Here is a 121,896-nt window from a genome sequence, read left to right on the forward strand (position 1 = left end):
TGCTGTGACCACTGTTGTTAAAAATGGATATATTTACTGATGCGGAAAGTGCTCGCTGTGTGTTTCGGTTTCACGATTTGTAGTCAGAAAATGCTGTACAACGTAATCTTCGTAGAGATTACAGAAGGAGCCTCTTAGTAGACGTACAGTTTACTCTTGGCATAAATCTTCGTTTAGACAAGTTTTAATATTAAACATACAAAATCACCAGGACATCCTCGCGTCCCTGAAGCTGCTGTGGAATAATTTAGAGAAAGTTTTGCACGTAGTCCGAAGGAATCAACTTGACGTGAGTCACGTGAGACTGACATTCTACAAACGACTGTTTGGTGCATATTAAGTAAACGATTGCACTTGAAGCCATACAAACTGACCGTAGTTCAGTACATTACACGTGATGATAAAGTTACTCGGCTGCAGTTTGGTGTGGAAATGATGGATAGAATTGCAAACAATTATATATTTTTAGAGTATGTCATTTTTAGTGATGAGTCAACGTTTCATATAAGTGAATTGGTGAACACCAATAACAACCGAATATGGTGTAGCTCAAAATCCTCATGAATCTTTGCAGCACGTTCATGATAGATCTAAGGTCAATGGTTTTGTGCCGTAATGTAAAAAACCAATAACTACCGAATATGGTGTAGCTCAAAATCCTCATGAATCTTTGCAGCACGTTCATGATAGCTCTAAGGTCAATGGTTTTGTGCCGTAATGTAAAAAAAAAAAATATTGTACGGCCCGCTCTTCTTCCAAGAAGCCACCGTAAATAATTTCGTTTATCCAGACATGCTTCAAAGTTTTCTAATTCCTCAGTTAGACAGTGATGAAAAATATGGAGGGCATTACTATCAGCAAGATGGTATACCACTCACTACCGCCTAGAAGTCCGAGAATTTCTTGATACGTGATTCCCAGGTCGGTGGATTTATCATGAAGTTCAACTCGCTTCCTAGATTTGACTCCGCTAGATTTTTTCTTGTGGGGTTTCATAGATCGGGTTCATATACCATATTTGCTTGCTGATCTTGTTGAGCTAAGACCTGGAATTAACGCCCAACTTGCTGGCTTCAGCTTGGAATGAAATCGATGGGATGTATGTCGCATTGCAAGTGGAAGCCATATCAAATAAAAGTGAATGTTAGATGACATGTGATGTGTTTTTCTATGAAATGAGAACTCAACAGACTCTGTAAGTTATCTCCATAGATTTTACTTGCTTTTAAATGTTTGAAGTTCTTTTTGAATCACCTCGTATTACTATTTTCTCATCAGAATAAAGTTTTATTTATTTAAAAGCTGAATTTAAAAGTGGAATTTTATTAGTAGATAAGATTTCATGATTGAAGATAGGTTATTAAAGAATTCTTTATAAAATTTGGATGATTTTTTTTTCTTCAAAAGGATTTTTCTAAATTTTTTTTATTAATTATATAACATTATAGTATTATTATAATTATAATTACGATTACAACACATAAATCTAAAAAAGAAAGTAATAATAATTGAAAGCCCAACGTATAATTCTACCCACAGTGTATTCATTTATATATTTTGCCCTGAAACCTCCATTTATAAGTTAATAAAATGAGGTATATACGTAAATATTTTAATTTAAAATAGAAAGTCAGTTAATGAACCTGTTTAATAAAAAGTCAGTGTATGAACCTATTGTAATATTATTTTATTTAGCACACGTAAATAAAATAAATATAAAATTATTGTAGAATAGTAATTGCTGCATTATATCACGAAATATTTTATAGGTATAAAGAAATACCAAGATTTTAATTGCTTTTTATTTGAATTGCATGCATGTTTCAACTTATAGAAATTAGAGTAGTATGATTTGTTTTACAAGTTTTCCTCATTACATAGTTTTTTTTTATCTATCTCAATTACCTTTTTTTTTTATAAATACCAGGGTCAATTCAATAATTAAAGAAATAATAGCTGCGTTATGATATAAGAGCGTTATAAGAAATAATAAGAGCGTTATGATATTTTTAAAATAGTTAAGTTGGTAATCCTGTGATGACTTTTGATCAAATCTTTAAAAATCTTATTTTGCGATGGCGAGTCGTTAACTGTTTGCAAACGTCTATTTTCCTATTACTATATCTAGTATATTTTTTAACAAAGTCTCCAATTATTTTAACATCCAAATAATAAATAATTAAAGAAATATATGAACGGGTGAAACGCAGCATATATTTTAAATTGAAACACAAAAATAGTCCACACTAATAACAATAAATTTAACATATTATTTTAGTGAGAAGCATATAACAAAAAAAATTAATTACTTATTAACATTAAAAATCTACATTTATAAAACTGTGAATGTTTAAGTGAACGCTAAGGTAGTATAAGTTCATAATAGTATTTAGTTGTCTTATCTTACGAATATTTCTTGTTTTCTTATTATACATTATAATATATAATGTATTTTTTTTTTTTCATTACGGAATTTTTTTTTCTCATTTTTTAGATTATGATTTTTTTGTATTTTATCTTATTTGATTTCAATGTCAATTTAAATAATTTTACATTCTGATTCTATGTATTTTATCTTTTAAGTATATTTTATTTTAACCTTAAGTTTTCAAACTAAATTTTTTATGATTTTTTTTTTTTTTTTTAATTTTATGTAACATATAAAAATAATGTATTTTCAATTTTTAATTAGTTCTTTATTATATCTCCTGTTTTAATTACATTAACGCGGGTGCGCTGAAGGTTTCTTTTGCTAACTGCGTCAAGGATAAATATGTTGAATAAAATTGTATATGTAATTTTCAATAGACAATAATTGAATTGAATAATATATACGTATTTATATATATATATATATAATATAGGAGTGGAGATTTCCGGTTGAAGCATAACTTTAATGAACTGTGAACTGTGAGTCTCTACGACTGTGTGAGCTGGTTTGAATTGCCTGATTCGAATCAATCGAATGAATAATATTACAAAAATAATAGAATTAAATTTACGTTCAATAAAATAATAATAAATAAATTTAAAAAAATTCTGTTTAACAATAACGGGCTTCCCATGGTGACTGCGCAGGGGCTAGACCAATCATTACCAACAATCGATAACAAGCGGGGGGCTCCTAAAGCTCTGTTTTGGGAGATGCAATGGAGTGCTCTTATAATATCTCTGCAAATCGTCCGATTTTCAAAATCCAAACGGGGCATTTGTTAGTAGGTTGAAGGCTTTGCAGGCATCAATTACACTCTAACAGATCACGTTATTCGGTTATTCGGAAATGTATATATATATACAAATTTGAAAGCAATGTATCGGTTGATTCTCACATGGTGCAAAAACAAACAAACAGACAAGCAAACTTTATATATATATATATTGCAAATGTTAAAGCAATATATATATATATATATATTGCTTTAACATTTGCAGGATACATTTGTATTATCCCAGGGAAGGTTTTAAGAGATAGACCGAGACCCTAGCCCCCTTGTGTGTTAACGTGTGAATATTAAAGAAAAAAGAAGATTAATCATTTTACTGGATAATTATATTTCTGTCACCATGGTAACAGAAATAATTTATGAATTTCGTCGCCAGGTTTGTGTACTTTAGTTACCACATTTACTACTGTTCTTTCTTTTGTAATTAAGTTTATTTATCAACTTTCAAAAAGGCTGAATACTTTAATTATTATTTATCAATATTATTTCCACAACCATGAGGGTAACAAACAATGCGGGAATTCAGGGGTGGGTTCCCTCTGACTAGACGAGAATGGTGAGCAAAGCGAGCTTTGCGGCCCCACGATTACTTTCTCGTAATCCCGGGGATACCTGGGGTCGGTTCCGGATCCATGGGGCAAAGCCCTGATCGGCTAGTATATTTATTATTTGTTTTATTAATATTATTTATAATTAAAAAAATAATTTATCTCTTACTGATTTATTGTAAATTTTCTAAATACTGTGTTGAGAATTCAATATTCTTGTGTATATGAGACATTTTGTTCTCATTTCAGTTCATCCAAAGTAGTACACCGCTCACTTATTCATTTAAGATATTTAATTGAGAAAATGCAGATTTTCCTACTACAGTAGTAAAAGTTCATATATAAAACATTAGTTATTGATTTCACCTTTCGTTTTGTAATATTAGTAAACATGTACTCAACTTTAAAGAGAGTAATAAAATAAATCATGATATAATTATGCTTACACTCAGAATCAAAGAGTCATTGGCCTTATAATTATCTAGTTCACCTGGGTTTCCCTAACGAGTATAGGACATTTTGAACTAGAGAAGTTTTAAAATATTACCATTAATATTTATTCGTCAATTAAAAACAAATTTTTAATTATGTATTACTTAGCTTCTACTCTATTAGTTGTTTAATATTAATAATCCCGAACTATTGACTTTTAAATTTACTATTCGACTTTATTGTTAGTATTAGTAAAACATGAATTTTAACGTAAGAATGAAAAAACTTGGTCAAAGCAGCCGTTGGCCACATATTTATCTGGACAGGTCATAAGACTTTCCCTGACCCGTACAGGAGATTTTGAATTAAACATTTTTTAAATAATATCATCATTAAGCATTATTTAGCTTCGTACCTTTTGAAAAATTATTTTCAACCGAAATAAGTATAAAATTTCTTGCAGTATACGATGCGTGTTTTTTTCCCCCTCTAGTGAGCGTAGTAATTCCATATACGGACAAAGTGTCGGGCTTGCTAACAGGTCCCGCAGATGTTATTGCGTATGTAGCGTGTGCCCTACAAACTAAACCTGTAACTCACCAGCCCCCCTCCCGAGGCCGGAAACCACATTTAAGCATTAGTCATCCCCAGGAGCTGCCTTCGAGCTCAGTGTGTTCAGAATGCCCGTGCATCATCACTGTCGCCCATCCACCTCACTTCTTAGATCTTCGTTGGTCTTCTGTGTTCTTCTGGACGGTCCGCATGTTATTAACGGGGAGCCTCGCCTCCTCATTTGGGTTGAGTCAGCCAAAGCACTCTAGACATGGTTGCATCCCGTTTCTTCTCGCTATCAGTTCAGCTGTCCACCCTGATCCTTCTCTCGCAGAATTTTTGTGGCTAGTTCTGCTACTGCAAGCCACTCTCTATCTTCCCTGAGCATGTACTCCAGCATATTGTCCGGCGTCAGTTGGAGGACCCCAAAGTCTCTCCGTAGCGGCACCCAGCTTCCACAATCGAAGAAAGTGTGCTCTGGGGTTTCTACTTCCCCGAACTAGACACACCCATGGTCTGCACTTACGTGGAATCTGTACAGGCTCCAAAATCGCCTTGGCCAGTGAGGAGCTGTGTAAGCTAGTAATTTAAACCCCCCCCCATGCCTTCTGCTTTGCCACGACCTAATCTCTTCGTTGAGCCTTCAGGTCCAACTCCCCTTCTCTGATGTGTCCCACTGATCTTGCCAGGCCGCTGTATGCTGCTGCTGCTCCTGTCAGTACTCATACCGCCTCCCCCCGAAACCGTCCTGTACGCCGTTGTTATACGTAGCGCAACTCTGCGCTGTACGGCCTCTAGCCTCCTCTCGTTTCTTGCCGCTCTCATCGTCTCACACTAAGCTGCCGCAGCGTACAAGACGATTGAGACAGTCGCCGCCCAGTACCGCCGCAGATTTCTCCGCCTTTTCGACAATATACTGGATGTGCTCGGTGAAACCTGTATGTATTCTTCTGGAGCCATACGTCCAGATATTTTTGCTTGTCCACCTGTCCCACCTGGATTCCATTCACCTGTAAGGTTATCTCCCTCAAACTCCACTTTCCAATCATGACCAGGACTTTGGTTTTTTCTGGTGCCAGCCGTAGTCCCCCTAATTTCCTGCTACGCCGATAAATTACATATACACATTTTTTGCTGCACTTTATTTAAACTTATTTCATTTGAAAGTTAGATGCGATCCTCTAATTCTTTAATCAAGTGGGCTGTTACGCAATTGATGAAATATTAGGTTATCGGTCCGGTAGTTTTGGAGATATAAGGTAATTTAGAGGCAAACGCCGAAAACACACATACGAACATATCTATGTTCGTATCTGTTAATGTTCTATGAGCTTCAACATCCGGAAGATATCCATCCGGTTTTTTTGGATTCCTTAGGTGTCAAAACGTCAAGTTCCAGTAAAATTCGCACATGCCCAAATTGGACCGATTAAAATAATTCCCCCTCGAGAGCTATAGCGCTATCTAAATAGGAAAGTAAAAATGTGTGTACATTTAAGTAACTGGCACTTCTTTATTATTTTTTTTTTTTTGGTGAGTCGAAAGAACCCCATTTACGGGCAGAGTGTCGGGCTCGCTACAGGTTCCGTAAGATGTTGTCAAAGTGAATATGTGTGCCTGCGCCTTACCGACTAAACCTTCCATTTAACCGGCTTCCCTCCCAGTGCCGGCAATTAAGCATTACAGACCCCCGGGAGGTGCTTTCGAGCTCAGGGGATTAGGAGTCCCCGACTTTCATTGCCGACGCTTCGCGAAAGCGTGGTCGAACACCGGCTCCACAGGGGGCTGTCCGTCACCGCTTTGCTCTCCGGCTTTGTCCTCTTCTAAGATTCGCTTCACGCTAATTCTCACCCCAATCTCGGTGTTCTTGCTCCTTAATTTTCAATATTTTGACGAGCAGACTGTCCACAGTATCCCATTCTGTCTTTCCTTTGAGCATGTAGTGTACGATGTTGTCTGATTGCAACCATCCCAGTCCGAGTCCTTATCTCGTAAATATCCATCTCTGACATACAAAGAAGGTGTAGTTGAGGATATCCTCCTCCCTGCAATAAATTCAGGATTGAGAGCTCCTTCTTCCAAATCTATAAAGGTATGTAAAGAACACGCCATATCCAGACAGGAGTTGAATGAATCACTCACGACACCATAGTCTATTTTCAGCCAGGGTTCTATTTTGGGTATAAGCACCCTCGTCCGTCAACCTCTGCGTGTACAATTCCTCTCTTTTTGCCACTTATGCATCAGGTATTCTTTGGCTTCAATTAAGTTAAGGCCCTCGTACACCCTCCGCAGTTGTTTCACCCGTATATGTATTGCAGGGTTCCTCTCAATCACTTCCACTGCCACAGGCGAGATGGTCCTGTATGCAGCCGTTATTTTAATTACTACCCTTCTGTGCAGCGCGGCCATCCGTCTAAAGTTTTGCTTGATACTGAAGGCTTCAGCCCAGGCTGGAACGGCATAAAGGAGGACTGACATGGCTGCGGACAAGATGATTTTCCTTTTACTTAGCCTAGTTGCATACAGTAGCGTGATATAATTGCTGAGATTTCTACCTATGATCGCGTCAGCAACCACCGGCCACGGTACACTATTAAAAGCTTTTTTGATATCCAGTAATATTATTAGCGGTATGCTTCTGGTCCTCCAGGTCCCAGCCGTTCTGTCCTTAGCCCAGCTCAACACATGACGAAAGCATCCACAGTAGATCTTCCTCTGAAGATACCATATTTCCGAGGAGAGAATCCACTCTTTTCTCAACCTCAACCCAAAGTCTTTCGGCTATCATTCTTTCATATAGCTAAGCTATAGCATTAAGCAGACAAATTGGTCTGTATGTCAAATTCTGCGTATCTACACCTCTTTTGGGTATAAGCACTAGTGTGACTACTTTTCATGCCTTATAAAAACGGTGTAGTTTCCCTAAGGCCTTCCTAAGCCTTCCAAAGCCTTGTTCAATGTGTCCAAGACAATCCACAGGTGTGCTACTAGCAGTTGGTTTAACAAACTCCCCATGTCACCGTCACGGCCCGGACTCTTCTGATGTTGATTTTATTAGCAGCCCACTTTAATTGTGTCAAAGTGAATCGTCTGTCATGCCGACAAAAGACGTCTGTATGGTTACCCTCTGTCGTGGTAAATAAATCCAGTATCTCACGGAGAGTTTGCGCCCTGGTTAACAGAGGGAGGGGCCTACCAAACTTCTTCATGACTCAGTTTATACGCAAATCCCTACGGATCGGCATCTAGCTCCTCAACCAATTTGTGCCAGGGATCCGCTTTGCAGTTTTTATTGCAGCACTGAAATTATTCCTGCAATTTTTGTAATCTAATTTAGCCTCCTTGCCACAGCCTCCTTGAATAAATCCGAGCTACAGTTTGGGGATATGTAGCATGCCACCAACAGGCTCCCGGCCAGTTCCACCACCACATAGCAGCTGCCTGTTGTTACTCCCGCGACGGCAAACCTACCAGACACACCTATTAAAGCAGCATTACCTTCTGCGTCAACCACCCAATCACCCGACGCAATTCTGCAGTAATTGAGCTCTGCTACAATCAGGAAGTTTATATCATTATCCACCGCAGTAGCCCATGGGAGATCATGTGCCATCTGGCTCCGATTAGGATTAATCTGGAGGCACTTCATTTCTTATTCTTTGCATACTCCCGGCTTCCGGTCCGATGTCCGGAATTATTACAAAGGACACATTTTGGTCGCTCATGACACTTGGCCACTTTATGTCCTTTGCTTCCGCTGTTATAACAGTTATCTTGTGTCTATGCCTTTGCACTCCACAGCCACATGGCCGTCTTACCAACACGCCCTGTCTGATTTTCTGATTTCCATCCGACAAGAGTGCCATTCTACGATCATGCGCGCCGAAGCAGTGAGCAGGACCGCTTCCTTAGTCGGAATTATTATAGTAACATTCTGGCAGTTGCCATAGGCAGGTCTTATAGACGTGACTTTAATATCGATGTCCTGGTTCAAAGCCTTCTTTATTGCGTCCACCACCTCTTCCCGGGTGGTGTCCATGTCTAGTTCCTTAATATGGACTGTGGACATCTTAGATGGTGAAGTTTGGCCCATCATAGACACATCGGATCCGGTAGCAGCTATTTTGACTTTAAGTTGTCAGAGGCCGTGTCCCCCTTTAGCCTTATTTCTACTTCTTCGCCTTGGCTGTTTCTTACTGAAGGTTGAGGCCATGTCATTGCCTATTGAGTTATGTTGAAACGTAACAGTATAAAGATATTGTAAAAAAATTGTACTTCATTTACAGAATAAATGAGTTCTACATAAATGAATAATAAATGTAATTAAGTTACTTGCTCTAACAAATAAAAAAATATCCAGTTTTTTATTTCTATTTATTATTTTTTTTACTGTATCTTACTACGATGGTTAAGTTAATTTTTTTTAAGTATACGTGTTTATAATATTAATAAATTTACAGTATATATAGTTATAAAAAATTACGGTTATTATTTCTAATTATGATTTATTAATTTTCTTTTTAAACGTGAAAATAATTTATTATGACTAATTAAACTATTACTATTCACACAAACAGGTAACTATTTATAAACACTAAACAGATGTATTGATAACTTAAACTATTTTAAAACTATAAAATACAACTTTCCCAATAGCATGTGACTTAATGTAAATTTATTAAAATTCACTAGACTGTTCTTTTAAAAAAAATATATATATATTTATATCATATAGCTGGAATTAATCCAGATTCATCCGGTAGGTGGTTTCATATTACAACTAACAGAACTAAAAATAACACGTATAGTAATTCCACCGGGTTATTCCAGTGGTTAACTCTTTATTGCATTTGTTTAATAGTGATTTTCAAAGTCGAAGGTTCTGTGGTGTAAATCCTAGTAAATTTTAATTGCTTTATACGGATTTGAATACTAAACAAGTGGATACCAGTGTACTTTGGTGGTTGGGGTTAAATTAACCATACGTATCAGGAATGGGCGCCCTGAGTTTATACAAGACTACTCCTCATTTACATGTCATACATATTATATTCATTTCATTGGGCACGTTGTAATATTCATTTCTTTTTAAAAACACGTCAGTCACCCGTTTATTAACTAGTAAAAATATTGTACTTCATTTATAGAATAAATGAACACTACTGCACAAATGAATAATAATTGTATTAAGTTATTTACTCTAACAAATAAAAAATATCCAGTTTTTGATTTCTATTTATTATTTATTACTTTTTTTTTATTTTATATCACTGTGATGATTAAGTTTGCTTGTACAATATTAGAACCCTTGTATCATGATGAAATAAAAGAATAACAATTTTACAAAAAAGAATATTAATGGGCGTTGTTGAAGTAATATTTTTTTTAAACATGACACCACTATCTGTTTGTTTTATGATACAATAATACACAGTATTGTAGTGGGTATGTGTACATTCTAATAATAATATATAACTAATCATTGACAGATGCTTTGGTGAACGAAAATGCTACTCGTTGAATCAAAGTAATATTATATTTTGAAAATTAAAAAAAATTCTATTTTCAGAAAAATGTTACGTGTTTAACCATGAAAAATATTGGTATTGCAAAAGAATTATTTCTCAAAATTTGTAACAAAAAAAAAAGATCGAAGGCTCAAATGTATTAACACCCCAACCGTAAATTAAATAACAACCGCTCAGAAAAGCATTTCCTGCCCATTTGTTAATAAATATTTTGTGGGTTAATTTTTTAGCTTCGGAAAATATTCGAATAAGATTTAACCTGAATAAATAAAAATATTCAGCCCACCGGGCTGGTCTAGTTTTTAACTCGTCATCGCAAATCAGCTGATTTCGAAGTCGAGAGTTCTAAGGTTCAAATCCTAGTAAAGGGAGTTACTTTTATAAGGATTTAAGTATTAGTTCGTGGATACCGGTGTACTTGGCGGTTGGGTACAAGACTGAGTCTGGCCTGAGTCTGTACAAGACTACACCTCATTTACATGTTTTATACATGCAATTTTCATTTCATTGTGCCTTGGAGAGTTGCTTATTGTTCATTAATATTGAAAAGATATCAACTTGCACATTAGGAAAATATGCAGTACTTCTTCTTTCTCCACATAAAAAAGAAAAAACTTAATAATATTAAATAAATATAAAAAAAAAAATTTTTTTTTTTTTGCTTTTTTTGTTCAAAAGGGATAATTTGTTGAAATATAAAGAAAAATACTTTTATTTTTAACAACATTTGTTTTAAATAGTATGCTCTTTTCCCCCTTAAATTTTTATAAAATAAATTCTGACCTAAACTGTGTTACATTAAAGAAAAAGGGAAAATTTAAATTTAAATTTAAAAAAAAGTATCACTATTTGTTAAAATTTCATAATTTCTTGTAGAATTTTATAATATACTTTATTTTGTAGTATTGTTTTATGTAATGTGTATAAATTTGCCGAACTTCGTGGCGCAAATTGTAGCGTCTCCACCTTCCCATCCACTATTCCCGGGTTCGAATCCCGGTCAAGCGTGGCATTTCACAAAATTGTCATTTCATTTCATTCTTGATGCAAATATCTAATGGTTGTCCCGGAGGGTAAAGAAAGAAAACAGAAATTAAATGTGATAATGCCTTTTCACAAATATTTTATTTTAAAATATATATTAAACCTTTCATTCATGGTTAATATTAAATTATCATATAATTCTTATTAAAATTAGAACTCTTGTATCCTGATGAAATAAAAGAATAAAAATTTACAAAAAAGAATATTAATGGGCGTTGTTGAAGTAATATTTTTTTAAACATGAAAGAAATTTTTTTTTTCTTTTTTTTCCCCTACTTTCCCCGACCGGATATCCATTTAAGTATACTCAGTCGGGGAGAGTGTCCTTCTACTCAAAGGGGGCGTCCCCCACCCACCGGCTTTACATCCGGCACGGCAGGTTGGCCCCCCCGGTCTTGGATCTTTTGTTTTATTTTTTGCCTGCCTCTAATTCCCCGCGTTAGGGCCGAGGTCCGGCGATGCCGTCCCCCAGCCCCTCCGCAGGGAACCGGGTCTCGGTCTTTACGTCTATGCCTCTAACCGACGGTACCCACCCGACAAAGCGCCTAGACGCCCGCAGGGAGAAACACCGCCGGCCGGGACTCGGTCTTTTCTTTTATTCCCATCTCCCCTGGAGTTCTCCCCCTTTGCAGGAACTCGCATACCAGGGCATACGGGCCCTCCACGGAGAGACCCTTCCCTACTTAACTTAATCACAGTCTACCGCCCTCTTCTTCCTTAGTTCTCAGGATCTCTCCAGCAAACCTTCTGAACCAGTCCCAGTTCTCTTGATTTTGTACCATCCAATTAATTAGATTATCCGGTGTTAATCGATTTGTTATAATTACCCTCCTGTTTTCAGCCCATCTAGGACATACAAGTATAGTGTGGTCCGCATTATCTGTTTCCTCACAATAAACACATTGTGGTGTGTCCCTTTTTCCAATTCTGGCTAGGCACTGCCCGAAAGATCCATACCCCGATAATAACTGTGTCATATAGAAGTCAACGTTTCCGCGTTTATTTCCAATAGAAAGAAATTGGAAAGAAAGAAAAAGATACGTTTACAGAAATTTTAGAGGTTTAAAAACTAGATGGCCATTTCTGTGTTAAAATTTATCATTAATAGTCACAGAAAAAATTATTATTTGAAAATAAATAAAAGAAAAAAAGAATAATTAATATTAATTAACATATAAACAGAAAATCCGTAATAAAATCAAAAGATTTAAATAAATAAAATTTAAAATATATTTACCGGGATTTCCTAAAACAAGAACAGTGAATACCGGTGTTCTTTGGTTCAGTTTTTTTTTTTTTAATCGGTGTTGTGGAGAAATACCATTTACGTACCCCCCACTAGTGGGGAGTGTTGGACTTGCACGGGTTCGGCTAGATGTTATTAAGAGCCTATGTGTACCCGCACCCTACCGACTAAAACTCTTACCGTTCCTCACCCACCCGGGTCTGGGTTTGCAATTAAGCATAGCACAACCCCGTGATGCCAAAGCAGGGAAGCTGAGGAGTCCCACAGCTTCACCACCGCCGCCCACCCGCGCAAGCACGAACTCGCGCAAGTCGACGACTCCACTGAGGGCTGTCACCCACCCCCACCCAGAAAATTGACACTACGATCTAGAACGGAACTGTACTCACCCACCTTAAAATTGATACTCACATGCTTGTATATCACTCGACACCTCAGTTGGGATACTGGTACTACTCGTCGCTTGGTCAGGGGTTACGGGAGCCCCCCTCCCCGCTTCAACACCACCGCCCATCTGTGTAAACACAGACGTACAACAGCTCCACGAGAGACTGTCTTTCACCCCCTTGCTTCCTGCACCTTCTTATGTAGCGCTGTATATACAAAGCTGGACACCACGGAGAATTTATCACTGTCTGTTACCATTACTCTAGTGACATTGTCTACGTCTATCTGACCAGTAATCACCAAGTATTTTCTTCTTTCTCTTTGCCATCTAACGCACTGGAAAAAGACATGATCAGTTGTGTTCCTTTGACCACAATATTGGCACTCCGGATTATCTACCTTTTTGTCTTCTCATCAGGTAGGCTCGGAATGAGCCGTGGCCGTTCGGGAATTGGGTGAGCCAATAATTCAGCTCATCTTTTGTGTAGTTGGGTTTCAATTGACCCCACGCTCAAGAGCAGTCGATCCGAGTTTTTAAGTCTGAAAATTTACCGGTACAGTTAAATTACACTGATAAGTCGCTAATGACTTTAATTGTTGATGCGACTATAAATAAACGTATTAAAAAAACCAGTTGTTTATAAATATGATTTGAATTCTAAAAAAAAATATTGTCAAAAATCTTGAAACTTTCTCAAAACTTCAGAATGAATTTTAAGAGTTCTGTTCGTTCACGCAGTGAATTTTTTGGGTCTTTTATTTGATGACAAGTTCTCTTGGGATGTTGAATTTTGTTTCGTTGTTAAAAAAATCAGACCGTACTGTTTAGCTTTGAAGTGCTTTAATAAAACGCTAAGATAATTATCATTATTAAATATTTATTATACTTGCATATATTCTCGTATAAAGTGTAATGTCTTCTCTTGGGCTCCCTTACAAAGTCAGAACGAGTTTTTAACTCGTATAAAATTGGGCAATCAGAACATTGTTTGGCCTCATAAATATAAATCATATAGACTGATACTCAGAGAATTAAAAAGCATTATTACGTGGAAGGCTTACTTTTGCAAGTATCAGGTACACTCTCGATCTAACAGATCACGGATATTCGGAAATGCTGTTATATCTTCGCATCGATCTTCCGATTTTTAAAATTCAAACGGATTATTTGCTAGTATAATACAAAATCACGATGGAACCAAATCAGAACAAAAATTAACTGATATACTCGGAAAAATGTAGTTGACTGCACTACGCTGGAACAAGCTTGAGCCCGACGGGCTGCCCTAAACGGTCTTTGTAGAGTCTGATAACAATACGATTAGAGGTATATGCTGTCGGGATTGAAGATCGAACCCTCGAGCCACTATTTTCGAATTTGATGCTTTAGGGGAACAGGACAAAGTGGAATAGCGTATGCTGCCCCTAATATTGTACTGGGTTGTTATGATGCATAAATTATAAAGGACTACCCTAGATAGAGCTGTCGTTAATATCGCTATAACTTTCTTATTAAGTAAAATATCGAATATTCTTTTAAAGTTCCTACTTTTCTTTTGATAAGGACCTAAAACTTATTTAAGTAAGGTTTTTTTATATCACCAACCATTTGCTAAGGGGAAGGAAAAAAATGGGGTTACGAAGACAAAAAAAAAAATCAAACCTCCTTTAATAGGCAACTATCGAATAGGTTTAAAGTAGATGTTAGTCCTCTGAATATTACCTATTTTTTTGTGAAACAATTTTTGATATGATCAACCCTTATGGCAAGGGATGACTAAAATGTTGCTGGAATTGTAAGAAGATGGGGCTTGTCTTATGCTAAACATATGAAACTTTTTTTCACATGCAGCCATTGTCGTATTGAATAAATTTGAAATTTTTCTTAACTTTAAAATGGAAATTTTTTTATACCCTACTTAGCACTGGTGAAATCTACCTCCTTCCGGCGTACCGAAAGGGATTTTTTTTTAATATATATTTAAAACATTGATAGCAAATGATCTCGAATATTATAATATAATTTTATAAGTTTAAAAGTAAAATTTATTTTAAAAATAACAAATGGATAATATCGATTTTTAATGTTACAAACAAAATTTGAGTATTCAAGGTTGAAGAAAATAAAAGTTCTATTTTGTTGGTACTATAACATTTTTATTGACCCATTATTTTAGTTTTTCTTATAAACAAAAATAAATAAAATGTAATCGTTTGGAAAACATAAAATAGAGTAATTTTCGTTACATCCAATTTGAGGTATCCTAATAGTATTTAAAAAAATATTAATTAATATTCTGATAATAAAGATTATATTTTGTTTAATAATAATAATAATATTAAAAATAGGGAAGAAGAGAAAAAAATTATATGAAACGGATATGGTTTACTTTAAAGAATTCATTGTGTAATTCAACAACATATTTTAATGGTATAAACTTCGATTACATCTATATTTCGTTTTAAATAGTTTTATGCAGCTTCTTTATATATTTCTATACTGTAACTTTACTCGTTGTACTTGTTTTAAATAATGAATTAAACAAAACAGCAAACATAAACTGAATATATTACCCAAGTACAATGGTGGTTTTACAATTGTGGTTTACAATTTCGTGGTTTAATTAGTTTTTTGTGTACGATGCGCCTGACATCTGACGGTGAAACTGACTAACAGTTACTTTCTAGTAACGCTCATCATGCAACGGTGGGTAGATTTTATCGTATAGTATTCCTGCTTCGGTAGTAGACTATATAGCCATCATTTATACACAGTAATTGTAATTCAGTAAAATAATTTTTTCGACTTATTTGTTTATATCAGTTCAACATTAGTTTTAAAAAATCACGTAAGTACAGCGTTTTAATTGTTATATATTGTATTTTTACTGTAAAATAAATGTTTTTAATATGTGTTTTTTAGTTTATATAAAAGAAATTCACTGACCTATGAATAAAATTTAAAAATAAGTTTTCTCATAAGTAAATATTTTTCAGAAATTAAAAATATATATTTTTTTTATATTCGAAAAATGAATACACAACGCAAACGATTAATCAATATGCAAGCCGTCTATCCTAGTCACTTATTCCTAATAATTGATATTTCATAATTATGTTAAAGTTAATCTCTTTACAAGGAGTTTTCCGCTTCTGTAAAAATTTTTTAATAAAATATTTCATTAGCATATATTTCAAATTTTAAAGACAGCCCGAATATGTCTACAATTTATTATTTATTAGCAAGAACATTTTTTTTTTCGAAAATGTTTGGTACTAAATATGTTTAATATATTTTATATTTATACCAGCCGGTCAGGACTCCTGCGTTTTGCAAGAGGGCTTTGCCCCCTGAACCCTCGCAGTATTCGTTACCCTCATGGTTATGAGAATAATACTGATAAATAACAATTAAAGTATATAGACTTTACAAATACCTGAGAAATAATCTAAATTACAAAAGACAGGAGAGTAATAACTATAGTACACTGTACACTGTAAGAGAAAAATTTCACAACTTTATCCCCGAGGAGGCTAGTTCATCGATCTATGACTTAAAATCTTCCCTGGGAAAACACGAATGTAACCTGAAAATAATCGGTTGGTTGGTTCTCGCGTGATGCTGTTTCAAACGGACTGACAGAACCATAATTAAAACCTATTTTCATATGTACGAGTATTATAATTTAATAAATAGTCTTCTGACGAAATAAATTGTTCAGAGTTAATTTTATTTATTTTGAATTTTTTTTTTAGATTTAATCCTGCAATTGTAAAAATTCATTTATAATTTGTTAATTTAAAAAAATCAATTATATTTAACATTCATATTATTAAAATATTCTTACTTAATTTTAAAATTAGATCTCCTTTTAAGAAATGAACATGTCGATTTAAATCTTACTTTTTGGATTTTTTTACCGTAAATTTAGCTTTAATTTTTTTTTTTTTAATATTCTAAAATTGCAATTACCTTTTATTATATTTTTATCATTTATTTTTATTATGATTTTTTCAGTAAAATAGATTTTAAAATAAGTAACATTAATCATGTGATCTTAATATTTATACCGCAATTAAGTAGAATTGGAGTAAAGATAATTAATTATTTTCAATTTTCATATTTAATGAAATTTTTTTTATTTAAAAAAAGGTTTTGAATCTTTTCTACTCTTTAGGTTAAATTCTTAAAAATTATTTTTAATTATATCTTTCAATCCGTTATATCTCTATAAATATTAGTTTTATCAAAATTTATGTCATTTTCTAAAATATTCAGCCTTTTATTTTGAATAAAATGACATTTAATTTTTTTAAATCGGTTAAGTGGAGTTATAGCAGAAAATTAATGTTGTAATTTTATGTCTGTTTTCATGTCCTTCACTTTACGTTCAAATACTAATTGTTTTTATTTATTGTTAATTCTAATATTGTAAGTTAGTATCAAATTAAGTATAATTTTCTCACAATAATAAACCTAATAATTATGGCACAAAATGACTAACACTTACTTAACGTTCATCATGCAAATAACATCAATTTTCTGCAGTAGCTCGACTTTTTGTTAACCGATTAAAAAAAAATATATAATATATATAAAACGTCATTTTTTCAAAATAAAAGGCTTAATATTTCAGCAAAACATAGATTTTGATAAAACTAATATTTACTGAGATATAACGGATTGAAAAATAAACAAGGCCGCCATTTTTTAATTTAGAAAGGTGTTTAAGACCTGATTTTTTTATAATTTTAAAACTTTATTACCAAGATGGTTACCAAATATTAATATGATTCATCTACCCGAACTTGAGATATAAATTTTTATATAAAAATAATAAAATGGTAGAAAGGAGGAGAACGAAGGAGACTGCCATTTTTCCTAAGGATATTTTTTGTTTAATTTTACAAGAATCCGAAAAAGTATAGCCAGCCCACCATTTTAGAAACACTCTGTATATATAAATAACCTTTACTTGACAAAGAAAAAAAAAATTTATGAAGAAGGATTTTACATTTTAAATCACTTGAAATATTTAGATATTATTTTTGTATTTTTAATTAAGATAAGAAAAATAACTTGTAAAAAAATATATATATATTTTTTCCTTTTAAAGGATTAACATACTTTTATTTAAAAATAAAAACAGGAAGTTAAAGAGAGAGAGAGAGAGAGAGAGAGAGAGAGAGAGGGAGAGAGATCGTTATAGTTTTTTTTATTAAAAAAATAAAAAATGAAAATAAGATTCAATCTGAAAACTTTTGTACAGTCTACCTCGTACAGTCCCATTCTACTTCCACCTCTCTATGTGTTTTCAGTTTTATCAATGTTATGGTTTTTATTTTTTTCCTGGTGAGGGGAGGAATGCCAATTACGCACTGAATGTCGGTCTCGCTAATAGGTTCCACTAGAAGTAGTGAAAGTGCGTATGTATACCTGCGCCCTACCGACAACCTCCACCTCACCAACTCGCCTCCAGAGACCGGACCCGAAGTTAATCATTACTTAGTCCCGGGAGGTGCCCGAGTACGGGGGAGCTAGGGTTCCCGTGCTTTTTCACCGTCGCCCATCAGCAGACGAACAACGGCTCCGCAGTGGGTGGCCGTCACCCTCTAACTAGGGGTCCGTTTTCTTCGCCTCAGACATTAGAGGTCTTCTCTTTTGGTCTAATTTTATTTGAATCTTCCTTGAAAAATAAACATGGCTGCCATTTTTTAATTTGGAAAGGTGTTTAAGACCTGATTTTTTGATAATTTTAAAACCGCCTGTCATTCCTTGTACTTCTCCTCCTTAACCTTCAGAATGTCCGATGCCAATTCGGATACTTCCTTCCATTCTTTCAGGCCCCGAAGCATATAATCTACTGTGTCTCGGGAGTGAGCCAATCTAGGCCCCGACATCTTTTTGCTACATCCCATCTGTGTCAGAAATAAAATGTGTGTTCAGGCGTATCAAACAACCCACAGAACCTGCACCGAGGTGATTCTCTTCGTACGCCGAGAATTCCCTATGACCGGATAGGAGCTGGGTGAGATGGAAATTCACCTCACCATGCCCCCTCCGAATCCATGAGTCTAAATTAGGGATCAGCCTCCTTGTCCATGACCCCTTTGTCGAATCATCCCGTGTTACTTACCTCTCTTGGAGCAGCTGCTTGTTGATCGCATCTTTTGGCATTCCATCATAAACTCTTGACAGTTGTTTCGCCCTGAGGGGTATCGAGGAGATACTTGTGATAACCTCAACTGCATTGCAGAACACTGTGCGGAAAGCAGACGACACTTTCAACGGCGTCCGCCGTTGAAGAGGGTAAAACTTTCTGATATTCCTCCTCCTGTCAAGGGCGTCACCTCAGGCCGGAACGGCATAGAGCATCATAGATATGACAACCGACATTATCAGCTCCGCGATCTCTTCCTGTTACACAAAAATTTGCTGAGGTGATTCATCGCGTTCTCAGCCCGGTAACATCACGTAAGTGTTCATTATAAAGGCCTGATTGACCACCAGGCAATTTAGACTCCTTGACGTGACTATTCTGATTTCGTCTACACTGATCTTCATTTCTCGGATGTATCTCCCACCGACCACGGTAACCATTGAAGTCTTCTTTGGGACCAAGCACATGCCTCTATCTTTGAGCCAGCCGTTCACAAACGCGACGCCTCATTGGCCGTATCCTCAACATCGGCTTCTGTGTAACTTGCAATCAGCAATACCCGATCATCAGCGTATGCTATAATCTGGGTATCCCCAGGAAACGACAGCCTTAAAAGGTCATCGAACGCCAAGTTCCATAACAGAGGGGCTAACACTGAGCCCTGAGTAACCCCTTCGTCATGTCAAATTCTTCTTCCCCATCCTCCGTCCCCGCCTTCATTTACCTGTCATGAAGGTATTCATTAATAATTACTGTCAGGTAGTCACTTATCCCACGTGCCCTCAGCAAACCCATGACCACTGACCAAGGAACGCTGTTGAAAGCGTTCCTTACGTCAAGGAGAATCACAAGCGGGATCCTCCTTTTTTTACAGATACCGCTATCTCTATCTCTGGCCCATCCGATCAAATGCCTTTACCATCGACCGTCGACTTCCCGTTTCTCAACCCGAACTGATTCGGGGAAAGTTCACCACATGTTTCCAGTTCCTCTTGTATTCTTCTTGCTATGAGTCTCTCATAGAGCTTTCCTAACACGTTTATCAAACATAACGGTCTGAACACTCCTCCTGTCACCTCAGAGTCACCTCGGAGTAACACTAATCTCGCCTCTTTCCAACAACCTGGGAAGTTACAATCATTCAACGCTATATTCATCACTCCTAATGTTATAGTATTTATAATACATTATCGGTACTACAGCTGTGAATATTTTAATACAGTTAAAAAAAATAGTATATAAATAATATTTAGTTAATTTACCCAGAAATATTTTGATAAATATTATACTTAAAATATGTTGACCACAATGATTACAGTTAAAACTGGTTATCAATGTGTTAACCTATAACAGCTTTAAATGCAATCAGTTCATTTAAATGATACATTATGCATATTCAAGGAGGTTAAAATGTTAGAAACTATTCCTAATTTAAAACAAGTACTGAACAATAGCACTTGTTTTATAACATAATAATAAATATGTTTCACTTACAACGAGATAAAATAATAGACATTATTAGTAGTATAATACATGTACCGAATAATAATTCTAAATATTTAATTCCTATACAATACATTTGCTATAATAATTAACAGTTCGTTTCAGAAGAAAAAATAATTAAAATTTTAGCTTTCACTTTTATTACGATAATATTAATAGTAATTTTTTAAATAATTTACAGACATTAAAAAATTCAGAACAAACAAAAAAATTGTAGATTTTTTAAATTTTAAAGTCTAAACAATATGTTTATGTATTATACACTAAAAATGCTAACTTATCCTTATGTTTATGAAACATATACTGATGCTAAAAAAAAAATAACAATTCTTTACCAAACCCAAACAAATGACCGAACCTTGTTTCATATTTCTTTCTTTTTCTGTTTAGCCTCCGGAACCACCATGAGGTATTACTTCAGAGGATGATATGTATAAATGTAAATACGAGCAAAGATCTTATTATACATCTTTTTCCATTAAAAAAAAAAAAAAACATTTAAAAAATATTTTCACCAATTTATTTATTCCACCAAGTGGTTGTTAAGTCGTCGACGCAAAGCAGTTGTTTAACCACTGATATTCGAAGTCGAAGATTCCGAGGTTCAAATCTTAGTAAATGTTGGTTGCTTTTATACGGATTTAATACTGAACAAGTGGAAGATGTACTTTGGTGGTTGGGATTCAATTAACTGCACATCTTAGGAATGGTCGGCCTGAGTCTGTACAAGATTTTTACCTTATTTAGATATCATAAATACTTCATCTAATTAGGCCCTGGAGGGGTGTGTTGCATATTATTCACTAGTTGAACAGATTGCAACGTACTCATTAGGAAAATGGGAAAAAATGGATTCATTTAAAGCATAATTAAACAATTTTTTTTAAACAAAAACAACGTTACTTAGTTGACGAATTTTTAGATAATACTTGTTGAAAAACCCCTGAATTTTTTATTATTTATTTATCGTTTAGATAAATTTTCCTTCAAATAATTTTCCACCTTCTGAATTGTGAATTATTTTATCTTCTCGGGTTTACATTAACATTATTTCGATATATTAACAATTTTAATCAAATCTATTATTTATTTTATAATTAATTATTTATTTTGTAATGACACTCTGATCCATTTTTTACAAAGGTTTCCCTTAATTTATCCAGAAAAATTCTAAGGAAAATCCTTTGTTTAACTATGGAATACTTACACATTCCTGATCTGAACTATGTATTATTTTGTGCTGGTCAAAATAAAAGATTTATTTATTTATTTACTTATGATTTATCATCGTAAAATTAAAATTAAAGTTTGTTTGGTTTAGACCAGATACTACAACTAAGGATATGAACAACAGCGAGAACAAGAAAAAATAGTCAAATTTTAAATATGGGTTGTTATAATTGTTAACGTTAATAACTGCTGTCACTTTAATAACTTATCCTATTTATTATTCTTGCAACAATAAAAAATCTATTACGTTAACATAAAAATAAAAATACAGAAATTAGTAGCTAATATAAAAGTTAATAAAAAAAAAAAAATATATATATATATATATATTAATTATTTAAAATAAGTAATAAAAATTTAATTGCACAAAAATGACATTTACATTTTACATTTAAATATTACTAAAATATGTATGTTGTGGATAAAACATTTGATTGATGTTTATATATTTTACGAGAAAGATAAAAATACATATTAATATATTAGAATAACGGAATATACGAGTAATTATAAATTTTATGATCCTCTAATCTATATACATATATATATATATTTATTGATTTATCTGAAAATTATATGCAAGCCTAAATGTATATATATATATATTGTTGGAAGAGAGCAAACCTTTTATAGCAACCATGTGTTCACATATCTCACAGTAGAGTGGGACTCTCCCTTGCAGGCCTACCCACTAAAACCCCACCCTCTCTACAACATGGGATGTCGGGTTGCCATATATATATATATTTATTGATTTATCTGAAAATTATATGCAAGCCTAAACGTATATATATATATATATATATATTGTTGGAAGAGAGGAAACCTTTTATAGCAACCACGTGTTCACATATCTCACAGTAGTGTGGGACTCTCCCTTGCAGGCCTACCCACTAAAACCCCACCCTCTCTACAACATGGGATGTCGGGTTACTTCCTTGTACGAAGTAAAGGAAGTATTGTGATCGCGAAAAATGTCAGTTTTCAGATTTCAGCGGAAATATCTATTTTGACCAACCCTGAATCCATTTTGACTAGTTTCGGCGTGACATCTTTACGTACGTATCTATCTCGCATAACTCAAAAACGATTAGCCGTAGGATGTTGAAATTTTTGATTTAGGACTGTTGTAACATCTAGTTGTGCACCTCACATTTGTATTGCAATCGACTGGACCAAAAATGTCCAAAAAAGCCCAAAATCCAAAAAAACAAAAATTTATTATGGAATTTTTCTTAACTGCAGTAATAAGCCCTTAGCTTTTCAATGATATACCATAAGTGGGACTTACTTTCATTGGTTCCAGAGTAAAATAAAATAAAATCTAGAGCCAAATAAAATTTTGGTTAATGAAATATTTGGCTCTTACAAGGGAAAGACACATCGGTTCGATCCGACTTCATCTCCTTTTTTTCTTCTAATTTTTTTTTTTATTTATTTAAATATGTTGATTTATTTTTTTTTTGTCTTCAGTCATTTGACTGGTTTAATGCAGCTCTCCAAGATTCCCTATCTAGTGCTAGTCGTTTCGTTTCAGTATACCCTCTACATCCTACATCCCTAACAATTTGTTTTACATATTCCAAACGTGGCCTGCCTACACAATTTTTCCCTTCTACCTGTCCTTCCAATATTAAAGCGACTATTCCAGGATGCCTTAGTATGTGGCCTATAAGTCTGTCTCTTCTTTTAACTATATTTTTCCAAATGCTTCTTTCTTCATCTATTTGCCGCAATATCTCTTCATTTGTCACTTTATCCACCCATCTGATTTTTAACATTCTCCTACAGCACCGCATTTCAAAAGCTTCTAATCTTTTCTTCTCAGATACTCCGATCGTCCAAGTTTCACTTCCATATAAAGCGACACTCCAAACATATACTTTCAAAAATCTTTTCCTGACGTTTAAATTAATTTTTGATGTAAACAAATTATATTTCTTACTGAAGGCTCGTTTAGCTTGTGCTATTCGGCATTTTATATCGCTCCTGCTTCGTCCATCTTTAGTAATTCTACTTCCCAAATAACAAAATTCTTCTACCTCGATAATCTTTTCTCCTCCTATTTTCACATTCAGTGGTCCATCTTTGTTATTTCTACTACATTTCATTACTTTTGTTTATTTTCATGCGATAGTTCTTGCGTAGGACTTCATCTTGTTGCCGTTCATTGTTTCTTCTAAATCCTTTTTACTCTCGGCTAGAATTACTATATCATCAGCAAATCGTAGCATCTTTATCTTTTCACCTTGTATTGTTACTCCGAATCTAAATTGTTCTTTAACATCATTAACTGCTAGTTCCATGTAAAGATAAAAAAGTAATGGAGATAGGGAACATCCTTGTCGGACTCCCTTTCTTATTACGGCTTCTTTCTTATGTTCTTCAATTGTTACTGTTGCTGTTTGGTTCCTGTACATGTTAGCAATTGTTCTTCTATCTCTGTATTTGAACCCTATTTTTTTTAAAATGCTGAACATTTTAAAAAAATTAGTTGATTTATTAATAATTTTTAACCTTGATTGTTATAAGTTTTGCAATAAATAATAAAAAAAATAAATATGAAAAAATATCAGACGTTATTAATTAAATACAATTCTATATACTTTTCATTTAAAAAATGTAATTAAACAATCAGATTAACTTAGTTCTAGTTCAAAATGAATAATATTATTTTGAAATGTTCCTTTATATTCATTTAACTTAAAAAAATAAATACGCGCGTGTGTTTGCATGTATGTGTGAATTTAAAACTGCATCCTCAATAAAATCAATTTATTTTTGATTATATTATTTCTATCTTCCGCAGTAATTTTTCCCTTTGCATTTAATATAAAAAAAACAGAGGATATCCTAAGATGTGATTTAATTACATAAACCCTCCCGCACACCAAATTTCAAAAATTTTTATTCTTACTGTTTTGATTTTCTTACTTTTTTATCCGAATTCTCTGCTTATAGTGTATACTAGATAAAATCATTTGTAAGATATTTTTTTCAGATTTTTTATTGAATGTAAAATAAGTAAAGTACATGTAAACATTTTTCCCCAGGAAAAGAACAAAAATTGGGTTCAGTATTTTTTTAAATATTTTAAACAGAAATCTAAAACTTATAGGCCTACAAGGTGTGCCGGAAGGAATTTCCCCTACTGATTTCCAAAGGACTAATTCAGGAGATCAAAATAAACAATGTTATACGGGCAAGCGTCCTATCTCTCTCATCATTACTCCTTTGTCCACCATTTTTTATTTTTAATAAAATTTTGATCTTAAGAACAAATTGAAATATTTTGATAAAATTAGATATACCGGATGATATTTAAGTATGGAAACAACTTTATACTGCATATCTGAGAAGTAATTGGAGGCGAAAAGAAATGGGGTTCTACAAACTTACAAAAAAATCTACATTATTGTGTGTTTTTAATGTTTGTCCGCCATTTTGAATCCGCCATATTGAATAAAACTTAACCTTATTAAGTAGGAAGGCGAACATATGAAAAATCATTTCGATTTAACATTTTACAAGAAAGACAATGGTGAAACCCGTTTTTCTGTTAATCCCTTCGTTATTGAATTATAAGCATTTAAAGTTGCAATGACAGAAAACCCTTGTTAACTATAAAACTAGGTAAAACGCGCTACATGAACAATTTTATTGCATTTTACATTCAAATGCATACAGTAATGAACTTTAAACAGTGTTATAATATTGGTAATAATAAACAATAACAAATAATTAACAACAATTTAAATGACTATATCAACTGATATTATTTAGTTTAAATATTACAATATTTAATTTTAAATTTTAAATAAATGTTCTTGATCGTAAATTACTAATGAAATAAATTTTGAAAGCACACCATTCTACAATAAATGTTCAAAAAGCTTTCCCACTACAGCTTGGTGGTGCGCTGACCTCAAGTATTATACGTTTATAACTTGTATCATGTCTGGTGGTACACGAACAGATTCGTCAATTATTTTTCAATTCGTCAATGTTTGCAGTTTTGTTTTGTAATCGTTGTGTTTCAGGTATCTCCTACAAAAAGTAATCCTGAGGAAAGAGGTCTGCGGGACCTGGCAGGTCATTTCTATGGCTCCTCTACGACCTATCCAGCGATTTGAAACTAGTCATTTAAAATTTACCGTGCCCTTAAATAATAATGAGGTGGTGCCCCGTCTTGCTCAAACCATATTTTGTTATTTAATCCTTGCCCAACATTTTCCCGGATATTTGGTAAAATCCGATCGGCTAACAAGTTGAAATAAACATCTTCTGTATGATTGTTTTTATTCTTTACAAAATACCTGGTAAAAATGATTAAAAACAGATGATGTATTTATTGTTAAACTGCTGTTCAAATTGAATAAAACAAATTAATAATTATTCTAGTTTTAATTAACATCTGCATTTTAATCATTTTTACCAGCTATTGTAATGAATAAAAAATGTGTTTTATCTGAAATTAATGAATTTATTTGAAAGGCGCGATTTTGTTTCCGTAAATTCTAGAAGCTTAAAATATTCACAGAACACTTTAGAATCTTCGTTAAAAGTTCTGTAAAGTTTCAGTAGATTCGTTGTGGGAATGGGCGAGTGATATTAAATCAAAAGCGTATACCTCTTTGTATAACACACTATATAAGATATGTATACATATGCGATATGTGTATGAATTATAAATTCGTACATATTAATTTGCTATTCATACGCATACATGAATTCACACACATGAGAGATTTATTCAGACCCTTCAATAATTATAAATTGTTGAGCTATTTCAGTGGATACCTGTCTTTGCATGTGATTTTGTTCATTGTAATCAAATTATCTTATGGTTCTGATTAATTGATACAGTAAATTTTACAGGCAAAAAAAAATTGTTTAGTTGTAAGCAGAATGCAAAATAACCGATGAATTAAAAAAAAAAATAGCTGTTTAAATGAAAAAAACTCCATTAGGCATAAGTGCATTTTTAGATGCTACGTATTTTACTAATTTTTTTTGTAATTACGCTTTACAACCATAAAAATCTCACTATAATTGTAATTCTATAGTTTAAAAAACCCCGATCAAATTTATAAAAATAATTGAAATATTTATATTTTACAGGAAAGGGTTTTAAACGTAAAATTAATTTTAATATTTATAAATATATCCGCACACAGTTCTTTCTTTCTTTATTTTATTTCTACCTTTATTCCTTAGAAATACGTTACGTGTCATACATTATTTTTTTATCAATTTACCTTCACATTTAAATTTACCTTATTAAGTGAGGAAAGTTTTTTATTCCATACCTTACATTATAATGGTCTAATGTTTAAATCTATTACTTATTGCCTTATTTCTATACGAGTACCGTAAACGAAAACAAGTTTTTCTAAACGTCTAAGAAAAGTTACGTATTCTGTACACGTTTAACAAACATATAAAATATATACGGGTAATATATAGTTTGTCAAATCACTCATTATGAAAGAAATTCTAATTTGTATTCTTTAAAATTATAACATTCTATTAGAATACTTATGTTACAAAAATATAAATCAATAAATTTAAAAGTAAAAGTAAAAGTCGACTGTTTTTCCAAATTTTTACTCTGTAGGATCCAACTATTTCATCTAGTGCGTACGTATGTACGAATGCGCGTACGATCGTATGTATGTGTTTAATAATGATTTTGGCCTTATATTTCAGGATTGGCCAAACCGATTTAGTTCAAATATTTCTATATATGGGGCGCATTGATCATATTAATTATTTTTTTCAAAGATCGTTAAGAGGTAGGGGATATCGATAAAAAACTAATTTCGATTCTCTTCAGAGATATTTTAGAAAAAACTTTATTAAACCGAATTTGTTACCTATAATGCTTATATATAAATACTAAAAAATTTTTTTTCAAAAAATCGAATCAGCTCTTAAAATTGAAATATATAATTTTTGTTCTTTTCTCTATTTCCCTTTGATGTAAATATTTTTCAAAACTTTTTTGAAAGTTTATACTTCATATTTAGACTGACAAGAAATTTTTACATTTTTTTAGAATTATAGACCCCAGTCTAAAATGCGGAAAAGGTTTTTGAATTTATTTTTTTTTTATTTTAGCTTCTATTGAAGGGGTATTAGAGTTAGAGAAAACTTTAATTAGGAAAATTTATTAAGCTTAACCTCTATATGAATATTTTTAGTTAAATTTTTCTAAAAAATTATTTCTCACCTCTAAAAAGATGGGGAATTTTGTTTTTATTCTCATCTCTTAAAAGTCTAAATTAAAATTGAAGTAGTTATGGCACCTATATTACATTCTGAACTCAAAATGAGAAGCAATTTTTTTCGTTATTTTTTAAATAATTTTAAACAGTTCTCTTTAATTTTTTTTTGTCAAGGATCACATTTTAAATTTTCCCCTCAGAGTAAGGAAACACCAAAGTGTTAAGCTTTTAAAGTGAACACACTTTAACATCTGTGGCGACTTACCAGGCGTTCCTGGGTATTCTGTTTCCAGATGCTCCGGAAGATGAAGGAGGATTAGGAGAATTGCTCGGAAGGATTACGGGCTGTCGGGTCGTCGTTTGTACATGCTGTACCGAGGTGTCTTCGAAAGTATGACTCTTCTGCTGCGTCCGTTGAGTGCATAGGTTGGACAGAAATCGAGCACTTATTCAGAAATTAAGGAGTGCCCAGCGCAGAGCATTAATAGTATGCACTAGTGTTTTTAAAACAACCTCCTACGAGGCTACCACAGTATTGGGAAAGGCTCTTCCAATCGATTTAGTGTGAAAGTTCGGGCGGCCATGTGGAAGTTGCGAAGAGGCAGGGAGGCCGAGGTATTTGGGATGCGGTTTCGAGCCGGGCTTGTATTGGAGTGGAACGTGATCACAATGCACCGGTTCTAAATTTCGTTCAGTTGCACAGATGGGCAACTGAACGAGTATCCATCGCGAGGCTTTACAGCCTCGCGATGGATGCATGTCACACCATGACTAAGGGAAGGTCTTTGTATAGATTTATGCAGGACTTGGGGGGATGGTTTGTCTCTCCTTCGTTTTTAAGAGCAACGGGTGCCCAGGTGCTCTCCGACCACGCGTACTTGAACCAATTTTTGTTTCGGTTCCGTCTGGCAGCTGATGAGCTGTGCGTCTGCGGGTAAGTCCAGTCGAACGAACATATGATATTCGACTGCCCAGCTCTTGGAGGGGCCAAAACTCAGGCCACCCTGGAGCTTAGGTCAAGGGAAAAATTGTCCAAACTCATAAGCGGCGAGTCAATATAGCGTGAGGCGCATTGTCGAACCGTGTGGGTGTTCCTTGATGCCGGTGCTTTGTTCAACCGGCATCAGTAGTTTATTTAAAGTAAAGACTCCTACCTCGCTGATGTGGGAAGCTACCCGAGAGTAATGGCTGGCCATCAGCCAATTAAAGCTCCAAGCGCTTTAATATTAGTGGACAGGTACTTGCTGGCACTCTGCGACCTAAGCGTGGCAGCGAATTTCTGTCTTGACGACATAACTTTAATTTACTTGATGTCATATATATTTTAGTAGTTGACGGGGTGCGCCTACCCATTTTAGAATATATGAGAAGTGTGCAGTGGGACACAAAGCAGGTGTGTATGGCACCATGCTTATTTCGCTCACGGAATTAGGTTAGCTCTAGGAGCTAGTTAGGACACTGGTCGCTAAACTGTTTCGAGGATCAGTAGCCGTTTGTGGCACAGACATTCGGTCTTATGCTTTAGGGCGACCGAATGGTGTAGTGGCGGGAGAAATGCCATGCAAATAAATCAATCAAGAACACAGTTGAAAATGATCAGAGGGAGTTCATCACTTATCTAACTCCATTTTTTACCTTCCCGTTCAGAAAGTTGGCCTAAAATGTTTTTTTTTTGAAAATGTTTCTATTAATATTACTTTTGTTCGTCCGGACCACTAAGGATCACGTTTGCATAACAGTTAGGAACTTCTTTCTTTTCCCCACTATTTTTCCATTTTTTCATTTTGTTGTTGCTTTTCTTTTTCGGTTCACTTTCTTCCTATACTCTTCTTATCCTTCTTCTCTGGGAATTTAAATTCTTTGATTAATTTTCTAAACTGGTTTCTATTTAAACAGGTTTCTTTGAAGATTTTTTAAATTTTAAGATCGTTTTTTACTTCTTTAAACAGCTAGTTTTAATAGTTTTACTGTTATAAAATTTAAATACTTGTTTAGTTAATCTGTTTTCACTCATTCTGAATAAATACCAGTAAAATTGTAATGTTCTTCTCCGGATGTGGTCTTTATTTTTTCTGTATTTTTATAAATTTCTGTTTCAGTTTTTAGTTTATAAATTCCATACTGGTAATATTACTTTAATATATATATATATATTAAAGAAATAATAATATTTTTTTTAATAAATGTTATATTTCTTTAAAATTTTAAAAATTAACTCTATAAATCGAATTGTAATTTAATTTTATTTTATAAGAAAAAAATAAATACATTTACACAAAATGTTTAAATAGACATAAATTTTAGTAGAACACAAGAACTTAATATTTATTACTGAGGATTATTTTGTTTACTAACAGTATAAGTTACATGTCTTATAATATGAAATATGATAAAACATTGTTATATAATATGATTATGTAACACTTTAAACAAATGTAACTGTAATTTAAGTAGCGGTTGTTTTATAGTTTTATATATATATATAACTATAAAACACATACATATGAAACACTCAAGGTTTATTGCTACAGAAAGTTTTATTTATTTAAAAAAAGTAGATTATTTCAATAACTTCCATTACAAAATAAATTGTAATCAGTAGTTGCTAATAAAATCATCGTGTAAACATTCATAAAGTTTTAATTTACTAAGCATTTGGCACCATTAGTAATAATAAAATTGTATAAATTTAATTTCCACTAAGCAAGAATTTAAAAGTGTAAATCCTAGTACTTTCGGAGGTGTTACTCCATCTTCAGGGATTTTCTAAAAGATGTTAATTTAAATTCGAATCAATAATCGTTTTTAAGTTAAACTGTTATGTTTATAATAGTAGGTCGTCAAGAATAAAATTAATTCGTACGTCAATAAGACAGTAACGTCATGTTTGTAAGATGTTTGCGACTATGTGAAACATAACAATTTAATTTAAATAATATTTAAATAATTTTAAGTACTATACTTTTTAAATTGTTGTTAAGTGGAAATTTAATTTATACAATTCATTAAGTTAATTTATTGATAATAACATAACAGTTCTATAATTTATCATTCCTTTTGAGTACATCATTGGTTTATCCCCTCCCCACGGAGTTGGATTCGTAATTAAGCATTTACTCAGCTCCAGGGGGTGCTATCGCCTCAAACTACCTCGTCAGGAACTAAAGTTCTCCCCAAGTAGCCGGGAACCGGTCTGTTTAATTATACGCCATGCCTCTAATGAGGGGATCTCAAGGGATCCCCCACCGGGACTACGGTCTTATTTTGCCCCTCCCCATGTTGAAGACACAAGGGAGTCCCCTTGTGAATTTTGAGAAAATTTTGAGTTACTAATAATAATATTTTTATTGTTTAGTCGTTCGTTATAAAATTTGCTTAAACTATACTTATTTAAAAGTCCTTTATAATCTCCGTTTAATACCAGTAGATTTCTTTTCTTAAATCTTTCTTTAAATGTTTGAAATTTTTCTTTAAAGTTATCTTTAATTCGACACACCTTCTTTCTTTTTCTGTTTAGCCTTCAAAACCACCGTAAAGTATTATTAGTTCAGAGGATGATATGTATAAATGTAAATAAAGTATACTCTTGTACAGTCTCAGGTCGACCCGAGATGTATTTTATTAGAGGCTGAGATGTGTGGTTAATTGAAATCCAACCATCAAAGAACACCGGTATCCACGATCTAGTGTTCAAATCCGTTTAAAGCAACTGCATTTACTAGGATTTCAATATTAGGACAATAATGCACACCTTTTCCTTTTTTTTCTGTTTAGCTTCCGGTACCCGGTGGGTAATAATGCACACCTAATTTAGGGAAACATATCATTAGAGAATATCAACATTTTTATTATTTGTCACGCGCGCGCGCACACACACATCTCATAATGTGTGAGATGTGTGTGTGAATGAGGGGATTATCATTACTGTACACAATAATGATAACCCCTCGATACTCAGTAATGCATACATCCTGGAATTAAATACATAACATATACAAAAATACACGCATAAAGTACTTTCAAATAAATTACCCATGAATTACTACAACTGACAGTTATTAATATATTATATTCTTAATATAAATTAATATTATATTTATTGATATGAATTGTAATAATACACAATTTCGATTCCAGCGATTGATCCACTTTTCAAACACGAAATACAGGCATTCTTTTGAAGGCATAATCCATTTCGCCTGCACGGTGTTTACGACCTCTAGATTCGTATCAAAGTTTTGTCCTTTCAGTTGTTTCGTCACCTCTGGGAACAGCCAGAAGTGGCACAGAGCTGGGATCTATGCGATTTAATTTTTTTTCCATTAAAAAATTCGCGAACTATCTGAGCGATATGGGGACGCGCATTATCGTGATGCAATAGAAGTTCACTTTTTTTACAGGATGTTTGTTTCTTAAGTCAATTCAGTATTATCTTCAACATATTGTACCAGAGAACATTTAACGTCGTTCTGTAAGATCTGATTTTTGTAAAAAAATTTTTCATTTTCAAAAAACGATGATGGCCATTATTACTCACGTTGTGAACATCATTCGTTTTTTTTTTCTGGAGGTAATATAGAAGTTTACTTCCACAGCGTGTTTTATTTTTTCATCTCGAGAACATAATGGAACATCCAAGATTCATCAACAGTTCCCTCATCCTGCAAAAACGTGTTTCTTCCTTCTTATAACGACAATAACAACAGTTCTTTGCAGACGCGATACTCCATTTGGTCAGGCGTTAAGAGATGCAGAACGTAACGAAACGCAATTCGTTTCATTTAGTCGGTAAAATAAATGTACCGACTTAATGCAATAAAACAGCTAAATGCATTAATGCTAAACGTAACTGAAGACGTTTCTACTTAATACTACAGAAAAATAATTGGTACACTTTCGGAATTTCCCATCCAAAGTTTTTCTACTTTTTTTTACTATACGTATATGACGAATCGTAAATATATCGACATAACCTACGCTCGCTTCTTTCGCTAACTCATTTAATTAACGTTAAATATACAGATTAACTACAACAATGATGCAATTTTTAATGACAGACAATAGAGTTTAATGGATTCTTATGTATGTGAGTTTCTATGGCATCACCGACATAATGATGGGGAAGAATTGTTCAGTTTGATACTTCAACATATAATTGAGTATCATCCTATAATATAATTACCGTTTAATAAAATAAATATTGTATTTTATTTATAAAAGTAAGTATAGTCATAATTTATAGTAAATGTTATGTTTAAAAATATGACTTTCTAATTATACTGTCGTTTCTCCAACATAATTTTATGTAATCATTAAAATACATGCATTTTTAATGAATAATGGTATTTCACAATATTTCAAGGAAATATAAAAATATAAAACAAAAATAGAAAAATTTTTGGTAGGGGAAATTCCGAAAAGTGCCATGTTATTGTTGCTTGAAATTAACAGTTTTATGAAACCATTAAATATCCAATTTTTTAAATAATATATATATTTTTTTAATTTATCCCCACTTCTACAAAATCAATACTTTTTTTGTTTCTTGCTCTTTTTTTTTTTTTTTTAATAGTCGGCAAAGTCATGCAGTACTCTGCCAGCATTTTTATATTTAATTTAATTGAAAATCTATTTATTTTTGCTTTTACAGTCTCATTGGACCACTGTGGTCATTTATTCTGATCTTTGATCTCTTTCTTAACTTTGGGATTTTTAAGGTTTCTTGATTCCCAATATTTTTTCCTATTAAAACAAACCTATTAAACCTACCAAACCTATTAAAATTTGTTTTTCATTCTGCCTCTGAAAAAACCCTCTTGATTCAGTTTTTCTATTTCCTCTCTTATATCCTCTAACAATTAATTTATTACATTTTTTATAATTCTACTATTTGAAGAACGTATTATGTATTGTCAATCTTATTGATCCATTTTCTTAACTCAGATTTTTTTATAATTTTTTTTTTACTCAATTTTTGTAATAATCTTTTTTTTCTTATAAATTTGTTTTCTTCCCTTAATTTATTCTCGAAGTAAATCTTACGTAAAGAATGAAAAGAAATGGGAATTAATTCTAATATCTAGTCGAAGTTTCCTGATGGGAAAGGAAAATATGAAAAAAAAAATCAAAATTTTATGCTTATACAATAATGAAATTTTTTCAATACACTCTGTTCCTTATTTAACGTCCTAATTGTGTTTGTTGAATTTATAAACAGACTTACTATTGTTCAATCTTATGTTGAATAGTATAAATTAACTTAAAAGAATAAATAGGAAAACATCTCAATAAATCTTAAAGGTATTCCATGAATATCAATTAGCATTTGACAAGTCATTGTTCGGAAAAGCACGTACTTGAATGATGAGACCTTACTTATGTATTATAATTCTTTATTTGGCAAAGTTTCATCAAGAATTAATAATTGTAAACTTCCACCACGAGAAAAGACTTCCAGAATATTCACCTCATGCATAATAAATATATGAAGGAAAAATAATATATTAAAGGCTTATGTAACTCAAAGAGATCGTGCATAAATAATATGAATCGCATTTATCAAGATAAGGTGTGTTACTTGGCGTAACACGCCAAGTAACACATCTTAGAAGACGTTAACAACTCCTTTAATTCAAATTAAATCCTCTGAATACTGAGTTAATATATTTATAACCGTTATTTTACGATAAAAATCTAATATTTTAACCAGACAAGAATATATCACATATAATTACAGTAATTAATTTATCTTTTTTTTTATGAAAAAAAGTAATACAAACCTATTACTTACAGTTCACTTTATAAGTTTGTTCATTATTTAAGACAGTGAAATAATTAACCTCGTTTGTTGGGGACCGTACTATTTATTTAGGTTAGGTATTTCCATATGTTGCACAACTGTGAGTGAATGATGACATTTCTTAAAAAAATCTGAAACTTTAATCAATGGATTTTTGGAATATGAAGAAAAGGACTTTTTAAAACATGTATGTATGAATTATTTAATGTAAAATTGGTAGATCAATAAACGTACTGTTCCTATTTTGGATGAAATACATCGATCTCCTGAAGGATTGTGGATGAAAATGGATATCCACTTTCTGAAAAAGATATGTTCTTCATCCGGTGGAACATTTTTCACCTTTTATATAAAGTTTTCTTTTTCTTTCATCCGTCTCCTTATAAACTTAGTTTTTTTTCTATAGTTTTTTCTACTTTGTATTTTTTTTTCCGTAGGAAGTGGGAAAATTTGCCTGAACCAAACGCCCAGCAGCCCGCACAAACTGCGTGTGTGGGGTTCACCGCCTATGCGGTGGGACCCACTCCCTCACGCAGGGTGATGCTGTAATTGACGTAAAATAATAACATCAGCACCACCACTGACTGAATAAGCAACATCCAGTCGATCAAGAGTGTACCAGATGCGTTAAACAGTTAGCGCTCGACCTGCTGATACATACGCCGTTGGAATCGTGAAAATCGGACGAGCGATTACCGAGGTATTACGGCGGCACCCCATTGTACCCCTCCCTAATTTCCGAATGGCGCCCCGGGGGCACTTGAAAATATTATCATCCAACGAGTACCACTGAGAACTGATGGAGTATTGTCGCGGGGGTGAAAAGATGTTTCAGTGAACTAGGATCAACCGTTTTGGAAATATTTGCAATTTTCGTCCGAAAATTGGGATCCGGTTAAAAAGTCCTAAATTTTCTGAGGAAGAGGTTCTCCGAGGAACGGTTTTTCAATGACTGATGATAGAAATTATAATATGAAAAATCATGGATTGTGTAGTGTATCTGATCCGAGTGACGATGGTGACGCGGTAAAAAGATAGCGGGGGTGAGGCTGTAAAGCAAGGTTAGCCTCAGTATCACGAGATTTCACTTATTAAGGTCATATTTTTCTTAGGCGCATTTATTAACAATTAAAAAATAACAATATTTGCAAAAATATTTCTGCAAAATCGCACCCTCATTCCAAAAAATTCTGTTGTAGTCGTCTGCTATGTTGCGACATCACAGATGAGCGGTAGAATTAAATAAATGAATAATATTTAAAGTGAAAATAGTAACTCGGTCTGGCTAGGTCTCGGAATCGATCGCCCGCTTCACTCGGTACCTGGTGGGTTAAAACTCCGGGCTACGCCAGTCTATCATCTGTACAAGCGAAATTTTTTCTATGTAAGTTGTGAAATTACATTAGTTTAATTAGTGCCGATCGTCGCCGCTAGTACCGGCACACCCGCGCGAATTAAATACGGTATGCGCGCGCGCTTTAGTAGTAATCATTGAATTAAATAAACGAAAAAATATTATATTTAAATAAAACGATAAATATTTTAAATTAACTTGTGTGTATAAGTCGTGCATCAGAAACAACCCACAGTTGTAGAACTTTTCCGGAACGCGGTTTTAGCCGCGTGACGGGACTGTAGTAGTTGTAGGATTTGACTCTAGTTGTGGGATTTCAGGAAAGTCCTACAACTGTGTTATCAGCTTTTTTTTTAAATTCTATAAGAAAATTTTGAGGTATTTATATTTTCACTGACAGCTCATAAGTGAAGCAATTGTGAAATTTTCACTAATTTAAGATTGTAAGCCATTTATAAATCTAATTTTTTTTTTTTTCATTTATCATCTTTTCATTCATTTATGAAACAAATCAAAATGAAGCGAACCACTCTTCTTCATAAGCAACGTAATTTTGTATTATTTTTGTATATCTTTCAAAATGAAAATATATATTATTTGTTATTATATTGTACGGGTATAAGTAGATTGATTATAAATTGTAAAAATATTTTAATGTTATCATTATATATTGAAATATATTTATATTTTTGGATCGAGTTTTTAAATTGTTATAATTTTAGGAAATGGCTTTAGGACGTATCAAAAAAGAAGACGTTACAGTTTTTCCAAATATAGGTTTGAAATTATTTTACAACATTGTTTATTACTATTTTTCTTTTTTTTTCTTCTATTATCTACATTAATAAAAGACAATTTTCGTTTTGTGTGTGCCCTAATAACTCAAAAACTAAACCAATTATGCTGAAAATTCACAATTTATTATTATTTGTCACGGGAGTGTTATTTATTACTTCCATAATATTTAATAATATAATTTAATCACGTATAACTGCCTGAGGAAGTCGATATTGACATAAACAACGATCGATATAGACGATATCTCTTGATGTACATAACGACATTAAATTTAGGAAAAGACGTTTTAGGCTTTATTTATTTTTACAATTTATATAGTAGTGAGGTTGATGAGGTTTGAAGATCGGTAACCATTCTGGCAATAGCGAAGCATTGTCGGATCCACTAGTAGTTAATGCAGATGAACTGATATCTGTCTCCCAGAATGCTCTGATTAAGTATTCTATATTTTGATTATTTTTTTTCCTTTCCTTGATAAATTAATTCATCAGAAAAGCTTGTACGTGGAAATGAAATTTTGCAAATTGCATATTTTGCAGATAAAGAGGCAGTAATAGCAAAGGTTTTAATTGAATATGTAAAGAAGTTTGCGTTAAGTGTATTATTAACAGGCTTAAATGAAGCGATAGGATCGCTAATACGAACCAAAAACCCTAATTCCTTAGAAGAAGCATTAGTTAACCGATGATTTTCAATTTAAAATAAATAAGTATAATTTTAATAATAATACTAATCGATTTGTAAAAAAAACGCTGCACCGATCCGAAATCCGAATACCTATAAAAACCAGATCCCAAGATACCCCAGTTATTACTAAATTATATTCCTAAAACCCCAAGCTTCCAAAGAGCACCTTTTAATAGACAACCTTATAACCACACATAGTCCAATTATTATCAGAAAACTCCCTTTCAAAATCCCGATCAACGACAATCATTTAAACGAACACAGGAAGTAACAATGAGTATAAATACTAGGAATTCGGTAGAACCACCGAGTAAACACCCGAAACTATATCAACTGGCGAGTAATATGCCCAGAAATTAAATATTAAAGGAACCTTACAATAACTTTACTATACCTAAGGGTAAAATTAATCTAAGAAGCAATAATATTAACAAGTATAGCAATAATAATAATTATTATAAAAATAACAAAATTGATAACGGTAACTTTTTAGAAGATACAACCCTCGGAACTAATTCTCAATAATGAATTTACACTCAGAAATAGATGAATTACCCTACATTATAGATCCAACCACTAGGTTTAGAATTTTAATTGATACTGGACGTACCATGTCGTTTGTGAAAAAAATTATCGGAAATAAATATTATAAATAATATTTACGCAACGTCCCATTTGAAGTGACTACAGCCATGGCACTTATAAGGAACAATTTAGTACATTAATATCAATATTAGGGAATAACAAGAATAAATATTATTTGTTCAACTTACATAGAGATTTTGATTTATTGCTATGGTCGGATAATATGATAGAGATGAGAATTAATATACATTTAAAAAAGTAATAAATTAACATATAAAAATATTGTAATGCCAATACGATGTTTATAATAGAAATAAAATAGAAACAGAAAAAATAGCTGTCAATAAAAATAATGTATATCAGATAGAAGCACGTACGAAATGTAATATTAAATTTCCTGTGAATAATATTAAAACCGGTCACGAAGTATTACATAATAGGAACTTATAGAAATTTCATAGTTCATTGTCACTGTCAAAGATAGTGTAGCATACTGTACCGTTACAAATCCTACCCTTGAAAAGAGAAAGATATTATGTAACACGCGACTATATATAGAACCTTTAGACGATTATTTAAGTTTTCCAGTGTATAATAATGATTATACCAATATTTATTCGTTGCCAATTATTAATAGAAATGTTAGAAAAAAAGAAATGATTATGTAAATAATAACATGAAAATAATAAATAATAATTATAATAAATATTTAATAATAAAAAATAATATGTTGCCGGAAAATATGATAGGAACTAGTAATAATTTTAATTTAATTAGTAAAGTGATGAAGGAAGTTAAAATGACGATAAATAATTGTAAAACTACGTTGCTAGAAATTACAAGACGTAAAAGAAATATCAGTAATAAAAATAGAAATAATAATATTATAAATAAATGTAAGGAAAAAAATCGGTATAAGATGTGGAGAAAATATAAGGAAAATCAGGAAAAATATTAGTAATAATTTTAATTTAATTAATCAAATAAAACAATTAGATTTATAAAAAATTAGGACCGATCATATGAATAATGAAGAAACGGAAGAAATAATTAATTTAATAAAATAATATGCAGATATTTTTCACGTAGATGGAAACGATTTAACGTTTACCAGTCAAATTAAACATAAAATTAGGACGGCAGATGAGAATACCCGTATACAGTCGCAATTGCATGTACCCAGAAACATTTATGAAAGAAATAGAAAGTCATATTAATGAAATGTTAAAAGAAAAATTTATTCAGCCTTCACGTTCACCCTGGAATTCACCAGTTTGGTTAGTACCAAAGAAACTTGATGCTTCATGCAAACAGAAATATAGATTAGTAATTGACTTTAGAGGTTTAAATGGTAAAACAATTGATGATAAATTTCCATTACCAAATATTCTGGATAAATTAGGCGGGGTACAATATTTTTTAAGACTTTAGATTTAGCCTCAGGGTTTCATCAAGTAGAAATGCACCAAGACAGTTGAGAAAAGAATGCAATTTCAACTGAGATAGGACATTATGAAAAATGCTTTTTGGATTAAATATAGCCCACTGATATTTCAAAGAGTTAATAATGTATTTTGGAGAGTACAGAATGAAATTTGCCTAGTTTATTTAGATGATATTATTATGTATTCTACTAGTTTACAGGAGCATATTTTAAGATTAAAAAAAGTATTTGATAGACTCAAGTTTGAACATTCTAAAATACAATTAGATAAAACTGAATTTTTAAGGGAAGAAGTAGGAAGATACTTAGGACATGTTGTAACACCGGATGGAGTTAAGCCGGACCCAAAAATGTTAGAGGTAATAAAAAAATATTCAATACCTAAAACCACGAAACAAATTAAAGGTTTTTAGGATTATTAGGTTATTACCGTAAATTTATTGAAAACTTTCCAAATATAATAAAATCATTGGCTAAATTTTTAAGTTAACATATTTAACAAATGAACCGTTACTACATTACCTAGATTTTAATAAAGAATTCTGTCTTATAAGTGATGCTAGAAACGAAGCAGTGGGTGCAATATTAAGCCAAAACAAAGACTGTGCAGTTTTACCAGTAGGATATGCAAGAAGGACCCTCAATGAAACTGTACAAAATTATTCCACTATCGGAAAAGCGTTACTTGTAATAGTGTGGGCAACAAAATCTTTTCGCCCGTATCTTTATTGTAAGAAGTTAAAATTTTTTATTGATTACAACCCGTTACAATGGTTATTTTCAATAAAGAGCCAATTTCAAAATTGCTCAGATGGCGTTTAAAATTAGAAAAATTTGATTATGAAATAGCGTATAAAAAAGGAAAGAAAAATCAAAATACAGATGTTAGTAGAGTCAGTCAGTATTTCAGTTCAGTCAGTCAGTACAGTCAGTATTTTTATTTGAAAATCCTTACCTTCCGATTGATGTTTTTTTCCATATGTTAGGGATGATGAGGGAAGCTTAACTCCAGATTTTTAACATCCCCTTCCCATAGATTTTTGAAAAACTCAAAACGTTTTTGAAACGCGTTTTTCTCTGAATCTATGCATTTTAGAGAAAAGTTTTACAAACAAAAACTGTAGAGGACATTCTCCTCTACAATTAATGTCTGTGAAGTTATGCCGTATAATTTTAAATTGAAATACTAGGAAGTTGTAAAAACCGTGTTTTTTCGGTTTTTTCACCAAAAAAATGTTTTTCATCTGTATTGCATTTGGAAAAGTGGTTAATCTCAAAAAAACAGACAACTTTTATTTAAACAATTTTCTTGTACGACTTACTGTTTTGGAGCTGTAGCTTGTAAAAGTGTGAAAATGTTGTGAATTGGGCACGTGTTCGAAACCGGTCTAGTAGTTTACAACGTTTTTTTACAACTTCAGCGCTACCTAGTATTTCAATTTAAAATTATACGGCATAACTTAAAAGACATTATTTGTAGAGGAGAATGTCCTCTACATTTTTTGTTTGTATAACTTTTCTCTTAAATGCATAGATTCAGAGAAAAACGCATTTCAAAAATTTTTTGAGCATTTCGAGTTTTTCAAAAATTTATGGGAGGGGGATGTTAAAAATCTGGAGTTAAGCTTCCCTCATCACCCGTAACGCATGGACAAAAGATTAATCGGTAGGTAAGGATTTTCAAATACAGCCTATTTTGATGACAAATTGCCTGTACTATGTATAATCACGTATTCAGTTAATGAAAGAATAAATAAAAAATTAGGAAATAACCCAGTAATATAGTACAAACGAAATTGATCGTTAGTGAACCAAACATACCAGTTTATATTTTCTAGAATTAGCAGGTAGAAAACCAGTTAGGGGAGATATATCAAATGGAAGAACATGATGACCAACAAATTTTGAAGGTAATACTATAACTAATATGCCAATATCAGAGGATCCAGTAAATTATGATAAGCATCAAATAATATTAAAATTAGTTAAAAATAATCCAAAAAAGTTAAAATACAAAAATTATTTGAAAACACTGACAAGAATAAATGTAAAAATATCTGAAAAAAAATTTCGTTTATAATATAATTAATTTTGTTTATGAATATTTTTATGCCAAATGTAAAATATAGTTTGTACTTTGGAAATTATTTTTATGAAAGATTTACAAATGTTATAGCTGAATATTTTAAGAGTAGTCATCTACAATTGATTAAATGTAATAGTAAATTATTAGATATTGTTAATAATGATTAATCACAAGAAATCATAAAAAAAATTATCATATAGGAAAACCAGATCATCGTGGAATAGAAGAAACATATTAGCAGATAAAAGAAAATAGTATGCCCCGAATTTAAAGGTTCACAGAGAATTATATTAATAAATGCGATATATGATTAAACACAAAATATGAAAGGACCACCTTACAATTAAAATGAATTTAACTCCAACGCCTAATAAGCCACTATAAGTATTTCATATGGATAGTGTTTCAATTGAAAAATAAAAATTGTTTAACAATTATTGATTGTTTTTCAAAATATGCCCAAGTGTAATTAATTTCAGACCCATAAGCAACGGAAGTAGCAATCAAATTATTGAATTATTCTATTCACCATTAAGTTTCCGAAATAATTATTTCAGATAATGGTACTGAATTTAACAATACTGTAATTAAAGAATTAATGAAGTTACATAAAATAAAAATACATTTTACAAGCGCAGAGAATCTACATTCAAACGGAATATGTAGTGTTTCCACTACACACTAAACGAGCATATTAGAATATTTAATTACAGGGAAGAATTTGAAAATGAAAATATAGAAACTAAAGTAAAATACGCAGTAATCACATATAACAGTAGTATTCATTCGGTTAATAATCTGACCCCTTATGAAGTAGTGTATGGCCATATTAATCCCGGTTCATTTTAGAAATAGATTTGCAACAGCAAGTAATGAACGATTATATTAATACACATAAAGGAAAAGTTAGTAAATTATATGAACATGTAAGGGAAATAACGAAAAAAGGAAACAAACGAATAACAAAGGAACAAACGAAAAAGGGGAAAATTAGTAGGGAAGAATTACTAATAATTCCACAAGTAGGATATGTTAAATCGGTCCAGAAAAAAGTAAAACAAAAAATAAATTTAATAAGAAAACTATTACGGCGGTTAACGAAGAAAGGAAAACAGCGGAAATTGAAGGAAGATTTATGAAAAATAAAATTCATTTATCAAATATAAAACGTTCTGTAAAATTTAAGAAAATTCGATGAGAAAACCAATTTTACAATGTAAATACTAATCCCTACATAAATCCTGTTCCAGGTATGTGTATATGTCCTTAAATGAGATAAATCCCCATTGGTAGAAGCAAAAGCAGCAGAAATCAAAGATGATGTTACAATAAATTCTGTAATTGCACCAGTTAATTTAGGTATAACTAAGTTAGAAAATATTTATCATACTTTTGTGCGTTATGATTTAAATTAGTTGTTTAATAATGCATAAAACTTGAATAACATTTATTTAAATCTATTACATAACGTTAATAATAAAGAATTGTATGATATAAGTAGTTCGTTATAAAAAATAGTAGTAAATATAGAGATGTGAGTAATTGTATAAGATTTATTAATCATAATAAGTTAATAATAGAAAAGTTAGAAATGATATTGTTAAGTAATAATAATAATAATATGCGAGAAAAATGTGATTGGCTTCGGTTCAATTATATAAATGATTACAGGAAGTATGAATGCTAATGATGAGGTAATATTAAATAAAATAAAATATTAACAGAATGGTGTAATTGATCAAATCAATGATCAATATACTGTAAATGTAGATATTATGAGTGAATTCAATAAGACGATAAAGGTAACTGAAGATAATTTTAATGAGTTGAAAAATTGTTATTAATAAATAAAAATGTAAATGATTTTGTAGAATTAGAGAAATAAAAGATTTCTGAATCAAATAAATATGTGATATAATATTGTATTAAGCCTTGTACAAGATATAAAAAACAGACTAACATTTTTGAAGGTAGGAACGCTCACCCAAGTATTATATCCACAAAGGAATTATTTAGTGAAATATTGAAAATATCTAAATATTATCATAACAGATTATCATTAGAACTTAAACTAAGCAATATAAGAGAATTTGAAAATATATTAAAAGTTAATTGTAAGATCTGTAAAAATAATATAATATTAAGTACTTTCTTGAACTGCCAGTAGTAGAAGAAACGGGACGTAATATTTTCTTTTAATCTGCTGATACGTTTCTTCCATTCCACGATGATCTGACCTTGAGTCCGACCTCGATCAATCAAATACATTTTTTAATCTTAAAATATGCTCCTTTAAACAAGTAGAATACATAATAATATAATCTAAATGAATTAGGCAAGTTTCATTCTGTACTCCCCGCAACACATTATTAATAATTCTTTGAAGAAAATGTCGGTGGGGTATTTTTTAATCCAAAAAGCATTCTTTAAAATTCATAATCTCCTATCTCAGTTGAAATTGCAGTCTTTTCTCAAAAATTAATGTCTTGGTCCATTTGTACTTGATGAAACCCTGAGGCTGAATCTAACATCGTAAAAAATATTATGCCCCGCCTAATTTATCCAGAATATCTATTATGAAAAATTATCCATTATTTTATCATTTAAACCCCAGAAGTCTAGAAGAATTTATTCTAATCTATGTTTCTGTTTGCCTGAAGCATCAAGTTTCTTTGGTACTAACCAAATTGGTGAAGTCCAGGGTGAACGTGAAGGCTGAATAAATTTTTCTTTTAACATTTCATTAATATGACTTTCTATTTCTTTCATAAATGTTTCTGGGTACATACAATTGCGACTGTATACGGGTATTCTCATCTGCCGTCCTAATTTTATGTTTAATTTGATTGGTAAACGTTAAATCGTTTCCATCTACGTGAAAAATATCTGCATATTATTTTATTAAATTAATTATTTCTTCCGTTTCTTCATTATTCATATGATCGGTCCTAATTTTTTATAAATCTAATTGTTTTATTTGATTAATTAAATTAAAATTATTACTAATATTTTTCCTGATTTTCCTTATATTTTCTCTACATCTTATACCGATTTTTTTCCTTACCTTTATTTATAATATTATTATTTCTATTTTTATTACTGATATTTCTTTTACGTCTTGTAATTTCTAGCAACCTAGTATTACAATTATCTATCGTCATTTTAACTTCCTTCATCACTTTACTAATTAAATTAAAATTATTACTAGTTCCTATCATATTTTCCGGCAATATATTATTATATATAATATCATTTCTTTTTTTTTTCTAACATTTCTAATAGTATTTGCCAACGATTCAATATTATTTACTTTACTGCCATTTCTATTTCCATACTTTCTTTGTTATAATTATTAAGTTCACTATTAATATCTTCGTCAATAATATTGACAATATGAAATTATTGTTATTATTCCTACGTTTCTTCATCTTCCTCTTATTATTATTATTATTATTAACGAGTAACGCACTCGCACGTTCCTCGCATGGCAAGAGACCTGGGACCACGAGACCAGAGGACGATGGACCCTCTGGTCAGACCGTGGGCGGAGCGACGGCATGGAGAGTTGGAGTACTACGAGACCCAATTTTTATCGGGTCACGGGTACTTCTGCGCTTACCTCCATGTCATAGGGAAAGCGCCGTCCCCCGACTGCCTGTATTACCCCGGTGTACAGGACGACGCTGAGCACACCTTTTTCAAATGTGCTCGGTGGGCGGCAGATCGAGGGACACTAGAGGCGGATCTCGGAGCAATGAGTCCCCACAACGTGGTTGCGATGATGCTCCGTGACCTGACCGGCTGGGAAAGTGTAACCCCATTCGTCGGCAACATTCTCAGGGCCAAAAAGGTTGACCTGGATTGTCCTGAAAATTAGGTAGCACCTAATCAGGCTAGTATAGGAGGACTCGACCGGAAGTAATGTGTTAAACGGTTCCGGGTCGAGTCCTGGTAGAAAGGGGGGTGGTTTTAGTCGGTAGTCTGCTGATAGTGATTGGATAATACCATCAGCGGGAGCCCGATCCTCCGTGCATAAAAAAAAATTGTTATTGTTATTACTATTTTTCTTCTCGACACATTTATTGGTATTATCATTATTATACACTAGTACACATTTATAATCGTCCAATGTTTTTAAATATAGTCGCGTGTTACATAATATCTTTCTCTTTACAAGGATAAGATTTGTAATTGCACAGTAGGCTTCACTATCTTTGACATTGACAAAGATCTATGAAATTTCTAGGCCATCTTAGTTCCTATTATGTAATACTTCGTGACCGGTTTAAATATTATCCACAGGAAATTTAATATTACATTTCGTATGTGTTTTTATCTGATATAAATTTTTATTATTAACAGCTTTTGTTTCTGTTTCTACTTCATTTCTATTAAAATAACGTATTGGCATTACAATATTTTTATATGTGAATTTATTACTTTTTTAAATGTATATTAATTCTCATCTCTATTATCCGACCATAGCAATAAATCAAAATCTCTATGTAAGTTGAACAAATAATATTTATTCTTGTTATTCCCTAATATTGATATTAATGTACTAAATTGTTCCTTATAAGTGCCATGGCTGTAGTCACTTCAAATGGGACGTTGCCTAAATATTATTTATAATATTTATTTCCGATAATTTTTTTCACAAACGACATGGTACTTCCAGTATCAATTAAAATTCTAAACCTAGTGGTTGGATCTGTAATGTAGGGTAATTCATCTATTTCTGAGTGTAAATTCATTATTCCGAATAAGTTCCGAGGGTTACGTCTTCTAAAAAATTACCGTTATCAATCTTGTTATTTTTATAATAATTATTATTATTACTATACTTGTTAATATTATTGCTTCTTAGATTAATTCTACCCATCGGTTTAGTAATGTTATTGTAAGGTTCCTTTAATATTTAATTTCTGGGCATATTACTCGCCAGTTGATATAGTTTCGGGTGTTTACTCGGCGGTTCTACCGAATTCCTAGTATTTATACTCATTGTTACTTCCTGTGTTCGTTTAAATGATTGTCGTTGATCAGGATTTTGAAAGGAAGTTTTCTGATAATAATTGGACTGTGTGTGGTTATAAGGTTGTCTATTAAAAGGTGCTCTTTGGAAGCTTGGGGTTTTAGGAATATAATTTAGTAATAACTGGGGTATCTTGGGATCTGGTTTTTATAGGTATTCGGATTTCGGATCGGTGCAGCGTTTTTTTACAAATCGATTAGTATTATTATTAAAATTATACTTATTTATTTTAAATTGAAAATCATCGGTTAACATAACTAATGCTTCTTCTAAGGAATTAGGATTTTTGGTTCGTATTAGCGATCCTATCGCTTCATTTAAGCCTGTTAATAATACACTTAACGCAAACTTCGTTACATATTCAATTAAAACCTTTGCTATTACTACCTCTTTATCTGTAAAATATGCAATTTGCATGTTAATAACCTTTGTATACGTTCATAAAAATCCAAAGGAGTTTCATTTTTCTCTTGTTTTAATTCAGATAATTCTAAATTTAACGTAAAACAATCTCTTTTTTCGAGATAACCATTTAATATATATGATGATAACCTGACATCATTCCATTTATAACAAATAGATGCTATTACTAATTCTAATGGAGCTGATTTTATTTTATAAATAATCGTGGAAAACAAATATTCATTTTGAAAGTTGTCCGGCGTATAGGTGACATAAAATTTTCCTACTAATTTATCACATAAAGTAATGAAATGATTTGATATTAATGGATCACCTGTAAATTCAGGGAAATCGCCTGTAAATTCAGGGATCATATCCAAAAAACTCTTTTTCAATATCGGTACTGCCGTATTGAATATCATTAAATATTAATTATATTATACACACAGATATTCATTTTATAAAAATTACTGAAATATTTCTTATAAACTGTTTAAATGTTTTCCTTACTTACAGTATTACTGTAACATTATATACTTGGTGATCGGGTTGCCTTCGATAACTGGGTTACCTTCGTTGATTGGTCTGCCTTCGATTGATTAATGTCTTCGATTTGGACTCGGACGAATAATAATTTCTTACTCTTGTCGTCCGTTGCACCTCGTTGACGATTCGACGATCGAAGAAATTATATTCATTAACTTCTCGAGATGAATTTTATTTAGTCCTCTTCACTAACGATTGAAATCGAAAATGATATCAAAGGTTCTGATACAATTTAAATAGTTCTACCGACTGCGCTAGTTATGTCGAAACGCAACGATGATGTTTTTATAAAAAAAATATACATTTCATTTAAAAACACAATGTCCCATACAATATTCTTTGATATACAAATAAACACTAATTATACACTACAAATGTAAGTTATGCGTACATGCTAACATTATATAATAGGACGATATAGTATCGAACGAGTTCCTAGCTTAAGATAACTTTAACCTATGAGAGTCTGGCTTGATCTGAATAATTGTTCTCACAATTAAAATAAAGAAAGTAAAGGTTGCAACTGCATTACATTTCTTTCTCTCGGAGGCTTTTCTGGAGACCAGGCATAGGCTAATCACGTGACGTATGGAGTGCAATGCATCAGGATTTTACTGTAATATAACTAATATATATATATATATAAACGAGGTGAGACAATAAAGTAATGAGACTGATGTGAAAAAAAAGGTTGCTTACCGTTTTAGTCATGTTTAGTGTGTCTCCTTCAAAGTAGTTCCCCTCTGATTGCACACACTTATAGCTGCGCTTCTGCCATTGATAGTAACATTTCTGGAACTCATCTTCTGTAATATCCTCCAAGAACCTCGTCACTGCTTTTTGGACATCTTGTGTTGTTTGAAAATGGTGTCCCTTGACCGCCATTTTGACTCTTGGAAATAGAACAAATTGCACGGAGCGATATCTGGTGAATAAGGTGGCTGTGGTAGTACTGAAATTTGTTTTGAGGTTAAAAATTGCTGTACTGACAGAGCAGTATGAGATGGCGCATTATCGTGATGCAGAATCCAATTATCAGCAATGTTGGCACGGACACGAAGAACTCGTTTACGAAGTCTTTCTAAAATTTCTTTGTAGAAATTTTGGTTAACTGTTTGTCCAGGAGGCACAATTCCCTTGGAATCGAAGAAGCACACAAGTATGCATTTCACTTTTGACTTTGACATGCGAGCTTTTTTTGGTCTGGGTGATCCCTTTGAGCACCGTTGCGAACTTTGGCGTTTTGTCTGTGGATCGTATTGAAAAAACCAACCTTCATCACCAGTAATAACACGGCTCAACAAATCTGGATTGATTTCCGTTAGCTTTAACAGATCGGCTGCCACATTTTTCAGAGTTTCTCGCTGTTGTTGTGTGAGATTTTTGGGGACCATTTTTGCACAAATCTTTCTCGTACAAAGATCTTCAGTTAATATTAGACGAACCGTTTCTCGATTGATGTTGAGTTCGTCTGCAATCATTTTCACGGATAATCTTCGATCAGATCGTACGATTTCACGCACCCTGGTCAAGTTGACATCTGTCCGTGAGGTTGATATGGTCGTCCACTGCGGTCTTCATCTTCAACATTCGTTCTGCCTTCACTAAAAATTTTATACGGCCGAAAAACTTGAGCTCTTGACATAACCTCCTCTCCAAAAGCCTTCTGAAGCTTACCATAAGTTGTCGTCGCGTTTTCACCCGATTTAACGCAAAAAGAAATGGCATACCGTTGCGCAATATTTTGCGGTTTCATTTCTGTGACGAGAGACACAAACACGTGTTCACTTATTACAGCACAACTCACGACTGAGCAGTTGCATCAATGTGCCGCTTGGACTAGAAGTAGCCTATAGACCAAGGTCAAAGATGGTGTGCCTACGCAAGCTGCAGGGTTGCCACATCTTGCAAAGAAAAATCAGTCTCATTACTTTATTTTCGCGCCTCGTGTATATATATATATATATATATATATATATATATATATATATATATGTATATTTAAATATATAATCTTCCTTTGTTTTTTTCTTTTCCTGTCCTTCCATTTTCCTTCCTATCTCTAGATACGAAATCTACAACATGCAAAGGAAGTAAAACCTAAAAATATATTTTTTAAATTTACAATAAGGTATAAATTTATTAACATTAAAAAAAAAATGTATTTAATGAAAAATTTCCCGATTTTGGTGGTGGAGTGGTAGCCTCCCAGCTTTTCATCCGGGATCCCGAGTTCGAACCTCCCAATTTGGCACGACATTTTTTCCTGTAAAATTCCATTTCGTAGGACATTTAAGCGTACAAATTTTACGCTTCTCTAATGAATTAATTTATCAAGAAAAAGAAATAAAATAATCAAAAAATAGAATACTTAATTCTGGGAGCATTCTGAGAGACATGGGTTCATCTGTATTTAATACTAGTGGACCCGGCATTGCTTAACTATTGACAGAACGTTTACCACAGTTCAAACCTCACTACTACATAAATAAATCGTAAAAGTTAATAATACGTAAAACTTCTTTTACTAAATTTAATGTCGTTGTGTATATCAAGAGATATCGTCAATCGTCGTCTGTTTCAATATCGACTTCCTCAGACAGTTATTATGTGATTAAATTATATTATTAAATATTATATATGTAATAACATATAAACACTCCCGTGACAAATAATAATAAATTGTGGTATTTTCAGCGTAATTGGTTTAGTTTTTGAGTTATTAGGGCACCACAAACGCAAATTTTCTTTTATTTATATAGACAATAGAAGAAAAAAAAGAAAGATAGTAATAAACAATGATGTAAAATAATTTCAAACCTACATTTGGAAAAAGAGTAACGACTTTTTTTCATACCTCCTATAGCCGTTTCCTGTAATCATAATAATTTAAAATCTGGAACCAAAAAATATAAATATATTTCATTATATAATGATAACATTAAAATATTTTTACAATTTATAATCAATCTTATAAACAATAAGTTACTTATGAGGAAGAATGGTTTGCTTCATTTAGATTTGTTACATAAATGAATGAAAATATCAAAATTGAAAAAAAATGCAAATAGAATTTACGAATGGCTTAAAATCTTAAATTAGTGAAAATTTCCCAATTACTTAACTTATCAGCTTTCAGTGGAAATATAAATACCTCAATATAGAATTTAAAAAAAAAGATGACATCACAGTTGTAGGACTTTTCCGATGTCCCACAACTACAGTCAAATCCTACAACTACTAAAATACCGTCACACGGCTAAAGCTGCGTTCCGGAAAAGTTTTACAACTGTGGGATATTTCTGATTCACTTCTTACACACACAAGTTAATTAAAAATATTTATTATTTTATTTAAATATAATATTTTTTCGTTTACTTAATTCAATGATTACAACTAAAGCGCGTGCGCATACCGTATTTAATTCGCGCGGGTGTGGCGGTACTAGCGGCGACGGTCAGCACTAACTAAACTAATGTAATTTCACAACTTACATAGAAAAAAGTTCGCTTTTATAGATGATAGACTGGCGTACCCCGGAGTTTTAACCCACCAGGTACCGAGTGAACCGGGCGCGAGACCTAGCCAGACCTAGTTACTTTTTTACACTTTAAATATTACTGATTTATTTAATTCTACCGCTCACCTGTGATGTCACAACATAGCAGACGATTAAAACAACATTTTTTATGGTGGTTTGCGATTTTGCATAAATATTTTTGCAAATATTGTTATTTTTTAATTACAAATGCGCCTAAGAATAATATGACCTTAATTAGGCGAAATCTCGAGATACTGAGGGTAATCTTACTCTATAGCTTTACCCCGTTGACCTTTTTACGTTGAAAACTTAATGACATCAATGCCTCATATATAGAAGTAATTTGACCAACTTTGGTTAAAATCGATCCCGTAGTTTTGGAGATAAAAAGTGTTTTAGATACCAAACACCCGTACGTACGAATCATCTGGAAAATTTCCATCCGGTTTTTTAAGTTCCTTAGGTTTCAAAACGTCGAAATCCGGTGAAAATCGCATATGCCCAAACTGGACCGATTACAATTCTTTCACTTTAGAGCTTTTGCTCTGCTAAAGCGCTATCTAGGCGGGAAAGTAATAATAATAATAATTATTGATAAAAAATTTTTGTTTCTTATAAAAGTAATGGAAGTTCTAACTTTGAAAGAAAACTCATTATCATAATATGTGTATTGGGTGACCAGTTCTTTATAGCTTTCCGATTTTTTTCAGTTTACGTCTGTTTGATCGCGTTACGGTAAGTTTTAGGCCGAGGTAAACTGCATTTATAACTGCATTAAATCAAATTTAAGTATCTTTATATTTTTTCGTATAAAAATATAAAATGTTTTTAATACTAATATAATGCATTAATGGGCGGCGTCTGATGATATGGAGGGGAGTAGATATACTTAAGTAAGACAAATGAACAGCTTACGTGTTTTTCATGCAACATACTTCCTGGTGTTATAACTTCTTGGAAATTTATCGCGTAATTATTAAAACTTCGGAAGTCAAGCCGTAAATTATTGTATTATTTATTTTTTCATAATTATAAAAAAATGTATTAGAATAAATTTTTTCTAAATCTTTTAAACGAAGAAGACAACTGGTGAGTTTTTTTTTTAAATTTTAACTATTTTAATCCGTTAATATTCTAATAAAGTATACCTAAATTTCCATTAGACCGTTAATTTAAAAAAAATTAAATTTACTTTTCTCTGGAATTGTAGGTTATTTGTAATATATATTCTACGATTTCTTAACCACAAAAAACAACGATGTTGGTTCTCTTTTATAATGTTTTTACATTTCACCGCTTTTGAATTGAATTTCATCTTATTCTTCTTTTATGAATTTCTCCAATGATAATGTCGTATTTAAAAAAGATAATCTTCTTTTGCATGTGTATTATTAAATAAATTTAGATTTATTTTTTATGATATTAAATGACATATAAAATAAAATTTTAATTTATGTATAATGATTAGAGATATAATCTAAAATAAATTAATTTTGAATACGATAAAAACTTTTAAAAATTACATACATAGTTTATATTAAAAAAGATATTAAATACTAATATATTACTTATAAATAACCAATAGAAATTCTTTGGAGGGGTAGTTCAAAAGTGATATTATAAAAAGCAAAAGAAAATTATCATAAGTGGGAAAAAGGTTATATTTTTTATCTACATCCTTCAATTGTGATTTTTTTTCAATTATATTTATTACAAATCATTATTGAAACTTCTGAAGTTCAAAGATTAGATTCACCAAAATCATTAACTGAAAACGATCACAATTTTTTCATTCTAAATATAAACAATATTCGGAACTCAATATAACAAATTGTGTGGTTAACCCCCGATTTTGAAATTCCTTACTTTCTAGATCTAGAAAAAAAATGTTTCCCAATTTAAATTAATTAGACTACAAATTAAGTGTAAAAAATTATTAAAATTGTTTACATTGACTCTTTCTTTTAACGTACTAAAGTAAATAAGTAACACATAATTAAAGAGAACGATTTTCCCTCCATTTATTTATAACTTCGACATTATTCATATGCTGTTGTTAAAGATATGTTATAATATGAAAATTATCATTATTACCTACTGAAAAATTCTGAGTGAAAGTAATTCAAAGATTAAAACATAAATTACACAATCTGTAAAAATAATTCAAAATTAAAACAGAATTACACATTCAAATATGTGAATGTGAAAGGTTGAAGTAGGTTCTGTACGTCTGCAACTGCTTCGCGCGAGAGCCAGTCGACCTTAGCGAGTAATAGTATTAAAGTTAATCATTAAAGAGACAAAAATTATTTTTTTTACCTCATTATATTTAACCATGGCAACAGAAACATAATGAAGGAAAATGACTTTTTTTTATTTAATGAATATCTGTAAAATATTTCTCACAACGATGAGGATAACGAACACATCGGAGATCTAGGTTAGTCCTAAATAGACGATAAGGGCTCGCTTCTCTCGACCTGATTGGTTAATTTTGTTTAATACGTTCGCTGCGGTACGACGCATATATGTGCCGTAATAAATAAGGACTTGCTGTATGCTTGTCGTCATTTGCGCAGTTCCCGTACAGTTCTGAATGGTAAGTTATTTAACTTAATTCTTGTGCTGTACGGGCCTCTTTGTTGCCGTTTTGTACTTGACTGTGCGTTACGGCAAATAATGTGCCGTATGTGATGAACATTTTATTTCTATTTATAACTAAAATTATTTTTTAAAATGATTTTATAGTCTACGATACCTCTCAGAAGACATTTGAAGTAACTCTATTTTAAACATTTCTTTTATAGATATTCTTATTTAGCGTCTATTTGTAATAATTATTAGGGGTAATTTTGCTGGATTGTTCCGTGCCAACATCATTTCTTTTATTAAAATATGACAAATTCTCAAAAAAAATGTTTATTGTAATTTATAATGCTATAAAATGAATTTATTGTATTAATTTAAAAAGATGAAAAAAAATTAAGAATTTCAGATTATATAATTTTTTTTATTTTTTGCTCAATAACAATTATAATTACAATCGGCTCTGCTGCGGAGCCATAAGTAAGTTTCCTGGCAAAAGCACGTGATAAGAAGATCGTTAAGGAATCCCCAAAATAAATAATACACAATAAACAGTTGTAAGCAAAGTTAAAGTCAAATATGAAATTTCAAGCTCACTCATAGATCACAAACCAATAATTTCAGTACCATATAGTCCACAAAACAAGCATTAATAACAAATAAAAAAGAGAAGTAACAAGAAATTAGATACGACACCACTAAACTTGACGGTGTTAGATTCCAAACTGTTACGCAGACCCCAAGTCGAGTACATGGGTTCGTTTCAACCGTCGGACGTCTCTGCTGTTAGAGTAGATTAATTGCAAAGTGGTTTACATGATTCTCAAGCCTCTGCAGGTATTTGACATTGCGTCGTTGTGCAATCTCACGAACCGATCGGAGCTCCAGATAATCCTGAATCTCATCATTTCGCGTGAACCACGGAGCTTCGGCAATTACCCTCGCTACTTTGTTCTGAAATCGTTGTATAATTTCCACATTACTAGTACTAGCCGTTCCCCACAATTCCACACCGTACGTCCAGATTGGGCACAGGATAATCTTGTCTGCGAGGATAGGCCGGGGTTTTCGTTAACGGCCAGGATAGCAGTGTCATCAGCGAACTTGGCGACGATGCAATCATCCAGGACCGGAATATCCGCAGCGAATATAGAATACAACACAGGGCCCAGCAAAGAGCTCTGAGGGACACCCGATCCAATCTCAAAGAACCTTGAAAACTCGTAATTACATTTCACCTGAGCAAAACGCCCCTCAAGATAATTCCGCAAGACTACGAAGTAGGGTTGAGGAAATTGTAGCTTTAACTTGTAGAGTAAACCAGGTATCCATACCATATCAAAGGCCTGTTTGGATGTCTAAGAATGCCGCCGAGCAGAATTTCTGCTCTTCCAGACACCCACTGATGATTCTGATAACTCTATGGGATTGTTCGATTGTGGAATGGCCACACCTAAACCCAAACTGATGGTCCGGAATTATCCCCTTACTCTCCAACACTGGCCTAAGCCTGTGCAGTAGTAGCTTCTCAAACAATTTAGATTAGACCGGTAACAGACTAATTGGTCTGTTTATATAAATTATATAGATTATATAAATGATGAAAAGCATTCGATATTTATGAATTTAAAAAAGCTTTTTTAACAATGGCATCATTACGAAATAACAAGTTGAAAAAAAGAAATTAAGTCAAAAATAGATTCGAGTGGAAGATTTCATAATATGCACACACGTCTATTTTTTCTCCGGGTTTACACTGCTTTTTGCATTGGCTTTTTTTTAAATTTTTTTACTGGTTTGGACGAGGTTACTTTGTGGTAGATAATTAATTGATGTGTTTATAAAGTTTTGTGAGATTTGATTGACGGACTTCAGAGATATTTGATTTTTTTTGTTTTGTGATTTTTCCCTCATAAGAACCAGTGTTTTAGAATGGAATACAGGCGGTAAATTATTCTAAGTTACAAGTACTTGCAGATTAGTGTGTCGTAAGTTGTTTACTAGTTTTAGGACTTAGATAAATTTCAATAATTTTTCACAAGAGAATTATTCTAAGTGACTAGTCACAAAAGCGCTTCATCAATAAGAAACGCAGAGAAAGATAAACTATTGTTTCACACACCGAATGAAGAGATTGGAGACAAGCTCGGCAAAATTCTGGAACATTGGACTCGAAAAATAGACGCAACAGAAACTCTTATTCTTATTGACCAAGAACCGAAGAAAAGAGTGCCACAAGGTCCGGCTTGGTCGATTGTGACCATCAAGAAAGAAGGAATGGTCTACGCAGACTTATGGAAACAGATCAAATGTAGTAATGGCGAAGATTTGGCTGCGGATATCTTATTTGTTAAAAAAGGCAGATCTGAAACTTTGGAGTTAAGGGTCCAGCAAAAAGAGAAGACGTTAAGAGACGTCTGAGTTCTAAAGATGCAGATGCTATGGTAGAAAATAGGTAACATAAAAACTAAAGAGACAGTTTGTAAGGAATAAATCAGAGAATTTAATGTTGACATAGAATAAAATGTAAAAAAAAATAGAGGGAACCTGAGAGTCTCTTTTCAAGGATGAACATGTGTTTCTAGTTAAATTTACCAGCCGAAAGAGTGGATTTATAAAGTAAAACACAGGTTTGAGATGCCTCCAAAATTACAACAAATAACCAACAGATAAAATGACTTTTGAACCTCAGGGTCTCTTTTCACGGGTTTATTCGAATACATTAAAGAGAACGGCTTCTTTCAATGATGAATGTGTGTTCACATTAAATTTGCATGTTGAAATAGTTGATTTACTGAAAGATTCATAGTAAAACATATGCTTTAGATGCTACCTTATTCGTTTTAGTTTGATATTTAATGATAATTTACTATAGACTGCTGCTGATGCCATGGGATACCGGCGGAATCTCCACTCTATAACGAGACGTCAGTTGTCAATCATTATTTAAATGAAATAATAATTATTTGTTATGTAGATTAGATAGATAGGTTTAGATAGATATAGAATTGATCTTTAATCTCTATTTATTGTTAATCATTAGCTTTATATCATTAAAATATTTTTTTTTTAATTATTATTATTATTATTAAATTAAATAATATGCAACCTTTAACCTATTACTGTTGTTTTATCATAGTACCTGTCAAGGGAGAGTATGTAACTATATTATTATAAATTAATAAACAATACGTGACTGTATTAGGCTTAAAATTCTAGCGAAATTCGCATATGTCAATTCACCTGAAACCCCTTTTCACTATGAATTTTTCAATAAATCTACTCCTTCATCTTGTAAATTTAAGAAAAACTATGATGATGTTCTACATCAATCGGTCATCATTACTTTAAGCAAAAACGAGGTGTAAACATCATTTTTCAAGTTAATGATTCTTTTATTGTATATGTTCCTTCAGATTTGCGAGACTAAAATAATTTCATACAAAGCCCCAATATACAGTAAATTTATCGATCAAAAGCTTCTACATCACAATTCATAGTTTGTTATAAATATATTTTATTATAACATACTGTAGACTGTATTTGACATCTGGGGATTTCTCATAGCAGTTCATAATTAGTTGTTTCAATCTATTCATAATTAATTGGTTTTTTATATATTGGTTTAGACAGATATTACAATAGCATTTATCTTTAATCTCTACTTATGTAAATTACAGTTTTTCTACATATGCTCATATGTGTATTTCATATGGTATTTTCACCGATTTTAAGCTAATTATCGATATAAATACGGATTTATTTAATACTAAATGATGGGAAATAATTTAAAGCATGGTATCATAATAAAGAAAAGAATCAAAAGAATTAATTGAATTTTACAATAATAAAGCCGACCATCAGATTCGAGGATCAGAATTTTATAAGTCGTTTTTAATAAAAACAAAAGAACTAAAACAATTACCAGTTTATAAGAAATTATTACTTATCTGCATTTTGCATACTTTAAAGAATAAAAAAAAAAAAAAAACAACTTGACCGGTTTTTGAACAAGTAGACTACAGAATGCGAATGTTTGGCACCTTAATCCGTTCAGCTACACCAACACATTACTTTTTAGTGAAAATTGTATTTCATAAGCTTCATGATATCTTTTTCGTATAATGAATGTATAATACCTTATTTATATTAGACGTGTTTTCATGTCGGTTCTAAGTTCTTGGTCCAAGTAAGGAAAAAAGTGTCTATTTAACAAAACTTTTTAAATAAGTCATTGCGGAAAAAATAAATTTTTTTATTATTTCAACTAGATCTTTTTTTTTTCAATCACAATACAATTACGTGATAATGCAACAAATCTACGTTTAATACATTATCTAAATTTGGAACATCAATACCTTTATATAGGAATATAAAGATTTTTAGAGTGATTAATTTCATTTAAATCTGATTGTGTAAGATCGTTAAATATTTATATATATATAAAAATTTATTTTTATTCAAATACATTTACAGTGGATCGATGTTACAATGTTTAAGTACAGTCTAATTAATATTAATTAGAATCTGTAAACAATAAATTATCAGGTATTGATAATGTTATGTCTTCATAAATTTTCATTACAAGTTATTTGTGACACAATTTGTTTTCTCATGTCTTTTATTTAAACTATTCTTTGTTTATTTAGAAATTATATTTCTATATTTAAATTTATCTGCATCTACTGATTTATATTTATTAATATTTTTAAGAAAACATACCATTATATAAACCTTTTTTTAATATAATTATATGATACGCTACTTGAATAAAAATGATTAAATTGCACATCTAAAAATGATATACGTTTTACTGTAATACTTTTGTACGGAAGAAATAAACTTTTACGATATCTATGGTATACTTGAAGTCTTCATTCCAAGAAAATTCATGTAAAGAATTTGATTTAACGCTAATAAATTGAAAACACTAATACCATTATCGTTTTGAATTTTACATACGAACAATTTAAAATTACTATTTTGTTTTATATGAAAAATAATTTTTATTTTGATGAATAAACATCAATTGTAACTATATTGATTGCTGTTTTTGCAAATAATGAAATATCATTGCGATATGGATATATTTTATGTTACTATATATATGTAAAATTTTAGTAGCGGTCATTTGCATCAGCAAAATAAAAATCAAGCTTTGCCTTCACGTAGGCCTCAAACGGACATCTTCACATCCAACCTAACATGATTCCCTCAAGCTAACTGACCGAAACCCCGGAAGCGCGAATCCCGCACCTAGTCCAGATTTGACAGCACGGTTCGTGACTGTGAATGCCTCAGAAAAAGGAACGAGTTGATAGGTAAATCAGACTTACACTCATACCGATCAAAATTATGTCTTATGCATCATAGAAATTCAGACCTACACCAAAATAAGTCGATCAATTTAGGTCACCTAACAAGGGGAACGTAACCTCATTCCGGTCCGCGCAGGAGCCGGGGACAAACCCCCCCACCCAACCCGATCCCATCATGGTGTCTCGCGTGGCATTACCAAGTCACGATCAGGACCGTCACCGGGGGAGGGAAGCCACGCCCCCGGTCGCTCGGGTTACCATACCCCGGCGGCGTGGCCATCCCCAAAGCGAATCACAAATACCAATATAAGCGTGGCACGATGGCAATGCGCCTACCTCTAACCAATCCAATGCCTAAGTCGGAAATCTAGCCACCCGGGATCCTACCACGATCGAATACCTCGGTTAAACTCTCACTGCAGACCTGACCAGGGCGCGAAGAAAATCAGCCACTATAGACCACTCCTCGTGGATCATCCAGTTAATACGGAGATCCAGAAAGGAATGTATTCTCTCAAGTTCCATAACAGCTCGTGAAGGTTCGACCTCGCATCGGGGACAGACGTAGAGGACGTGGTCCACTGTATCATCAGTCCCACAATCCAGGCACTGATTCGAATCCACCAAACAAAACCTAACCAAACTCGCCCGAAAGACACCATGCCCGGAGACAAACTGTGTTATATACCGATTGGGGGATATCCATCCAATCGCACCGAAATCAGACACTTTAGGAAATATATAGTAGCGACTTGTGGGGGATTCGTCCCACCTGACCTGCAAAGACGCAAGGCCCCGGTCTTCAATCTCCTGCTTTCGTTCTGACGTCAATAGATTATTTACCTTCGAAAAGTAGCGTTCATTTAATATTATATTTGATTCATTTTAAACATTTTCATTATATATATATATATATAATTATAGTATCATGTACATAACGTTTACACAATAGTATATTATGTTGAGTCAAAATGTTATTGATATAAGAATCTTCTAAAAATTGCAACTCTACCAAAATTCCCGATAACGGTTCATCAATAGCCAAGCCAAATGGTTGTTTATAATATTGATTTGTGAAACTGCATTCACAACATATTTTTATTATATTAATTAATTCGTTTGTATAATGTTTATTTATTTCATTATTGTTGTTCAAATGATTTTAATGTTAGTTAAAGTTTTATTTAAGTCTATATTAGAGCACATATTACAAATATCTAAAGATATACATTTTGTGTTGAGTTATTTCAATGTAACAAAATTATGTCATGATGTTGGGAAAGAATTTAAAAAATTGGTTTTGTAGTAAAGAATTAAAAAAATTAATAGAATAATTTGGTAGCTCAGATTTGAGCGACCAAAATAACTGAAATAAAATCGTTTCAAACGGTCCAAAAATCCACTAGATTTAGTAATTTCTGGTTCATATTTAAGAGAAGGAACATGCTAAATATGAATTTAGCATGTTGGATATCAAAAGATTTTTATGACAAATGTTATAAAATTATAAAAGAATGTTTCTTCAAAGCTTTTAAGGAATATCAAAACAATAATGCTCAACTGCGATTGAAATTGTGAGAACTTGAAAGTATTGCAGAAAGATTACGAGATGAAAACCATCAACTTGCACATAAAACTTTATATCATATATTTAATTTTCCCATCAGATTTTTACAATAAACACCAATACTTAACGACAATATATTCAGGATAATGATTCTTTAAGGCAATTAAATTTAGCTGGTGGAAAAATACAATAAATTTATTGAAAAACAGATTATTTCGCGTTTAATAATATAAATAATGTAAACCGGTTGAACTATAAAATACACTATGATTTAAAAAGTACTTTTAATTTTGTCATTTCGTTTTTAGGAATCATTTCTGCAACCATAGATTTAATCTCATTTTCTACGCGTGTAGTGATGGTAGCTTTCAAGAGACCTTCTGATGTAATAAAGAAACAAATTAAATTAATGGAATTAATTGAATTTTTATAATAATAAAGCCGATGCACACATTCACACTTCGGCTTTATATGAGGTTAAAGGTGATAACAAAGACGAAACAAGTAATATTAATACAGCTAAATTTAGTCAGGTAGAATTCCACACAACAAAATATTTCATATAAAGACAACATTTTCACTGTTAATGATTTTTTTAATGTATGTCAGTTTAGGCCACCGAGATTTGCAAGACCAAAATATTTCATATAAAATAATTTTTAACAATAAACAGCAATCTTTAACGACAATATTTTCAAGGATAACGATTCATAAATGATTATAATTTATGTGTTGAAAATTTTCACATATATTATCCGTATTTAATACAAATCTTTAAACAAATTTTACGTAGATTAAGAAAAAGATAACCCATCAATAAATTCATCTAATTGATCTAGTTTTTCATTAATTTCTTGTATGACAGCTATTATTGGTTTAAAAAATTCAGCAAATAAAACATTTCCTTCACCCATGCTGCACATCTACGTTTAAAAGCTTTATCAGGCTTACCAATTTCAACCATTTTTTCTCCTTCGTGTGTTTATTTCTATAGAAAAATATAAAATTAATAGTCTTTTTGCGTTAACCTTCAACGTTGCCTTCGATCAGCGTTCAATCAACAACTAAAAATTTATTGATACCGTTTTTATAGCGATCTTTATCTTTATCGGAATCTTTATCAATAACTAAAAAACATTAGTGGTTTGCGTTCTAAACATACTCGCATATTGATTTAAAAGCATCAAACAACATTTCAACGTTTATATGTTCATTATAAATGTCTTGAACGTCCTGTCTGAATAATATAAAAAGGATAAAATGCACATAATCCTTTTATAAAAAAGGATTGAATGCTACATTGAAATTCGCTAGAATTTTAAGCCTAATACAGTCTCGTATTCTTTATTTATTTATAATAATATAGTTGCATACTTTCCCTTGATGGGTACTGTGATAAAGCAACAGTAATAGGTTGTAAGTTGCAGATTATTTAATTTAATAATAATTTTTTTTTTTAAACGATATAAAGCTAATGATAAATATAGATTAAAGATCAATTCTATTGTAATATCTATCTAAACCTATTTATCTAATCTATATAACAAAAAATTATTATTTCATTTAAATAATGATTGACTTGTTATAAGACTTTGTCTTATAAGAGTGGGGATTCCGCCGCTATCCCATGACATTAGCAGCAGTCTATAGTAAATTAGTAAATTATCATTAAATAACAAACTAAAACGAATAAGGTAGCATCTAAAGCATATGTTTTACTATGATTTTTCAGTAAATCAACTGTTTCAATATGTAAATTTAATGTGAACACACATTCATCATTGAAAGTAGCCGTTCTCTTTAATGTATTCTAATAAACCCGTGAAAAGAGACCCTCAGGTTCAAAAGTCATTTTATCTGTTGGTTATTTGTTGTAATTTTGGAGGCATCTCAAACCCGTGTTTTACTCTATAAATCCACTCTTTCAGCTGGTAAATTTAACTAGAAACACATGTTCATCCTTGAAAAGAGACTCTCAGGTTCAATCGTCAAATTGTAGTTGTCAGGGATCAAAGGTCAACATGACGATTGAATATGAGGTTTTCATACTACTAAAGACCGACACCCGGCCGCTGGGTGGTGCCCGGTTCCCCCTGCCTGACGGTTTGAGGCAGGCATAGAGGTAAATAACATAAAGTGTATAGACTGAGCCCGGCCGCTGGGGAGTAACCTGGGAACGACATAGTCGAGCCCGGTTCACCCCTCTCCGATGGCTTGAGGCAGGAGAATCGAAGAATCAAAAGATCCAAACCGGCGACCGACCTGCCGTGCCGGACATACTGCCGGTAAAAAAAAAACCCACCGGGTTGGTCTAGTGGTTAACGCGTCTTCCCAAATCAGCTGATTTGGAAAGTCGAGAGTTGCAGCGTTCAAGTCCTAGTAAAGCCAGATATTTTTACATGGATTTGAATACTAGATCGTGGATACCGGTGTTCGTTGGTGGTTGGGTTTCAATTAACCACACATCTCAAGAATGGTCGAACTGAGAATGTTCAAGACTACACTTCATTTACACTCATACATATCATCCTCATTCATCCTCTGAAGAATTATCTAAACGGTAGTTGCCGGAGGCTAAACAGGAAAAAGAAGGACATACTGCCGGTGGGCGAGAAGGCTTGTTTGAATTAAAGGAAACTCTCCTAGGTTGTGTTAAACTTGACTAGATGCTGCTCAGCAGAGCAGAGGAAAAAATCAAAAATAAATCAATTTATTATTTATTTTATAATTTGGACGATGAGCAAACCATATAAACATTTTATGTGAAGCGATTCAGACCCAGTTGTTTTCAAATAAATTTTATGTTTTGTCCAATGTTTATATTATTAAAATATACATTTGAATGGATGTTTTTTTTTTTTTTTAACGAAAAATAAATCAACATTTATTTCATTTAGGAATCTTAAGATGAAAAATCAAAACAGTAAATAATGGATTAGAAACAATATAATTAAACTAATTTATAAATAAAAACCAACATTTATAAGATTAAATGGTATTATGAATGTTTTATTGATTAATTTATTGAACAAATTGTGAAAAAATATATGAAAAGGAAATAAAATTGTCATAAAGAGATTAAAAAACAATGTGATATGCGGTACGGCACAAATGTATACAAATGTATGTAACGAAAATCCAAGATCAAACATATAAAGTAAATCGGTTTAAGAACTACATACGCAGTACAAAACCTCTGACGAGCCAATATGCGCCGTAACGCATAGTAGGTAATTAATACACGGCATCATAATTGCCCGTACAGCAAGATGAGTAAATTCCCTATTTTATCTGCCGCAGCGAACGTGTTAAACAATATGTAATGCTAAAATTTTTGCTACAATTTTGATGATTACTAATTCGATAATCCTACATATATTAATTACGTATGGTATAAAACGTTTTGTGCCCGCGCGTATATGTGAGTGTGCGAGTGCGCATAGTAACATAGAGTGGTTTGCACACTCATACTAAATTTAGGTGATGTATATTATGTACGGATATAAATTAAATCATTTGTTATTATGCGCATTACACAAACGAACAGAACAGTAGAATTTTCCGTAAAATATACTAACAGGAAGGCCCTTTACCGATTCATTCCCTACGAATTCTCAAAAATCCCGAATAGCTAGAAAACTAAACTTTTATCTAAAAACGAGGTCTTTTAGGAACAGAGAATTTTGACTTAGAACTCTTAAGGCTTCATATAAGAAATGGATGGTAAAATAGATGCCAAAGCGAGAAGATCTGAAAACCTAGAAAAGATATTATCCCAAGTATTAAGATATTATTTTCCTCGCTCATCCCAAACGGATGAATGGTATAAAAACTTTCTCCGTAAGATAAAACTAGCAAAAAAAAAAAAGAAGCAGATTAATGATGAACTCTTTCGTACAATTCAAAACAATATTTTGTCTTACGAGAAAGGACCTTATTTTGCTTTAATGTAATAAGCTTTTGTTAAGATAAATTTTGTAATAAATTACAAAATCATTTTACAAAATTTTCCTTCTACATTATTTAAAATATGGACAATTTAAAAAAATTATTTATTAATTATTAAATTTATCAGATTATGTAATATGAATGTTTAAAGTAACATTTATTCAAAGTTTAAAAATTTTATTGTAAACCGCTCTTAAATAATTAATTCTTTAATCCGATTAGTACATAAAAATACATTGTATAGATCATGACACAAGATAAATTATAAATATAAAAACAAATTATAAAATAAAAAAGAAATGTGTTTGAAGTCCATTTTAATTGTTTAAATAAAAATTAGATATTGTTAAGATAAATACATTAATTATGTTCTTCAACAAATTTTTTTAGCTATTGCCGGGTCTGGGTGTGTGTGCATATACACACACACACACCCAGACCCGGCAACACTGTACATGAAAGTATATAGATTAGCAGCTGCTGTCACCGCTACCGGCTTGCTAGGCCTAACGTAGCTGAAGACGCAATGCAATGTAAATGTAAAATGTAAACGTACCGGTAAACATGTAGTCTTAAACAGACTCATTTCGACCACTCCTGAGACACATTCATTTGGTTAAATGAAATCCAGTCACCAAAGAACACCGATATCCACAGACTAACATTCACATCCAAATAAAAGCGACTGCTTTTACAAGGACTCGAATCTTAGAATTCTCTACTTCGAAAATCAGCTGATTTTGCTATGACGAGTTTAACCGCTGGCGGGTTAACGTAAATACATTAAATATAAAAAAATTATTACAAAATAAACTACTCAATAATTATTACTCATAAACTATTGAAAATAATTTCAACATATATTTGAATACTTACTGAAAGCAGTTAAATCGTGATTTTGGTTTTTTATCATTATTCTTTAAAAGTTCACCAACAAAATAATATTGCTCCAATAAAAAACCCTTTTAATTGTATTTTAAATCAATTAGTAAGATTTTTCAAGTAGTTCGGTAATTTGTTAAAAATAGTAACTATAGTAATGTTTAGCTCTTAAAAATAGTAACGGAAACATAATAAGGCCCTCTCAAGAGAGCAGAAGTATTTTGTTGAGTTATAAAAAAAGCTGACAATACAAATGTAGGACTTTCTCGTCTCTGTGGGTTGTTTCTGATGCACGGTTTATATACACAACTTAATTTAAAATAGCTATCGTTTTATTTAAATATAATATTTTTTTCGTTTATTTAATTTAATGATTCTAACTAACGCACGCTCGAATACCGTATTTAATTCGCGCGGGTGTGGCGGTACTATCGGCGACGTTCGACACTAACTAAACTAATATAATTTCACAACTTATATACATAGAACAAATTTCGCTTGTACGGTGGGCGGACTGGTGTACCCGTGAGACCTAACGCACCAGATACCGAGTCGACCGGGCTATCGAGTTCAAGACCCAGCCAGACCGAGTTACTTTTTTACACTTTAAATATTATTTATTTATTTAATTTTACCGCTCACCTGTGATGTTACAACACAGCAGACGACTACAACAGCATTTTTTAGGGTAGGGGTACAATTTTGTAAAAAGCTTTTTATTTGCAGATTGTGTTATTTTTAATTGTTAACAAATGTTCCTAAGAAAAATATGACCTAAATTAGGTGAAATCTTGAGGTACGTGCTGTACAGCCTCACCCCTTCACCTTTTAAGTTGAAAATTTAATGGCATTAATGCCCCATATATAGATGTAACCCGACCAAGTTTGGTCAAAATCTGTCCAGTAGTATTGGAGATATAAGGTGATACACCGAACACACGTTCATACGAACATTAACATCCGAAAAATTTCCATCCGGTTTTTTGGGTTCCTTATGTGTTAAACGATAAGATCCGTTGAAAACTGCATATACCCAAATTTGACCGATTACAACACTTTCCCTTCTACAGCTATATAGTTCGACTATAGCGCTATATAGACGAGATAGTAAAACCAGTTCCACTGTCCAGTTTGGTAAAATTAGATATTGTTATTCTTTAAGAATAAGTGACAATTCTTTTAAGCAAAGATCATAAATATAAAAACAAGCCAATGTTGCATTACTTCTCTTTCCAAGTCCCTCTGCACCTCTATCTAGATGGGAAAGTAAAACCAGTTCCACTGTCTGGTTTGGTAAGAGTGGATATTGTTTTTTTTTTTATGAATAAATAACCATTCTTTTTAACAAAGATCATAAATATAAAAATAAGACTATGTTGCATTACTTCTCTTTCCATCTCCCTCTGCACCTCTTCTCTCTACGTGTTTCTGTATCGTTCTCTCTTCCTTCTTGTGACAGAACAATAATAATATTATCTACACGATTCATACTCATGGGTGCAAATAATGATCAAACAGCCCGTTTTTGTGTCTTTAAAATTCATTCTGCTGTTTTGAGGAAGCCCCAAAAGATGACATTATACATAGGTATAAAAATATATGTTAGCATAAAAAATATTTAATAATGATAACAAACTTACTATTTTATCAAAATGCTTCAAAGAAAATCAGTACGGCTTGATTTTGTCACAAACTCAATATGATCATTCAAAAAAATTTCCACGAGAATTTTCCATCTAATAAAACACCACGTTAATTAATTAACCAGTTTCAAGGTGAATTATTCCCTAATATCCCTAAACTTTTGGGAACCTATTTTGAAACTTAACTTTCAGCAAAGATAACGGCTTAAACATTCTATGAAAACATATCTATTCGTTTTCCTTTTAAACCGCTTATAAAAGGGTGAAAGCTGAATTATGGATGGATTTCATACTTTCTGAATACTGTGCGACCCAATTGAGGTATAAGCTTTGGTTCTGAAAGTAATACTAACATTATCTGTAAAAGAAACCTTTTTTTTAATCAAGATTTAAAGTATTAAACTCGACTTATTTAAACCGAGATCAAAGAATTATGTTAAAAGTTAAAGAGAATCGTAATTATTTCTCCTTATTTTTTTCTTCCATCCAGCATATTAAGCTTTCTAGTCATTTATTCATTTATTCCTCATATTTTTGAATACGTCAGCGATTGAAAATTAATCTTAAATGGAGTAATAGGGAAGAAAAATGATAGGCTTTGGTTGTGAGTGATATTATTCTCTTCGAGAGCATCATTTGGCAGGAGTAAAGAGGACAGAGCACTTTAATCTGGTTCAGCATTAATTTAATATCGTATACTGTAGGAAATTTTATGAAAATGTTTATCAGAATTTCTTTAGATTATATTTATGTGGAGAAAAATTTTATAATGTAGTTTTTTATTTCCAATATGTATTCTTTAAATAGTGGCGAATAATTAGAGAAAAAAAATCATGTGACCGTACATGAGATTGACATTCATAAAAATCCTTATTCGTTGATTGGATTTTAAATTGACTTAACTATGCATTCGCATAGTTAAGTCAATTTAAACATTTAGTATTCGAATATACTAAATGTTTACTTGATCTTAAATGATAAAAATGGGTAAAGGAGGAGCTTAAAAAATGAGGTATTTGCCCATTAAAAAACCAAGTACTTAATACATAATTATTAGTGATTAGTTTTATATATATATATATATATATATATATATATATTAATACTTTCTCTCTCTTACGTAAATTATATGAATAATATTTTATCGTTGATAGAATTTCTGAAACAGTAAGTAAATTTTTACTAGTAATTACATTTACGTTGGCACAATTTATACGTTTAACCACCGGGTTGGTCTAGTGGTGAACGCGTCTTCCCAATCAGTTGATTTGGAAGTCGAGAGTTTCAGCATTCAAGTCCTTGTAAAGGCAGTTACTTTTGTATGGATTTGAATATTAAATCGTGGATACCGGTGTTCTTTGGTGGCTGGGTTTCAATTAACCACACATCTCGGGAATGGTCGAACTGTGACTGTACAAGACTACACTTCATTTACACTATTACATATCATACTCTGAAGAAATACCTAAATGGTAATTCTCGGAGGCTAAACAGGAAAATGAAAAAAAAATTGTATACTTACAATATTGTAACATATTTATTTCGACTTTTACTGTGTTAATTACTACTAGAACTAGTTTTATTTATTATTTTTACTCATGTTAGATTTTTATTGTGACATGCCAGATATGACTTGCATATTTTATATGCTTGTCTTATACTTATAAGTATAAGAGATTTAAATTACTTTGTTTCTTATTTAATTTTTGATTATTATTATCATTATTTTTCATCTGGAGGAAAATCTTACATATTCTTTACAAACATAAATTAAATCAATATAGAAATATGTTAAAAGTCTTTTTTCTAGCAATAACAAAATTATGTTACTTTGATTTCTGAAAATCAATTATCGATAAACATTTAATATATTAAGATAAATTAGATTTTTTTTTAAATTTTTATAGTAATAAAAATATTAAGCTTATTGTGATTCCAGTACAGAATGTTTTGGATGATAAGCAAATATATAATAGTTGTACCTTTTTTATACCTAAATTTAAAAAAAAAAAACGAAAAAGGTTAAATCAATAGTTTTGTTATATATTATAAAACGCAATCAAATATTTGCAATCTGTTTCTTTGGAATAATGAATAGATTGTGAATGTCTATAATTTATTTGAAGGAGAAAATGTCCAAGATTAATTAATTCTGTTATATTTCGTTTTATTTTGGTTGACACCCTGTAACAGCTGCCGAAGGATGATAATAAACTGATTATTTTTGTAGTGTGTGAAAAAATATCGTGCCTGATCAGGACTCAAACCCAGATCCCTTCAGTTGAAAAGCAGAGACACTACCAATTCACCACTACTTTTTTTAATTTTAAAAATCCTTTCCATTAATAACGTTAAGGATAAATTTATTATATTTAACCTTAAATAACATTAAGGAAATTAAAAAAATAAAGATTTTGTATAGTGATGCTGGTTTTTATAATAAAAGGCCTAGTTCAGTCTTCAGCAAGGCTCTGTTATTTTTTCTTGTACTATTTCATAATCTCATTATTCTTGTGAAAATATTTATAAAACATGTTCCTGAGAGCATAATACTTCAAACAAAAGTATTTTATATAATTAAAATAACTACATACTACTTAAGTTTTTCCAATAAATTTTGCATAATGAACCATGTACATTAACACAAAGTGTTACATATATTACAATGTAATATTTCTATCACATTGTCTTTTTTTTTGCTTGATGACATCACCACACAAGCTTAAAGCTTGTGCATGGGTTATGGAAGTGGAATTTTGTAGCATATTAAAAATATCATGCCTATCTGGGATTCAAATATGGGTTTATTATATTGGGTAGTTTATTCTGTGTATTATAAATCATAACACAAGAGTTTTAGTTGGTATGACATTAACACAAATTGCTTTCCAAAAAAATTGTATAACCATTTTCAAGATAACATGTATACAATGCCAGATTTACAAGGAAAGTAAAACATCAAGAGATTTTTCCATTGACCTGTTCTGAGATGAATAGATTATTAATTGATAAAGAAGTAAGCCTTTCTTCTTCAGCTACCTGGAGCAGAAAGCGTGTTACGGCTTTAAAAGATCTGTATGTCAAAAATCCTTTAGAATAATAATGACCAACATTTTTTTTTTTTAAATAAATAAGTAAAATTAAATGCAATGGATCATTTACAAAGGTAACCTAAAACCCTTGTAGAAAACGTGTCAGTTACCTCTTCATTTTAAAAGATATGTTCATTTTGTTAAAAGAACATATCTGATTGTCATATTATATCATATTGTCAAATGGACATATCTGATTATTTAATCCAGCTAATCTGGATTAAATCTACCACACAATTGCTAGTATACTTGTACATGCATGTATTATATATATATATATATATATATATATATACTTATATTTTTATTAGGGGTCCACACTAACACTGATATTTAATTATAATTTGTAAAGAAAAAAGAAAACTTTTTCCAAAAAAATATCTAAATATCAATATATTTTTTTTTTCTTTTACACAACTGAGTAAATAGATGCAACCATAAATCCACAAATATATATATATATTTATATGCTGACATTTTTTCATCAATATAAAAAAGGGGAAAAATCAGATAAGGGTGATTAAGTAAAACTGATTGAAACTGAAATCCATGAACAACCACAGATTTTTATCAGTGCTCATATATGAAACAAATTCTTACCAGGCAGATAAAAATTCTCTGCAGAATTAATAAAAACAAATTGGATGTAAAAATTTTAAGAAAACTGAAAAATGTTTTTTGTTATAACTGTATGTCACAAATATATAGATGAAATATCAAAAGAGCGAATAAAAAAATAGTATCCTCTCTCGCTAAATCAGTTAAGACAAAAAATTACCTAGAACATTTCCTAATTTCTCTGAAACTAAATTTCTGTCTAAAGAAAACAAATCACACAAGAAAACAGAGAAAACAAATCACACAGAAAACAAGATCCACAGACCTTTCTCTTTCTCCCAGAATTTATTACCTACCTTGAAAAATGTAATATTTATGATGTTTTGATCATTGGTATGTAAAACACTGTAAACATTATCAGTTTATAATCATTCTAATTCCTTATTAAGCATTTTATTATATTGTTTTATACATATCTTTAAGAGAATTTTAATTATCCCATTTATTATCATATCACAGTCATTTACTGAAGGACATTAAAATTACAAAACTACTATAATAAAATGAAAACAGTTCATGTCATAGACAAGTTTAGATTAAAACTGATTCCTAGAAAAGGTAATAATTACTAATTTTAATAAAATACAAATAAACTTATTTTATTTTCACTTCATCTTATTAATTGTACACAAAGCAATTTATATGTACATTTCAAATTCTAGTAAGATTTAGTTGCATTTATATGGATTTAAAAACTAGACAGTGAATACTGGTGTATTTTTCCCAAGTTGAACAGATTGTAACATACACATTAGGAAAATAAAATAAATATAATATTTAAATTCCATTCGATTTCATGAAATTTATTGTGTTTATTGCAAACTTTCTAATAAAAAATTTATTTTAGTTTTGCATTACATTAGGCATAGCCTACAACAACATTAGATAAACTTTAGTGATAGTTTAACTATCACTAAAGTTTATCAAATTATATCTATTTTATATATATATATATAATATAATTATTTATATTTTGTGATAAAATATTTACATTCACTTATTCAGCAAAAGAAATTTATTTTCCCTCCTGGTAAAAAAATGCTAGCGACATAGTCAATAGACAAAATATCTTTTCCTCCCCAGAAAACAGAACACAGGAGACATAGTCAAAAACTACTCTTGTCAAAAAGAGCATCTAAAAAGACTTGTCAATATTTATTGAAAACCCTGAAAACACAAAATAATAAGTGTGTAAAGGCTCTTGTAATTTTAAAATCTTTCAGCCATTTCTTACGAAATTTAGTCAAAACTCTCAAAACAAAAACTTGTCTGTGATGAAAATTATTAAAACACACATTTAAGAATCTATTAAATGAAGTATAACAAGGATGTAAAGCACCCTTGTCATTTAACATCACGCACAAAACACTTATATTAAAACCTCAAAAATACATATCAGTAAAAAACAAAAAAATACATCTAATTATAAAATTCTCGATTGAGATATTTGATCTTTCTCTTGTTTAAATCTATCGCCTTGGTTTCTTTTTAGGCCATTCTTTTTTCTTGTTCTCCATTTTTCTGAAGGCCTTGATATCAATTCTGCGGTGTCTGATACATCCGAGATCGATCCTTCAGTTCCTCCGGTGGAAAAGATGAGAATCTCCTGCTGCCGACATCAGATTACACCGGCTCCATTGGCGCAACCAGAAGCACATCACAATTGAGACTGGATGTACTCACTGAAAAACGTGTGAGGCAGCCAAGTGTCTCACCCTCTCAGCTAAAAGCCTCTGTGATTTCTGAGGTGCTCCATTGTAGTTTTCCCTAAATCTTCCTTTCCTAAAATTGGTATTTCTGGTTTCAGAACTGGTTTCCGGTCGCAAAATTGAAATTTGTTCAATCTGAATTTTAGTTTCAGGTTCCTTCATTTTTGTTTGAATTTGCGTTGCTTTTGAATTATTCAAGGCTCATTTTTCGGTGAAGTAAGACTCTGTTGTTTTGGTAGACCTGCTTTTGTTTTAGATGACTTTGGGCTGCTGTCCTTAAATGTTCGGTTCTTTAATTTCTGATCAATTATTCTTTCTACCAATGTTGTTGAGACTGGCATAAGTTCTGTTATCATGTCCTTAAGTTTGACAGTGACTTCAAGAGCAGCAGCAACCTGTGCATAAGTCATGGCCTTTGGTGTTCTGCTATGCACGATTTTCCTAACGTCAAAATAACTGACCTTTTGAACAGTCTTTACTTCCTGAATCATAATTTCTTCCTTATATTTTTGATAATTCCTTGATCTTGCACTATGTAGTCCATTACAGTTTACACATATTGGCGGGTCCCTGCACCAATCATCCGGATTCAATGGGTTGCCACACATGCAAATCTGTTTCCTCGTGCATCTCACAGCCGTGTATCTGAATTTTTGACATCTGAAACATCGCAATGGTGTTGGGATGAATGGACACACATCAAGCCTATGAAAACCTGCCTTTATTTTCTCTGGAGTTAGGTCTGTTAAATGTTAATACATGTGACGTGGAGGGTAAGACTTCTCCGTTTCGCTGAGTGTTTAGCCATCAACATGCAATGACTCCCTGTCCACAAAGTTCATCAACAATTTCATCTTCATTGCAGTTAAGCAAATCTCTGCACACAACTACTCCTTTAAAAGTATTTAGAGTACCATGTGGTACAACCTCAACATCAATAAGTCCAATCTTCTTTGCTTTTAATAATCGAGACAATTGTAAATCATTAACGGTTTCAACAAATAATCCCGTTGCAGTCTTTGTTGTATGTTTAACCAGTCCTCCAGCCGCTTCGGTGACGCCATGAGCTATCATGAAGAGGCTGATCTTAGAAAAATCACCATCCTTTTTCTTTATTATTAAATACTTAGGAATAAGTTTACTCTTAGGTCGAACCTTGGTACGATTCTTCTTTTCTAGAACTATAAACTCTTCCTTATCAGTAAACTCAATGCTCTTCCTCCTCTTCACTACCGTAGAAACAGGTTCTCCAGAACGAGGGTTTTTACATGGACCTTCTGCCTATGGAAGTTCTTATTTCTATGGTCATATGCTTCGCCAGTCAATATGTCGCAAGGTGAGGGCGGAGAGACGGTTGGGTGTGACCCAGATAACTGATCCTGCCTGGGTTCCCCCAGACAGCCGCCTCCCACAAATTTAACCCAGGCCGGGGATTCAGGTACTACCTGACCCACGATACCAACATCCCAGGCTCGCACCTAGCAGTAAAGGCTCCCATCTGATTTTTAACATTCTCCTATAGCACTGCATTTCAAAAGCTTCTAATCTTTTCTTGTCGGGTACTCCGATCGTCCAAGTTTCACTTACATATAAAGCGACACCAAACATATACTTTCAAAAAAATCTTTTCCGGACGTTTAAGTTAATTTTTTATGTAAACAAATTATATTTCTGACTGAAGGCTCCTTTCGCCTGTGCTATTCGGCATTTTATGTCACTCCTGCTTCAACCATCTTTAGTAATTCTACTTCCCAAATAACAAAATTCTTCTACCTCCATAATTTTTTCTCTTCCTATTTTCATAATTAGTGGTCCATCTTCATTATTTCTACTACATTTCATTACTTTCGTTTTGTTTTTGTTTATTTTCATGCAGTAGTTCTTGCGTAGAACATCATCTATGCCGTTCATTGTTTCTTCTAAATCCTTTTTACTCTCAGCTAGAATTACTACATCATCAGCAAATCATAGCATCTTTATCTTTTATATATATATAAATTAGTTAACAAAATATTAACTGTTAATCAAGAATGTAAATTTTTCTTTACAGGGTACGCTATAATACATACGGAATGTTCCAAGAGATTCCTATTTTATAGTCATATTCCTTGGTCTAAAATAATGAAAAATATTCATGTTAATATGGGTCTGAAACACGTACTTTTTGAATTTTTTTTTTAATAAAATACTTTTTTCTCTGATAGTTTCAGAGAAAATTGTTGTAATACCCAAAAAACTTACTTTTGAGTTTTTTTGACATAAAGTCACAAGTCAATCCTGACATTGATAACCTCAATAACAATCATTCCTTGCTAGGCTTCATAGAAAAAGTGAGGATATTTGTTTCCCATTGAATTCTTCAGTGAGTTAAATTGCATGTCAAGCCAACCGAATTTTGAATGAAATTCAGATCTGTAAATGACATCTTCATTCTGTTCAAAAAAAGAAAAGCTGCTTAGTGAACAACATTACTCTCACGGAATGCAACATTGAACTACTACCTCTTGTAATTCAAGTACTTTACATGTACCACAGAAGCTTAACAAATAAAAATTTTTAATTTGTAAAAGAGGAAACTGATGTAAGTAAAGTAAACTGTAAACAGAATGTTTAAAAAGATTTGACTTTCATTTAAAATATAGCAGATCAAAATGGGATCAAATCAGCTGATTTCAAAGTCGAGAGTTCTAAGGTTCAAACTGTAGTCTCTCTTACCCTTCAAATCATAATCTCCCTTACAACAAGAAAGTATTATTACAAGACATATTTTTGCCATCATCGAATCTGCATTTTATAGAAGTCAGTTGTGAACAAATAACAGGTAATTACTATTATAGGTAAATAATTATTATTCTTTAACCTTCATGTTAATGTGATTGTATTATCAGATTTATGTTATCCATGTATTACTATTACATTATTCATGCTATGTTATATTTATTTAAGGGAACAGATAAATAAATGTAACTTGATTAATTTATGACTTTTACGTGTATATCTATAAATTATCATTCATTATCTATTTTACTTGTTATTCCTATTTTGAAAATAAATGTGCAACATTTTTATAGTCTATTAAAACCATAAATCAGTTGGACAAACTAATGGTTCTCTTTATAAGATCGAGGTCTTATGTTTTCAACAAATAAGTAAAAAATTTAAACTTGCAAATTGCATTAACATAGATGAACAATAAATATTTATAATCAATCCATTTAATTCATGTTTCGCAATTTAGCTGCAATTATTCTATGGAATTAAATAAAATATACTTAACAACAAGATTATGTTTAATGACAGTATTACACACTAGAATTTTATTAACAAGACAATAATTACATTCCATAAAATAAATAAAATACACATAATGAAACGATTTTTATGTTGACAGATTCACAGACTAGAAGCTCATTACAGAGAATTTTATATCTTTTGTATAACTTGTCAATTGCAAAACTGGCTGACTTTCCCTTTAAACCTGAATAAAATAAATTTGTACACTGTGCAATTGAAATTTTTCTATTTCATGTTCTCACATTTTTTTATAATGTACATAATAATTCTTCCCCCAAATGAACCGAGAAAGTGTACAAACAATTTCTTCCATAATAGAACATATATATTAATCAGTTTATTTTTTTTTAGATTTATGATGTCCATTATATATCCTGTTCTTTTGGTAGACCCAGCAAGTGTATCACTGTGAACTGATACACTTACTGATATCAATAACTTGACATTTCAAGTCAACTGATTTCAGTTGACTTGACATGCTGATTGCTGCTGAATAAAACAGAATTTTTTTTATGCTCACTGAAAAAGACAATAAAAAATCCATATAATTTTTCCTAGTAAACCTGACATTGAAATGATAATTATTTTGAGAATTGTTACACATTTTTCATTAATGACTTGTGAATCACACCAGCTCACCTTCATTTATTACAGTTATTGTAATATTTTATATTACTATTATATATTATGAAAAAAAATTTAAAAACCAATTAGAATAATTCACATTTTGGTTTACATGTCATAGAAAGGAAGTTTCATTTTAAAATTTTGCCATAATATTTCAGTAAATGATATTGCACCTGCTGTTATGAATATGAGTATGCAAATATAAGCAAACAATCCAACATAATCCAAACTTACAGTCTGAAAAGAAAGTTATAACATCTTGTTAGAGAAAACTTATGATGCTTTGCGTGAATCATAGAGTTCTAAATAAAAAAATGATTCTCTGTCTGCTTCACACTTCCCTTTGATAATATGGTTTAATAAAGAGATTTCACAGTCTTGAAAGAATCTTTTTAAAAAAATAGAAACCATTATGTAAAGCATTGTCCTAATTTTTAAAAATTATTTTAAAAATATATTGTGGCATTTAATTTTGAATATTAGACTAAACCCTTTTACCAGTTGATAATAAGGGGAAGTCAAGTTTTATCCAATTGACACGTCAGCCATACAAGTTAAGTTTTTTTTTATACTACCTCTATTGATGTGAAACAATATCTTTGACAAGTCAAAAAAAAATATATATATGATGTGGTGTTAGTACTCCGTTAAGAAAGGCTACCTGTCCAGTTTTGAAATGGTGAAAGTATAGCTGACAAATACGGTTTTTCACCGTAGAATAGTTGACAAATACCCCATGATACTAATCCATGAAAAAAAGATTAATTAAAGTGCAAAAGAAGGGGATGATCACCTCACAGAAGAATTATCTTAGGTAGAGTTTACTATCACAAATTATTTCAATAAATATATAATAGTAGTACATTTAGAGGAATATTATAGCTTATTATGAAATAAATCCCAAATTATGAAGTAAATCCTAAAAAATTATTTAAATGCTTATCACAACATATTCTTTCTTTTTCATCCTCTGGATTAATAAATCTTTGGACTTGCACCAGAAATAAAAATACTTCTTTTGTCTTGGTAAACCAATATATTTCATTGTCTTCACCAGAACCTAAATTTTTAAACCACATTAAAGTTACAAAAATTAGAATATAGCTTTGAAATTTGCCAATGATTTTTAGAAAGGTTTGTAAATAACATGTAGTTTTTTTTTATATTTTATGAATAGATGATAGTCAGTAAGAACAAATTAATATTGATCCAGAGAACTGGAGATCCATGGATTTTGCAATGTGAGCTAGAATGTTACATTATATATATTATACTATACTAAAAAGGATTAATATATCTAATTGTATACAAGAGAATGTAATATGCATAGAATTGCATATACATCTGCAACTTATTAGTTTCATGTTTATTAATTGTTCTACCAGAATAGAAGTCTGACTGCAGAACAGTTTTAATAGTTACAATTCCAAAAATTTACAAAATATCTATAAAAATTTTCGGCTTACAAAAGAAGAAATTACAACTGATTTCATATCTACAAAAATATCAAGTTTACAAAGAAAAATTAATAATTGGATCAAAGATTAAAACAAAAAATCTGATGTGGACACATAACTTCCTTGTATGCCTATTAAATTACATCTACACACTTTTTTTTTAAATGATAAGTACATAAAATTTTATTTCATTAATAACTTCTGATTTTTTTTTTCTTTGTTATTGAATTATTATTCATCATAATTTTTTTTCAATGAGAGGTTAATAATTATTAATAAATCAGTATATTTAAATTAAAAAAACAGTAGATGAAGTCTAATTCAAACCGATGTGCCTTCCCTTCTAAGACCCAAAGATTTCATTAATTAAAATTTCATTTGTCTATAACTCTGGAACCAATGAAAATAAGTACCAATTATATCGTTAAAAAGCTCCCTGTGAGGGCTTATTACTGCAGTTAAGAAAAAGTCAAAAATCCAAATTTTTATTTTTATTTTTGGTTTTTTTGGACACTTTTGGTTCAGTCGATTACAATCAAAAAGGGAGGTGCACAACTAGATGTTACAAAAATCGTAAATCCAAAATATCAACATCCTACGGCTAATCGTTTTTGAGTTGTGCGAGATAAGTACGTACGTACATACAAACTTCACGCCGAAACTAATCAAAATGGATTCAGGGATGATTAAAATGGATATTTCCGTTGAAATCTGAAAACCGAAATTTTTCGTGATCACAATATTTCCTTTACTTCATACAAGGAAGTAAAAACAAAGTAAAGTTGTGAATTAATCAATTTGTAATTAATGAGATATCTGTCTTTCTTGAAATCAGTCATTAGTTGACTATACACGTGTATCAAGCACTTACGATATCTCCATACTGTCGCTGAGAAAAAATTAAGAACAAAAACAAACACATCATAAAATTCGTCGTACTCATGGAATTTTGATTTTTTTCTTTTTGACTTGATATCACTACATAAGCTTGAAGCTTGTGCGTGGGATATGGAAACGAAATTTTGTAGCGTATGAAAAATGCCATGCCTCAGCGGGATTCGAACCCGGAACCTCTAGAGACGCTATCACACCACATCGGAGATAGGATTCTGTGTACCTTTACTGTTTCAAAGTAAGTTTATTTTTAACTTGTTCAAACAAGTGGTTAAAACTTGTTGTTGTAAAACTTGTATTTTAAATTCTTAAATTGTAGTAAAACATTTGTTTTTTATGAAAAGAAAGAGAGTTGTCCATTTAATTAAAAGTGAAGTATTAAATAACTTCTTAATCAATTTCCATAATTACAAAACAGATTTTTAACTGGTAATAAATTATTAAAACTGAACAAAAAACAATCTCGATTTCACCTGTTTTCAATTAGTTCCCTTGATTTTAACAATTTTATACCTTGCCACTGTATTAAATATAAACTGTATATCAGTTATATCTAAGTAACATTTAGAGGCAAGCTTTGATACCTCGAGAGCGATTTAAAGAAAGAAAATATATAATACAATTAATTAATGCGGTGAGAAAGTTAACACAACGTAATTTGAAGAGCGTTGCAAAAAAATTTCTTCTAAGGGTGTTAATATATATGTCGTTATGTTATAATACTCACCATCTGAAGTACTGATCAATAATAATGCCAAGGTATTTACGGGATCTTACTTCAATAATGAGACCAAATTTTCAAGTAGAAGGAGCTCCTTGATTAAAACAGTCGCAAAATAATACAGTAGTTTACTTTTTAACAGTTAGTTAAGATTTAAATTTAAGGAAAAGTGATCCACCATCTATGCCTCAATCTAAAACCCTTTTCGTACATTCCTTGTACTTATTTTTGAATGAAATTTTTTGCATTGGATATGATGAAAGGATTTCCATGTACAAAGTAGGAAAGCGTAGACTACTTAGTCCAAAAATTGTAAACTCCTGAATTAGAATTTTTCTGTTAGATTAGGTTGTTCAAATAGAATCTTGAAATTTTAAAGGTTTTAGGTACAGATACTTTCCTGGTGGTTTTAGCATCCCTGAAACTTTTCAACATCTTCGTTGGGAAATTCTCTTTTAAGCAATAGTATCACTTTAACAGTCACTGTTTTCAGGTCCATTTGGAACTACAATCTGTCACAAACATTACACGCTGTCCAAATTCATTATTAAAAAAACGTTTTGTGGATGTGCTTTGTAGGAAACTCCTACGTTTTCCTGAAATGAATCGGTCGATGCACTTTCAATGTCGGGAGTACTTCCTCGTCCAACTCTATTATAGTAATTTCTTTAATACCCACGAAATGGAACTGCGGGCTATTTTTAGCGAGCTACAAGCGTTGCTAGAAATATCGACGCCATTAAAACAGAAAAAACGGCGACCCAAACGGATGAACCCCGTGCGCTCGATATGAAGAATATTCTGGACGAGCAATTGTCAGACGAAAAATTGATCGGGCTGGCTGGCAAGAGGTGGCCGACAGACTTTTCACCATGTGTGCAGCTGGTGGCCAATGCTGGACAGGCTGAGGGCGATATTTGCATGTTTAAAAACATTGAGCGCCGGCGGGGATCTGTGGGAGTGGCTGCACAGGTTCCAGAGACTATGCCGAGTGATATCATAAAAGAAGAATCGGTAATTATGGGGAGGAGCGATGATAAAACTATTCCGGGTAAATAAAAGGTATTTTACGATTTGGCGGAAGGTGAGGTATCGCGTTACGCGCCATTTTTGTAGCTGTTCAGGTAGTGGAGATCTCACAATCACCAACATTTGTTCTGAGGGAAACGTGGGTGCGGCCGTTAAACGAATTCTGATATACACCTTTAGAGGGCGAACTGGAAGAATCAAGATGGTTATACTACAGGTGGCGGCAAAGGCACAGATTAACGGCTCCAGTGATTAAGGACGCCGACAGTAGCAGTTGTGAAATCGACTGGTAGATCTTATGCGGATCTAATAAAATTGAGGCACTTAATTTTAACTTTATATATTTTTTAAATTGAACTTATTTTAATCAAAAATAGTTTTAGAAAATCCCAATTAAAAATGTAAACGTTTACTTAACAAGCATTAAATTTTGGATGAGACATTTTATGTTACTTTTTCAACTCAGAATTCTTTCTCATCCACCAAAATTCAAAACTCAAACATATATATCTTTCTTTCCATGTTCCAAACTCTGCCAAAATAGTTCTGACTTCAAAAAAAATAACAATGACTCAATGAGTTTTTCTTTTTTTTTCATTTTAATTTAACAAATAACAAGTTTGTAAAATTAAAATATTGTTGAACAGAAAAGAAAAAACTGTTTTGTAATGTTTAAGTGTGTTTTAATGTCGTGCTTGAGGTACTCGTGTAGAATATTAATGTTGTTGTTAATGTAGAGGATTTATGATGCAATCTCACAGATGCAGTAAATACTTTTATTTGTGACAGGTGCAATCTAAAAAGGTATACAACAACCTTGCTATTAAATACTTTTTTCCTGTTTAGCCTCCGGAAATCACTGTCAGGTAGTATTACTTCAAAGGATAAATGTATGAGTGTAAGTAAAGTATAGTCTTGTACAGTCTCAGGTTGACCATTTCTGAGATGTGTGGTTAATTGAAACCCAACCACCAAAAAACACTGGTATCCATGATATAGTATTCAAAATTGTATAAAAGTAATTAATTGCCTTTACTAGATTTGAATGTTGGAACTCTCGACTTTGAAATCAGCTGATTTGTGAAGACATGTTCACCACTAGACAAAATCGGTGGGTTGCTATTATATTCTAGCACAAAATAAAACTATTCTAGCATGTAAAACTGCATCTTAATACAATTGAATATTAAAGTTGAGTCTAGTGATCTCATTGAGGATAGATATATTTGTGTTGCTCCTATTTTCCAGGTTTAATAGTAGGAAATATTACAATTTAAAGTTGTGTTTTATATTAATGTGTAGAATACATTGTGCATTATACATCTACAAAAGAAAAGCAGGTTACATTGTATTGTTACTATAATAAAATAGTAAACATAATTAATTCTTTACGTTTAAATGACATCTATCACACTTTTAGTAACAGAAAATTGATTTATAACAAAGAGGTAAAACTAAAATAAAAAATAAAAAACATGGATAAAAAAACCTTTTCCTTTATTAATTGAATTGTTCAATCAGACTATAATGATACTTCTAAATATAATTACAATAATGTCTTAAATTCTTCCATTTTTCTCAATTTAAATATTCCCTTAATTCAACTATTATCAAAGTTCCTCTTCGGAAATATCTTCACCTCAGTTCTCTTAGCACTTGTATCAGTGAATCTGAATCAAACATTCATCATCCCAACATACCTTTGATCAATTTTAAATCTGCTCCGTACTATATTTGATCCAAATATTAGTTAAAATTCTTGGGAGAAAAATGAATTTACCTAATACATTTAGTATAAAACATGGTTATGAATTAGTTAATAAATTAAAAAGATTAAATGTAAATAAAGTCACTAGAATGGTTAGAAACTACATAACTAGCATGTATCCTAGGGTAACATATCCTAGGGTAACCATAAAAATAATAATAAATCTGACATGGACACCACATGACTTCCTTGTATGCCTATTAAATTACATATAAACATTTTTTTTTTAAATGAAAAGTACATAAAATTTTATTTCATTAATAACTTATAATAGTTTTTTTATTTTTATTTTATTGTTATTATTGAATTATTATTCATTGTAACATTTTTTTTACAATCAGAGGTTAATTATTATTATTATTAAATCATTATATTTAAATTTTACAAAATAAAGGAGATGAAGTTGGATTTAAACTGATGTGCCTTCCCCTTGTAAGATCCAAATAGTTCATTAATTGAAATTTTATTTGGCTATAACTTTGGAACCAATGAAAATAAGTACCACATACATTGTTGAAAAGCTCATATCAGGGCTTATTACTGCAGTCAAGAAAAAGTTCAATCCATTTTTTTTTTTTGGATTTTGGGCTTTTTTGGACACTTTTGGTCCAGTCGATTGTAATCCAAAGGGGAGATGTACAACTCAGTCCTAAATCCAACATTTCAACATCCTATGACTAATTCTTTTTGAGTTATGAGAAATACATATGTACATACATATATACAGACATCATGCTGAAATTTGTCAAAATGGATTCAGGGATGGCAAAATGGATTTTTCTGTTGAAATCTGAAAACCATAATTATTCACAATTACAAATTATTTAATAAATAATGATAACCAAATTGAAACATCAATGCATAGAAAGCCTACATACATTTAATAATAAATAACATGTATTACAATTAATAAAAAACAAATCATCCTTGATTTTATAAAATTAATGTATATATATATATATATATATATATATATATATATATATAGCTGTAAATATGATTAATAGAGCAATCCAGTTCATACATAATAACAAAAACAAGTAATGAAATAAACATCATAAAACATATAGCAGTTGAACAACACAACAACTTTAATTAGTATTTATAAAATCAATTATCACAACACAGTAAAAAAAAAACTACCTTATAATCAATACATAATAAGACATAAAAAATTGAAAACATGTACATAAAGTATTTATACACTAATAATATCATTGAAAACATTACTAAAATGTTCAATAAAAAAATATTTAAAATAGCATACAAATCTAATAACCACATAATAAAATATTTTTAAAAAAATAGTAACAATAAAATAAACGATCTGTATGGAATTTACAAAATTAAATGTAATGATCGTAATTGCGATTGTGATTGTATTTATACAGGAAAAACAAATAGAAAAAACTAGATTTCTTGAACATTATAGAAATTACAAAAAGAAGATAATTAGGTTTATCTAAGATGGCAGACTATCTAATAAAAAATTAACATTCTGTTTCTGATATTGACAGATTTAGATATATTAGTAATCAATAAAGATGACAAAATATTATACATTAGTAAAATATTACATATTTTAATAATATACATACATAATATTACAAACAGAATTTCAATTTGATAAACCATTAGACAGTATTTGAGGACACATTCTTATAAAAACAGCTTCGAATAGTAGCGCTCATATAATAAATTAATAAGTAGTTTTCATTATAATACTACAGTACTGAAATAAACATTACATCCTATGCATGATTTATTTTAATAACATAGTATTTTGTTAATTTTTTAATATGCATTTAATAAAATGAATCAATCATGACTGAGGATGCAAGATCTTACCAAGGTACTGTCATGATAAAATTCAGGTAAGACATGTCTTATCTCAGCATTCTGTACTAAGTGGTTTATATATATATATATATATCAACCTCTCCTATAATCATCCTATAATTATATTTTTCGTTTGAAATTCCTAAACATAAGTGCGGTTAACAGTACTTTTTTTCTACCTAGGGTAATGTTATATTTTTAAAAGAAAAAAGCAAGGTATTAAAATTATTAATTCATCTGTAAATTTTATTATTTATGTCAATTTATTCATCAATAAGTATTATAGTTATAAGAGCAATACGCTTAGACTTTATTGTAACTGATTAAAATGCTAAGATAATTTTCTTGGGTTATTTGCAGTCAACAGAAATTTTTAGTTGTCCCAACACTTTTCAAGCGTTTTAATATTTGTAACATAATAAGTAACTTAATATTATAGTTGTTGCTTTAATATAAAAATTTCAATAGTTGAGCTTGTATCTTCATATATCAAACGTGTTATAAACCAATTATAATTACTTGTTAAGTAGAATATTTTTTCTGTTTGTTATAGATAAAAAGGCCGGCATTCATCAGAAAAGTTGGCAAAAGATATTATATTCATTTAGCAGTAAGCTACCAGTTAGTAATGTCTTATGAAAGCGATTTAGTATTATCATGGCAAAATCTCAGTCTTTGTGTTACAGTTCCAGTTCAAAATGGTACTACAAGTATGTTAATGCCTTGGAAACGTACAAAGAAAGAATCACTTAAGCTATTAAATAATGGTTAGTATTAATTTTTCTTCCTTTTGTTTTTATGGATTTTAAAAGTTATTAGTTGTAATTGGAACTTTTTAAATATAGTTATTCAAAGTACTTAATGTTGGAATTTAAATATTAATACTTTTATAACGTATTATCTGTCATTTACTGACCATAATACTGTATAAAGGATATATATTGCAGGATTTATTAAGTTTATACAGACTTAGCTGATTCTTGTTTATTGTAACAATAGTGCCTTATTTACTCAGCTTTAGGCAGTTTATTTTGTTGAATTTAAAGAGTATTATTATTATTGTGTAGTTTATAGATCAGTCTTAACAATAATACATAGTTTTTTAACTTATTTGTTTGACATTATATTTGACAAGTCCTGTATACTTATCTTTTTGGATGGCTGAAACTGAAAGAGCAAAAATTGCATTTCATGAATTAATTTGTGTACAAACTAGACAAGAGTCATTATCTGTACCAAATATATCTGGTTATCAGTGCTGTTTTGAGGGATTTTTTTTGTTACTATTTTTTTTTTAGAAATCAAAGGGTGTGTCTCACTCAATTACTTAATTTTTATTTAATTACATTTTCAATACCTTATGTCGCCAGTTATTACCGACTGATTATTTTATTTTATATTAATTTTTATTGTATTTATTTTATATTGTCGTTTTTAACTTTTAATCCAAAACATCTCATATTCAAATCCTAATAAGACTTACTACTTTTCATGTATAAAAATTACAACATATATCCATGCACTTAAACTTTGAACAGATTTGTTGATTAATCTTGCTTTACCTGGTTCTAAACATTTTGTGTAGAATAGTAAAATAAATACATAGCAGAATAATCACCAACCACTTTTTACAATATATAAAATTTTAATAAAATTAACAGCAAAAAGCTTCAAAGAAATTAGAATAGACAGATAAAAAACATGTTTTTGAATTGTGGAAACTTCAAAACAACTAGCCCATTAAACATGAATTCATGATTTATGTACAATCAGAAAATATTTTTATTTTTTACAGACTGTTTTCTGCTTAATAAATGTGAGAAGATATTAATAAATATTATGTTTTTTTAACTTTTTATTTTTATGTATTTGATGTAAGTTAATCATTCATTATACATTTATTTTCTTAGAATTAACTGATATTTCATCTGACATGGGATATACTAAGATAATTACATGTTTTGTTTCAGTGAGTGGATTCGCAAAATCTGGTACTCTTCTAGCAATTATGGGTCCAAGGTTAGTATTGCATTGAAATATATGCACATTTCATTTTAATTCTCATCATTAAATTTAATATTCTTTTTATATTAGTGTCAAGTTTAGCAACACATAAATCAGCAGCAAATTTTAAATTTGATGATATATAAATAAAAACGTAGTTTCCTTTTTCTAATGTTTAATTATAATTATGACATAAAATTTATACAATATTGATAATTTTTTCTTATTTTAGTGGGTCTGGAAAAACTTCTCTTCTTGCAGCGATTAGCAAAAGAACATTAAGTAAGTTATGGATTATTTCATTTAATATTTATTTTATGATTAGTTTTAAAACATACCTACATTGTAGGGATGCTGATTATCTGTTATTATAAGTATTCTGAAATGCTGGATGATTCAAGTTAAAGTCCAGCAAACATTGTTACTTGTAACTGAATTAGACTCCTATATTATTAGTAAACTGTAGGTGTATTAGTGAACTGTGGCTGTTTTTTTTTTTTTTTTTTTGCTTTTTTCGCTCAATAAATTTCACCATAGAAGCTCAAAGCTTGTACATGGGAATATGGAAATGAAAATTTTGTTGCGTATAAAGAAATGCTATGCCTGACTGAGATTTAAACTCAGGACCTCCAGATGAAAGGTTGAGATGCTACCACTCCAGCTCAGATCAGTTATTTGGTTCTCTTTATTGCATCACATCAAAACTTTAAGAATGGGCAAGACCCCCTTGGTTTTCACTGAAAATGGCCTTAAACCCTAGAATGAGTTCTGAGTAAGGTAAGTTTTTTTTTTATTTTGTTTTAATGTTACTTTTCTAACTATTGTTGCAATTGATTGCTCATGTTATTGAATTGATTATTTTCAGTGTTTATACAACTTATTTATTAGCAGCAAATATTCAGATACTTTACACTCTTACCTAATGTTTTTTTCCTATTTCAATTATTTATTTATTTGGTAAATTATTGGTTTCAGTATGAATTGCGGGATAATTTTATACACTTATTCATATTTTTTAGGTATAGTATTTAGTAAATTTTCCTAATATCAATTAACTTTTTCTTTGTTTAAGTACTGCTATGAACACAAGAATATTTTTGTTGTTTTTTCTTCTTTTTATTCAAAAATTAATGAAATTTTTTTATGGATAATAATGCAGATTTACTTATTAATCGGAGCAACAACAAAAAAAGATTATCTTTTTAATAATTTTCTTTTTCAGATGGTATACAAGGTGAGATTTTATTGAATGGTAGACCAGTTGATAAAAATTTAATGCTTAGAGTGTCTGGTTTTGTACCACAAAAGGATTTAGCTGTTGAAACATTAACTGTTAAAGAACACATTGAATTTATGGTAAGTGTCTAATATTTCAAATTTATTAATATTTAAGCATTTTAACTGAATCGATTTGCACATTTTAAATTTAAAAATTATATTCCAATATAATAAGCACCCTTCCAGACTACATTAAGAATTTGGTATTCTTCAGATTTAGATTTGGTAATACATTCATAGAAAATGAAAAAGGAGTCTACTTTCACTAACTCCAGATTAAAAATGGGAAAAATGTGCTTTTAACAAATTATTTTTATATCAGTTTCCTACTTCTTGCCTATAAATAACCTATTTTAAAATAATTATTAGGTTCTATACAATTTTTTTATATTTTTTGTAAAAACAATTAAAAACTACTTTACTTATAGTAAATAGTAACCAAAAATGTTTTAATAAATTTTACTCTTTAGTTGGTCACTGAAAGGAAATATTTATTTATTTTTTATACTTTAAAAATACGCATTTTTTATACGCAAAATATAAATGGCATAGCATGAAATTTTTGTTTAAGGTTTGCAATCATTACATTTTTCATGATACATCTGATAAAAAACCCAACTGCAAATAAACATAAACCATACTAATTCAGTCAGTGGTTTGATCAAGAAATCAGATTTATTGTACAAATTACACTTTTCTGTACAGAATATGAACAATATTTATTACTAGCATATTTCTTAAATATTGGGAAAAAATGTCTGTTTTATTCTGAACAACTCAATAAATCATTTAGAAGGGATTGTTGCTAATATTAAATTATGCACTGCTGAAGTATGAGTTAATAAATTTTGTATTTCCACATTCATGGCATGTTAGGAATAATTTTTATAGTGTATCAACACAATCATGACAATTAATGGATTAAGTGCTTTCCATTTCTATCTTTACTTAATTATTTTTTTCTGTTTAATTCCAGGAGTATACATCTCTTTTATTAAAATATTCTATCTTTCATCCTAATATCTGTTCTGTGTCATTGAACAACTTGCACTGATAAATTGTATAGTTCATAGATTATGTGTGTGATTAGTGCTTTAGAATATTTTTTGTTGATAATGACTTTTTAGTTATAAAATTTCAAATTCAGTCAGCATTATCATAATATAAATACAATTTGTATTATCTATTGACTCTAGAAGTTAATGTTTTCTCACTGACAAAGAGCAATAGCTATTATTAATATATACAACAGCGTTACAGAACCTGCCACTTTTATATAAAAGTTGAAGAATTTTTATACTTGTGTATCGTACATATATTTATGACCATAAAGTTACATGAAAATGCAAACATCAATTAATTATATAAATTTATACATTTTTTTTAGCAGAAAAACTTCCCTCTTATTTCCTTTTAATGAGAATTATCAATTTCGCTGTTATATCTTCTTATACATATTGAGGTTTCAGTAATAGGTATTGAGGTTTCATAATTGACAATAGTCAATTATGATTCGGTTAGTTTAAAGATAACAAAGATAAATTGGTTTGATGATTTAATTTTACTAACCATTCCTTTGTGTAACAGACGGAAAATTATGCAACATGACAAGCAAATATAATGTTAACAGAAGTAATTTAATAAATTTAGGTGTGTGTTTCATTTTCATTTGCCTCTAATATAGTTTACATCTAAAAAAAATTGAAATATTTTTGGTGCTTTTATAAAGGTCTGATTATAATAGCAAAAGAATTAATTTATAGTATCTGTAAATAAACCAAAAAATTTTCATCCAATGGTTAATCAAATATATCAGAATGAATCTATGTACTTGTCACTTGTCTATAACATTATATGTACATTATGTATACATATATATTACTTTATTGTAAATTAATCTTTTTAAGATTATTCCTCTGAATATTTAAATTACATTTTAAATTTTATTAACACAGAATATCAATAAGACATATCTTACCTTAATTTTATCATGAAAGTACTTTTGCAGAATCCCACACTAGCAGTCTTGATTGAATTCATTTAATTACATTGCATATTAAAAATATTAATTTTAATATAGAATAATCAGTATTAATCTGACATATAATCATTATTTTCAATTTTTAACAATTTTGATAAGTTGTTTAAATAAATGAATTCAATCATGATTAAGAATGCTAATATCCTGTGAAAGTGCTTTCATGATAAAATTACAGTAAGATATGTCTTAGCTGAATATTCTATACTTATATTTAAAATGTTTTATATTTTAAATTAACAGAATTAAAAATATAAAACATACACAGATTTTTTTTTAAAGTTTAAATAATTCATTAATATATTCACACTGTGCTAATAAAATTTAATATTAAATGAAATATAAACCACCAAAATACACTATAATGATAGTTAAACTTACCATATTTATTATAAGAATCGATTTTTGAGATCCTGCATCTTCAGTTGTTATCAAATTCTATAATTACATTAAAATATACTTATTTTAATTCTATAATTACATTTAAAAGATAAAAAGAAATACATAACTTAGAAATACAGTTTTGCAATATGTCTTTTATAGCCCTTATTTACGAGAAATTTATTTCTCTTATGTTAACAAGTATTGCAAAAGAAAAAAATCATTCTTTAAGTAATAAATAATGAAGTGTAGCATATCAGTACAGGAAATAAATCTTTTTTTTTTTATAAAAATCACTTGATAATCTTTAAGAACAGAATATACATAAATACTAAAAGCATTTTCTTAGAATATTTCCTTAGGTGATATGTATGTTTAGCATTTACAATATATTTATTAATAATTACTTTTTCACTACCGTAATTGAATCGATTAAATCGATTAAAAACTGCATGAGTCCTAACCCAGCATTTTTCAGGAGACAAAAAAACTTGTTTTGTATAAAAGTGGCAATAAATATCCATAATTTTCTTAGATTGTTATTATTAGGTGATAATAATAAAGAATAAATTTACTTAATTTTTTTTATTATATATGATTTATTATTTACAACACAATTAAAATCTCTAAAGAGTTTTTAAAAAGTAATTTAACTTTTGTCATTTTCAAAAGTAATGGTTATTTAACTATAATTTTATCTTAAATTTTAAAAAATAAGTTTTAATTTAAATATTATATGTGAAACCTTAGACACACCAAAAAAGTGGTCAATAAAAATTTATTTTGTTGATAGAAGAACAAAAAGTTTTAATAATCAGCTGTTGGTTGGTTATGTAACCTCTCGATGTGGTCGATTTCCATGTTATCGGCCTTTTTTATCTTTCAAGACTTTCTTGCTAAATGTCTCAACAGACAAAGTATTGTGTTTATAAAATATATGCCATCAGTTAAAATGAAAATCCAATGAAAAGTTATTTTTTATATATTCAACTGTAAATCACTTGCTTGACTCTGTAATGAGTTTAGCATACTGTTCTGATCGGTACACTTTATCACAACTTTTAAGTTTTCTTTTAGTTACTATGAATTCCCTATTACACAGAAGAAAACTGTGCCGCTGACAGGAATGTAATAATATAATTTCTTAGATTTGTTGGTTGATGCCAACTTTAACAGAAAAACCTTATGACAGTGTTGTAACAGTTCTGCTCTGGACAACCATCTGAAAAAAGGTGTAATTCTGTGATATTATGGGACACTTTATCAGTTAAGTAACAATGTAACAGAGTACATACTTCATTTGGACTTTTGTGAGCAAACCCTCATGATAAAAATATGAATGACTCATTGGTTTTCAAATTTTTAATACTAAATACGTAAACCCACAGTTGCCTGAAGTAAAAAACATCCCTTACAGGAATGTTAGGCAATGGTAGATTTTGCATGTAGTCAACTCCAATTTCCAAAACTTTATCACATTCTTTAGATCTAATTTGAATTTCCTTCATAACAGAATAAAATTTTACCTTTTCTGAAGTGAAATTTTCAGCAATTGCTACTCTCTTAGAAAGATCATTAAGTTGCAAATTTTTTACTTTGAAACTCAGCTGTTAACATTTTCCTCAAACATCAATTTGTATCTTCCAAAATGAAAATTAAAATATTCTTTAAATATTTTATAGTAAAAAGTATTCTTGACATTTAAATCTGGATACTGTTGTTTAAAAAAATGGCACATTATTCTCAAATTCAAGTTAGCATTTACATACTCACAAGTTTTACCTGAATAATGGGATTTTTTAATCAAAACTTTGAATATGCTCAATAACTTTATCATAAATACTACCGTTTAAAGTACGCTGACTTCCGTCCTGTTTACCTCTTCCATCTGTAAAGGGTTTTTCAAGTGCAAGTAATCCGCACCAAATGTGCCTAACTCTACCAGTTGATATACCATGCAAGTTTATAAACCCTGTTTTATAAATTCTCACTCATCCTGTTGATGTATTTACAAAATATTTAAAAGAAATACCACGAGATTTTGGTTTTCAGAACAAGGCCTCTTATGTTTAACAACAAATTGTTCTACCAGTCCTTGGAGAAATGTATTTTGAATATTTTTTGATTGCATATTATTTATGCTTTTTCATTATCATATAATTTACTGAAACATTTCAAAGAACACCTACACTTGTTACCTATTTTCTCTCTTGAACACTCTTCCCAACATGACATGATATGGTTTCCCCTTAATCTTAGGTATAAGTAAAATTTGCATTATGTAATTAATTTACCTGTATTTGCATTATGTAAGTATACCTGTGCATTTCCTGTAAGATGATTTATGAAAGTTGATTTTGTTGCTGTACTATAGTGATGGTATTGCTTTTTATATTTATGAATGAATATATCTCTGGTCTGTGCAATGTATTATGCTAAAATTTAATATGAATACTCCTAGGTTGTTGTATATCTCATTGTGTTTTATTTGTTTGTTTTTTCGTATATTTTATTTATGGTTTTGAAATTAACATACTTTGGATAAAACTGCATTTTTGCACTGAATAGGAGTTGTTTCTTTGTTGATGAGTATATATATATATACCCTTTGGTATGTATCAATATACCAAATACTGTATGAATAGACAGGACATACACTACCCACAAACATTCAGAACATAATCAGCACTAACTCAAACCAAAATCACCTCATAGAAACAGAACACAAATTACATATTAATGTTAACCACAACATACAAGTTTTAAACATGGAATATGAACCAATGAACTCAACCACATATTAACAGTATGAAATTATAAACATACAAAAAAATTACCATTTGAAAACAATACAAAATACCATTTGATAAAAATGGTATGTTTAAATTCAAAATAGATAAAATATGCTACTTGAGATCACCAATTAAAAGGGTTTCTTAAACTGCTTTAAGTGCTTCCATATCATTAACATCTCAGCCCATATCATTAAGAAAATTATGAGGTGTCTCATAAGGGTCTTCCTCAAGCAAAACAGCTGTTGTTACATTTTATAACCACCAGTGGCTCAACAGCGTGCTTGAGAACACCCGTAAATGCAAGCTGCATTCAGATTGAGAAATCAACATGAAATTGATTGAAAATATCAGGCTTTTACCTGCAATAAAAGACAAGACTATGTATTAAGCTATTATAAACAAAATAGTTATTTTCATTTAAATATTATTATTTCAATTTTTGTTTCATATTGTAGGCAGCATTAAAAATGGATCGTAGAATATCATCTGACCAAATATCAAGGATCACACATGCTTTGATAAACGATTTAGGACTTAATGATTGTAAAAATACTTTATTACAAGATGTTTCTGGAGGAGAAAGAAGAAGACTTTCTTTAGCAGTACAGGTTTGTTATTTTAACCTCTAACATTTTCTTTCTACTTAACTTTTTTTAATACACCTACACTTTGCCATATATTCCAGCCATTTATTGTGTAATACCTTTCAAAAATAAATGAAACCCTTATTTGTCTTTAAGCAAGCATCAGAAAAATTTTTTATAATAAGTATTTGTAGGAGAGAAGTGGTTCCCTTTTTTTTCTCTAAATACCAAAATGTAACTCAAACTGTATTAAGTGTAGTATAATATTTTATTAACCAACATTGAATTCCGTGTGCAGCACTGGGTTCAGATTAGTGAACCTAATGCATTTTAAAATATATTTCCAAAGTAAATGTTTAATATCATTTGTTCTATTGGAAATGAATTTGCATAGAATGAAATATGTAAGATCACTCCTCCAGTTACCCATTTCAGATAGAAAAATTGTTGTCTGCCCCAAAATAATTCACCTGGTCTCTATGTAAACATTCTCTCTTACATAAACAAATCAGTTTATATACAATAGTAGAGTATTTGGACATCATCAGTTTTCATCTGTAATATGCTTTTAACAATAATTTATTTAGCTTATTCACTTGTTGCTTTAATTAAGGATATTGTAACTTCAAAACGACAGATGTACATAAATTAGATTTTTCTTTTCAAGTAGTTTACTTCAATTCAAAAATGTATAAATACTTTGATTTAAATCTCTGTCTTACAATCTCTTTACCTGTAAGATGTTGAAATTTTGGCTTTAGGACTGTTTCAACTTCTAGTTGTGCACCTCCCCTTTTGATTGTAATTGACTGGACCAAAAGTGTCCAAAAAAGCCCAAAATCCAAACCAATTTTTTTTATATGAGCATGTATCAGGAATAATTTTCTGTCATCAGATGTAATTATACAATTCCATTTTGAAAATTGTGGTGGTGAAGTTAAAACGATACAAATAGTTAAAAAAAGATAATAAAAATACACAATGTTTCCATCTAAACAGAGCATGTAAATTTGGTGGAAATTTTGTGAATTTTTTTTATTTCATTTATCTTCTTTTTTTTTTGACTTCATCAACAATAATCTACAATAATAGACATTTACAATCAGTTATACGTGACAATAGAAACTTCTTCCAAAAACATGTCATTAGATACAATAAAGAAGTTATAAAACAGATTTAAATTAAGGTATTTATAATTTTTTAATAAATTAAAAATTTACATCAAATAATTGGAAAAAGATGGGATGTTTCTTTCTTAAAATCATTTGAAAATAATAATTTTTTTTTTTTTCTAATGCAAAACTCTTCTGATAAAGTAGCAGGTGATATAAAAATACTGTGAATTAAAATTTAACGAAGCAGAAAGTAAATCATTAAAAATAATTTTAATATTATTAATGTAAATGTAAATATATAGTTATAATAATTTATTTATAAATTTTATTTTTTAAATCTGCAGTTGTTAACAGATCCACCAATACTATTCTGTGATGAGCCAACAACTGGTTTAGATAGTTATAGTGCTAGTACAGTTGTAAATGTTTTAAGACAGTTAGCATCAAGGGGTAAAGTGGTAATATGCTCAATACATCAGCCATCCTCAGATGTATTTATGTTATTTAATCAACTTTGCTTGTTGTTACCTGGTGGTCATCTTGCTTTTCATGGAGATTTTCCTAACTGCAAAGCACATTTTGAAAGGTAATAGAATTTAAAATGTTACTGTACTTATTACTTTAATCTGTTGAATTATATGTAGTTTTTAATAACCGTATATATAACTGGCCAGATAATTGATATAGGCGTTAAAAAGTTAGCTTCTACATTATTCAGCTCCCAATAGGGTTTGAGTTCTGTTATTTCATCTTTCCCATTTTCTTGTATATTTATACATATAAAATTATATGGTGTTAATGTTTTCTTATAGTAATAAAACTGTAATTTTATGTAAAGAAAAAAATATCATTACTAAACTTTATTTTTGTTTAGTAGGTTTAATGAGCTCTTTGTTTAGAGAATACATTATTTTCACTTAACAAGAAATTTTTAGTCAACAGAAAATAGATTATGATTATATTCATTAAAAATAATATCAAAATGGAGCAATGAGATCTTTTATGAAAAAATAATAAGGTCTCTTGCATTAAAAAACAGAATTTGTAACTGTAAACTATAAAGAACATTTGTACTCAGCTACAAAAACTTAAATGATGCTTTAAAAATTTGTGTGGAAAGTATTTAAGCACCATCCTGATCACAGGGATTTTCAATTGTTTGCAGTAATCATTTTGGAATGATAATGAGATCAACAAAGTTGTTAAAAACTGGACAAAACTATTTTGTGTATTTTTATACCATGGACTAAAACATCTTGAATAAAATATAAGACATTACCATCTCCATTATCTCGTAATAGTGGTCTTTTGGGGTTTTTTTTTTGCACAAACCACTTTATTGTAAGTTTACCACATTTTAAATAAAAATAAGAAAAAAAGAAAATTTTTCATTGTCATAAAATCAAATTCAAAAAGTATACAAGGAAAAAATTCTACTATTCATTTCTTTTGTAAATTTTGATTTTCTGCCCATATCAAATTAATTGTTGATAGGTTGATGAAAGCAATTTATTTCTCATTTAGAATGAACTACAAAAAGTTAAAATTTACAAAATTGAAGAGTATTATTTTTTACTTTCATTGCGCTTTTAAAAGTTCACTTATTTTTATTTTTTAATTAATTTCATCAATATACAAGGTATAGCTTTTCGTTTATAGCATTCAAATAATTTAAAAACACCATAATTTGATGGTGTTTTTTTCCAGAATGAATTTCAATAGATGCTACTTTAGATCTTTGTATGTGATGTGTTTTTTGTATGTTGCCTTTAATGTCACCAATCTGATATTCGCATACTACTGTTGAATGATTACATTATTTAACTATTTTTTAAAAGCAAACCTGTTCAATAATTTCTCTGTTTTCGTTTGAAGACAAAAATAAAATAACTGGTTAGTTACCAGTAATTAAAATATTGTTGTCAGTGCATTTTACCTATATATTTTTTAATTAACAACGATGATTAATACTTAGAAAAGCTTGCCAATTTTTTTCTCTTTCATTTTATTAGCACAAAAGCTCTATTGCTCTATAATTTTCTAGTTCCTTTAATTTTTTTTATTTCTTTGAATAAAATGAAATATCATTCATTGAACCAAAATCTTGTTTGATATTTTTTTGTTAATGGGATCCTAACTCCAAAGCAACTCTGCAGTATAATTTTACTTTTTTTATTATTTTTTTTTTTAGAAAAATTCCTTTAATGAAGCTTCATTTATTTTTATTCAGAGAAATTATGGTGTCCTTTTTCTTCATATTATTTTTTTCCTTTCTGCAAGTTTTTTATATAATTTTCTATGAATTAAAAACAAAATTGGGTCTTCATGAATCAGTTTGTTATTCATATTTATTGTCCTACTAATTATTAATATTTATTTTTTTATTGTACTTTTACAGCCTTGGATTTCAGTTCCCAACATCATACAATCCAGCAGATTTTCTATTACATATATTAAATCCTTCAAATACAGTCATATTACATTCATTAGTTGATGAATTTGATCATTCAATAGCAAAAGGAGCATTAGTGAAAGAATTAGATATGATTACCAGTTTGGCTGATGAAAATAATGTTGATTTATTTTTTGGGGTAAAGTATATATATATTTTTTTTATTATATTTATTATAAATTATATTATTAAATATTTTTTTTATTATTTTTATTATATATATATTTTTATTATGAGACATTTTTTTAAATTATGATTTGCAAGTTTCATTTACTGTTTAAGTAGCATTAATTCATAAACTGTGAAGGACCTGCAGCCTTCAGTAGGTTCAGGGTAATCTGATATCTAGATTTTGCTAGTACAGATTGTTCTTGTCTTGATTGTTAGCTGATTATCTCAATTCAGTTGAGTTGTTCATTTTAAAGTTACACTCACATTTTGCAAATGAATCTCCCCACTGCATTTTTAAAAATAACTGGTTTGAAGGTTACTTAAAAATGCTGTCATTTATACAATTATAATTTCAAAAGTTATCTAAAACAAAGAAGAGATCTAGATTGGAAAAACAGTGATCATATATTTAAATCACACTATTCAAAAATTATGAACAAAATAAAAAAAAAAGACTAAATAAAACATGATGTAAATTTTTATGGTTTTTGTTATTTTATTCACAGATTTTTCAAACTACATTAATAAATACTGCATAACACACATTGAGTGTGTTATGCAGTATTTATTTAGTTAGACACATATTTAGTTAGACTCAATGTCTAACTAAATATGTGTTAGGTAGCCTTATGTAATGTATATATATGTTTGCACATGTTTTGTACTCTTTGTAAATAATTAAGTTTAAAAATCAAAATTATCTTACTCAAACATGACTTTTTAACAATTTCTTCCATTATTTTTCTTTGAGGTATGATTTTATTGTATATCGTTTTTGTATTAATCTAGAGCAGTTTTTAAAATTAACTTTTATGTTGGGTCTCGTGAGTTTTAAAAAACTCAATAGTTTTTAAAAAAACTAATGATAAAACTGTGCAAATTGAATTCTGATTAACACTAACCAGTTTACAGACCAGCTTCTAATTACTAGGAATTATGAAATTTGGATATAAATAAAAAGATTTTATGACAAGATGCATTTATTAAACTTTATACTTTCATAGTTAAGTTTAGAATATTTTTGCGTATTTTTTTTTTTTTAATATCCTACATATTATTAATTCATACTGTAGACATCATCTTCGATTGACTTTATCTAGGATTTTCATTTTTTTGTTTACTTTTTCAGGTTTTATAAGTGTAATATAACACTCCTTGTAATGAGTTTTATCTTTTATAATGTTATTTATGATAAAATTTTGATGATAAATTCATCAGTTATTAAAAATGATATTATTCTTTCTTTTGTATTAAATTCTAAAAAATGTAGCTTGGAACACTGGTCTAGCTTGTTCCATTTGATATGTTTCTATTATTAATTATCTGTTACAGTTTAAAATGAACAGCACATTCATGTCATTACAGTGTGCATTCTAAACTTATTTTATATCCACACAAAGTCACTAAATTAAACGTTAATTATCTTTAGTATAAAATGATCAAAATATTATGTTGAAGATATAAATAATACTTAATACTAAGCATGAAGAGGACCATAAAGTGCCTACAGACAGTCACCGGCCCAAAATAAAGGTAGATTAGTATATACTATTAACAACAATTCATTTTAATTTAAACCGAAACTAATTTACAAAGTTTTATATATATATGACTTACCCTCGTGTGAGGGTAAGTCAATTATTATCCGCAATGTAGTTATAAATTTTATTGCAATACAAACAGGAAACTTACATGTACATCATTTTTCAACATAGTCCCCTTGCATTTCAACGCACGTCCATCGTTCCACAAGCTTCCTGATGCCCTCATAAAAGAAGGTTTTCGGTGTAACTGCGAGCCAGGAATGCACCGCTTCTTTCACTCTTTCGTCCGAGGTAGATTTTGATAGTGCCTTTTTAAGGGCAAAATACTTCTTTTATAATGGATATCTTATAACAATATTTGAAATTTTTTATATAGATTATTAAAAGTTTTATTGTTTTATCATGGTAATTAATTTATTGCTATGTTTTTACTAATAGCTAAGTAATTTAAGATGATACATTTTAAAACACAATACTGGATTTTTTTTTTTTTAAATAATACTTTTTAACAAATTACATTAAAACAAATAAATACAACCACTAATTAAATGAATTTTTCAGTTAAAAAAAGAAGAATTTTTTGAGAATTTTTTTTTAATAAATTAATAATTTATTCAAGTGATTAACATCTCTGATCTCGCAAGAAACAAACTAAAACTAGTGAATTACTTTTTTTTTTAAATTTGACAAAACTACAGTTTATTTTAAATTAATTAATGTTACTCATAAAGAAATCTTATCAATATATACTTATGAAACTGTGTAACTCTGAACATTATTTGACCATCTGTAATATCAGATCTCCTACATAAACAACAATAATTAATACAGTTGTTATTTTTTAAGTTTACTTGGTTATGCAAACACAACAAAGCAATTTAGTTTCTATAATAAACCTCATAGTATGAATAATGCATTGATAGGTCAATAGATCTCAAAGAAATGGGTATTACAAAAGTGTTTAAAGAAGGGAAAGTGAGATTTAATGGGATAATATGTTAATTATGAAATAATAAAGTGTTATAAATGTAGATTTATTCTATATTTGTTTTAATCAAAATTTATATTCAATTTAAATTGTATTCATATTCTTTATTGAAGTAAAATAATACAGAATTTTATTTTTAAATAAGTTACTTTTTAACAACCATTCCTAAATCGACTTCATTTGTTTTTCATTTTTGATATTTTAAATTTTATCATTTTCATCAAGAAGAATTTTAAAATCAGGTAAAAAAAATGTAGGTTATATCATTGGATCTACCAGGTTATTCAGGTCTACCTCCAGTCTACCAGGTTAATTTCTAAGTACAATGACACCACATTCAAAAATCAGAAAAGCTTGATACAACTTGATAAGCATTATAATTAATGCTTGCGTCTCTTCTCTTTTCATTTTTGGTCTTTTATATAAATTCTATACAATGTTATAAAAATGAAGATGGTAGTAAAAAAATAATAAAATATTAGATTTAATAAAATGTTAAAGCTTATTCATAATTTTTTAAGGATGATAAAAACAATCCAAGGATAATAAACATAGAAAAAATATAACAACTTATATCTTTTTTTACATAGTACTAAATTATAATTGCTGCAACTGAAAAACAACAATTTTTTGTATATCTTTCTATTTATCTTTTATTTTTTGGTTTTATTTCAGATTGAAGAAAGATTTCTTAAGTTTTATTCATTGTAAGTATCATTTTTTATACATTTATGTAAAATAGTGAACTACCTTCCATTCCTCTAGACACAAATTCTTATCTATTACCTTGAAGAAAACCTTCAACTCAAATTTTATTTGCTTAAATTTTTGTCTTGTAAAATACATTCCGAAATGCATACTTACCAAGTCATTTGAGTTATGAAAACTATTACTACTAAGTGGTGGAACCCCTGTTTTGAAATTTTTTAAAAAGTTTTCTATTAAATTTACCTTAATTGTTTGACATTTTTTTCTAACATACAGCCTATTATTTGCACTGGAAGGTTGTGCTGTCATTCAAAATTTTAAAAAATATATATGATTTGCAAAGCTGTAGCAAGTTAAATAAAATTTAATCTTATGTACATTTTATTTTTTATTAAGTACATAAATTGCATAATTCCCTGAAAAAAGAAGATTTTGTGGAGAAGACTCCTCCCTGATAAATAGGCTTTTTAAAGATTTTATTGGCATATTATTATTGTGGCTTAATTTTATTTAATCATAAATAATATTACAATTAATAATTTTATCACTGTGTTTTGTCATAAAAGTTCCATTTAAGTTTGTTAGTTCATCAACGTGTGATTTTTTTTAAGGAAGCCTTAATACTAATTAAGAATATTTTAAATATTAGTAATTATTATAAATCAATGACTTTTCTATGATTATAATCCTTAATATGAAACTTTTTCTACACATTTTTATTGATTTTATATTTATAGATTTTTATTTAACGTTAAGTTTGCATGTCCTCAATCTAAGAAAATTTTAAAAGATATTTAAACATTTTAAAATTGTTTAAAATTAACTATTTTTACTTCCTTGTACGACGTAAAGGAAGTATTGTGATCGCAAAAATTTCGGTTACCAGATTTCAATAGAAATGTCCATTTTGACCACCCCTAAATCTATTTTTAACAGGCATGATGTCTGTACATACGTATTTATCTCACATAACTCAAAAACAATTAGCCAATTTCAATTTATTGTTGAAATTTTTGATTTAGGGCTGTTGTAACATCTAGTTATGCCCCTTTTGATTGCAATCAATTGGACCAAAAGTGTTCAAAAAAGACCAAAATCCAAAAACTTTAGATTTTGGACTTTTTCTTAACTGCAGTAATAAGCCCTCATTGACAGCTTTCCAACAATTTTCATTGGTTCCAGAGTTATAGCCAAATAAAATTTTAATTAATTAAATATTTGGATCTTAGTGGAAGGCTCATCGATTCAAATCAGATTTCATCACCTTTCCTTTTCTTAACTTTCTTTTTTATAATTTAAATATATTGATTTATTAATATTAACCTCTTACTGTAAAAGCATTTTTACAATGAATAATAATTCAATTACAAAAAAAATAAAAAATAAAAGAAGTTTTTAATGAAATAAAATTTTATGTACATAATTCATTTTTAAAAAATGTTTAATGTAATAGGTGTACAAGGAAGTCATGTGTTGCCACATCAGATTTTTTTTACAGAAGGAAATTGTAAAAAAACTGACTGCACTTGAATTAGCATTCACCATATATTAAGCTTCTTCAAAGAAGAATAAAAATTCAAAATACCGTATTCAGAAACTAATTAAAAACACATTTTTCTTTACTTTAATAATAAAAAAAAATAATTGAAAGGTAAGTTCAGAATCATATTTTCTTTTAAATTCAGACATTAAATTTTAAAAACAGAGTGTGTTTTTAAACTTATTAATTAATGAGTGATAAAGTATTTAATTTATGTCTGTAATAATTAAAGAATCAATGAACCAATTTGAATAAAAGTTTTATTACATTTAATAGTAGAGTCAAAGGTGTTTGGGTACAGTCAATTATTGGCCACATTAAATAAATTATTTCTTTATTTGCATATCTGACCTCGTAAGTGAAGACACCCACCATGTGACAGTAGTGGTCACCGCGCCATCCCCTCTGTACCTAGCCCTTTTGGCCTTTACCAGAGGTCATCTTCAAAATGTTGGCAAAAGGCATCTCTCAGCCTTGTTCTTGCCTTAGTCAGGATGCCACCGATGCGAAAGCCACATATGACATTCCCGTTGGTGTACTACTATCCCTTAAAAAAAACACACATCTCAAGTTAGTCTCAAACAAGACTGAGTAAACAAAATATGAAAAGGAACTGAAATCCACTATCTACCCTAAGGCAAAAGAGTGATTTCAACACCCAATTACAAAAAAACAAAAACTTAAAACTTACCAATTACAAAACAAAAAAAAGAAGAACGTGGGAAGGGCCATGCGGCACCCTAAATGCCCTAGGCAATCCTTTCTTTTGCCAAATAGTGTATAAAATTCTCAACTATTATCTACTCGGCCTGGTTTCACCAATTGACAAGGAGATCCAGCACCGACCAGATAATGTCGAGCCGACATATAGTCCCCATGCATATCAATTAATACTTTGTACAGAACATGATGTACATTGTCCAATTGCCCGGATTTTGGACACATTCCTGAGTCCACCAAACTGAACCTCTGCAGCCTGTCCCAGAAAGCGCCATGCCCAGAAAGATATTGTGTTAAGTACTTATTCGAGCGTACACAAGAGGCACCCTGCAAACTAACAACATGCTAATGCAGATCATGCGTATAACGCCTGCCCTCTGTCCCATCCCATCTGGCCTGTCACAAAGCATTACTATGCTGTTCAATTTCCCGAACTTTGTCAAAAGTTAACTCACCTAACTTCTTGGCGACATAACGCTGTTGCCACTCTGACGCAATCAAGTCATCGGTTTCACGTCCGTAATCACCAAGATCGCCTCCCGTGAAATCGTATGGTAGCCACCTGCTACCTTTAAAAGTGTAAGGCGCCTTCAACAATATGTACCGATAGCTTCTAAACTTTAGCCTATCCGCCCAAACAGGTGCCGCATATAGCATAATTGCCTCGCAGACAACCTTACTCAGGATACTCATGGTCTAAAATTAAGACCCCAATCAGGATTGACCACCCGCCGAATACCGAAGAAGGCACTACAGGCCTTCTCTGCAATGTAGTGAAGGTTCTTCTTGAATTAACATTTTCTCATCGAGAAACACCCCGAGGTACTTTTGAGCTTGTACGTATTTTTTGCGCTGGCCTGCCATTGAAACATGAACCTGCCCCTTCACCGCCTTTGAGGAGCATCATAGTGATCTTCTCCAGGCTGAAAGTCATCTTACGTTGATGACCCCACAGCTCAAGTATCCTGCAAGCCTGAGTGGCTTGGAACTCAATCTCCCTCTGCAAACATTCTTCGACCAGCAGGAGCCCATCATCAGCATAAGCCACAATACTACACCCGCTGGGCAACCTCAGCCGCAGAATTGAATCAAACTCCAACACCCACAACAAAGGACCCAACACACTGCCTCAGGGCAGTGTATAGCAAAATAACCAGTAGATTGTAAGAGATGCAAAGGTTTTCTTAGGAAATTACTGAACGTTTCATTAGACTTATTGTACAGCCATAAACGTAGCAATAAGTCACTACACAGACAGCTTCCATGCAACACTAAGGGTGTAGCATCAAGGCCCCAGAATTCTCAGCATGGTTGATCTAGCAAGGTCACAACCAATAACAAGGAAGAAGGTATCAAACAAAAAAGTAACATGGTCATGATGAAAAAGAATGATATACCTACCAGGGTAGTTTATCCTTGCTTTATCATTATTACCAATTCTGTTTATCATTTTATCCTAGAACTACTCTTCATTATTTCTTTATCAAATAGTCTATAATTTATTGCAACAGCAAACAATTAATCTTTATCTATCATTTACTTATGAAATTACTTTTTTTAATTCCAGAAAATGTGCATCATTAACAACACAACTTCAGCTTTTGATTTGGAGAGCAGCTATTAGCATGTATAGAAATTCTCAAAGAGTTATGTTGAGATTTTTATTATACATAGTGAGTATTAAAAAAAAGTAATTAAATATACATAGTTCAAAAATATTGTTCACAACTAGTTAGAATTAACAGTTTTTAGATTTGTTAGCCATCTTAATCAATTGTAACAGATATGCTTGTCTTTACTAGCGGATAAGTTAGAAAGATTGTTTGTAGCTAAGGGACAATAGCTGTGTTCTTTAATTACCCACCTCTTGCTGCATAATAAATAAGCCAGCCAATATCACCTCCATAAGTCTTATTTCCCTTCACTAAGTTAACAATTTTTCCTTGTAACAATATCTGTATTTGTTATTAGTTGTGCTCGGATTCTCATTCATGTGTATGTTGTTTTTCTTTGGAAAAAAAAATAGCTTCAATTTCTATTAAGATAAATGGATATTGTTATGGTCTTTCACCACTTCTTGTTTAATGTCAATGATAACCCACTTGCTATGCTTTTGTTTTAATAGTGAAATTGCCTTGCTTTGAAAAATAAAAATGAGTGATACTAAATTAAGAGATAAGGCAACATATTACTGATGTTTGACAATAGTAAATTTTAAGAATATAAAGTTATGTTCATCTTTGACTTTCAGTTGAACTTAAATCTAATACTTTGTTAATCTAATCTAATCTAAAGTCATGCTCTTAGCTTTCCACATTTACATGTTTATTCCATTCAGTTCAAAGTGTGCAATATATCTGATACTGTCTTTGTTTCCAGTATATGTGCTACATAATAATTAGTGATTACAAAGCCAAGAAGGGCAAGAAATCAAAAAAATCGGTTGCTGTGGCAAGTAAACGATGTAGAGAAAAGAAAATTTGCAATATTGTAAGGACTGGAACTAAATGTTAATTTGTATTTAAAGATATCACACAGTAATCTAAAAGAAACTTCTAATATTAAGAAGAGATGGCTGTTCACATATATTAGGATTAATCTAACAGAAATAATTTGAAAATTTATTCTTGTTTTTTTTACTTTTATATAACCAAAATCACTTTCCTGTAAGATTTCAGTTATTTTGGTGATTCCATTAAAAAATAATGATAATAGAAATGTTAATTCATATAAACAGATTAGAATATAACATTGGTTCATGTTTACTATTTCAAAATCACTAAACTTTCCAATCTCTGAATTTATTTTCAACCGTTTATTTTTCTGAATATTTATCCATACCATAATTCTAATGATTATAAGAGGCCTCATCCAGTTAAAAGTCATTTCCAAAAGTGACATATCCATTACAAAGAATAATAATCATACCATAAAATTAAGAACCATACCATAAGCAGATTAAGGTTTATTAGGTCTACTAATGAGATTGAGAAATGAAGTTTTTTCTTGCTGTCCTCTTTACTGAGTGATATGTACTATTGCATGTCAGCATGTCAAGCTCACTGTAAATAAACTAATAATGAGCCTTACGAGTAGGGATTCCTTCATTCTACTCATCAAAGCAACTGGCTATGTAATGAACATCATTACTCCCACAGAAAACAATTTGATTAGTTCAATTTACACCCTAGGTGCTTTACATGTTCCACGATAATAAGAAATATTGTGACTGTGACAGTGAAATCTGTACCTCTTTCTGAAGAAAATAATGTATTATCAATGTATTCACTCTCCACACTGCTGGGAATAGTTTTATATGATTTATGTTGTTTTTTGACAATTTGACAATACTGTTGTTTGACAGTAATAATTTAATCATTGGTTTTCTAGCAAAAAGATATTATGAAATACATTTTTTTTTTACTTATATTTTTGTATTTATTTATTTTTCTAATTAGATTAGTAACTTAAAATGCACAATATTATTACAGTAGTAATATGAAAACTATTTATCTTTATGTCAATCTGAAGAAAAACTTTATAATACTGATATAATTTTTCAACACCACAAAATTCCAGGAACACCATCCTAGAAATTACACAATGTTAAGTAAAAATACTTCTTAGTAACCAAAGTTATGTTTGATAAATTGATTTCCAAAAATCCTCAAAGTTGAACTGTCCTTCGTGTGATTTTACTACAATACAAGTATTAACATTAGATTAGAAACATTTCAATTTATCTTTGGATAACAGTTTTTTATAAAACTAAATCGATCCATATGTGGTAAATCTATTATATCACATAAAATGTTCAAAGAGACCTTTATAGTGGAGTTAGTGGAACCCTGCAACACACATACTAGATGTATATAGCCAACCATTAACTCTAGACAGAGTAGAAAGGTAGAGGAAACAATGAAATAAAACAAAAAAACAATGAAGGCTGTAATATGTTAAGAAAGAAAAAATTTCCTGGCAGCCAAAAAGAGAAATTTTTTAACTCCAAAATTTATACTAGACATCTCAGAATACATCTGGGAGAATGTTTTGCACAATATCACAGAATGTACATATAAAGTTATTATTGAAGTATTCATTAGTAGGTTATTATTATTTAATAGAACTTTATATATGTGATATAATAAAAACTAATAAAACCATTACAATATATCATTAAATGTTTAAAAATCAAGAAATTAATTATTATAAATCTATAGTCTCAGTAAAAATCTCTGAATGGAAAAGATTCTAGAATATTATAATTACAATAAAAATGTGTTCAAAAACTTTAATTTTTGTATATTTTCATTTGATAAACAGTTGTTAGTTCACAGGTTTACTAGTCTCTTCACCATACATTGGTTTAAGATTAGATCAAGAAGGAATACAAAATTTTCAGGGTTTTCATTATGCAGTTATAACAGAAACAATATTTTGTCATGCATACAGCGTTATGCACACATTTCCTTCTGAAATTCCTATACTTTTACGTGAAATGGGAAATGGAGTTTATAAACCTGGACCATATTATTTTTCCAAAGTACTTATAATTGTGAGTATAATAATATATTATGTATTTATTATATTATCTGTTTTTCTAAAGATTTAACTGCTCCACAGGTTATAAACCCGGTTACTGTTCAGAAGTTTGTCTTTTGGAGTATTTAACTAACCATGACTGAACCAATTAATGAAATACAGTAGTCACAGTAAGCATTATTATTCCCATTCCAAGATCAATTAGAATGCATATGTAACTAACTATAGATATGTCTTGAACTTTACTTCAGTATTCTTTATCCCTTATGCAACAAAACAACTCTCAACATGTAATCAACAGGGTTGTTAGTTTCCTATATATATAAATATATATATATATACTTGTAAAATCTATAATGTTTGCAAGGTTTAGAATAAAGCATTGACATTATGAGTAACAATGATACAAGATGTATCATCATGATATTCAATTACACTCACATGAATATAACAGACATGATGTATTGGTTGATTACACTGATCAACAATGATTTTGTTAAATGAGAGTGAGTAACTAATTATTATAGTATTTTTCATGCTGATTTCAAATATTAAATCAGAATTTTTGTATCAGGATTAGTTTTTTTGTAATTGCCATTCTTATTTTCAGGAAGTATCATGCATGATCATGCACGAACTCCATAAGCATAGCATTTTTTGAACATATTTTATTATATTATCTTTCAACTGAATAGCTTTTGTTTATTTATTAGTCCCTTAATTATTTTCACATTGATTTGTTAAACAATAGTCATCATATTTATTATTTTAAAAAATTAAAATGAACAAGCATGTGACTCATTCTTCCTATTTTCATCTTACTATAAATATATCATCCACTCATTAGTTATTTCTGTCATTATTATATTTACTTTTAAACTGTCATGCAGACTAGAGAAATATTTTTAATTCTCATTCAAGTGTGAGTTCTTCTGTGTGTAATAATGAGTTGTGTAGTTGGCGTTCATATTTGCGGGTATATGTTGTTCTTTGGTGGTTGGGTTTCAATTAACCACACATCTCAGGAATGGTCGAACTGAGTCTGTACAAGACTACACTTCATTTACACTCATACATATCATCCCCATTCATCCTCTGAAGTATTATCTGAATGGTAATTACCGGAGGCTAAACAGGAAAAAGAAAAGGGTATATGTTGTTCAGTAAAGTGAATATGTCTGTTAAATTAGTGTGTTTATAAAGTGTTTCTCTTTAAACATATTAGTTATTGCAATGCATTAACAATGCCTCGCAGTTGCATTAATCATCAAAACAACTTCTGTTACATCTGTGGTGAGGTAACAATGAAGTCTCAGAAAAGAAATATAACTTCACTGATAAAAGTCATATGAACTGTATTTTAAATGTAGATTAGGTGATCAGGACAAATCTTGGGCTCCTCATATTTGCTGTGCTTCTTGTGTAATAGTGTTCAGGTTGGCTAAATGAATCTTGTCACATGCCATTTGCAATTATATTGGTATGGAGAGAACCAAAGGGTCACACCACAGAATGTTATTTTTGTGTAATAAAGATATCTGGGATAACAGCTAAAACTAGACTTACTGTTAGATACCCTGATATTCCCTCTGCCATGCATCCAGTTAGCCAAGAGCTTCCTATTCCAGTACCACCAAAAACATGGAACTTAGATGAAGATGAAAATATCGAATCTTGTACTGACTTATCAGGCAATGAAGAAAGAGATCCAAACTTTTTAGAAAATAGATACACTGAACCCCATTTAATTAATCAGTCAGAATTAAATGATCTGGTTCATGATCTAAGTTTATCAAAGCCTCAAGTAGAAATATTGGCATCAAGACTGAAATGATGGCATCTTTTACAACCAAGCACTATAATAATTGCTTTCTGTGACAGTCAGAATTTAAACATTTCTTCTGTCAATATGAAAACTTAGAATACTCAGATGATATGGACTCTTTACTGGAAGAGCTTTGGGACATATGTAACATCCTGACGAATGGCGACTTTTTATTGACTCATCAAAGCTTAGTTATTGAAAGCTATTCTACTTCACAATAAATACCCATCAATACTATTAACATACGCTGTTCACATAAAGGAGCCTAATGAAACTTTTATTGAGCAGGATTCAGTAAGAGAACTATTTATGGCATATTTGTGGAGATCTGAAAGTAATAGCGCTTTTACTTGGACTTCAGCTTGGATACATTAAGTTCTGTGCGAATGGGACAGCAGGGATAGGAAAAGCCATTACATAAAAGAGCAGTGGCCAAAGACAGAAGTACTGACTGTAGGAGAGAAGAATGTTGTCAGTCAGGTATTAGTAAAACCAGAAAAAGTTTAACTTACACCACTACACATTAAGCTAGGTTTATTGAAAAATTTTGTTAAAGCAATGGATCATAATGGTGCAGGGTTTCAGTTTCTAAAAAACAAATTTCCTAATATAAGCGATGCTAAAATAAAAGACGGTATATTTGTTGTAAATAAGAAAACACAAATCAGAAAACTAATGAATGATCAGGTGTTTGAAGGACTTGGAGGTTGCTGCATGGAAATCATTTCAAAATGTGCTAAACAACTTCCTTGGAAACCATAAGGCCAATAACTACAGAGAACTTGTGTGTGAACTCCTTCAAAACTACAAAGAACTTGGGTGTAACATGTCACTCAAAATCCATTTCTTACATTCACATTTGGATTTTTTCCCTAACAACCTCAGTCAACCGTTATCAGCAATGAACATGGAAGATGCTTTCACCAGAAGATATCTACAATGGAAACACAATACCAGGGAAAATGAAACCCAAAAATGTTAGCAGACTACTGTTAGAATCTAAAGAGGAATCTACCTACAGCAGAAAATCCAAAAGAAATAAATTTTAGGTGAGTAAAAAATTTAATGTATTGTCATATTACGTTCACCATACATTTTTTGTTTCAAAAGAAATTTCAATTAAAAAAAACTGAGCCCGATAGAAAAAATCTATTAACGTATATGAGATCGTGTATAAGAATCAGCCATTCACTGCCATTTAACAAACAAAATATTAAATTTTGTTGACCAGAGTTATTTTTTAGTGTTGGTCATTTTTATTATTAGCATATTACACACATTGGGAGCAGCTAACAGAGTTTGTGAATACAGTCTATTAATTCTTTACCACCTTAATCACTAAAGGAAAAAAAGAGGGGGGTATTGTCAAATTGAAAAAGAAACCAAGAACCAAAATTGTGTTTTTATTGCAAAACTAATAGATAAGAAATTTGAATTTATTACCAAATGATGAGTCAGTATAATAATGGATATCAAGTTTCAGTTAAATCAGTGTCTGAGTTTCAATCACAAGCAAGGATTTGGCATTTACTTCAACTCCTCAATTTACTGTTTTCATCTTGATTATTAATGAAAATAATATCATTGTAATATATTCACAATTTTAATACTAGATCAATGGTTTCCAAACTTTTTCAACTTTAAGCCCCCTTGCTGAACCCAAATTTTCCCAAGATGCCCCATGTCAAATTCTAATAATCACACTTGGTGAAATAGCCAATAGTTTCTTACGTATTAAGTTAATAAATAAAGCACTTTTCTACTACTGTAATATAATGTTTAAATTACACAGCTGAAAGCTGTATCATAATGAAGGTCATTATGAAACAAATTTTCATTATAATACAGGTATTCAACCAGATAAAAGCCACTTACCGATTAGAAGCAGGTATTGTTTAATGTATCAGCTGATTTTTTTTTGATTTTTTTTTACTTTGATTTTAATCCAATTTAGTAGTTAGTTAGCAATGGTTATAATTATGATGGATTCTGAAGAAGAAATACCTTTAACAACAATCAATGTTAAAGAAAAGGTTAATAACCTATTGCCACAAAAATGTATTGTTTAATATATTTTTAGAAAAATTAAAAAAATGTATTCTGTAACAATGTATCATTGATATAAATCAATAATCCCAATATTTTCTTAGCCATAGAAAAAATGAGGCTAAGAAATCTCTTAAAAGAATGCTTAGAAAGCACTCTTGTGAATTTGCAAAATACGCCAAGACTCATGTCATAACTTACTTTGCACTCATACATTTGGCTATCATTGTAGACACATTGCATAATCTACTATTAGATAACAAAAAAATGTAATTAAATAAATTCAACTAATTATAATAATTATGGGTATGGATGAGCCTTTGATCGCTGCACATTTTCTTAAATTGTTGAATAAAGCTGGACACAGCCACTCTCATTTACCTCTACACAAACTAACAGAAAATTTGAGCACTATTAAAACAATCGAGAGACTAGTATTGTGTAATCTATTAACTTTTACATAGGCTTCTGCAAACAACAACTAACTGGCTTGAAGTTAGCTAGCTGTTGCATCCTATGACTTTGAATTGATAATAGAAATAAAATTATGAAAATTGTTTAACATTTCACACACACACTTTGGGAATCACTGTATAAACTAAATAGAGCATTTTCTGAATGATCACTATGCAGTGTGATGTGCATGTTGACCATATGGAAACAGTGTAAAAAAATGAAATATTTAGTTAATTCTCAATTATTTACTACAACATATCCATTAAAATGAAATAAGTCCTATGAAAAAAAAAGTATTTAGTTTTCTTCCTTTTTTTCATTTGGATTGAGTTCATTTGCTTTAATTATTATTATATCTTTATATTTTACCTGATCAAAACATTTTAATTTACTTCAAAAAGCTTAATCAAGCAAGTTTTCATTATTTTAGTTGACTAAAAATAAACTCCTAAAAGAGTGAAGATGTGTGATTAGTTTTATGTTTGCGTTGCAGTTACCAAGAGCAGTATTAGAGACATTAATATTCTGTTCTGTAGTATTTTGGGTTGCCGAGGTCAAAGGAGGAGCTTTTGGTTTCTTAATATTTTCATTACCTGTAATTGCTTGTGCTATCACTTCAACTGCTTATGGTAAGTTTTTTTTTGTAAGATTAGGTAAGACAAAATATGTAATATAACTACTTTTAGAAGCTATTTGCTTAATTAAATTATTTGAAAATAAATTAACAGTTCTTATTTTAAATCAATTCTGCATACATGTTTGAACCAAGTATTTAGATTTAAATTTTTTTTAGAAAAATCACATAATTTTAAAATTGTAGAAAGGAAGAAACTCAGAAAAAAAAATAAAATTATGGAACAATTTAGAAGTTTTTTTGCCTGTGGTAAATCTAACTTTAACAGAACACTGTCAAATTTTTTCCACCCCTGAACATCTTTATTAAATAAAAAAACAAATAAATGTTTTATTTGAATCAGTACATAACAATATACTTCACAGATCATCTCAAGAATGTTTAGGAATTCTACTACGTAGATAATAACTGTTCCAGTATTTGTCTGGATGAATCAACATAAAGCTTGGTGAAACTTTGATCAGAGCAACATTTCAGAATACAGTACATAGTTATTTATAAATAAAAATTCAAAGTAGTTGAAGTCTGTATTAAAAATTAAAAATACAAATACATGAAATAATATTAAAATAAATAATATGTGAAAATACAAAATATATAACATAAGTACAAAATAAATCACAATTCAAGTTGTTAATGAGACTTGTATGAGTACATAAAACTGAGATATAGAAAATTCAAGTTTTTTGTTATTTTTTAATTAGTATTAGTTAAAAAATCATCAACAGAGTAGTAATATTGTTCCTACAAAAGAAAATATTTTTATTTTAAATGGTGGAAAGATCTTTTAAATGGTTTGATAATTTATTAAAACTGGCAACAGAAGCATTCATTTTCTTATATCTTCTTTTCTTCCTACAATCTAAAAATATTAAATTGTCACAATTTTTTTAGTGTTTATGTAGTTAATTTTAGGTTTAGGCTTTAAAAAATGTTAAATTATTAAATTGAAGGTTTTATTTTCTTTTTCATATACTATGTATTTTTTATATAAGTTTTATTTGTTTTTCAGGTTGTTTTATTTCTGCATTATTTGAAAATATAACTACAGCCTCTCTATTATCTGTACCAATTGATTTTGTTTCATACACATTTAGTGGCTTATTTTTGCAATTAAGGTAATTTAATTTTTTAGTGTATTTTATGATATAGATATTACTTTTGTACTAGGTTAGGTTATATTCTAACTATATTTCTTATTAACTGAAAAGATTTTTGTAGTTTTTACTGTTCAATACCTATTCATACTGCTAGATTATATTACTCTAAAGAATTGATTTTAATCCATAACTTTTGACTGTTCTGAGGACTAGTCAAAGTCCTAGAATTCAACATAATTCTACATCAACATGCTTATTCCCATCCTAAACTAAGAAAATACTAAGAATAACTAAGAAAATATCAGTAAACATATTAAAGCCTATGTGACAGCAGCATATCAATTTAATGTAATTGTATATATGTTGTTTTAGTAGCTCTGAATATGTTAATTTTGTAAATACATAATTTGTGATATCCTATTGACATGTTACAAAACAATATGGTATTTCTTTGCAAAAATAAAGATATATTATCACTTTTTATAATTTCTCTATGCATTCCATTTCTCCAATTAAATGATTAGTTAATTTCATTAGTAATCTCTCTAATTACACATGATCTCTCTCTTTTATTCATGATAACTTTTTTTATTGTTACACAGTATTTTCATGCTCTATAGTATTATGATTAATTGAATTTTTGGATTTACTATAAAGTCCCTAGGTAAATGTTCTCATAAATAGAGTTAAAAATTTGAGTTATATATTTTATGAATATATGAATGTTAAGTATCATAACAATAATTTTTTACATGACGATAGTAATTACATCATGATAAATTCAATAAACTCATAATGTAAAATATAATTCAAATATTTTCTTCTAGAATTCTATCGATTTAGAGAATATACATGTATATATGCACACATGCACACACACACACACACACACACACACACACACACACACACACACACACATATATATATATATATATATATATATATATATATATATATAAAGAGAGAGAGAGAGAAAGAAAGAAAGAGAGACAAAAGTATTTTGTTCATTCTCCATTGCAGAAAAATAAGCAATAAGCAATGACATAATGAATTTTTTATTTTGTTTTGCATATATAATCAAATTATAACAAAACATGAAATTAAAGCCTAAAACGTCCTCTTTATAGTGGCATAAGAAATTTGTAAAAATATTTTACTGAAAAACAGTGTTTTCTCAATGTTAATGTTTTCCTAGTAAAAATTTGATAAAAAACAATTTTTTCACTGTTGGTTTTTCTGAGTTTGTGTCTGTCAAATTACAGGAATGCTAATGACAATCTCAATTATTTATTGAATTTTAATAGATTTCTTTCATTATGCAGTGCTCCACTAATCGTAACTCACTGGAAGGGCTATCCGCCATTATGGATCAAAGAAATTAAAGAAGACATGCAAGAATTAAATTTGACTTACGAAGATTTACTTAATAAATCCGAAAAATTAAAATTTGTTAATTAAGATCCGAATACCAACTTTAAAGTAAGAACTTTTAATTATACAAAAAGGGTTTATTCAGAAGAGGATGTTAAAGCAAGATCATTAAGAATGACTAAATATTGGGAGAAAGTAAAAGCTAAGAACTTAAAGGCTAAAAGACTTGAATTATTCTGACTAAAGTGGTCCTTTGCGGCCTTAAAAGTAAAAAAAAAATAAATAAAACATAACTATATTTATTTTTTATATCATAACTATATCACATATATTACACAAATGATTATCAATACTCATATAATATTATAATACTCAATAATATTCACATGACTATCACAAACCAATATAAATTATTTAGTTTGTGTTTTTATTTAAAATAGAAAAAAGACTGATAATCTTAAAATAAAGCAACAGCAATACATCAATAGAAAAGTGATAAAAGTTTTGTTATGATATTTCTTAAAAATGCACAGAATGTCCAATAAGATGGTCATATTTTATTAAGTATTCTACATGTCAAAATAAAAAGAGATTTATTGTAAATATAGGTTTGAAAGCATTTCATTTTCAGTTAATATTATTGCCATAAACTCTGTTCAAAATATAAACTATGCTATGCTGCAGTTCTTCAGACCTAAATTACGAGGTAAAGTTACTGTTACTATTCTATGATATTTGACATGGAAAAAAATTTAAGTTTAAAAATAAATAGTATTTTCTATGATTTCCAAGCATTAGCAAGTATAAAATATTGGAGTTGAAAAATACTTTTTTAGGTTTGGTATAAGTTAAGTTCATGAAATTGGCAATAAAAGAAACCTATGTTATAAAAGTAAAATGTTATCTACAATTAATATTCATTACTGTAAAATTTAATCTGACTTTCTGTACAGGTGAACAATATGTAGTTGTGAAAACATGAGATGTAATCTCAAAAATGTCTCAGTAATGTCAAAAAAGTTCTTTACAAGATAATTTTTTTTAATTAAGAAAAAATCGTTTTGCTTTAAGTTTTGTATTTTTTAAATTAATTATTTTTAATTTATTATTATTATTATTATTATATTATATAATTATAATTTATTATACATATTTATTAATATAATTATATTATTACTATTATATAATTTATTTATTATTTATTTGTATTATTATTTAATTAGTTACAAAAACTACAACCAAAAAATGGCAAAATTAATCAACTTAATTGGACACATTGAACTTGTAAAGAATAATTGTATAACTAAGAATAACTATGTATTGATTGTGTTAAGCTTTGTAGTTTATAAACAAGATTGCATTTGTTTAATATGAATCTAGGAGGCAAACAATTTAAAATGTTTGGCTGGTAAAATGTTAGTAATGCTGACTTTTGGATTAAGTCAGAATCTATTATGATTTAATTTATTTTGTTTTAAATTTTGCCAAACTTTTAATAAACTTATAAGAAGTGAGTCTATATTTTTTTTTTGTCTTCAGTCACTTGACTAGTTTGATGCAGCTCTCCAAAATTCCCTATTTAGTGACAGTCGTTTAATTTAGGTATACACCTACATCCTACATACTTAACAATTTGTTTTACCTATTCCAAACGGTGCCTGCCTGCATAAATTTTCCCATCTACATGTCCCTCCAATATTAAAGCGATTATTTCAGTATGCCTTAATATGTGGCCTATACCTCTGTCTCTTCTTTTAACTATATTTTTCCAAATGTCTCTTCATCAATTTGCCACAACTCCTCTTCATTTGCCACTTTATCCACCCATTTAATTTTTACCATTCTTTCTTTAGAACTACATTTCAAAAGCTTCTAATCTTATCTTCTCAGGTACTCCAATCGTCCAAGTTTCACTTCCATATAAAACTACACTCCAAACAAACATATACTTTTAAAATGTTGATGTTTAAATTAATTTTCGATGTAAGCAAATTATATTTCTAAATGAAAGCTCGTTTCGCCTGTGCTATGCAGCATTTTATATCGCTCCTGCTTCGTCCATCTTTAGTAATTCTACTTCCCAAATAACAAAATTCTTCTACCTCCGTAATTTTTTCTCTTCCTATTTTTATATTCAGTGGTTCATCTACATTATTTCTATTACATTTCATTACTTTGGTTTTATTCTTGTTTATTTTCATGCGGTAGTTCTTGCGTAGGACTACATCCATGCTGTTTCTTCCTTGCAGTATCACCTGGCTTTTTCCAAGTGTATATTCTTCTTCAATTACTAAATTATACTTCGTGCAAAACTCAAGGAGTCGGTACCTTCTTTCATTCCTTTTGCCCAGCTCGTATACACCCACAATATTTTCTTCATTGCCTTTTCAATTCTGCAACTATTATTAAATTTTCATCCCCTCTTATACGTTTAATTGCTTCGTCAATTTCTTTGTACACAACTCTACCTTATCATCATCATCATCATGCACTTGCAGGCATACAGTGAGTCTGTATTAAAACTTATAATCATTTTCAAAGATTTATTACATAACTTTTACCAGAATTAATATTTCTGCAAGTTTTGTTAAAAAAGTTTTACTTAATTTAATTTAAAATTTTTAACAAATTAAAGTTAATTTTTGCCAAACCTAAAAGGAAGACAACTTTATCTTGGCATCTAAAACATATTCTTGAAATTTGTCCATTTCTTCATGGGACATCTAGAATATTTATCTTTATAAAAAAAACCTGTCACTTGTAAAAATATAAAATGAAATATGTATACAGAATTAACATTTTTTCCCCTTTTTTTAAGAAATTCATCAATAATCTCAAAGTTTCAGCAATGGAATATGGTATGGAAATTTTTAGCATACTAAAAATACCAAGCTTGTCTGGGACACAAATCTATGACTTTTTGGATGAAAGGCTGAAATTCTATCATTCCATTACAGAGACTCGTAGTTCATGTTTTTAGTGTAATAACTCTGTATGCTAGTAATCTGCTTTAATGTTTCCAACTTTTTTAATGTATAATTTTTTTCCAGCACTGTACCATTGTACTTAAGTTGGTTAAAGTATTTTTCACGATTCTACTACGGTATGGAAGCGATATCTATACTGCAGTGGCAAGAAGTTGAAGACATTTGTAAGTACAATTTATTTTTTTTCTTCCCTATTCAATTCCAAAGTTATTAACTATAATCTCTCAACATGTCAGCAATTTCTTCAACCATTTTAATACAGTTCAGGAATTCCTTCCTTTTACTTTTTTTGTACTATTTAAAATCAAGATTCTCTGTTCACTTTTCTTAAATTTAATCTATAAACCTGTTGTTACTAGAAATTAAAACAATCTTAAAAATCTTATTATTTTCTATGTCTGTAACAAGCACTTATAGCTGTTATTAATTTAAAGCAGTCAATAGATGAACTATTGTATTTTTTAAGTGCATTATTTCTTCTCTGAAATTTTATAACTTTCATAGTAATATTTAAGTTCAGTATATCAAATGGCTTTTAACTGTAACAAAGATTTCACCTTAGTTTCACTAAAGAAATATATAAATCTAAGTACAAAATATAAAACCAATTTTACAAAAGATTTTTGGCTCATTCAGAAGTAAATAAGTGCCTCCTTTTTTAGTCATATGATACCTAAACATTTTCTAATTGATACACCTTCAGAGTAATATTTAACGATCTTCTCCATACAGTTACTCAGAAATGAGACCAAATATTATTATCAAGCATTTATTTTTAAATAAACATACAATTGCCCAAAAATACTGAATTTATAATTTAGTATTAACTAAGCAAGTCATGAGCCCTGAAAATACAGGTAAATTCCAATGATTATACTTGTTCACAAAAACTAAAGATAGATCATTTTTGGATTTTTTAAGATATTTCTGAAAAACCAGTTTTTATTGTACAGCCATTTGAAGATCAGCTATTAGTTATTTAACAATGTATTCATAGTTTGTTAAATCTGTAACACATTTATAACAATTTATAGTTTGAAATTAAAAATATTGTTGAAATGCAAATACAACCCCCCGTTCTCTTTCTGCAAACTTTGTCATCTAGTTCTCTTAAATCTTTTAGTCCTCCAAGGGATGCATTCTCTAAGAATAATTAACTTAGCCTGTCACTGGCTAATATAAGTAGAAGTAGAATGCAATCAGTAGAATTAAATTTTTAAAAAATTTTATTTTTATTACCCATCTTGTGACTGATGAAATGTGATTTACAATAGCATGTTTCAGAAACTATGTTCCATCATCATACATACCAAAATGATTATCTTTCAATTATTATTGTTCACTGAATAGTTAAACATATAAACTTTTTTAAAATCAAACATATATTTGAAAAAATGTTTTTCTTCCCAATGGATTTAAATTAGAAATTTGTTAAGCTTCATTTAGCTACAATAAAGCCAAAAATAGCCTTACACTTAATTTTATTCTCAATCTTAATCAAAGTAAATAAAAAATAAAGCATCCCTTTCCAGCATATCTTCAAATGAAAAATTATTCAATTGGGATACTCTGAAAATAAATACTCTGAAAATTGGGAAAATCTCATATTTATTCCTTTGCCACTTCTATTAAGATGTGTAGAAAATTGTTCTTATGCTATTTTCTCAACTTGAAAAGAATTTTAAAACGAACAGCGATAGTAATTAGACCATTAACTGTCCAGAATGTTTCAGAAGTCTTCATCTGAAGGAACTTCAACATTAGAAAGGGTGGTTGCAATATTTTTGACCTGCTTTGAAATTTTGTATTATAATTTTTTTGTTTTTATCTCTGTCGTAGTTACATAAACAATTTTTCTGTTTCAGCTTGTTCAGAAAATAAGAATATTCCATGTATAAGAACAGGACAAGGTGTATTAGAGAAATATGGATTCAGCCCAAATAATCTAAATTTAGATTTTTTTGCAATGTTTGTTGGCTTTTTTATTCTTCATTTTCTTGGATTTTTAACATTAAAAAGAAGAAGTAGACAACAGTCTGTATATTAATCAGTCATATTAGAATTATTATTACTAATTTTTTTATTTTATAATTCTATTATAAGTTAATATTATATTAATTGTTCTTTTTATAATACTTGTTTTTAAAATTATTGAAAGAAATTACACTTGAAATTAAAACTTTTTAACTTACTGTGAATTGAAGGATATTACTAAGCTATTTTATTATTATTTTTATTTATTTTATATAAATTAGTAATACCTCTCCCACAAAGGTATATATACAAACAGCAGTATATTCAGTGTTTAAAAAACTCATACTACATTTTATTCATATCCAACTGAAGAAAATATGTCCAGTGAATATACATATAAAAAGGTTTCATTTTCTGTCAATTATCTGTTTGTAACTTTTAACTAAAAAAAAAAAAACAAAAAAAAACGCAATTAATAACTTAATAAGACCATGAATCAAATGTTGTATGCACATTTTATACATGACTTTTAAACAGTGTTCAAAAAACAAAAAAAGTATTTCCATATTTTCAAATTGAAACCCATTTAAAATCTTTAAATTTTTTAAAGCAGATATTATATAAAAAAGGTAATATTCAAGGTAATAAGCATCCCATGCCAGGCTTACTAATGAGTGTGAGGAGTCATGTATTTCCAGTGATATTCTTCAATAATTGTATAATATAAAAACTTCATATTCTCTTATTGATATTAATAGAAATTTAAAAATACTTCAGTGTGTTTTGCATAATATACAGATTCAGATGAATTATTACTACTACTCAAATTTTGTGTGTGTGGGTATATATATATATATATATATAATTTATGTATTTATACTCCACAATTCTCTTTAAGATTTCATCCCCATAGACATGCCTGAGGTTATAAAAATTAAAAAAACCTTGAACTCTGTGATAACAATACATAGTTTCAGGGTCAAATATAATTTGCTAACGCTTAATAAATTTTAATTACATTATTCTTTGAATAATTTTCAGTTTTTAAGTCATATACACTTGAAATTAAAACTTTTTAACTTACTGTGAATTGAAGGATATTACTAAACTTTTTTTTTTATTATTGTTATTATTATTTTTATTTATTTTATATAAATTAGTAATACCTGGATAATATTTTATTTTATTTTCAATCAGTTTTTCAATGAATCTCATCAGTTTAATGTAACTTCTTCCCTTCTTCAATTTCAGATGGTCAACAACCTTCTTATATAACACTCTCTTACACCATTTGTACCAGTTCTTTCAAGGTTTCTTAGATTTTTTTTAAAAAATTAATTATAATAGTAAATCAACTTAAGTTAATGTGATGATCATTTGAAAAGTAACCAAGAATTCAAAGTACTTTAAACTGATTTCTTTAGAAAATTCTGTAAAAAGGTTTAAAGGTGAGAAAACTATAATTTTTTTAAACAATAACTTAAAAATGTATCAAAATAATGTTAACCACATCTGATAAATTTTACTTTTTCATGATATGAAGTACAAGTAACTCATAAAGATGGCATATCTATTCCAAAGAATGACAAGCATCCCATGTTAGGCTTAACAGGAAAAAAATTAAATGAAATCGTTTTATGTTGCCTTCTTCACAAGTTGACTGTGCTGTTTTATAATCATCTTGTAAAGACTTTCAAAACAGAGATGATATTTATTCCTAAAAGTAGCACCTATATGATGTTAACTAGTTAGTCTTAACAAAGTGTATGCCATTAAGGTCACCATCTCATATAGCTTACACAGGCATCTGAGTACAACATAAAACGTAAAAGTAATATTAAGATTTCACATCACAGACTAACTTACTCTACCCTGAAAAAATGCCTATAAGAAAAGAAATAAAAACTTGTTTGATTATTGTTTGTTCACTTTTCATAATTATTCACAGTAGATGTCTACAATTAGTAGACGGGTTATTTTTTAATAATTATACTATTGAAGTTGGAGTCAAATAAATGATTTGAAAGGTGGTGATAGTTGTTTGTGAATAATTGGCTCTGATTTCAAACAATCCAACGAATTATTACGAAGTATTATTTTTTAGTTTTAATGTAGATTTTTTGTGAGCTTTACATTTTTCAAAAGTTTATTCTATATTTTTATTTATTTATAATTTGAATAGGTTGACAAAAATACTTCTAGTTGCTTACAAGAAACACAAAGGTTAGAAATTATGTATAAGTAAATAAGTGTGAATGATGACTATCTGTGTGTATTTATGACTGT

At 30.1% G+C, this 121,896-nt stretch overlaps 1 protein-coding gene across 2 annotated transcripts; it reads left to right on the plus strand.

The window, feature by feature from the left end:
* The first annotated feature begins 15,672 nt into the window (after positions 1 to 15,672).
* LOC142329814 (protein scarlet-like) lies at positions 15,673 to 120,144 on the plus strand. 2 transcript variants are annotated; one of them, XM_075374659.1, is made up of 15 exons: positions 15,673 to 15,813; positions 84,908 to 85,121; positions 86,325 to 86,373; positions 86,591 to 86,640; positions 87,581 to 87,714; positions 93,306 to 93,458; positions 94,894 to 95,135; positions 96,948 to 97,140; positions 100,380 to 100,411; positions 104,240 to 104,345; positions 107,003 to 107,227; positions 112,035 to 112,170; positions 113,188 to 113,293; positions 117,700 to 117,800; positions 119,502 to 120,144. In XM_075374659.1, the coding sequence occupies exons 2-15, from the start codon at positions 84,983 to 84,985 to the stop codon at positions 119,681 to 119,683; spliced, it is 1,848 nt and encodes a 615-aa protein (XP_075230774.1). In that variant the 5' UTR covers positions 15,673 to 15,813; positions 84,908 to 84,982; the 3' UTR covers positions 119,684 to 120,144. The 2 variants fall into 2 exon arrangements, with proteins under 2 accessions (XP_075230774.1, XP_075230775.1); XM_075374660.1 differs by lacking the exon at positions 15,673 to 15,813 and adding an exon at positions 52,314 to 52,451.
* Positions 120,145 to 121,896: the final 1,752 nt, after the last annotated feature.

The sequence above is a fragment of the Lycorma delicatula genome, chromosome 9, assembly GCF_047948215.1.
Source record: "Lycorma delicatula isolate Av1 chromosome 9, ASM4794821v1, whole genome shotgun sequence".
NCBI classification, from domain to species: Eukaryota; Metazoa; Arthropoda; class Insecta; order Hemiptera; family Fulgoridae; genus Lycorma; species Lycorma delicatula.

What these genes read in the sequence shown, in the direction of transcription:
- LOC142329814 (XM_075374659.1), top strand. Translation starts at nt 84,983, where the DNA reads ATGTCTTATGAAAGCGATTTAGTATTATCATGGCAAAATCTCAGTCTT. An exon ending in TATCACTTCAACTGCTTATG is followed by an intron (nt 112,171 to 113,187) that starts GTAAGTTTTTTT and finishes TTTGTTTTTCAG; the next exon opens with GTTGTTTTATTTCTGCATTA. An exon ending in GCAAGAAGTTGAAGACATTT is followed by an intron (nt 117,801 to 119,501) that starts GTAAGTACAATT and finishes TTTCTGTTTCAG; the next exon opens with CTTGTTCAGAAAATAAGAAT.